The sequence below is a fragment of the Crocodylus siamensis genome, chromosome 3, assembly GCF_052110815.1.
Source record: "Crocodylus siamensis isolate JL-2025a chromosome 3, ASM5211081v1, whole genome shotgun sequence".
NCBI classification, from domain to species: domain Eukaryota; kingdom Metazoa; phylum Chordata; order Crocodylia; family Crocodylidae; genus Crocodylus; species Crocodylus siamensis.
In genome coordinates this window covers 161,429,441-161,573,619 of record NC_143397.1, presented here as the reverse complement: position 1 = coordinate 161,573,619, position 144,179 = coordinate 161,429,441, and the positions used below count along the sequence as shown (strand labels likewise).

Sequence of the window (144,179 nt, the reverse complement as noted above, 5' to 3'; positions counted from 1 at the left end):
TGGCAAAAAGAAAGTTGAAGAGAATGTGGAAAACAAGTGTCTAGGATAGAAGAATCAAAACAGAGAAGCAGCAAAGATTATTTACTTAGCTATTTTGAAAACAAGCCTGTCTCTATCATCTCTATCATCAAAATTCTGGAGAACATTGTCAAGGGATTCATTAATACCAGGCTAATGGAAGACAAGCTTCTGAATGCCAGTCAACATGGCTTTGTGACTGACAGGTCTTGCCTGACCAACCTCATCTCCTTGTATGACCAGGTAACATATGCCCTGACAAGGGAGATGATGTGGACATCATTTATCTGGACTTCAAGAAGGCCTTTGACCTAGTTCCCCATGATGTCCTCATGGTTAAACTGGGAAACTGTGGCCTAGATCATCATATGGTCCAATGGCTAGGCAACTGGCTACAGGGTCAGACCCAAAGAGTACTAATTGAAGGGAGCAAACCAATGTGGCACAGTGTTACCAGTGGAGTCTGTCAGGGCTCGGTACTCAGGCCAGTACTCTTTAACATTTTCATCAATGATCTAGATTCAGGAGTCAGATGTGAACTGGCCAAGTTGTGGACGATACCGAATTATGGCGCAGAGCTGTCATGCTGCAGGACAGGCTGGGGATACAGGCTGACTTGGACACACTCTGAAGGTGGGACAACAAAAACTGGATGGCCTTTAATACAGAGAAGTGCAAGGGGCTGCACTTCAGTAGGAAAAACCCTCAGCATACTTCCAGGCTTGGCAGTGCTATGCTTACTAGCACCATGACCGAAAAAAACTCAGGGGTCTAGACTGACCACAAGATCAATATGAGCCAGCAATGTGATACAGTGGTGGGCAAAGCTAGCCAAACTCTTGTGTGCATCCACTGATGCATCTCAAGCAAAACCAGGGAAGTCATCCTCCTGCTTTACTTGACCCCGGTGAGACCACAGCTGGAGTACTGCATCCAGTATTGGGCTCCCCAATTCAGGAAGGATGTGGAGAAGCTTGAGAGAGTCAAGAGGAGAGCCACTCATATGATCTAAGGCTGGAGGGAAGGCTGTATGAGGAGAGGCTGAGGGACTTCGGACTCTTCAGTCTGGAGAAGAGAAGGCTCAGGGGGCACTTGGTGGCAGCCTACAACTTCATAAGAGGGGTACATCAGGACCTGGAAGAACATCAGTTTACCAAAGCTCCCCAAGGGATAACAAGACATAATGGCCATAAACTCCAGGAAGGCTGATTTAGACTGGATATTAGAAAAAAAGTTCTTTATGGTGCCTGTGTCCAGGGTCTGGAACAAACTCCCCTCAGAGGTGGTGCAAGCACCTACTCTGGATTCTTTCAAAAAACAGCTGGATTTATTTCTTGCTGGGGTCACTTGATCCCAGCTGACTTCCCATCTATGGTGGGGGGGCTGAACCCAATGATCTCCTGAGGTCCCTTCCAGCCCCTAATGTCCATGAAATCTATTAAATCTTCTCCTACAAAAAAAAGCAGTATAGGGTGAGGCTTAATACGTTGTTCCATAAAAAGCAGAACTGGAAAAGAGGAAAAACAGAGTATGCCACCTGCTAAAACTAAAATAACAACACTAATATTTTTCAGAGACAAAAGCACAGTACAAAATAGCAGAGGTTTAACATAAAGTCATTCAAAATGTACAAGAAAAAAAGAAAAGACAGCTACAATGTTAGGGCCTTGTTACTTGGTAATTTTGGGCTGCTCCTAGAGCTCTTAACTCCTTTTGACAATCCAGAGATTGTCTTCACATTAATACCTTAAAGTGGTTTTAAGCACTTGTTATACAGTTCAAATTACACTACTGTGGGGAAGGATTATCTCTGATCCACACTACCCAGTCCTATTCCATTAAGGTGTGGCCACCCCTGACAGGTTTGCCACCCAAGTTGAAACCCTCCAGTATCCCAGGATCTCTCACACCGTTGCCAGTACAGCAGGAATAGGAGCCTGCCTTGGCTCATGCCATCTAGTGGCAACTCACAGCTACATCTCCAAGTCCTGCCCCTGCTTGCCAGGCCTCTAGTGTCAAGTTCCAGCTGTGCAGGTATGGGACAACCAGAGAAAGTTTCTCAACTAAGGGTATGACTGTTCCAAATTCCAAGCTGGCACTAATGCCAATCAACAGTTGTCTCGTTCACAGCATAGGGTTTAACAAAGCTCTTAGTCTAATCAGATATCCTAAAGTTTCAAAAGCCTAACTTCCCTCTGGCTGACAAATAACAACTTGAGTGAATTCATTGGAGTTACATGTGATGCATAAGAGAAAAATCTCTGTAATTTCACTCAAACATTTGCATTAGCAATTTTGACACTGACTTGGTACGTAGAAGTTTTGCCCTAACTCTACACAGGATTCCTTAACAGGAATAAAAGAAGAAGAATCTGTAGATAGTAAATGTTCAGTCAAAGAAGTAATGCTTTTCTGAAAGTGCATTTTTGATAGGAAGTAATAGTGCTTTTTTATATCATTAGTTTGCATCCATATATAAGATAGCAAGTACATATTTGGAGTTGGCATATCATTATACATCAAACAAAGGGCTAAAATGGAAACATGCATGATCACCTGAATGAAATAGATAGGGTAGGAAAAACTGAAAAATTGTGTCTGATCTTCATTTTCCTGCAGTGGTTTCCATATCAAATTTGCACTATCTTGAAGTCAACAGATTTTTTTTTGGCCTACCTTCCAGATGCATATATGCCACTAAGAATCTGAAATTTCAAGCCTTTTACAGTATCACAGATATCCCACAATTAGTATTTAGCTGATAACTGTAATTCACCTCTAGTATTCACTTTGATACATAAAGAAATTCTTTAGTTGGTAATTAATTCTTTAGCTGATAACTGTATATAATAAAATTTAAAATGCTGTTTTTTAAAAAATAGCCAAATCTAAAAGGAGTTTGTTGAACCACATTTTCCAAAATCATTTATGTCTATGAAAGCTTTAATTTCAGATATGCAACTAAAGATAGTTCTGAGTGCTCAATGCAGCTAGCTCCTTATACATATCAGTTATTACCTATTGTATACCAAGTTGAAATAAATTTACCTATCAGCCAGCATGTTTAGTAAGAACAAAGCAGGGCAAAATACTCTGAAATAGATTTTCATAGAAGCCAGTATTAATGTAAACTCTATAACATCAACATGAATTACAAAGATAGAATTTGGAATTAATTGCTTTAGAACTGAATAGAAAGAATTTTCTGTGGATACTAATTTGGAGCTCATTTGAAATCTTGGATGATTTTGCAGATTTTCAGCTTCTAGTGGTTTTTTTTTTTATTGTTGTTGTCTAGGATACAGTGAAATTGAGTAAAACTTATCCATCTTTCTGGAAGATGATGAAATATTTCTGAGATTTATGTATCCCCGAGTCAGAAAGTATAATCAATTAGTCAATCCAAGACTGTCTTGCTATTTTTATTATATGGGTAGACTGTACAACTTTTTATTTTTTCCCCCTAGAGAATACAAACTTTTTCTGGCAGAAAATGATAGCCCTGGCCAATGGCCACTACCTACATAATATATGAGTCTTATAAGCAGTATTGTATATGGTAATAACTCTGCTGAAAATATTAATTCAAATAAATGGCAGCAGTGGGAAAAATTATAGATGAAATGTAGAATTATATGCTGCAAACAGGTTATTTCAAAGTCACACTAGCTGCTACTGAACCAAATCAACTATAAGTCTGGGGTGGTGTATTGAATTGATAAACACAGAACTTTCTGAAACTACAGATGGGTAGGGGTGAGGGGCAGGAATAGAAATGGTTCTTTAATAATTGAGCAAAAATGCTCATGGAAGATTTTTTTTTCTTTAGACATGTTTCTGTTTTGTAAATAGAAACAATAACACTTTCTTGCTTTTTTGAAAACTAAAAGCACTTTAGATCATTTTCCAAAATCATATGTTTTGTTTCTTTGTTTGCTTTCAACAACAAAGATTGTTTTCTGTAAAAGCATTGTCATTTCCAAGTGTACATTCATACTAAATCACAGTGAAATGTGCTCCTGATAATTAGTCATCTTAAAAGGTACTGAACTACGACCTCAATAGCACTCATCAAGCCAGCTGATGTTTGCAGAGACTTAAATGCTCTTCAGCTTTCTTGGCTCAACAAACCATAGACAGACAGCCATTCCATTTTACAGAATTATCTTCTATTTTGGTGTTAAGTATATGTATGAATGTGAAGCAAAGAAATTTAATTATTTTACCCTATTGTAATAATGTAAGTCTTATGCAGTGGGCAATTTGATCTGCATTAAGCTATTATTTCTATAATTAAACCATTTTCATACAGCTAACCAAACTGTGGTCAATTTTACTTGGAATTCTTGTAATATATTGGTTATATACTGTCTCTCATTAGGATATGCAAAATATATTTCTCAGTGTTGAAAATGTCTGAATACTGACTATTAGTTACAAATGGTTAGTTAGTATATATTACTATTCTCACTGGAGTGATAAATTAACCAGATTCTACTGTATTATACTTTTTAACTAATATATGATTACTTGGAAAGACTGAAAAAACATAAGCCAGCAAGCAAATAAGAAAAACCTTGTCACAGTTATACAGTGAGCTCCAAATAGGAATCCGCCCAGTTCAACAGTAAGGTGAAGTTTGTTGTTATGACACTGTATTACCAAGGTGTGTCTACACGTGCATATTTACTGCACTGTAACCAAAATTACTGTGCAGTAACAGCACACACAGGGTTGGATTAATACATAGGCAAACTAGGCACAAACCTAGGGCCCTGAGCTGCAGGGACCTTGGTCCTTCCCTCCATGGTGGTGGCACGAATGGGCCTGTCTGCCTCCCTTCCCTTCACCTTGCCACTGCTGTGGCTACTTTCTAGCAGCAGCTCTGAGACCTGCTCCCTGCTCCCCATGGGTAGCAGCACCAAGGTGGGAAGGGGGGTCTCAACTGGGTCAGGGTCCATGAGTTTGTTTGCCTAGGACCAACTGAAACATTAACTCAACTCTGGGTGCACATCTACACACACATGCCCATACTGCGCAGTAAATATGGCAACTTATACCAACTTGAGTGTTAATGTGATACCTGCATAATGCAGGTATCACATTTACACCCAATTAGTTACCACAGAGTAATGACATGTAGATGCCTTACTGTGCAGTAACACTGTGCATGTAGAATGACTTGGGACTAACTTTAGTCCCAAGACAGTCCACACACAGCATTAAAGTGCTTTAATGCCTGTACATGTAGATGTCGGCTGATTCCTGCTTACCCTGCAAAAAATTTAAGCAGGCATAAATGCACGTTTAGACAGCTTAATCCACTTTTATAAAATATAAATAAAGCCCATACAGTAGCCATTAAAACATCTCAGTCAACAAATCACTTAAAGCTTCCTCCAGAAAATTGTTGATAAAGTGAAGAGTCACTTGTGAAGCTGAGTGGCCTGGCCAGATGCCATGGTAGCCAATAGCAGTTTAACTGTATCCAGTCAGAAGCTAAAAAATACAGCATTTATTTCAAGTTGGTTATACCTATCAGCTTTAGGGCATCTTTGCACTTGTGGAGCAGCACAAATGAACCAGAACTTGAAGGAGCACTAACTAAGCAATTTTGTAAATCATTGCAGGGACAGAAGAATCCATCTGCTTTTTTCCCATTTTTTTTTATCAGCATGCAGATGCATTTTCAAATACATAGTACTATTTCCTGAAACAGTATTATCCCTGTCATGTGGCCTCTATATTGAAAAGCTCATCATTGTTTGGAGCAGTTAAATATGAAAGTGTCCTTCCATGCTAACAATATAACTATTTGAACACTGGGTTATTTTCTTTACATCATTCAACAAGCCTCACAATCCTGTCAGCAAGGCAATCTACCGTGGAGGCAGAGAGTTTTATTCTGGGAATAATGTATTCCTTGGACAGCCTGAGGTCACTAGGGTGGATAATCTTTGTCTTATTCTATCTTTAACTTAGTTTTCAGGACACCAAAATACCTCCGTATAAAAGAATAAAACTAACTATTCACTTTTCTTATATATGTGATGGTTGTATCCCTGAAGAGATACCTCGAGGTAGTGGGTATTACCCCCAAATAACAGTATTCAGACGCACCATTTCTAAATGCTTCCCTTGCAAAGAACAGACATAGACACTTGTCTTTGTGTGGTTGAGAATGAGGATCTTAGCACACTTCTTCCCTTCCATTCTGCATCCTGCACCTTTACCATAGCCAGCCTGGTAACAAATAACTTTTGCTCCCCCTTGTGCATTCCCATGTGCATGCAGTTCTATTGTCTGTGTGAAATGGGTGCCCTTTAAAGGGAAAGGCTTCTGGCACTGATTAGATTAGAACAGTTTGGGGAGTTCTGACCTCATAAAAAATGCAAGATAAAGGGTAGGTTAAGGAAGCATTCATAGCCACCCTCTGAGCTTCTGCACCCACGTGGGTAAATTTGTTCCTTCATCCACAGTTCTCCTGTTTTGCCCTCTGGCAGGTCTACAGCAGATACCGCGGCCCCAACACAGCAGTAGCCCCTGTGTGGGAGGGAGGGAGGCAGGAACAAAGGCAGATCAGTACATGACCCCTTCCATCTACTCTGTGTTTGAATCCCATTTCCATTCCACCCCCTGCAGTTCTTCGGGAATAGTGCTTCTCCCTTTGATGGTTTCCATTACATATCCAAGGCTAAACTCAGCATTTGCACCATTAATATTTTATACTGACCCAGAACTCTTAAATTTTATTTATTTATTTTATCCTACAAATGGCTTGCCAAATTAATAATAATTAAACATACACTCACACACCATGGATTTAACGTAGTAAATTGTTGTGATATTTATTATCCATGCAACATCACAGTAAATTAAATGTATTAGATAAAGTGGATGCGTTAGGACCATAAACTGACCAATGTGAGCAATGTTCAAAAGCAGATTTTACCCTTTATTGTATCATAGCATGTGGTAAAAACTACAGCTAGTTCAGTGTGTCTAGCTATGTTCCCACAATGTTCTGTGATTTAAGCTCCAGGTTTTTGTAAAAGTTGAACAACAAATTTAATTTCAAAGCAGATTACTGTCTGTGATAGCAAGTGATTTATAATGAGAAGACTATTTTTATAGTCTGCAGTGTTAGCTAAGGCTGTTAAATTTTCTAGCTCTCCTCATTCTCATGTTTGTCCTGATGGGAAATTACACTTTTGTTTTCAAGTTCTAAAGGTATATTAAAGATTTAGTGAAGGCTAGGCTAGTCTGTGTTAATTTAAAATGCTATTAATCTAAATCCCATGCTAAATTCTGCAATGCCCAAGGCATGTGTCCGTTTCCAGACTGATTCTAGACTAATCAGTGCAAAATACAGAACTTTTAGGAGGGATACCTCATGGTTCTTCATGCTGCATTCAGCTGTTAATTATTGGGAATTATGAACTATTTCACAGTGTATTGTGGAAGAACTTGTCTGTCCTCCCAGGGCCCTCGTATAGAACTGCTCTTAATTTACAACTCATAAAATGAGTCATCTAACAGTGACAAACAAAGGATCCAGCTAGGGATGATGAGTGCTGGCATTAATGCATCTAACGTTTTGGTAACAATAGGAAGATGAAGGAAGCGAAATCCAATGGAGCACATTTTTATTAGTGGTTTGTCAGCCTGAAAAGGCAGGACTAATCCTTAGTAAATAAACTGTGCAGGTTGCATGTAGATTGGGCACAGTGAAGAGGGATGCTTTTAATACATGGGACTATATCCCCATGCAGATGTAGGAGGACCAGCAATCAGTACAGAATTCTTCATGTGAGCTGGCACCTTCTGTGGGCGCTGGGTGAGAACAGTGTTTCAGCCCATCATCACCAAGACATGCAGATGAGAGAAGGCATACCAGCCCATTAAGAGATTGCCATTGCCAATACCTGAAGCTGTCTGTCCCAGATTGTTACAGGTTATGGGCTATTCTCTTTGGCAAACACAAGTAGGCTTTGATGATGGATATATGCAAGTCTATGTAGAAACATCACATTTAGATCATCCTTAATGGGCCTAGAGCATGCAAATGCTAAGTCTCCCTAAATATGTCATGCCTTATCTAAAGTTTGTTCTCATCCAATGAGAACAAACTTTAGATTAGCATAGATTAACTCAATCTAAAATGGGTTAATGCAACATGTGCCTGACATAACTCTAGGGCTGGGAAAGTTCAACCACTCTGTACAGTCCCTGGGCTATGCTGTTTTAGCCCCTTTGACTCTGACTGGGCTATTTTTACTCTCCCAACTCCATGGACCTGCCAGTCCTCCCAATCGCATCAGCTCCCCCCACTCCCAACTGACTGACTTGCAGCTGCCTGTGCAAACACTTGCATGTGGCAATGTGGTGGTTTGGCTAGATCATAGGTGTGTGGGGCTGCAGATAGGCCCTGAAGAGGTCAGCTAGATGGGAGTACAGGTTACGTAGGTGTCAGGTTAGGTTCTTAATCAGAGAACACAGAGCCAGATCCTAGGAGGGCTGAGAGGGAGATCCAAGAGACATAATCCAGGGTGCAAGCCAAGATCAGAAGCCAGGAGAATCAGAGAGCCAGGTGCTGAATTCCAGGGCAGATCTAAGAGCAGGGTCAGGGAAAACCAAAGTTGAGTCAGGAGCTAGGAAAAGCAGATAGCACAATGAATGCAAGACTTTCTGGAGTAGACTGAAGCTGTTTTCAAGGTGTGCTGCAGCCTGAGGCTGCAGGTGTGCTTAAAGGAAATGAGTGGCACTCTGTGCAGCCAGTCCAGTCACAAAGAACCCGGGCAGTTGCATTAGCCTGGAATCAAGGTCAGATGTGGAAACTCAAGAGCTCAGCCCTGATGGGCTCGACTGACCAGAGATCCTAGCAGGAAGAACCTGACCTGGGCTTAGGCAGCTCAAATTAAGCCACTGGATAGAGTCAAGTAATTTGAATGCATGTTTGCACCCCAAGGAAATAATTGTTTTAGCTTTTCTATCATGGATGGAAGATTGATAGTCAATCAGATTAAATTCAACAAGGTGAAGTACAAGTTCCTACACTCAGGGCAGAACAACCAAATGCACAAATGCAGACTGGGAAAGCACTGGCTGGGCTACAGAAAAAAAAGGATCTGGAAGTCCCAGTGGACCATAAACTAAATATGAACCAACAGTGTGTTTTCATGGCAAAAAGTCCAATAATATACTGTATTAACAGAAGCATGGCTTGCAAATCAAAAGAAGTGATTCTCCCATGCTATCTGGCACTGGGTGAGGTCTCACCTGGAATATTGTGTCTAGTTTTAGGCCCCTCACTTCAAGAAAGATGTGGACAAATTAGAATGAGCCAAGTGGAGAGTGACAAAACTGATTAGATGCCTGGAAAATATGATTTACAAAGATGGGCTGAAAGAATCAAGGTGATTTACTTGCAGAAGAGAAGACTGGGAGGGAGATTTGATACCAATTGTCAAATAGCCAAAGGGTGAATATATGGAGGGTGACTATTTCCTGTGACTGCAGGGATTAGGATAAAGAACAATGTCCTTACATTTCAGTAAAGGAAATTTAGGTCAGATAGATATTAGGAAGTAACTTTTCATTGTGGTTAAACATTGGAACAAGCTATCTAAAGAGTCTGTGGAATCTCCATCTTTGGATGTTTTTAAAAGTAGTTTAGACAACACTTGTTTGGTGTTCTCAGGAATGATCCTGCTTTGAGCAGGATAAAAAGTTTGGATTAGATGAGCTCATGTGGTCCCTTCCAATGCTACTATACTGTGACTCTATAATGTCTGCAAAATAATAGCTGTCTTAGAGTGAATCGGCTTCCTAAGCTATGATAGAGTTATTGTCTTCCCCATTCTAGCCTCCAAAGTGAATATGTATATGTAAATAGAGAACATCACAACATACTCTTTCATCAGGCTTGTGTTGATTAAGTAGTGTGTTGCAGGAACAGTGTTACTGATTCCTCAGCAGGGTGCATGATACCAAGGTATTCCAGAGATAGAGCATTTTCAAATTTGGACAAACTGAGACTTTATGCTGGCCCCAGCATCTGGATAGAAACTGATTTTCTGTGGCCAGTATTATTTTGGGAGAGCCTGCCTATAGTTAACTGCCCTGGCTATTAAAGCTGTACTGTGATGTGAAAGCATCTGGTAAAAGATGGCTTAATTACACACAGAGATGTTTCAGGGTGGTATATAATGTGCATTTGGCCAACTGAAGGTATGATGGCACTGCTTACACAATGAATGGTGTGCTTAATGCCATGTATGTAGATTGGGGCCTGCTGTGCCCTGTGCAATATAAGTAAGAAAGGAGAGTATTTTTTACCAAAGTGGATCCATGACAGTATGGGTTTAAGAATCTAGCACAGGTTGCCAAAAATGCACTTCTGATAATCAGGGATGGCTCCAGGATAGAGGATACACACACATGCTTACTATGCAGTGAGAATCATAATAATATGGAATAATGCCACTATGAAAAGGTGAGCATAATATTAGTGCTGCATCATTTTCCCTAAGAAATAACCAACCACACAATCTCTCTATATATTGTTAATCTGTGACTTTATTAAAGTTTTTCTTAGAACTTCCCGTCTATTTTTCCCCAAGCACACTTGCACAGAGGTGACTGATGTGGAGAATAGTCAAGACATTGAGTAGTAGCAATAGTTTAATAAGTTTATAACTATTTAAGACGTACAGTCCATCTTCTACAAACTAGAGGTGAATGAAAACCTGAAACTGATCCAAAAAAATGCATTGCACAAAGAAAATAAGAGAAATAATGATCCCAAAGTGTAATGTCATTATCATGGAATTGCACTTTGTCAGTGCAGTTGTTCTGATTCCTCCCTGGACTGCAGGGGGTTGTCTACCCATGTGTCTTTCCATGCATGGACCACACAGCTCATGAGATACTAGATATGGTAGTATAGCAGGGAAGAGCAGGCTGAAGTGGGCAGACTGCTGGAGTTTTGTGCCAGCTAGCAATCATGTTAAGCAGCTTGCTAAGCAGTTCCCTTTGCTTATTCCTTTATAAATCTCTGTAGGTTGCTCTCAGTTTTTTTCATTTCCTGTGATTCAGCCTTGCTTAGCCTATCCTGATCCAACATCTCCCCCCCAGCAGACCCAATAGATGGTACAACCGTCTTACAAGGTCTTTCTGTATTTCTTATATGCCCTTCTTCTTAGACCTCTTCCTTTTTCACCTAGAAGTTATTGGGTTTTTTTTTTTTCATTGACTGTCAGTGTCCTGGACTGGTAGCTCAGCTCAACAGGGGAGCAAAGCAATAAAATAGCACATTATTTTTCTGTCCAAGGGAAACAAAATGAAAAAAGTGTTTAACTTTTATGTGTCACAGCAAGGGGAAAAGGTACAACTTCTCTCTCCTTAGCAAGTTTCTGTGCTCAGAAGCTGCTGCATTGAAGTTTCTTCTGACCAAAGAATGGTGAGTGCTTGATATTTATTTATTTATTTTTTAAAAGCTTCTGTACGTTTGGTTGAGAGGGCATGCTGGGGACCTTTCACTAGTGGTGCTCTCAACACTATTTCAAGTACTTATTGCTTTAGAATATATTAACTTGCTGGTATTAGAACAGAACAGTTGTTCCAGACCTCTAGTAGAGAGCTATCTGTCTGTGACATGGAGCTTTTTCACTGGTTGGTGATTGATGTAGAGAATAATGTCTGGAGGAGTCTAATGAGCCACAAAGGATGGCATGAGTTGTTCTCTCTGCCTAGCAACCAGATGGGCCATTTGGAGTGCCTTCTGTATGAGAAGATTTTCTACATCATTACCCAAGAGTGGACTAAAATTGAATAAATATGGAAAAGCTGCTGAATTATGTGAGAAAAGGGTGGGTTTTTTGTTTGTTTGTTTGTGAATGGTGTTAGACAAACTTTCAGGAATAAAGTACCCTCCTTCAGGTCCTGGCAGAAAGGCATGTTGCCCAAAAGCTTATCCAACATCTCAAGCAATGATACAAATGGACCAATAAAAGATACAACCAAAAAAAAAAAGAACATCCGTTGTTACTCTCATATTTCCTGGCTCATCACAACTACAGCACTCCAATCTGCCTGCACTAGAGATATACATTTGATCCTTTACCCCAAGGTTGTTGTACCTCTGGGCCCATACTATTGATAAAGTTTAGAAGTGCTTCAGATTTAATAGGACATGGACTGGATTTAATGTCTAGTCTGCATTTGAAAATGATTTAATTCTAGTGTCAGTGTAAAAAAAAGAAAGAAAGAACACAGCAAGATATTTCATGCATCATACCTATCTGTGTGGTTCATCCTTATCTGCATTCTTGAGTTAATACTAATCTTTTGCAGACGTACATATTATATGCCATAATAAATGAATGAGTGCCTTTTTAGCTGTCCTTCCCTGCTCCAACCTGAAATCTTACCAGGTCATATGTGTCTGAGGAGGAGGTGATGTGAAAGTGGGAGCACAGACAGTGAAAAGTATTTGTCCTGCAAATTCTGAATTGATTACCAAAACTGCTCCACAGTACATAAAATTTCCCATTTAAAGTAGTGAGACTATTCATAAATAGGCAAAGCTGGGCATTTCTGTATTGTAATAGCCCCCATGACACTGCCATTACTCTTTTTCAGGCCAAATGATTAGCTGTTTTTTGGGACCATGTGACTTGTTTCTGTAAGAATGAAAAAATGGGGTTCAGTATACTACCTTGTTTATTTAAAGAGGATACAAATAAGGTTCTGTAATAGAAAACTTTCTTTTCCCATGGCCCCAAGCCTTTCCTTCCAGCCTTCTGGAAGCTTTTGGGGGAAGCTCAAACAAATGCACTGTGAGAAGGCACAAGATGACTAGCAGCATGTGTATTGGCTTAGTCTATTCACTGCAAAGAAGATAAGCCTTGCTTACGATGAACCCAGATTAACCTTAAGCCCTCAGTTATACTAGGAACCTTGGGGTACAAGTAACCCTAAACTATTGTCAGAATTTGCATGTGTACAGTTTGGGTTTTTTACAGGCAATACTCAAGTTACAGCACTGGATAATTCTGGAGTAAAACCAATCTGTATGTGGTTTGTATGAAATGTTACACAGATAAATATGTTAACAAATCTAAGCAAACTGTTATGACTGTGCAAAGCAGCAAGTATTCACTTCAGATTCAGATTCAGCCAATTCGGAGGGACAGTGATTCAATTTGGTGATTCGAATCACTGTCCCAGCCAGGAACATTGATCCCCTGGAACTTCTCCATTTCATTCTCAAGCTCCTTCACTATGAGGATCATCTGGCTAAGGAGGGTGTTGCCAGCATTGAGGCTCTCGTAGCCTCAAGGAATGGCTTGAGGACAACAAAAATCTGAGAGATGGTATCCCACTCAGCTCTCTTAAGGGGATCACTGATCCCAGTCTCCCCAAGCAAGGCCATCTCATGGATGCCCTTCTGTTGCTCAACCAGCCTTCCAGCATCGGGTATGTGGAGTTCCATCAAGTCTCCACATCCTGCATGATTTTTTGTGATGGGATGCTCAGCTCTGCCTGTTTGTGCCACAGCAACTTGCCCCACTTGATGCTCCGGTGGAAGTACCCTGCCACCTTCCTGCATTTCAAAATTAACTGGCTGGTAGTGATGGCACCATCATCGGAAGTCCTGTCCCCCTCCAAGGTGTCCCTCACTACAAGATGGAACTTGTGTGCCACACAGCAGATGCCAGCAAAGTTGGCATCACACATTGCCTCATGCACTGTCTTCACCATAATGGCCCCTTTGTTGGTGACCATGAACCCGAGGCTGAGCTTGCCCTGCCCAATGAGCCACCTCTGCATCATGCAGTTCATGACCACAATGATCTCTTGCTAACTTGCTAAATGGGTAATTTATGTTGGTCTTTCACCAGTCCCATGGGATGCCTCTGCCCATTACAGGACTGAGAGGCCTGAGTGAGGGAGATTCCTTACCTTCCATCAATGCTGACATCATGAAGGAACACCTTGAGAGGCTGGATACCTTCAAGTCAGCTGGCCCTGACAGTCTACATCCCAGGGTACTCAAGGAGCTGGCAAGCATCATAGCTTAGCCCCTGGCACGGATCTTCAAGAACTCCTGGTGCTCTGGTGAAGTGCCCGAAGATTGGAAGAAGGCCAATATGGTGCCTATCTTCAAAAAAGGGAGGAAAGTGGATCTGGCAAACTACAAGTTCATCAGCCTGACCTTTATCCCAGGGAAGGTTTTAGAAAAGATTATCAAAGAGGCCATTCTTAACAGACTGGCCGATGGCAACATCCTGAGGGGTAGCCAGCATTGGGATGTTGCAGGTAAGTCTTGCTTGACCAATCTCATTTCCTTTACAACAAAGTGGCCTATCACCTGGACAAGGGAGAGGAAAATGATGTCATATATCTTGACCTTAAAAAAGCCTTCGATCTGGTATCCTATGATCACCCCTTGGCAAAACTGGCCAACTGCAGCCTCCATTACTCCATGATCCACTGGCTAGGGAATTGGCTCCGTGTTCAGACCCAGAGGGTGGTGGTTGATGGAAGTCAATTGTCGTGGTGCGCTGTGACCAGTGGGATCCCTCAAGGCTCTGTCCTTGGACCTATATTATTCAACATCTTCATTAATGATGTGGACATTGGAGTCAGAAGCAAACTGGCCAAGTTTGCCGATGACACCAAACTTTAGGGTAAAGCATCCACACCTGAGGACAGGAGGGTGATGCAGGCTGACCTTGACAGGCACAGGAAATGGGTGGATGAGAACCTGATGGTGTTTAACAGTGAAAAATGCAAGGTTCTCCACCTTGGGAAGAAAAACACACCACATGGTTATAGGCTCAGCAGTGCTACTCTGGCTAGCACTACACACGAAAGGGAATTGGGGGACATGATTGACCAGAGGTCAGGAAAACAAACCTTATGATGAGAGGCTGAGAGCCATGGGACTCTTCAGCCTGAAAAAGCACAGACTCAGGGGTGATCTGATGGCTGCCTATAAGTTTATAAGGGGTGCTCACCAGAATCTGGGGTAACGTTTGTTCACCAGAGCATCCCAAGGGATGAAAAGGTCAAACAATCTTAAACTCCTCCATGACCATTTCAGGCTGGACATAAGGAAGAACTTCTTTACTGTCCAAGCCCCAAAGTTCTGGAATAGCTTGCCACTGGAGGTGGTTCAAGCACCTACTTTCAATGCCTTCAAGAGAAATGTGGATGTTTGTCTTGCTGGGATCCTATGACCCCTGCTGACTTCCTGCCCCTGGGGGAGGGGATTGGACTTAATGATCTTCTGAGGTCCCTTCCAGCCCTAATATCTATGAAATCTATGAAATCTCCCTTGCTGTGTGGGACTCATCTATCACCTCTGCTTGAAGGAGAGCCCATGGATGTCCTGAATGATCACACCAGTGCCCTGTGAGGGAGAGGTAGGTATGATCTCCACTCCAGGTGCTCCAGATGTCTGAGGTGAAGTGCAAGGCTACCTGCTGACTGGCTTTTTGCAACTCCTCCCTCACGTACTACCTGCATACCTCATACAGGAAGGGCACCACTGTCCTAAAGGTGATGCATGCAGGCACTTGGTATGATGAGGCCACAAATGTCATGAGCCGCCTGAATCCTAGACAGTCAAGAAAGGAGAAGGGCTGGCCATCTGCAGCAAGCATCTCCCCAGTGCTCTGGGTGACCTCGCTTGCCTTAGGAAGGCACCACCCTTTGTCTCCACCTTTCCCGCACTGGCCCAGGATGGCCTGCCTCTGCTTCTTAGGGACAGGGGCTTTGGAGTAAGAGGAGGACTTTTTTTTGGACACGCTCCCACTGGTGCCCAGCTGAGGAGAAACAAGGGCAAGGGAGTGCTGCCTCCTGAGATGCAGCAGCATCACTGTGGTGGCAGTGTTTCATGTCCTTGCTCCAGCTGAACTGCCTTCAGTATATGTGGGATCATCTGCCACCTCAAAATGATCCCACACTACACTACCCAGCCACTTCTGGGTTGAAAGTGGGAATCCTGCCTTATCCCCCTCCTCACCATATAGAGGCACAACAACAGGAGGTGCTGAGTCGCCTGCTCCCACAATCTCATCCAAAGTGCCTTCCAGAGAAGGAGACCTGCCTCTAGGGGAACTTTGAGAGGTTTAGAGCACAAACTCAGATTCCCCCTTCTTTCCCAGAATTTCCTTTGCTATAACACTCAGCTCCTCTGCTTCCAGATCTAGCTCCTCCTCTAGCACTGGAAAGTTCATGTTGGGAACTGAAATTGGGGTGGAGAACATCGTGCTGCTGCTGGTTAGTGCTGTCAGTAGTGGTGGTGCAGGTGCAGATACTACTACCACCTCCTTGCTCCCACTAGCAGCAGAAGACTCATTGCAGCCAGGGAAGAGGGTGTGTCTATGTTTGGGGTGGGGGGAACTTGCAGCTTTCCTTCCGCCCCTCTTCCTTACCTGCCAGAAAACTTGGCACCTGCCTTTCCAGCACTTCCATAATGTTTGGTGTGCTTCAAAATGTGTGTGTGTGTGTGTGTTTGTGTACTATATGTTGTGCTTTCCTGCACAGTGATAACATACTGTTAGGGAAAACACAGATTTATTTTCATGGGAGGAAAGAACTGAGACAGATCAACAAGAAAAAAATAGCAGATTTTTGGGGGAAGAATAAATTGAAAGGAATGGACAGGGATAACAATAGGGACTGTAGGCAAAGGCAAGAAGGAAAGGATTGGATACAACTTACAAGAAGAGAGACTAGGTAGCAGGAGAATAAGCCTTTCAGATTGTGCTGCTCCAAGAGAGAGACAACTCACAAAAGGCACAGATCACTTCAGAGACAGCTTTATATGTCCCTCCCCCAGAGCACTGTGATTGAAAGGGAACTCAGAGAAAGATCACAGTCACTGGCCAGCTACAGTTGTCAATGTCAGAGCAATGTTTTCCCACCCCTCCCCGCCATCCCATCTCAGCCTTTTCCATATATAGAAGATTACCCCATCCCCCTCTCTCTTCTCAGTTTCCGTTTGCTGCAAGCCTTCCAAATCTCTCTGAATCAGTTTGAAGGCTTCCAATTTGATTCAGACCTTTTAATGGGTCTTCCAATTTGATTCAGATTCAGAGATTTGGCTGCCAAATCGGACCAAATCTCCTCCAAATCAAATCAGCTACTGAAGTTTCCCATAGCCCCACAAACTATTTATAATGAGCAGATGCAATAATTGGAGGCTTCTGTTCTGTGTAATCCTAGTTAGGCCCATAAAACTTGATAATTCATAGCTTCCTTATCCCAAAATTTCAATTAGATTTAATTTGAATCTTGCCCTTTATAGACATTTGGAAATCATGCATAAGATCCTAAGTTGTAAATTGGCCAGCTCCATTGATTTTAATTGGCTTGAATTCATTGACACTACTGCAGTTTATTTCACATAATAATATGCCCCCTTCATCCTCTAAATGCAACATTGTGTACACACACACACGCACACAGAAACATGCATATGCATGTGACAATTTGCCAGTGGCTATCTATTCTTTTTCATTCTGTGGATTCACTCATAGAAAACAAGTCTGTTCATAAACTCCAGTTTTTAGCTGTTTGGTGATCAAAATGTTGCATTCTGCAATCAGTCAGGACAAAGAATAAGTGCAAAGAACCCCAGCATCAAGAGTCAACCTTGAGAAGAGAACATGTTTTATGTTTCTCTTGTTCAAATATTTATATTTGAACAACAGAATTTTAAAATAGAGGGAGAAAATATACAAACTTTTACTAGCTCCAAAAAACAAAATATTTTCAGACACACAATCTTAAAGCTCTGTGTATGTTTATTGTGTAAGTGAATTGCTTAAGAATTATTTGCAGAATTGCTTAATGCAAAGTCAAGAGATGCAAATTCTGTTCCACGTAAGCGCAATACATTACCAACTTAAGTGTCCTACTGATAAAAGACATAAACTTATTAAACCTAGGCTTAAATAACCCCTCTAGCTGCAATTGAGAAGTTAGTCATAATACAAAGTTAATCCTGGTTATTAAGATTTCCCCACCAATAAGCTCTATGATATATAAAATAGACCCTACTATAGCACCTCTATGCTTTACATACTAAGACTTGCACCCATATGAACCATATTAAGTAAAAAATATATATAAAAGGAAGAAATGAAAAGAAATACAATAATCAGCATTTAGCCTAATACAGCAGCATGGAAGGATCTATATAATCACCTACTTAGTGGAAGCTGCTTGTGCAGTAATTCTCAGTAAGCACTGGCTCCTGAGATCCCTGGTAAAGCTATGAAAATTCACTCCTTAAATAGATGATAAAACTATTTCCTGTTGTCAGCAAACAAAAAATTGCAAGCACAGCCATAAGTCATTATGAATCATTTACATCATTTTGGAACCTAATTTGAGTTGATTAAAACTATCTAGACTGATCTATCTATGTACTAACAGTCAACAAGTCTGAGGCTGAATCGATTCAACATGTTCAGGTTAATCTAAGATGCATAGATTGAACTGATAAGCAAGTGAACAGACATTCACTTCTGATTCTGAAAATACAGCTGCATGCCTACAGTGGCTCAGGCCAGAAGCTGGGAGGTGCTACTGCTTAGCTGGAGCAGACAGCTTGGCCGATGCTAGCATGCTCACCCTGTGAGGGGAGGTTTGTTGGGGAGGTGGAAAGCATCATGGGATGTTGGGGGACTGAGAATTAACTTGAATCTGGAGCATATCTGGGACAGAAGTTCAATAAACTGATTTAACCTAAATCACTTAAGACTGATACTGTATCCATCCAGGTTTGTCTTAAACTGGTTTCAGCCATTTTAAAAGTGGTTTATGTGTATTGAACTTCTATTGTGTTACAGATATGAACTGGTTTCCAATCTCGTATACTGGTTTATGTCTCATTTCTGTCCATTGCCATAATGATGTCAATGCTATCTCAAGAATTTCAATCTCTTTTCATACCTATAAACATACCCTATAGTATCTTACAGTGATGTATGAAAGCATTATTACCCATATTTTCTGAACTAATTGGTGTTTTTTTAAAGATCTGGGACCTAGTTCAGCTATAGAGAGTAACTGTAACCTACCAAAGGCTTGGGAATAATATCTTCACCAGACTTACTGTGTCATATTAGCCTGTAAGTGTATAAAATTACACCTATACAAGTACAGAAGGTGAACATTTAAAATCAAACAAGTTGAATGAGCCTATTTACTGCTAAAGGTACTTACAATTTTCTATGCTATGGTTATTTTATGGCTTTATATTTCTTCCTTGCTCAATGCATTAGTTTAAGCAAACATGCACTAAGGATTCACACCAATAAACAACTTTGCTTTAAGCAACCACTTTGAATATCCTCCCTATTATTTTCTCTGATGAAGTTTTTTGTAAGCTAGCTGATTGACTTCTACTCACTACTGATACTATCTCAATAATAAGAAAAATGTTCTTAAAGAGGATCAATGGGTATTTTCTTTCTTTATTCTTATTTTGTAAATGGGGTTAAATGCATGCTGGGGTTTTGGCACATCAGGTTCAGGTGTTAGGAGTTGGAATATTTGCTGTAATTAGCTTTCTGATGAGGAAGCAAGCAGGAGAAAAAAGAGGCACCTGAGAGCAGAGAGGGGAAGTTACTGAAAGCTGTGGTGTCAGATTGAGCTGGACTATTGCCTGGAAAATATTCTCAGTCATAGAATCAGTTTATGAACTAGAAGAGTAGCTGGAGGAGGGCTTGAAAATGAGGGCCTGATGTGGCAATAATCCTTGGCATTATAAAATAAATATATTATTTTCAGAATGCAAAGGCTGAATGTGTGTCACTAGCTAGTAGTGTAGTTTAACCCTAAGAAGGGGGGAATAAGATGTCCCATAGTCTCCTCTACTTACCTTACCTTTGAATTATTTACAGAGCTTATGTGAATGATGATCGATTTCCCTCTCGTGTTCCATCCATTCTCCCTCCCAGGAAGCTATAAAATCATTCTGGCGGGTCCAGATGGATCTACACGTACATTCTTCTTTTCCTTGTTCCTTTCTGTAGCCGCGCATTGCTTTGCTTGCAGGTGGCAGAAAGAAGCTAATGAGGGAGTCGCCTGAACAAAAGAGGGCTCAGCCTGGTACTATATAAGTCCAGAGCCTGCACCGGTTAAGTAGTCTCTCCCAAGCAACCAAGACTGAGGAGCTCCTGGCTCCTGAAGTAACTGGATATTGCAGGATAACCCTGCAGGTCTGGGAACTGAAGTAAATCCCCGGGACTAAGAAAACCTACTGTGGCCTTTGTTTATATTAAACCCTTAGAGGGGAGAGGTGTCTGCCAAAGGTAGGTGATGCTTCTTGTTTATTTATTTGAGTTTGCCTGGTTGTTTAGCCTTGAGCCCTGTTGAGGAAGGCTCAAGGCCTATTTAGAGGACTGGTAACCCAAGAGCCTTAGGCTGAAACTGGGTCCCAGTGAGGAACCAAGGAGCCTAGATAAAAGCTGAGACCCAAACCCAAAGGTTCAAGAGCCCAGGGAAAGGTGGAGTCAGGCCAGAGGGAACACAAACCCAGAGTAGACCAAGTCAAACTAGATGGTCTGAGAGTCCAGAGGAGGGGATGTGTATGGGACTAAGGGTCCAAGAGACCAGAGGAAGGACTGCTTGTGGGACCAAGTGTCCAAAAGTGCCGAGGGAGACTGAATAAGGGACCCAGGGTTGGAGAAGGCTGAGTGTATAAAGAGAAAGATCAAAGAGTGCATCCATGAGGCTTGGGGCACAGAATAGGGTAGGTGAAGGAGCCATGTAATTTGCCCTTAAGGCTCTTAATGGCTTCCAGGGGCCTATTCAGGCTGAGAGGGAGACTTACCAAGCCTGAGGGTTGGTTCAAGTCTAGTGAGTCTCAGAAGAGATCCAATGGGAACTTAGGGCTCATTCTAATGCCTGTTGACAGTCTCCCCAATCAACCTATACTATTTAAGAGCAAGGCATGGCAGGAAAGTAATCTAGGGAGAGTGGCATTAGAGTTTGAGCCCAGCAGGATGAACAAGGCCAGTAGGGGGTGTCATGGCCACCGCAGTGGCAATGAGCCTGTCACAGTCTCTTTAAACTTTAGGTTGGACACAGTACGAGACTCAACCAAAATAAAGGTTTTCATCAGGCTGAATTCAGCTGGATTATTTTGTTGTGCTAAAGTTTGTCCAGGTTTGGCAACTCCTGATAAATTTACTTCAAATGCTAGTATCTAGTAGGTCAGGAATTCAGGTATAGTTCACAATTTAAAACGTTGGTTTAAAAATTGCTACTTTTGCATAAGAAAGAATGGCTGGGCTTTAAAGAGGCATTAGATACTTAAGAAATTAGGAGTCATGTAATTTACTTACTCAAATATATGGACTGAAATGTCTAAAGTAATTTGCTTGCATATCTTTCAAAGTCAGTATTCTACCAACCACTTTCTAGATCACCACAAGTCTTCTTTTAGTCATTATTTAAAGCCTTAGTCCTACAAGGAAGAAAGTATGGTACTGTATATGTCAAGAAACTCTTTTTCTTGGAAGTTTTATTGTCTATTATGTTATTCAAATTCTGCCTTGTTCTCTGAATTATTTAAACAAATAAGAGCTAGACTGTTCTCAGTGGCAGTAGATGACAGAACAAGGAGCAATGGTCTTAAGTTTCATAGTTTCATAGTTGGTAGGGTCGAAAGGGACCTGAGCAGATCATCGAGTCTGAACCCCTGCCATGGCAGGAAAGAGTACTGGGGTCAAACAACCCCAGCAAGGTGTTTGTCCAGCCTCCTTTTAAAGCCCCCCAGGGTAGGAGCCAGCACCACTTCTCTTGGAAGTTGGTTCCAGATCCTAGCTGCCCTGACAGTGAAGTAGCACCTACTGATATCTAGCCTGAATCTGCCCTCTGCCAGCTTGTGACCGGTATTCCTGGTCACTCCTGGGAGTGCTCGGGGGGAACAGGGACTCCCCTAATGCCTGCTGGTCCCCCCTGACCAGTTTGTAAATGGCCACTAGATCCCCCCGCCTCAGCCTTCCCTTGTGGAGGCTGAACAGGGTCAGGCCCCTTAACCTCTCCTCATAGGGCCTGCCTTGCTGACTCCTGATCATGCAGGTGGCCCTCTTCTGGACCCTCTCCATGTTGTCCACATCCCTCTTAAAGTGCGGTGCCCAGAACTGAACGCAGTACTGCAGCTGTGGCCTGACCAGTGTTGCATAGAGGGGAAGGATCACCTCCTTGGACCTGCTTGAGATGCATCTGTGGATGCATGCCAAGGTGCGGTTGACTTTCCTGACCACTTCCCCACACTGTTGCCCATGTTCTTTTGGCATCAATAATGATTCCAAGATCCTTTTCTGCCTGTGCACCGATGAGAAGGGAGTTCCCCAGCCTGTAGGTGTGCTGCTGTTTCTTCCTCCACAGACGAACTTGCACTTGTCAGTGTTGAAATCCATCCTGTTCTCATCCTCGCACCCCTGTAACCTGTCTAGGTCTGATTGCAGCCTATTCCTCCCTTCTGGCATACCCACTTCTCCCCACATCTTAGTGTCATCTGCGAATATGAACAGAGTGATTTTTACACCCTCATCCAAGTCACTGATGAGGATGTTGAACAGCGTGTGCCCAAGGACTGAGTCCTGTGGAAACCCACTGCCCACATCCCTCTAGGTTGAAACTGACCCGTCCACCACCACTCTCTGGGTGTGGCCCTCCAGCCAACTAGTGACCCATTTGACTGTGTAGGTGTCGATGCCACAGTCCCCTAGTTTTTTAATGAGAATGGGGTGAGAGACAGTGTCGAAGGCTTTCCTAAAGTTCAGGAAGACTACATCCACTGCTACACCTGCGTCTAAGGATTTTGTGACCTGGTCATAGAAGGCCACCAGGCTGATCTGACAGGACCTGCCTCTAATGAACATGTGTTGGTTACCCCTAAGCATAATCTCCCCTGCTGGCACCTCGCGGACATGAACCAGGATAGCTCTTTCAAAAAGCTTACCTAGGACCCAGGTAAGGCTGACTGGCCTATAGTTTCCTGGGTCCTCCTTCCTTCCTTTTTTGAAAATGGGAACCACATTGGCCATTTTCCAGTTCTCTGGCACCACACCAGAGCACCACGAGTGCTCGTAAAGCCATGCCAGGGGTCTCACAATGACCTCTGCTAATTCCCTCAGCACTCTGGGGTGGAGATAGTCAGGACATGCTGATTTAAATATGTCCAGTCCCTCCAGAAGTTCCCTGACTAGGTCCTCACTGATGCTAGGCCTGGGTGCAACTCCCCTGGGACCTACAGGGATCCCAGTGGGGAGGTGACCCTATCCCTGCTTAGAAAAATGGAGGCAAAGAAATCATTAAATAGGTTAGCTTTGCTGTCTGGTGCAATGACCAGATTTCCTAGTGTGTCCTGCAGAGGCCCCATCTTACCCAATACCTTCTTTTTACCCCCGTGTATTTAAAAAAAGACTTCTTGTTGTCCTTGATCTGGGTAGCTAGTCCCAGTTCAATCTCTGGCTTGGCCTTCCTGACCACCCCTCTACATCCCTGAGCAACTGAGGTATAGTCCTCCCATTGGGTGTACACCTCCATTTTAGCTAGGAGGTGTTCCCGTATGCTTTCGGTGAGCCATGGGGGCTTTTTTGCCCTCTTTCCCCCTTTGATTCACATTGGGATTACATCCCTATGGGCTTGGAGGATTGTGTCCTTAAGGAACGACCACTCTTCCTGGATACCCGACTCCCCTCCCCTCTGGGACCTCAGTGCCTCCCAATTATTCTCCTTACCTCATTGAAATCCTCCCTCTTGAAGTCCAGGGCTGCTGCCTTGCTGCAGGCCTTTGCCACCTTGTGCTGGATGGTGAATTCCAGCAGGCAATGATCACTGTCACCCAGGTGGTCGAGCACCTGCAGACCCCTCACCAGATCATCCCCTGTGGCCAGGACCAGATCCAACAAGGCATTTCCTCTGGTGGGGCTGTGCACCTCCTGCATTAGATGAAGGTCCTGTATCTCAACTAGGAACCTACATGAGTGTTCAGAACTGGCTGACTGATCTGCCAAGTAGATGTCTGGAAAGTTCAGGTCACCCATTATGACCACGTCCTTTGACCTAACTACCTCCATGAGCTGACTTAAGAATTCCTGGTATAGCTCTTCCCCTTGGTTGAGTGGTCTGTAGTAGCCCCCCACTGTTAAGTCCCTTTCCCTTTGACTTCCTTGTATTCTAACCCAGAGCACTTCAGTGTGCCCCTCCTCTGACCTAGTGCCACTCGCTGAGAATGTGTATTTCTCCTTGACATAGAGGGCCACACCCCTACCTCTCCTCCCTGTCCTATCCCTCCTGTACAGCTTATAGCCCTTGATATTCACTGCCCAGTTGTACATTGGGTCCCACCACATTTTGGTGAGCCCCGCTATGTCTGGGTTGGTGTTAGCTAGCAGGAGAGTGAGTTCCTCCTGCTTGTTACCCATACTACAAGCATTAGTGTAGAGGCATTTGAGGCCTCCTGAACATGCATGCACTGGCCCCCTAATCTCAGAACTACCCGAGCCCCTGTTGCTTACCTGGTTATTTGTTCCACTTGTCATCGGTCTAGGCAGGGCTGTTCTTGTGGGTGATGCTTGGTTTAGTGGTCCAAGGCTTCCTCTGCCCTCATTTTCCCCTTCCCCAGATAAGCATAGATCAGCCAACCTAGTCGAGAATACACACTTACCTTTGGGGGAAAGGTGAAGCCCATCCCACCTGAGCATGTCTCTCATCCTGATGTGTGGGTCATTGTCTAGGAAGCCAAAGCCTGCCTCGAAACACCATTCCTGAAGCCACAAGTCGACCTCTCTGATGCAGGTCTCGTGTTGTCTTCAAGTTGCAGCAAGAGAAGTTTTAAAGTTAGATATTAGGATAATTTTTTCTTGTGAAGAGGGTAGTAGAGCATTGGAAAAGGTTACCAAGAGAGGTTGTATAATCTCCACCTTTGGAGATTTTTAAGACCCAGCTAGACAGAGCCTTGACTGAAATGACCTAGTTGGGGATAGTCCTGGTTTGAGCAGGGGGTTGGACTAGATGACCTTCTGAGGCCCATTCCAACCCTAACTTTCTATGATTCTATGATAACAAAGATAATTGACTTCTGAATACCATACATATGGGCCAAACTCTATTTTCTGTTTTACAGGCAAGGCTCCTTTTATTTTTGCACTCATTTCAGCCCTTCCCTGATTTATTATTTTTTTAATCCCATTACATTTGTTCCAGTATTCATATATTTTCCACCCAGAAGTTTCTACTATTATCATCTATTCCAATTTCCTGAATACAATGGAATAGAGGTGTGGCAGGGCACTGTGGTTGCGTGCCACTTTAAGGGCCTGGATCTGGCAGCCACCAGGTTTCTGATGAGAGCAGTCATTTTGGAATCAGGGACTGCCCATATAAACAGGGCAGTTTGGCTGCTAGAGGCCAGGCAGCAACATCACCTGGCCAGAGGGCTGCTGATATCATCTGGAGGGAAGGGAAGAGCTGTAGGGGATGGTAGTGAGGCTCCTCATCTTGGGTATGACCTAAAACTGCCTGGTGGGGCAAACTTGGGAATGGGTGGCCTGGTGGGGCTCCCAGTGGCATGGGAGCCCCCAGGAAATTCCAGGCCCATTACCACCCTGGTGAAAGGTGGGTTGGGGTGCCTTAACCCCTATCCCCCATGACCAGGTGGGTTACCCTTTGTTTTGGAAGGCCCAGAGAGTGGACCCTCATAGACTCAGGCTGTCTGAGTTTCCCCTGATTGGCCCATGCTGGGGCTAGGACCGGAAGGGTCAAAGGGCCAGGGGCCCACCGCAAGGGATGCTCAAGAGCTAAGGGCCTGGGGTCCTGACTGGCCTGGAGGTGGGCCAGGGCTAGATGAGCTGAAGGTCCCGGTGAGGGGATCACACCTGAAGGGGAACCAGCTCAGGGAGTTATGCTGCCTGGTGTGACGGCGGAAGAGGCCACCTGAGGGGAGGAATCTAGGTGGGGTTCCATAGGAGGATTCTGGGGCCCACTGTGGTGGCTGGTGATTAAAGGAACATTGAGATGCCATCTGCAAGGCTTGGGCTGCCGTGTAGGGGAGGAAAGGAGCTGCAGGTAGCACCTCCTGGCATCGGGGCAGGAAATGGGCAGCCTCCAGCTTACTAACATCTAATTAATTATAACAAAAAGGCATGGTGGGTGAGAACACGGGTGGTTGGCCCAGGAACAGGTGGGTGGGCCACGGTTAGATTGGTCCCGAGCAGGCCCCCTGTTACAAGAGATCATTCAGACCTCAGATTACTCTGATCCTGTAGATCTTACTTTCATCTGTAAAGAAGGGCATGCTTAGAGAACAAGAGAAACTACTGTGAGCTCCTGAGTTCTAATTGTACCTTCTTTTTTGCCTAAAGGAAAGCCAGTTTATGTCTCTCCTTTAGTTTCTTTGTGTACAGAATTGAAAATTGCTTACTTTGGAATAAGGATTATAAGGATATTTGAAAGTGCAAGCATTATTTTAGTACGTTATTTCATTACGTATAACTGATTAGATCATTTTAAGGCACAATAATTAATTTGCTCATGTAGCCAGTCTAAATTAATTGTGCAATTAACTAGGTGAGTGATAGTGGACTTTATTTTGAGTTCAGGCATAATACAATATGTTCCCAGGACTGTGATATGTATCATCTACTTAACTATAGGAGCTGCATTCAGAAAGCAGGAAAAGCATATGTCTGGAAGTGTGGTGTTGACATTTCAGCCATTGGGTTTGCACAAAAAGTTGAAATTAAAATCAGGTCAGACATAGTAAAAATGTTTTAATAGTTAAGACAAGAGATTGTGCCTCATTCTTATTACAGAAATGCAAATGGCAGCTCTTGTTAGAATGACCTATTTTAGTGAAGTTGTGCTAAAATATAGATTTCATTATAAAGTTTGGTGGATATAAAGAAGCATAGTAAGTGCACCATACTGTATGTTTACAACGCAAGCTTCCCCATCCTTCCTTATGAGTTATAGTCTTCTGGTCACACAGGCTTATATGTAGGAACCTCAATAACTCTCACCATTATAGGATTTGAGGCTCTTAGGGCCCTTCTACATACATAAGTAAAGGTGCCATGGAATCTAATGCTCAATCCACATAACTGAATCTCATACTGTACATGACAGAAGGCATAATTGTGGGATCATGAAGCAGATCCCATCACACTTAATTGCCAGTACAGGGGGTGCCCAATCCCAGGATTCCTATGCACCAGCAAGAAGCCATCTTCCCACTCTCCCCAGCCCCTTGAAATGCATAAATATATGTAACATGTAGAGTGGGCCTTACAATTATAAATATTTTTCTTTGAGTAAAAAATATAGTTGTACTCTTTGTCCTTATGGAAGCTAGATCTTTTTAGCTTTTTATGAAGTAGACTTTCTTTCTTTTCTTCTTTGTTTTATCAGTTGAATTTTGTCAGAAGGCTACTTTTCTTCCTTAATGAAGGGCCCTCAGTATCTTTCCCTAAAGTTTTTTATAGATATATAAAATGTATATTGGTATATAGGTACTTTAACTATATAGTTTATATGTATGTATAAATTATAGTTTAAGTAGGAGTCATATCTAGCTCGAAGTGTGTTCTGCAATGGTATACCTAGTTGAAATCCCTAGCAGCTTGTTGAGGTTATTTTCTTACTAGTCACGCTTCATGGGAATTTGTTGTTCAAAAATGATTTTCTCTTTTGAACAGCACAAGAGGCTCATCAATGGAAACAGACTGACCAAAAAGTGCACACATGTCAAAAATTTTCAGGCCAACAGATCAATAAGTAGGTGTAACTTGAAAAGCTGAAATCATTCTGGATGGTCACTGGAGAGAGCCTAAAACTAATTTTAATGAGCGATTATCAGGAGCAGTTGATTTATGCCCTGTGTACTGCAAAGGAAAATAAGAGAGGAGGCATGAACTGGATGGGCTAATCAATGTCAAGAAATATTATTCCTTTGCATTTGTACCACTTCCTGTGCTTGACCTAAACCATTGATGGTATTATTGTCAGCAAGGATGCACTTAATCTACAAGAGAAGCAGTATGACCCCAGAGTATACTCAGGTTGCATCATATAATCACAGGTTTCTTTATTTCCTTAGCAAATCCTAAAAGTATCACAAATGTATAGCAGAAGCACGGTACACTCATGTCATTCTCTTGAATAAACATTTGCCATCTTATCAGGGGATAGGTATATTACCTCATGCACAGACTCAAATAATAGAGAGTAAATATTATAAAATAAAGGTCTGAAACAATCAGTTTGTGGAAAAAAAATTATCATTTGAAAATTATTCATCTGAACTGTTTGGCAAATACCTAGTAGTGATAAACCATGTTTGCAGACATTCAAGAAATATTTCTCTCATGAGCAAGAGTATTCAAGCTAAGGTTTTGGTGAGGGAGCAGGAGTTTGGACTTTATAGACTCTAGAACTCTTGATAGAGACAATATCTTTTATTAGCCCAACTAAATAGTTGCAAAAAAATTCTCTATTTGCAAGCTTTCAGGCTCACATGCCCTTCCTCAGGCAAAGGAGAATGCACAGATTGTAACGTTTCTCCCAGGTAGAAATGAAACTTCATATTGCACAATATGAAGAATAGAAAGATGTTATAGGTTCCTTTTGGTGGAAACATTCATTTTATGCAAATTAGCCTCAAATAAAGGTTGGAGCAGTTTGTTTACCTTCAAGGTATCTGATGGCAAGGAGGGTGTTGACTTTTTCTTTCTTCTTGGTAAGATATTTTCTATTGCATGGGAGAGAGGGTCAATGTTGATGGAATGTTTCTCCTGGCTGAGGCAGTTTTCTTGTGTAGAAGTTGTTTTCCAGGTATGCAAATTGAGCTCAAACAAAAGGCTGGGGCAGGGGTGGAATTCTCTGGGGGTTGGATTTTTGCTTCTTTTTTGTAAAAATTATGAAGTTTGTATTTCAAAGTGGCTAACTGTGGTATCTTACATGTTTCAGGGATACAGGTTTTAGCCATGTTGATCTACAGGCAAGGTCTACAGCCTTGCACTACTGACTCCATGGAGAACTGGCAACCTAACTGAATGTTCTCACAAGGAGGAATACTGGAGGTTACCAACCTCCATGCAGCCAGGACAGGAGCTATGCTACAGCTGGTTCCTTCCCCTGCAGCTAACTATTAGCTACAGAGGGGAGTTAAAGCTAAGTGTAACACCATTAATTCTCACTTAAATTTCTTCTCTGAAATTTTTCCAGTAGGGAATGGTACCAATTCCATGGCAGTTCCTCAAATTTCTTCCATTATACTGTTCCAGGCTCCCCAAATCACTGAGCTGCAAACACAAGGCAAGACCTGTCTCTTTCAATGTATATGCAAGTGGTGTCCACCTGTGATGTTTCATTTGGATATCCATACTTGTGTGGATTTTCTGCTGCCTTCTATAGTGGGACAAAAAAGAAGGGAGAAAGGGATGCACAAGATTTTCTTTTAAAAACATATATACTAATATGATATAATTGAGTGGTGTAGCTACACTTGAGTCTCAGAAACAGGATTTCTTGGCTCAGGATAAACTTTGTGATCCTTCTGATGCTCAGGTTAGGTAGTTTAAGGATAACTTTGGTATCTCTGTTATGCTGCAAAACCATTTAGATTGTTTTGAGGCTTTTTATGTCTAACACATAGCCCTGCTCCTATGATGTGCCCTTAACTTGCACTTCTGTTTCAAAGAGCCACTCATATGCCCTCACGGTCTAGTTCCTTTGGGGAAAAAGCATCATAAACAAAAACAAGCAGTTGCATTACTTTCACCTGGCTTGACAGTGATCACATGAGAGAAATTGTTCAAAGTGACCTACAAAAACAGAGGAACCCTGCTTAGGTGAACATAACATTTTTATTTTAAATGAATGTATCCTCTAGATACGCTGAGGATGTGTTAAGTTATATAAACTGCAAACATTAACTTAAATGCTGTACTAAAGCAAGAGGAACAGAGTCTGCAGTCCTGTGAGTCTGGTGCTGGACTGGGAATTATAGACCCGCATTCCCTTTCTAAATTAGGTGTTGATCTGACTACACATGAAACTGTAGGCAAGTCACTTCACCTTTCTGGGCTTCTGCTTTTCTACCTGCTTTTAGTTATATAAATTACATGTTTGCATAATGCTGAGAAACTGATATAAACTGGGATCTGTAGTTGCTAGTGTAACACAATAAAACAAAAACAATTATTGAACACTGCCTAAAGTAAATGGCAATAAATGCTCATGAAGGCTTATTTTTAAAAATCTAAAATTAACACAAAACCTTTATGCCTTTTTCTCTACAAGCACTATAGCTTAACACAGACATCCAAAAAGCCTGAGGCTGAATTGATTAAATCTTCTCAGGTTAGTCTAAGCTGTGTAGATTGAACCAATAAGCAAGTAAACACACTTTTACTTCTGACTCTGGAAATGCAGCCACATGCCTGCAGTGGCCCAGGCCAGAAGCCAGGGTGGCTAGACCACAACTCCCTGCTCGACTGGAGCAGACAGCTTGGGCCAAGGCTAGCCTGCCCATCCTGCAAAGGGGTATTTGTGGGAGAGATACGAAATATCCTGGGATTCTGGGGACTGTGAGTTAACTTAAATTGATTTATTGAACTTCTGTCCCAGATCCCTTCCAGATTCAACTTAAATCAGTTAAGTCTTATACTACATCCATTTAAGTTTATCTTAAACTGGTTTTGACCATTTGTAAAGTGATTTATGTGCACTGAACTTCTTTTGCGTTCCAAATTTGAACTGTTTTCCAATCACTTACACTGATTTATGTGTAATTTCTTTCCCTAGCCTATAAGAACATATACCTCCAAATAAGCCTCAAATGTCAAAAAATAAAAATAAAGTATCCTTGCATAGGTCTTCTTTAGTAAGAAACATCAGAGAGCAGTTTAAAAGCTTTTAAACTAAAGAAATAATGCTCTCTAAGCTTCACAACTTTAGGAAGTGGAGTGTGCTAATAGATGCTTCAGGGGGAAAGAAGAATCTTTCCTTTCAGATAATGAAATGATTATACAACTGTACTTTAGTAATGTGTCGCCTTCTGAAAGAAGGGAGGAATATCTGGTGAATCTGTCTGGTTTATCCTTATCCCATTGCCAATTTTGTATTCAAGGAAACAATGCATGACAGGCTGAGACTACAAACAATTCCTATATCTTTTTAACTCTGAATTGCAGAGCAAGAACGGAACTATCTTTGGAGTGACATTTATTACTGCATCAAAATGCTTGCTAATTTAAAGAAAATTTACTAGAATGAAATCAGGCCAGAGAGTACTCTTTTTAGCGTGAAACATCCTTTTTTGCCTGGGCATGGAGCAAATCTTTAGGAATTTTCTGTACCCCTCTATGCATGGAAAAGGTCTTTAGATCAGTGTGAACTATTCCTCTGAGAATAAGTTTGAGAGGAGCTTAACTGAGGCACAATTTAATGGTATCCAATTTATTGGAACCACTGCTTATGTGTGCAGATGTGCTGTGGCAGCTGTTGAAGCTCATAGGCTAGTACAACAGTTGCTCAGGGCCAATATTTTGTAAAACCTGTCTGCTTGTGTTTTGGGTTGGGTGAGGGATAATGTTTTATCTATATTTAGTAAAGAGAGAAATTAATGTGACTCCTGTATATCTTTGTGATCAGGAATGTCTAAATAATTTTAAATTTCTCCACATATGAATCTCAGTAAAACCTACCTATGAACTTGCTTTTGTACTACCATATTACATCAGTTATGACATCCTAGTTTTTAAGAGGCACCCTAATTTTCCAACTCTCGGTTTAGGAGAAAAATAATGCATAAAATATGGCACACTTGCAAGAATATAATCTTGATGACAACTTTTTACTTTTCTTTTACTCAAATTTAAGGTGAAGAATATTTTTTGAAGAAAAACGTGTATTTTTTTAAATGTATAATTTTCAGAGAAGTATGGTATTTAAAATAGCAATACAGTTTTAGGGAACAGTTAAAAAGTTTAGCATTCAGATAGCAGGAGGCATTCTGTAGCAGTTTCTATAGCTGGAGATTGATAGATTGGTGCTGGTATAGGTCTGGAAAGTTTAATGCCCCCTCACCAAGGAAAATGAGTTATGAATAGCAGTCTGAGCTGATTTAAATTAAAATATACACTATTTTTTTCTGTATAAATCACTTTGCTGGCCTGTCCCACAATCCTATGCTTTATTCTCAGAGTTTGTGTTGTTTGATACAACACCTTGTTTAGCTTAGACTTCTGGAATGGAGGTTTCAGAGGAAATACACATTTAAAAATGAACTAGTAAGAATAATTATATTGCTTTTAGGCATTTTTTTCCTTAATTGACATGGTTACCCTCCACATTTAAGAATGAATGTTAAAACAACTGTACTTCCAATGCAAATTAAGAAAGCAAAGTTAATAGTTAAATGATCATTTATGGGAAAAGATGTAAATATAACCAAAAAAGCAACCAATGAATAGTTTCTCAGTGTCCTGAAGCAGCACTATAATTTAAAATGCACACAAAAAAAATTAAAGCTCTCCCCTCCCCAAATTTTTTGGGTATATATTTATCTTTTTATTCCCTCCCCCAGTCAAAACAATGACTCACAAATGACATGTGGTTATATAGTTTTTACTTCAGCCTGTGGTATTATACAAAATTTACAGTGGAGTAATGAACAGTCTTCATTTCCTTAGAGTCTAAATGTAAATGTATTTATTATGTCCCTAGAATATCAAAAAATAGAGATGGCAAAAGACCTTCTGCTCCTCAAAATCAATAAAAAGGAAGGAGTGTACTTTCAACTGATCTCTTTCATGTGGCATCCCCATGGAGCCATGAACCCCAGATTGAGATTCCCCCCGTCATTGTAGGATTGTTCACTGCAGAGCTTCGTCAAGTGAATTGTCCAATATAATTTTAAACACCCCATGTAATGGTGGCTTCCCTTAAGAGGGCTATTCTATAGTTTAATAGATCTCACCATCATGAAATCACTGCTGACATTCAACCTAAATTTTCCCTTTATTAATTTTATCCCATTAATCCTTGTTATAGCTCTTTCATCTGTTAAACTCCTGTCTCTCCTTGGTATTTACACTTTAAAAGTGCAGACTTCTGTAATATCACTCTTTGGTCATTGTTTAACAGACTATGCTTAACTTGGCTATACTATATTGCATCAGGCCATTAATTTGCCATTGATGATCAGAAACCTGGTGAAACTCGAACCATGCAATGATCCCTGCTTAATTTGGGATTTAATCTCAGTTGCATTAATACTATTACTTGCACTAAAGGGGAAATGTCTTTATCTAGTAGTTGTTCCTGTATAGCAGCTAGTAGGAGAAATAGCACGCTGATATATTAATTAAACAAAGATCGAGGCAAGGATTTCTTATGGTGGTATATTTTATTGGACCAACTGCATAGCTGGAATAGAGTTAGACAAGCTTTTGAATGTAAGATGTTCTTCATTATTGTAGAATAATTATTGTATGAATAGAATTAAATGAAATATAGGAGCATCACTGTAAGCAGATTCAACTGTAATATGAGGCTAAGAATGGATTCTTATATTTACCTACTAAACAAAATAGGATTCCTTTCCTATGGACCATGTTAAAGCTCAGAGTCTAATATCCTCCTTTGTAGTGAATACAATCTGAATTCAAGGTAAAGTCTGTTAAGTCAAGGGGACCATTTTTTGGAACGAGGTATTAACTCAGGGTTTCAGAATCTGGTCTTAAACTATCTGCTTCCCTCTGCACCCAAGCAAGCTCATGTGTGCTCACTTGTGCTCTTCTGTTCTATTCCTTTCAAAGGAGCTAATTGTTTATTATGCTCAGTATTATCTCAACTAGAAATCGTTTTGTCCCATCTGCTGGAGTGCCAATGAATTCAAACATTAGAGACATTACTGCAAAGCATCACTGTTGTGCATCTTTTAAAGTTGCTCCATAGGCATTCATCCATAGGAGGAACTCAGCCTGCAACCTGCAACAGCCAGCTTTTCCCTATTACACATGTGCTGTCTCATCTGCTGTTAGTCACATGCTCACTGACATAGTTCCAAGAATGGATGTCATGAGTATATAATCTCTCTTCCCTGGACACACTTCCCTTTGGAACTGTCTTCTTCTCAAGCTCCTTCATTTGTTTTATATTTAGCTGCCAGGTATTTACAGCATCTCTGGTATTGGCAGCTTTCTATTTAGCCTCAGCCCTTGCTTTTTTCTTTAATAAACAAGTAATTGTACATGCTCTGCAATGCTTGCTATGACTTCATGCCTCTTCATCTTTTGTATAAGCTTTGCCTAACTTGTTATAATTTAGTGGAGCTTACCTGTGAACTTAAAAATAGTTAATAGCACTAGGTTCTTTATCCTGATGCCAGCTTTCAGCTGTTGAAATGTTTCAGTTCATTACATGATGCAGATGCTGTAAAATAAGCACCTAATGGAAAAAGGGTGAATCAGTAACAGGCAGGCCCCCATTTTTTAAGCAAGCCATTTGAATGTACTTGATGGTTCTTAGATGCTGCATTTCTGCTGATCAACCACGTAGCTAAGTGAAAGAGAATAGGTCTATGTGGATTTAATACTAGCTACACACTATGTTAAAAAATATAGTGAGAAATTAATTTTGAAGTCTGACTCAATTCCTGCAGAATGATGTGGGATCATTTACTGAAGAGCTGGATTAACATTAAAGTGTTTTACTATCTTATTATCTAATGTTATGCATAAAGTTTTATGTCCACCAGCTTAGCATTTTAAAGATCTCTAATACTGTTACAATAAAAATGAGTACTGCAGCTAATTTTATATTCCATAATAAAAATAAATAAATCTGTGCTGAGAAATCAGTCATCAGTTAAGTTCTTAAAAAAAGAGAAGATGCCCAGACATGGGTTGTATTTGGTTCTATGTACAGTAATATGTAACATAGCTGATAACAGTTTTTAAGTTGAATATTGCTTCAAAGTAGAATCTAATCCTTTTTGCCTTTATAATTTCTTCATACATCACCAGGGAAATGATGAGTACACTTCCCAATGGTTTAATAAAAGTGCAAATGTAATAGTAACTAAATGTTGACTATAACAGATCTTTATTTTTTACAGTGCTAAACAGTACATTTGTAGTAGTGTTATTACACTAAAAATAAATAAATAGAAGATTCTGTAAGCTTTTGTGGCAGACAAGCATTTTAAAATGCCTATTCTCTATCTTTTTGTATAATGGTATTTATAAAACAATGCAAATATGCACGATTTACCTTTGGTTAATTAATATAAACCAACAAAAAAAAGTCTGCTTTAACTTTGGAAATAGTTTAAAGCTTGAACCAAGAAGATTATTTACAAAAATCTTATGGCTTTTCTTTCATCTGTTTTTGAAGCCAAATTTTCAGCAGCCATAATTGGGACTGGATTTTCAAAGAGCATAGCTGGCAATGTAAGCACCTAACGTCGGGTTAGATTCATCACTTCTTATTATGACACTTCATATTACGATATAAAAGATCTCAACCATCCGACATTGTTCTATCTTTTAATAAATCTGGGCATTGTAAGCGGGTGCTTAAATATGTTGATCTCCTTTGAAAATCCAAACTCAATTTTGGTTGATGAGCACTTAAAAAAATGTGGCCACTAGCGGTTACTAATCCCTTGCAGTTTTGTGGGGACCATATAGCTTGGCAAGTCGTTTAAAACGTGGCCCCCATTCACTAAGGTGATCATAACTCTCACCCATGTCTGATACATGTGATCCTAAACTGCTAAGGGATCCAGCCAAAGAACCAGTCCCCTCAAATGCATACGTCTGAAGGGAATCATATGGAGGAGCATTAGGATCTGCATTGGCTTCCTTAAGCTTTTCTGAAATGAATTCCCGGAACACAGCACTGTCAGGTCCAACTTGCAGAGACTGTCTGTAAAGGCTCTGGATTTCTGTTGTGATGTTTCTTCGAGGCTTGTGTTCTCTCATGACAGTACGGGTCCTCAATGCTGCAATATCAAAAGCCTCTGTGTCCTCCTCGCCACCTCCTTCATCATCATACCTGACAATATTCTCTCTGAACTCTTCTGCCTTCTCAGAAAATAGTGACTTCTTTCTCTGCTGCCTTAGGGCCAGAATTGCCAAAACAAACACTGACAAGAAAAATGAAAAGAACCAGAGACTTTGAATGCCTTTGGAAAGACTTACAGGTGGTAAAACTGCCTAGCATTACTTTAGCTTGCACCAACATCAATCTGCCTAGATTTATAGGACTGTGATTTTTATAGATTTTATGGTTGTAAGATGAACAGAGTATTTGATGGCAAAATGGCTACAAAGGGACTTATAAAATGAGTTAAGGAAATGGAGCAGGTATTTTTTTTGCCCGGTGAGGGTTCAGAGCAGTTAAGGGAATGTGGTTTATGTTGTTTGATACTAGTTTGCCTTACCACATAATATATCAATACTTGTTTCAAAATTTCATTACCCCCTCCCCCTCACAGATCAAAACCCCAAGAATTACAGGGGAGTGAAAAAGGAAATATATGGAGCCAGAACCCCCTCAACTGGTGTAAACTGGTTCAGTTCCACTGACTTCCACAAAGTGACATCAATTATACTAGCTAGGCATGTGGTCCACTTGTTTCTACTTCCTGGCTTTGCATTTTGAGAAATGTCAATAAGAATTGTAGGGATGATATTGTGCAGCTACAATTATCAGCAAGCTCTGCCTGTAAGGACAGCTTGTACATTGCTGATGTGAAAAAACCTGCTTTCTCAAATATATAGCCTTTTTGAATATGTTTTCTGTTTGTTTGTTTGCTTTTAGTCATCCTTCCCCCTTCAGATACTGGCTTACTTCATTCAAAACTGGGGTGTCCATTTCAAAACTACATTCTTAACAGGATATAAAGGGATGCATGATCCCAGCTTTTACCTTAATACAGCTGAAAATTAAATGTAGTTCAAAATGGAACAGATATGACTGACAGCTTTGCAAAGTGTAATTCTTTATTCAGAACACAATGTGATGGTTGCCCTGAGAAACTTAGCAGGTTCACATTTAAGCAAATGTTGCTGAATTATTCCTATACTTACAAGAGATAATACCCTGAAAATTGAAATACTAACTTCAAGCATGAACTTGACCAGTACATTTTTAAATTCACATGCTCATCATGGGACCAGGCCTTGAATTCTTTGTATGAGGAAATCTCTTTGAAATCAGTAAGGGAGATTACAATTTTTCCATGATCCAAAGAAAACATAAAACAAGCATAGGGCAAATATAATCACTATTATTATTATATAACGTTAATACATTCTAAATACATGAATCTTTGAAGATTGTGGAAGCTATCTGCATCTGAGTCTCTGGGTACTGTGGGGTAGCTAACTCAATGAAATTGTAAGGGTTTATGCCACCTGATGCTTTTAGTTACATACCTAAGAACACAACAATTACAAAAAAACACATAGACAAGGGAAATTCAGTTGACATAATATGTATGGACTTTTGATGAGGTTTCTTACCAGAGAATTTTAAGAAAACTGTGTTGCCACAAGATTGGAAAGAAGGTTCTTTTTTGGATTGAGAGGTGGTTAAAAAGATAGGAAGCAAAGGGTAGGCATAAATGGTCACTTTTTAAAATACAGGGAAGTCAAAAGTGGGCTAGGCTCTATTTGGTTCAACATTTTCATCAATGACCTGGAAACTGGGGGTGCACTGTGAAAACTCCAAGTTTGCAGATACCAAATTATTCTGGGTAGTTAAGTTCCAACCTGATGGAGAGGAGCTGCAGAAAGATTGCACCAACCTAAGTGACTGGGCAATAAAAATGGAGATGAACTTCAGTGTCAACAAGCGCTAAGTAATGCACCTGGGGAAAAAATAATCTTAACTATACAACCATAATGCTGGGTTCTGAACTAGCTGTTAAGACTCAATAAAGAGACCCTGAAGTCACTGTAGGTAGGTAGATATATGTAATTTTAATGTCAGCTTAGTGTGAAGCAGTGACCAAAAAAAGCCAATAAAATGTTGGGCATCATTAAGAAGGTATTGAAAACAAACTAGAGAACACTGTCATGCCACTATACAAATCTATAGTATGTCCACATCTTGAATACTGTGTGCAGTTCTGGTCTCCACATTTCAAAAACGATATAGTAGAATTAGAAAAGCTATAGAGAAGATCAAGGGACATGATAAGGGGAATGGAGTAGTTGCTATAGCAGGAAAAAACTGAAAAGGCTAGGACTCTTCAGGTTGGAAAGGAGAAGGCTGCGGGGGAGATATGATAGAGGTCTAGAAAATCCTGAAGGGTGTGATCCAAGTAAACAGGGAATCATTGTTCACCAGGTCTCTGAATATTAGAACTAGGAGGCACCTGATACAATTAGTAGGTGATGGGTTTAAAATTAACACAATACAGTAGTTTTTACACAGTGCATAGCTAACTTTTAGAATTCATTGTCACATGGGGTGGAGGAGGCAGAATGCATAGCCAAATTCAGAAAGGGACTGGATACATTCATGGATGATAGCTCTATTAATAGCTGCTGAACAGAATGTTTGGAGATGTTTCATCTGGTATCTCCAAACCAATACATGGTGGATGCCAGGAAGGCCGTTGAATAGGGAATAGATCACTCTAGACTTACCTAGTTCAATGCTCTCTGTATAGAGCATCCACTTTTACCACTGTTAGAGACAGACAATTGGGCTAGATGGACCGTTGGTCTGACCCAGTATAACACCTCTTATGTCCATATATTCTTATTCAATTGCCAGTGTTAAATGGACAATGCAATAAATCCACTGTAGTGCCACTGATTCACTACAGATGTATAAGATATATCATGGCAGAGGAAGGAAATACAGAATCCTGTGTGGGGGACACTGATGACTTAAATGTCATTCTAAGGCCTTGTACAGGCATTCAGTTTTTTTAATGAAAGTTACTGTTTTCCAAGAAGAAACCACGTGTGTGCAGAGGTTCAGGCTTTTTCTCCCAGAATCAAAACGACTGCTCTAGGAGAATAAATAACCTGGGAACAACCAGAGTTAAATCTCTTCCCAAATCTTTTGTAAATCAATCACAGCTGACCTACACACTGCAGCAATCTGTCACCAGGTAGACTAAAAGAGCCTACAGAGCATGCTGAGATGTGTGCACAGGGTCCCCTTCCTCTCCCCACTCCCCCCCCTCCCCCAGCTTCACAGTGTTAGAACTACAAGCTGTCAACTCTTCAGGGCCTCAGCACTCAAATGTCTGTACATGCAGGTTTGTGTACATTTTTCTATCAGGAGAACAAAACTGGGAAAAATCTCAGACTACATCTCCTGGATCTCCTCTCCTAACTTTGGCAATCTGTGCCCCAACCCTGATAACCTCCTAGTTGTCCCCCAGGGTCTATCTATAGGTATGGCTGCATATGTCCCAACCAAACCATCACATTGGGAGGCAGAGAGTTAATGGGATATGGATGGGTAATGAAATGGGAGCTGAAAAGGAAATGAGGTTTGGGATGGGTGGTGAAATGAAGGACGTCAGCCAATAAAGGATAAAATAAAAAGTGAAAACAAATTTTAAAAAAAGAAATAAAGAGGAAGTAACTTAGATAAGGTCTCATGTTTTAATATATTGGGACTGGGATTTGAATTGGGATGTGGAAGGTGTTGGTCATTCCTCCTAGTGTGGTTGAGAGCTGAGAGTGGTGAGGGAAATGCTTTTGGGGGAGCTACTGCTCTTGCTCCAGGAAGGAAGCCCATCATATGGGGACATGACTTGCCTTCCTACCTTGCCCTAACCCCAATAGACCCCACTCTGAGATTCATCTATGCCCCGCAACCTGGCAAGCTGGCATGTGCTCTGCAGGTTGTTTGCGTGGGGTTGCACCCCTGAGGAAGGAGGGGGAGTTGGCTTGATGGTAAAACTTTCTCCTGAGCAGTAGAGTTCATGAGCTGGAAGGTTTATCAACACAGAACAGGAGGGGAGGGGACAGTGAATCCTGGGATGCTGAAGAACTGCAACTTGGGCAGCTCATCTGTGAGAAATGGTCATATATTAATGGAACACAATCTGGGTAACGTGAATTAGAGATAAACCTGCCCTGGAGTAGTGTAACTTTAAGCTGCCTAAAGTGTGCTTAAAAGTAGTTTCAGGTGTAAATGTGTGGACAATCCAGGGGTTAAGAGCTCCAGAAGCCACCTAAAATTAATGTGTAACAAGTCCCTAAGAAACAGAGGTGATAAACTTGTCTGTCTGCTTTACACAGTGTCAGTGGTGGAAAAGTGGTCCTAGGACAAGGCACCCTACTGGTTACTTGCATGAGAAATCTGATTTTTCAGCCAAGTAGTAATATATATGAACCTTTAATTATTTAAACCATATTTCTCTCTGTTGTGTTCCTAAGGATAAATAGTAGTTTTGAAGATGCTATTCTGTATGTGAACTTTCCTAGGGAAAAGGCCAAATCTTACAATTGTAGTGAGGATATATTTCATTCATGGAACATGGTTCTGTGCCCTTGGAACCAAAGGGATGGGTGAATTTGAAGATTCCATTCTGAGAGAAGTACATATCCGTTGTTGGAAAGAATGCTTATAGAGTGAGTGAGGGGTCAAAGATACAGCTTCCCCCAGAGCTATGCTACTATTATTACAAGGTGGTTATATTTGTGGGATGGCTTAAAGTACAGTCTATTTATATGCATTGTAGCCATCAAATTGAAGCCAGGGAGATACATAGAGCATAAAGCAATATGGAATTTGATAGATGTTAATATATAGTCTCATTTGCCCTGATGTAAACTAGAAGTAATTGTGTTCACCTCAGCACCCAATGGATTTGCTCCCATTTAGAGCACCATAACTGATATCAGAATATGGTCTTTCAAGCTGCGCAGTGTATAGTGATGATGCATATTTTGCTGTTTATTTCTAGACTACTTGCAGTAACATTGTGAAATGAAGATAAGAAAAAATATTTCTCTGGATTTGCTTCACTGTGGGGGGAGGGGGGAAGAAGACTTTCCATAATTTGTCTACAATAATTTAAAAACAAAGAACTCAGATGAAAGGAAATGTTTTCTATTTTCTTTTTTCTCTTTGACAACATTGGGTGCTTCAGGAAATATTTATCCCTACAGGCTCGGCATTTTAACACTGCTTCATTACTGTTTCATTTGTAACTAGTGAAAGCTTTTTTTTAAAAAAATCACATTGTAATTGGGCTTTATGTTGGGATTTTTTTAGTACAGTTTTACTTCCAGTGGGGATTAAAGTGTTTGCTAAACTTATTTTTTAACATCAGACTAAAACACTTCTAGCATTGCTGTATTTAGGTTTTATTAGGCACATTTACACATTCATTAATGTGCAGTGGTTACTGTGCATTTAATTTAGTACTTGTATAATTAAGTACTAAATAAATGCACAGTAACCTGAGTTACAGTTCAGTAACACCTTTTAAGGGAAGCTACTGTGCAGTAGCCTAATAATACTGCTCAGTATCATATTAGCACTGTTTGTGCTGTGACATGCTTCTGTGCAGTATTACTAGGCAACTGCACTGTTAGTAGCTCATGTAAATGCACCCATTGGGTGTATCCACACATGCAGGCATGTGCCTTTGCTATAGCTGAAGTAAGAGCAGTACAAATTTATGCTAGGGATTTTTGTCTCAGTGCACATGCCTGGACATGCACTTTGGTGTGGGACAAGCTGTGCCACTTGGGACAAAATGATCCTGCCCAGCCCCTTCTGTATTTGCAGCCAAGGGGAAATGGAGCCTGGAGCCAGCACCTGTGCTGGCCCCAGCAGTATAAAAACCTGCCATGGCAAGCAGCTCAGGGCTACTTGCTTTCTGGAACTTATGGGGCCTGGCCAATTGGTATCTGGGGACACTAGCCCCTTGTGCCAGCTGGACTGCTGCAATAGCCCTAACCTAGAGTGGCCCCTGAACCCTCTACCCACTGCAGCAGTCTGGCAGTAGGGGTTCCTGCCTGGCTATGACCTGCTGCCACCTGTAACAGCATGCGGCCCCAAGCCTACACATCTCCCAGGCCTGGATGGGAACTGAATGCCTGTAGCAGAAGCATCTGCACCTCTGGGCCAGCTGCCAGGGGGCTGAGGCTGTACAGTTGGCCTTCGTGTGGCATTGCTGCCATGTGTGCCACCACCCTGCCATCTGGGCAGCTGCTGCCTGGAAGATGTTCTTAGCATGGTGGCCTGCTTTGAACTATCAAAGCATGTCTTCCTGGCCACTTCAGCCACCTCCAGCTGGGTCCTGGGTGCCAGCCCTGAACAGGCTCCTCTGCCTGGGTCCTGCCACTTGCCTCACTAGCAGGAATCCTGATGTTCCCTATTAAAAAAATCCCATATTCACTCTTTAAAATACCCCAAAATCTATGTTCCTCCACAATTAAACAAAAGTCCGTTATCTATCTATAGAGAGTGAGAGATTGATTAGTTGGACAAAGTTTTATGTATATATTTACAATTTTAAAGCAGTTTGGAATCCTACCAGTGTCTCTATCATAATAAAATAAATTCTAAATATCTATATGTTTTGATGTTTGTTTTTGGTTTTCTTATCATAGAACAATTACAGCTCCCTCCCAAACCCTTTCACTAACTAAGATGTGGGACAGCTGCCCCTGTAGCTACAGCTGCTGCCAGCAGGTCTCATCCTGTCTGGCAGCTGGTCATGTATAATTAGGGGATATGAGATTTGCAAGAGCAGGGTGGGAAGGAATATAGGGGGATATGGGTATGTGTGGGGGTGGGGATATGAGGGGGCATGGGGTGTGTGGATAGGTATGGGTGGATTGTGGGGGGACTCTGGGTGTGGGGAGACTGTGTGGGGGAGCTACTCAAGACGGGTGGGTCGCCTGCCCCGCCACAGGGTGCAGCCCCCCCACACCACATGGACTACCCCCCTGCAGGGCCACAGATCCCCTACAGGGCCCACAGCACCCCCCCCCCCCACAGAGCTGACATCTTGCCCCCACAGCAGCAGCAGCCTTTGACACTCAGGGCCCACAGCTGACAACCCCCCCCATTCCAGAGGTGTGGCGTGGCCCCAGCCACCCCAGATCTGTATTTCCAGGTGTCAAATTTTGAGCCTGTGCTGCAAATATTTAGCATGGGAAACACTTTTTTGTTCCCAGCATGCCTCTTGCGGCATCTCAAGAGGCATACACAGGCTGTTTGGGATGTGCCCATTGTAGCTAAGTGACTCAATTCCACTGAGAGACATTTTGCCCTTATTTTAATTGTATAGTACAACATACCAATGGCTATGTTGTGCCAGTGTCATTGTAATGCACACATGACATGCTCAATAAACTACTCTTGTGGGGCAAAGTGGGACATGGAAGTAACAGAAACTAAGTTTCTGCACTCAGAGAAAAAGAGGTATCAGTATTTACTGTGAGCAGCTCTTTTAACTATGCACTTGTATCTGCACTGAGGTGCAAGTGCACAGGGTTAGCTCCCAATCTATCTCAATAGATATATGAAATCTCTCTCAAACATTTGAACATGTTAATATGAAAGAAATATTTTAAGTTCACTAAGCATGTTTATCATGTTGGACACAAAAGTGTGCTTGAGTTTATGGAGGCTAAGGTAGTATTCTCAAACAGGGCTTAAAAGTGCCGATTACTTGGGGAGATCATTGGAGGAATGGCGGGATGGTATTATTCTGCTGTGCACCTCCACCGGGACTTTCAGCTAAATCTCAACTACAGTGCTAAATTCTGCCTTCACTTTCAGTTGTGCTGAAGGTGTTTGCCTTCCAAATCTTTATGACTGGTGATGAGCAGACAGGAATGTTCTTCACGTTTCAGATACAAAACTATAATTTTTCTTGTAAATGAAACAATGTTGATGCGTACTCAAAGCAACACACACAACCTGGATTCTTTTTCTTCCTATCACTTGTTGGATACAACATATGATCAAGGTATAATGGGAGAGGGTGATGGGACAATATAAGAATTCTGACTTATTTTTACTTACCTAGTAGTATTAATATACATGCCAAAACAGCAACTAAGGCTTCTGTGCTGAGACCCATGGCATACATGAAAGCTCCATATTGACAGAACAGGGCATTAGCTTCATTATCACAGTCACAGACGGTGACAGTTAGAGTGTTTGTGCTGGTAAGTGATGGGGCTCCATTGTCCGCAATTAAGATAGGCAAGTAGAAAGCAAGCTGTTCTTGTTTACTGAAGCCATTTTGAACTGTAAGAATCCCAGCTGTGTTATCTAAAGGATGAAGTATACACATTAGATATGTATATTAACGGCATAGTAAAAAACTGTCATTAAAGGATATGTTCATTGCAGTTAACCTAGGTTCTAATTTAGGTATTAGTCCATTCATGATCATTCATACAAACACCTCCAACCCACTTTTGGAGGTACATTCTTCCTGAGCTGATTTACTTACTTTAGAATGTGGATTATGGCTCAGACTTAAAACATTGCTCAGACTAGACCATATCACTCCGTAGTGAGGACACAAGCAAGCATTCAAACACTGATAATTGTCCAATATTTTTCCTACAAATCCCTCCAGAAGAGACTTATTCTCACACAGCTGACACAACTGACTGAAGCAAAGTCTCTTTTTATAAAGAACCACGCTGATATGTCCTTGGGCAACACAGAAATATGGGTAGCACTTGTATGCAGGCTAATTTAACCTGGATGGTCAGACTTCAGTGCCAACCACATATGCTAAATCTGAAGTGTAGATATATGTTGAGAGAGACAGGAAAGAGCGAAAGAGTATAGCAGAGGAACATAACTTCTGTAAAGGAGTTAAAAAGACACGTAAAATGAGCTGGACATGACATTTAAGTTACTGATAAGTTACAAAGCATCAGGCACCATAAAGAATGCAAAGAGACTTCAGAGGACAAGTCTTGGCTTATTTGTATTTGTTTCCTTGTTTATTTACTTGGTTAGTTATTGGTTCTGGTTTTTGGGAGGAAGTAAGTTTTATTTTGTTTTGTTTTTTTTCCTCTATATTTTTTTTCACAATGTTATTGTAATTGAAAATGCAAGATAAGCTAAACCCAGAGCCATTTTTTTTTATCCTTCTGAACTTTGGTGTTTGGGTTCAGGAGGTCTAAAGACATCCCCACTTCAGATTGGTAATACCAGATTTTTTCTAAGTTTGAAAAAACAATTACATTTATTCGTTAGGACATTTTATTGATGTGGTCTTACTGTGTGGAAGATATTTTGCACTAAGATTTAATGTAACTGCACATGAAGTATGTCATAGATGAAGACAGAATTTGACCAAGAACTTCTGTTTTTAATGTTCAGATGTAAATGGGGGGGGGAACCCTCAAGTCAGCTGCCATCCTATCCAGAAGTTTGCAGATGATATTATATCTCTTGACAATCAAGAGGCTCAAAATTCCAAACATAGCTTCTTAGTGGTTTGAGTGGGGAGTTCCTTAAATTTGTCTTTGAATAATTACTATCTCAAATTAGGAGCCACCTGTGCTCCTGCAATTTCAACTGGGAGCAGAGCCAGAGACCCTTCACCTTTGCTTTATATTTAAATATTGTCATTTAAAAATTAGCATAGATCCTTCATGAAGCAACTTGACCCAACAGGTACTGTAGATTTAACTCATGCTGCTTGACTGCTCATTCACATTAGACACGTATTTTAGGTATGAGCTTCTTGGGAAATATGCATAATGCAAAATTAACTTTTGCATAAATGTGTGTAATGCAATGTAGGGGTAGGTGGGAAAGGAAAAATAATACTATTAAGATTTTTAAGCACTACCCAGAAACAAATTATGTGTGTATGTCCATAAGATGTCTACAATTAGCCTTTTCCTTATCACTGTGTAGCAAAACCCCCAGTTTTTCTTTTTTTTAATTTTTAAATGCTTCCCCTTCCCCAACCATTTCTGACTTTTTCTCTCCTTTTCTATTCCCTATAGATAAGTATAAGTGAGCTCACACTTAGGATAAGCTTTAAACATTTTTATTTTGGTAGCAAGTTTTTGGTTTTGGTTATCCACTGTTTTATATTGTATAATTATTAGGTTTGTATTGATTTTTACTCTTGTATATTGCATTATTATTATTTTTGTATTGATTTCTATTGTTTCATATGGCTATTTTATGGTTTAGGCCTGTGTTTGTAAGTGAATCAAAGTCATGTCAAGTTTCCTTTTTATATGTCAAATCTCCATCTTGTGTCCTCTGCCGGGGCATCCCCTGTGCTGCAACTGTATGAGTCATGTATCCCTCCCATGTAAATTGGTTCCCAGATGAATAAGTGTGATTGGGAATGATTGAATACAATGGTAGCAGGCCTCTACTGAATGGCCTGTAATGACTGGGCAATCACCTCGCATTGATTCATCCAGGAACCAGGGACCTCACCCAGGAACAGCGACAACAACCCAGCATTTGAAGGACAACAGACCCTGCAGAACCAGCAACTCTCACCATTACATACACCCAAAACTGCACATCCCTGCATGGAGCACACATGCTCAATATGCCAGGGGCTGACCCTTGCCTGGGCCTGCCTCCTGTCACTAGGGTCACAAAAGGTCTGCCCCTATAAAAAGGGGCAGTGAAGACAGACCCTCCATCTGGACCAGCACCAAGCCACACCACCTATCCACCCAGAGGCCCTGCTGACACCCCCCCTCCGGACAACACTTACTGGACAAGGACCCCTTTCCAGCCTGGATAGGTAGATATTACCTGCATACCTCCTCCTACAATTTGGACTCTCTCTCCTCCTGGACTTCAGTGGACTTCATCCCCTGCACCAAGCCTCTCTAACCCCTGCTGCCATAGTGTGTGCATGCACATGTGTGTGTATGTGTGTGTGAGTGTGGGTGTGTGTGTGGGTGGGTGCAAGGGAACCAATTTGGCATTGTGTCACCATCTCTCCTGTTCAATAAAACCATTGACATTTGCAACCCTGAGTTGGGTCATGTTTTACTAAATCCCAGTCCCTTCCTTATCTTAAATTCCAGCCTCATTCTCTCCCAACTCTAGCCCCCACCCCCTCCACTAATTTCCTGATCTCCTCTCAATTCCTACTGCCTTTTCCCTGTGACTTTCTGCTGCCTTTTTTTGCTTTCCCACTGCCACCTTTCAGTCTCTCCTGCTGCTTTTCCTGTGATTTTCTGCTGTCCCTCTCTCTGTTTTCAGGCTTCCCCCACACCTTCTGTAGTCACCCCCTCCCCCACCACAGCTTCCCAGCTCCTCATGGCTGTCTTGCAGTTTTCTCCAGCAGCTGGAGCCTTTATCCAGCTCCCAGCACTTAATGCTGCTCCCTGCAACTTCTCTAGCTGCCCTGGAGCCATCCTCTGGCTCCCCACATCCAGAGCCCCTCTTTAACACCCATGCTTTCTCTTAGTCCCATTTTTCCTCTCCCCACCCACCTTTTCAGCTCCCCCGTAGCTCTGGCTCCAGTCCCAGCCTCTGTGCGGGCTTTGCTTCCCTGTTCTGAAGGCTTTAGGCATTGTGTTTTAATCAATTAACCTAAAGTTACCCCTGAGCCTCAGTTCTTCAGCCAGACCCCTGTGGTCTACCGGTTCTAATCCCAGTCCTGGTAACTTTAACTTCCTACACTTCTACTTTCTTACCTTAACCTTTCCCCAGGTATCCCAAGTACACCAAGCACATACATACATACATATCATAACACCCAACTTAGGAACTCACCTGTGTGTATGTGTAGATGGGTGGTATTTGTTTAAATTAGTGAATACACATATATATACATATATAGATATCATTGTGTGTGTGTATGTGGTATATAAATTAGTAATCCACATATGTGTATTGAAGGTGCAGGTTGGGTAACTGGTAAGTGATTCTGTCTAAATTTGCTGTGTGTAGTGTGTATGGGCTTAAACTGGTGCTAGGTGTGCATGAACCAAGGCTAGTTATTTTGAATGTGTCCATATCTGAGTTGCTAGTGTGATTGGTGTGTGTGCGTGTGTGTGTGTGCGTGTGTGTGTGGTGTACCCTTCATATGGCATTGTGTCATTGTGTGCATGATATACAAATTAATGATCTGTGTCTAACTTCTGGGGTGTATAATGTATGTGCTTGAGTTGGTGATAGGTATGCATGTGCCTAGGCTGGTTTGGATGTGTATGTGCCTGAGCTGGTAGCGTGCGTGTGTATGCACCTAACTGATTTGTGTGTTTGTATATGTTGAATCGTGTCACACCCTCTTGTCTAACAGCGCAATATTGAGATCCTGAGATCTCAGGGCAACAATTGCACTGGCCTCTTTTGAAAAGAATTCTGTAATGTCATAGATCATATAATGCTATTTAAGCATAGTTCTGAGTAGGCATTGATTAAGAGCTGTGCCACCTTTGTAGATTCTGGTTTTCCTCAGGTCTAGAACTGTCCAAGTTTAGTCATCTAGCTTTATGAACATGGCAAAGGTGGAGAGAATGGGGCCTTAGTCTAATATCTTCCTGAAATTCCAGAAATTTGGGGACAAATTTCTATGTCCAGCAGCACATGTTTGTGATGTCACTCAAAGACACCTGTCCTTGGACCTTGTGTGAAGTACACAAGATGGAAAGAGGCAACGCACAATCTGTCCAAAACCCAGCAGGGTTCCACCTCCTGGAGTGAGAGGTTAACGAAGCTGAGAAATGAAACATTAAAACATTGACTTTGGCATTGGAGCATTAGTTTAAATAGCATAGTTTGCTATTTGACGTAGACCGAACTTTCCAAAAGTTAGTCCCATTGATTTATTCACCTAGCCAGAACTTTCAAATAATTAGCAAAGTCAATATGAACAATGTGTACTTTAGTGGAGTCTGTAGCAGTTTTAAGTCTCAGAAGACTGAATTTAAGTGGTGTTTTTTTCTGCAGTCTCATCAGCTGTTGAACTTAAGTTTTCTTTACAGATTAGTTTCGATTGAAGTCCCCCTATATCATTCTGTTTAAGAATCTGGATCAATACCAGAACTGCATAGCATTAAATAGATGATGCCATTGGTAATCAGTATCCAAAATTTAAAATGTAACATAAGTGATCTTATATAACTGACAATTTGTATCTATGTTTTTTAGACCTTATTAATATTAATTCTTCATTTTATTTACTGAATACTCTCCTGTATTTAAAAAATTAACGTAGGACAATGTAAGAGTTAATTAGAAAGTTGTGTTCAGAGCATGTTTTATATATTAGTGATCAAGTATTAAATTATTCCCATCAACCTTTTTTGTGCTAAGCATCTTATTTTAGATTTTAATACTGCCTTGTGTTGGTTAAACTTTGGTTTCTAAAAGCAGTTTTTTTATGAGCGTGTAGAATTATTATTTTTAAAAGCTTTGCCTAAAAACTGTTGTACTCGGATTCAAACTTTACACTGCCAATGTCTATACAGTTGAAAGATTGTGTGGTGTGTCAATGTGACTACATTAAAAATATGCATCTTTTATGAAGGAGTTTTTAAAAACTGCATGAGTGACACTACCTTGATTATCTCTGACAGAAAAACCTGAGTTGTTTGTGGCCTCCTCTTGGAGAGAGAAGTAAAAGTGATGGCCTTCCACTGAATCATCTTTATCCACTGCACTGATGGTCTGAATTAGCTGAGAACAAATATTGACAAAAATACGTAAGACTAAATACTATTTTACCGTCTTTTAATACAATAACACAATAGTGCATTACAATGAATAACAAATGTATGGAGGAATATTGGTGTTCTTCTGTATTGTATAGTATTATGACTCATTATTTTGCACTGATTTGAGAGGGATATAAGCATCAGATGTCTGTGATACTACATGTGTTTCTGGTAGTGAAGTGCAGAGCATGAACAAAGTTTCCATAAGCAAAACAATTCTAAAAATAGTATGTTTCCCTTTCTTTTTTATTCTCAAGGCAAAAAATATATCATTCTACCTTTGAATGAATCCTTCAATAGAAAACCCATTTCCTCCAGCCCACAAACACATTGGCATCATGCAACTGATGTATTATAGTTGCAGTAACTGAGAGATGATGACAAGTTCATGGGTTGAATTGTTGATTCCAGATATAATAACAGATTGATTATGGAAGTTATTGTGTTTGTTTTCAAGAAAACAAAATAGCCCTAATTTACAAATATGTCAAACCAGATTGCCATTTGCAAGATAAAGTCAAAATTAGCATCTTAGGTTTCAAAATACCATCTTCAATCTTCATGAATAAACAACCCTGTTGAAGTTAAAATAATTAGCAATATTTCTGCTTATGAAGAGCAAATATGTGTCACTTTTATCAGTTGCTATTCAGTGAATCATGCATCATCAAGGACAGCATTCGATGAAAACTTCATAGGTTGCTGTATAAGCCTATTTATGTGTAAGAGATTTTTTTCTAAATACATTTGAGGGTGGGGGTGGGGAATGGACTCAGACCACAATAACAGACCTGAATGGCTCAAATGTTGGAAAACAGAATGCCCATTTTGAAAGTGTCTGTATTTATCAGTCAGCTGTTTGTTTATATTGTAGACTTTGTGTTCAGAGTTGTACATTAACATAAGTCCCATTTCTTTTTAGGCAAAGTAATCCTGGAGGTATCAAGATGGAGTATACAATGCAGCAATGGTAAAAGCAACACAAAGTAGTGTTTAATGGGTGTCCTATGTTCTTGGCATTATCTTCAATTCATGTGTATACCAATCTCATGTCTAGAGCAACTGGGGTGCTATGAAGCCTTTTAGTAGCAAGTGCTAGATCACTGCTGCTAATGCACAGGTTGTCTCTGCAAATCCTTGAAGTATTTCATAGGAAGAAGGACTGGGTAGGGGTGTTTTCTCTTCTTTCTTGAACTAAAGAAAATCCTTGGTGACACAAAGCTATGGAAAGAAGGGTGGACAGGAATGTGAGGTACCACAATAGGAAAAGAGAGAGATGTTTCCTCAGTGCTGCTCAGAATAAAAGTGCAAAACTTTCTTTTAAAAAACATCTATTTTGTCAAATACTTTAGCAACATAACAAGGTCATTTCGGGAGTTTTTATGGTAGTAATCTCCATGCCAACAACTGAGGAACGAGTAGGGGTGTGTGTGTGTATGTGTGCACACAGAGAGAGTCTACAATCTATCAAAACTCAAAAGCAAGTTATAGCTTGTTTATGTTCACAGCACTTTCAAGGACATTTCCATATTAAAGTATTTGAACTTTACTAATGTGAGTTACCAGGAAAGATGAATTTTATTGTACAAAAGATGTTTAAAAATGTTCAACTTGTGTTGGTTACTTATCATAAACCACGTAATATGCTTGTGGCTCCCTGATTAGATAACTATAGCCAAGATTCTAATCCTGAGGTAGGAATGTGAGTCTGTTCACATAGTGCAGGTTAACAAGACCACAGAAACTATTAATTTTATTTTTGGTTGCAATGCTCTCAAATTCTATTGAACATTGGGCAGGCTAGTTACCATAAGCAATCAATACAGAAATAGAAGTAATACAATTCCAGTGACATTAAAAGTCTAATTCTGCATTTTCAAATCAAACGTGCAGGTTTGCTTTAGTTATTCATTTTATACATATAGTTAGATAAGTAATACAGTAAATGTGTATATCTGTATATACTTTTCCACATACATTTCAGTTGTATAAGCAAAAACAATACTTCTTTGATCATTTCATGGTCAGCCTAAAAAATAACTGTGATTTTCCTTATTCTACTCTGTACTGTAGTACCAAAAGCTTTGTCTCTTTATGCATGCACCTTTTGGGATTCTTTTTAGAAGTGAAAGAATATTCAGAACATTTAGACAGGGCAACCTCTTAATTCTTATTTCTTACTAGTTCATTTCTACTAGGATCCAGCAAACCCCAGAGGACTCTATAAAATATTCAGAATGCGATAGGCAGTTGTGATTTTGCTGAGTCTGAAATAAAAAAGTTCCACAAAGAAAGAAAAATGTTTCATATTTGCAGCTTTCCTAGGCTTGTTTGCATGCAACCTGGGAGTGGATAGCACCTCATAGGGAAAAATAGCCTCACAACAGTTTGAGAAACTCTACACTAATTGTTTGTGAATCAAGGTCTAAAGAACCTACATGTGTAGAGTGAAAACAAAGACAGTGGGGTTAGATACTGCTTTTGTAAGGTTATCAGCTGCCATAGTGATTGCTGTGAAATCTAACTGCCATGTATTGTGCTACTTCAAGGCTCATTAATCAGGAAGCTTTAATAATCTAGGTGTACATACAGACCTTAGGAGGAGGTTAGCTCAAGTTAAAAATGGCCACCTGATTTAATTTAAGTCACAATGGGGGAGCTAATTGGGGGTCTTAGGAAGACTGGAGGCAAGCAGGATCTGCGGGCAGGCTTCAGGGATTGGGAGAGCTATCAGGGTCTTTGGGAGGGGATGTTGGTGGGATCTGGGAGGACTTGGTGGGATCAGGTCACTAGCAGGGCTTGCGAAGGGGCTGGGGGGGGGCTCTCTCCACACCTTGGACCAGATGCTATTTTTAGCCTCACAACCTACATCATTCCCAGGAAAATAATGCCCCCCCTCTCCCCTTCCCCCACCTGACTTACTTCCCTGGCTCCTGCCCCTGGCAATAATTAGTAAAGCCAATGGTAGAAGCAGGATGGTGGGTTTGGCAGTCAAAAAGAGAGGGACCGGCTGGCTGGTTCACAGAGTATTTTTCTACCTGGGGGTGAGGCAAGGGGCTAGGAGGCTAAAAATCACCTAGTACTGGCAGGGAGGTAGAAAAAGTGCAGCCCTGGGTCTGGCCAGTGACTGGGCTTTCTCAGCCCTGGGGCTGCACTTGGAACTGTACAGAAGTTCAATTAGGTTAGGTCCAGTGAGACTGATCTAATTTATACTAACTCAGAGGTGCACTTAACTTAGACTAGGTTGGCCATTTTTACGCTGATCTAACCTTAAAAGCTGTATAGTTTACACTTAAATCAACTTAACTAGGGATCTAAGTGTAAGGTACACACCCAGGTGAACTAAATTTGAGTGGGTGCCACTTTTAACATGATCTAAGATCCCCTTAATTTCCCCTTAACTTTCGTATGTACCCTAGATGTCAGTTAGAAAATGTTCACTTGTTTTCAACCATAAATGAACTTGCTAGATCCTGTCCTAGAGATGTGCCTTGGGGTTCTTTTTGCAGTGTCCATGTCCACTAAATCTTTACAAACAGATTCATATCCCTTTGCCTGAGCACCTGGTAGCACACAAACCTGTCAGTTTCCAAGAGGTTCATAGACGCATAAATGTTAGGAGCTGGAAGAGAGCTTACAAGAACATTGGGTCCAGCCCCCCTGCACTTGGGCAGGAAAGACTGCTGGGGTCAGATAGGCCCAACAAAGTGGGTGTCAAGATGCTTTTTTAAGATCACCAGGCTGGGTGACTGTACCACCTCTGGGGGAGTCTGTTCCAGACTCTTGGTACTTGACTTGTAAATAAGTTTGCCCTTATGTCCAATCTGAAGCAATCTTCAATTAATAATGGGCATAAATTAATCTTCTTCAATTAATTTATGCCCATTATTTCTGGTCTTCCCCTGGGGTGCCTTGGTGAATAGGTGCTCCCCCAGGCCCTGATGCATACCCCAAATATACTTATAGGCTGCCACCAAGTCCCCTCTGAGTCTTTTCCTCTCCAGGCTGAACAGTCCCAAGTCTTTCAGCCTCTCCTTGTATTACCTGTTCTCCAGACCTGTAATCATGTGTGTGGCTCTCCTTTGGACTCCCTTGAGCTTGCCCACATCCTTTCTGAAGTGTGGCGCCCAGAACTGGATGTAATGCACCATCTGTGGTCCCACCAAGGTCAAGTATAGCTAGCCTTTGATCAAGATGCATTGGTAGATGCATACCAGCATTTGGTTTGCTCTGTCAGCTATGGTATCACATTGGTGGCTCAAATTCATTCTGTGGTCTATCACGACATGCAGAACTCTTCCAGTTGTGGTTCTGGCAAGTGTAGCATTGCCAAAACTGGAAGTGTGTTGTGGATTATTTCTTCCCAGATGAAGCACTTTACATTTCTCCATCCACCTCAGAAGCCCAGGTAAGCCTGTATTGCTAGCCTGTCCATACTCCCCCATAATTTGATGTCAAACCTTACCAGTTCACATTTAACACCTGAATCCAAATAATTGATGAATGTGTTGAAAAGCACTGGTCCAAATACTGAACCCTGAGGGATGGCATTGGTCACCTTCCACTTTGTTGACTTAGTTCCATCTATTAATATTCTCTGGGTCCTATTTTTGAGCCAGTTACCTAGCCACTAGACCGTAAAGTAGTCAAGACCACATTTTCCCAATTTTACCATGAGGATAAAGGGGGAAAGGGGAAAAGGAGCCAAAAAACATCCTTGGCTAAACAGGGAAATCCAGGGGAGCCTAAAAGCACAAAGGAAGGCATATGGGCAGTGGAAGCAGGGGGAAGCTACCAAGGAGGATTATACCTACTTGGCCTGCACTTGCAGGGAGGCAGTTAGAAAGGCCAAAGCAACTACACAGTTGAGGCTGGCAACACAAATTAAATACAACAAAAAGGGTTTTGTTTAGGTATGTAGGGAGTAAAAGGAAGGTAAAGGGCAGCAAAAGACCCCTACTAAACAAGAAGGAGCAATTAGTGAGAGAGAAGGGGACAAGGCTGAACAATTCCATGAGTTTCTTTTTTGCCTCGGTGTTCTTGACCAGGGGTCAAGATAAGTCTCCTAATGGGTTTTTAGAATGGACATCAGAGGGACATCAGCCCACCAACTGTTGATGCTGACTTGGTGCAAAGTCACTTGGATGGACTAGATGTGTTTAAGTCAGTAGGCCCAGATAAGCTGCATCCAAAACTACTGAATGAATTGGCAAAACCACTGGCACAGCTGTTTGAGCACTCGTGGCACTTGCGTTAGGTCCTGGAGGACTGGAAAAGGGCCAATGTGGTCCCTAATTTCAAGCAGGAGAGGAAGGAGGACCCGAGTAATTATATGCCAGTCAGTCTCACCTCCATCCTTGGAAAGGTCTTTGAAAAGATTATGAAGGATCATATTTGCAGGAGTCCAGTGGGAAAAATAATGCAACAGAGCAACCAGCATGGATTTGTAGCAGATAGATCATGCCTGACCAATGTGGTTTCATTTTATGACTGGGTCACAAAACACTTAGATGCAGGAGTAGAGGTAGATGTTGTTTTCTTGGATTTTAGCAAGGCCTTCAATATGGTATCACATCCCATTTTCATAAATAAATTAGGCTGTGACAGATGTTTACACAGTCTGGTGGGTAGCAAATTGGCTTAGTGGCCGCACAAAGAAAGTGGTAGTGGGTGGGTTGGGTACTGATCTAGAAGGACGTAGGTAGTGGGGTCCCATAGGGTTTGGTCCTTGAACCTGTACTATTCAATATCTTCATCAGTGACTTGGATGGGGGTGTGAAGTGTACTCTGTCCAAGTTTGTGGACGATACTAAATTGTGGGGTGAATTGCACACTCCAGAGGGTAGGGAATGATTGCAAGCAGACCTGTACAGGTTAGAAAAGTGTGCAGTATACAATAGAATTCAGTACAACAAGGACAAATGTGGAGTGCTGCACCTAGAATGCAAAAATATTCCACACACCTACTGGCTAGAAAGTGACCATCTCAGCAGCCCAGAAGTGGAAAGGGATCTCAGAGTCATAGTGGACTCCAAGATGAACATGAGTCAGGAGATGGTACTCTCTCTTACCTTGGGTGGTCTTTAAGAGAAGGCTGGATAGGCATCTGGTTGGGGTCATATGACCTCAGCACCCCTTCCTGCCTAGGCAGAGGGTCAGAATCAATGATTTGTTGAGGTCCCTTATGACCCTAGCATCTATGAATCTATGATATCACAGGAGACTAGGTTGAAGGCCTTTTTGAAGGCCAAGTATATGCTATCAACCTCATTTTCCTGATCTAGGTGGCGAGTTACCTAATCATAAGAGGAAATGAGGTTGGTTAGGCATGACCTGCCTGCAATGAAGCCATGTTTCTTGTCCTTTAGAATACTGCCTTCTGCTAGCCTATCAATAATGGATTCTTTGATAATTTTTTTAGGATTTTTCTTGGATTTTTCCAGGTATGGTCCAATGAGTCCTGTCAGGAATTTGCAAAATATTTATAACCTAATATGCACCAACTGCTGGATTACTATTCATGCAAAGTTCCTCACTTAGTGAAAAAAACTGAGTGGACTGTGGATAATAGAGATCCAGAAGGAAGGGTAAGAAGCAAATAAGTAAACGCTTCCTACCTTAAGAGCACTCTGCTTCCCACTAGTCAGTCAGAAAGACTGGTCCTCTCAGTAATTTAACCTACTGCCTGGAAGTTTGTAATGTACTGAACTTCTTTTGGCTGCCCTGCTTTCCTCTCCGGTAGTTTTCAGGTAGATGCTGTGTATACAAGGATGTCATAGGTCTGGCTGATGGCCCGCTAGGAAGAGGGATGAAGGAATTTTCCCTACCAGAGCCATTTTGTTATGGGTTTCTTGGTTCTTTTTAATGCTCTCTAGAGACATGTCTATCTCTTCATCCCTGTTCACTCAGCTCACTGGTCATATGCTGCTTATAGAGTATCAACAAACATGCTAAGGTCAGATAATACATACCTATCAATTTTTATTTTCTGTTCTCAATAGTCCTTTTAATATGTCTTGTTGGTAATAGCTTGTTTTAGATTTCATAGATTTCATAGACATCAGAGCTGGAAGGGACCTCGGGAGATCATCGAGTCCAGCCCCCTGCCCAAAGGGCAGGAAGTCAGCTGGGGTTATAGGATCCCAGCAAGATAAGCATCCAATTTACTCTTGAAGGTGTTCAATGTAGGCGCTTGAACCACCTCCGCTGGCAGACTGTTCCAGACCTTGGGGGCTTGGACAGTAAAGAAATTCTTCCTTATGTCCAGCCTGAAACGGTCTTGCAGGAGTTTGTGACCGTTCGACCTCGTCATCCCTTGGGGCGCTCTGGTGAACAAACGTTCCCCCAGATCCTGTGGTCACCCCTGATAAACTTATAGGTGGCCATCAGATCACCCCTGAGCCTACGCTTTTCCAGGCTAAAGAGTCCCATGGCTCTCAGTCTGTCATCGTAAGATCTGTTTTCCTGACCTCTGATCATGCGCGTGGCTCTCCTCTGGACTCTCTCAAGCTTCTCCACATCCTTTTTGAATTGTGGAGCCCAAAACTGGATGCAGTACTCCAGCTGCAGCCTCACCAAGGCCAAGTACAAGGGGAGAATGACGTCCCGGGATTTGCTTGTGAAGCATCTATGGATGCAAGCCAGCGTTTTGGTCGCTTTACTAGCCGCAGCATCGCATTGCAGGCTCATGTTTTCCTAAGAGTTGTTCGATTTTAGCTTTAAACATGTATGTCCAGTTTTTTATACAACTTGACATTCTTTAATCCTCCTAGTTTTCTTGGCAGAGGTTCATTTTATAGACAGCTAGTATCATATATATACTCTTCACTCATGTATGTAGCTGCTGACTATCTTATATGCTAAGTAAAGTGTAAATATATATTTTTATGATCTCTAAGGGGCAGAATACGTAGTCACTGCTTTTCAATCTGATAAGTAAATTATCAAATAAACTAACATCAATTTCAATGTGATCTTAAAATTATAGGAATTTATGCCTGAATAAATCTGCATTAAAGAAGACAACACTAATTCAGAATGTAGGTGAATTCAGTGCAACTTTTCTTCAGCTGAAATCCATTTCTTGCCATATATGCAGAAAGACTAGTATCCACATAGCATCTGAAATTATCATACATACAACTGGATACATTCTGGATACTTGTATCACTTATTTTATCACACAAAGGTATTTTATGTAGCATATTTAAGCTCTTGAAATGTACTTTCAGGTCGGACTCAATTAATTAATTAATTATGAGTAGGATTTGCTGAGCCAAATGCATTCCTGGTATGATGTCTATGGTGTTATTTAGTTCATTCTGCTTGCTGAGCATGTCTTCACATTATCTGCTATAGATTCAAAAGACTTTGTAGATACTGTGCAAAAACGATGAAGAAATAATGTCAAACATTATTCCTAAAGGAATATCTAATGTCAACCTGTTCCTAAAGTGGATAAGACTACTATTTCTTTCTTTATAGAGATGCATATCTCCCTCTCTCTCTCTCTCTCTCTCTCTCTCTCTCTCTCTCTCACTTTCTCTCTACATATATATATATATATATATATACACACACACACACATATATGGCCATAGACATATATAGTGTATGTGTGTGTAAGGTCAAGATCCAATGCGAGTCCAAAAAGAATCCAATATCCAGATAGTTTACTAATAGATCTGATGCTAGCAATAGTTAGAATAGAATAGCATTCTATTTTATAGAGCACCTTTGATGCTTAAATTTTTTTGAAAGTAATGTATTTAAAACTGGTAGAGCAGTGGAAGTGGTTTCTCAATGTGCAAAAGGAAGCCACATTCATGGCTTTTCAGCTGATGTGTGGATTATAGGAGGGTACAGAACTATAACATAAAATGGATAATGAAAAATCCATTCAAAATGCCTGCTAAACATGATGGATGGATTTAGACAGTTGGCAAAAAATACCCATCTTCTTTTACATTCATTTTTATTGTCAAACTATCTTTCCAGATGATAGTCCCAAGGACCCAAATGCAATTCTCTTCTTTGACTGGCTTCCAGAGGCAAAACCAAAGATGTCTGTAATTCTCACAAAATGACAGCAAAGGGAAAGTAAGAGCAAAATGCATTTGCTGAAAACAGACAGAAAATTTTTCATAATCTTGTTTTTGGCAAAAATAATAAGCATTCTCCTTAGCTAGGAGCTATCTCCCTGCTATGTTAGAGCATGGAAGAGTAAGATACCACTTTATTCTTTTTCATTGTTTATTTACTGTTATATCTCTTTCAGATTCCAAAATTTGGCCATTGCATGCTCTTGAAAATACAAGATAATTATGTAAATATTGTATTTGTTGTGTGTGTGTATTCACTCATTATAAGATGGTCTTCAGAAGCCCACAGGAAATTAACCTTTCCTTTAATACTTTTCCCCACCTCTGAAAAGTCAGAGACTATAGATATGTTTTCCATACCTAGCTGAAAGTATACTAATTCCACCTCTGTCTGACCAAGGGGGAAACTAAATTCCAGAGGCAGGAACCCCTTTAGTAAAACTCGGTTGCATCTTGGGTACAGGGACAGGACTTTCCACTCCCACTGAGCTTAGGAGACAGCTGTGAGATGTCCAGCCTCCTCCTCATCTCTGTGAAACCCCAGGCTGGTTGGGCAGCACCAAGCCCCACACTCCATACCTGATGGCTGTCGCAGGGCACTTCCGTGCCCCACTCCTAGTGGGATTCGAACTTAAGGGGGAAGGTGTGTCGCAAGGCAGTGAAGTGCCCTGCTCCTAGAGAAAAGTTACAGGTGTTGGCTGCCGAGGCAACTGCAGGTCGGTCAGCTGACCGGAAGGGGGCAAGGCGTGGCCTATATAAACAGCTTAGGCTGAGGCCAAGGAGGCAGTTCCCCACTAACATTCAAGGGAGAAGGAGCTCTACTGGAGGGTGCAGCCTAGAGCAGCTTGATGGTATGAACAGCTTTGGCTTGAGGATACTAGGAGGAGAAAGCCCGGGTAGGGGATTAGATTGATGAGTAGCCAGAGGGCTTAGAGCTTACATTTAGCCAGGTGGCTTAGTTCTTGAGTTGTAGCCAATTGGCTTATGGTTCTGCTTTGTGGTTATACCAGAGGACTAGGTAAGGCTATAAGGGGTTGGAGGAGGCCTCATTAGGGGCTCCACAGCGGTGTGGGGACCCCGGTGCTGGGGCGGGCACTGCACCTAGGGGTGCACTGACCCCAGAGCCCTAAGAAGGGGCACAGTGCATTGGACGGCCAGGTAAGGCAGAGGCCACCTGAGCTGTATAGAAATCATAGACCTGAGGATGGGATTTAGGGGCCAGGCACGGCTACGGCCACCTGAGCCCCAATTGTGAGGAGCACCAGAGGGTGCTTGCATTAAGCCCCAGGGAGGGCGCACAAGGCTAGAAGCCCCAGGGAGGGGATTTAGGGGCCAGGCACAGCTACGGTCACATGAGCCCTAATGGTGAGGAGCACCAGAGTGGGCGCTGGTGAGAAGCCCAGAGGGTGCTTGCATTAAGCCCCAGGGAGGGCGCACAGGACTAGAAGCCCCAAGAGGGGAATTTGGGTGCCAGGCACGGCTACGGCCACCTGTGCCTCAATTGCAGGAATCACAGAGACAGACCCCAGTGTGGGTGGGAATCGCGGGGCAAGGCCCCGGTGCGGGCGAGTGTGAGAGGAGGGCGCACGAGCAGGAAGGTCCCGGTATGGGCTTGGCCTAAAGAGGCCTGGGAACATCCGCGAGCGTGCAGGCAACAGTAATTGACTAGACAATGTCCAGGACATCTGAGAGGCTTGGGGTGTGGTATTAGGGATGGTAGGAGCCATGCGTAGCCCTTGAGGCTTTAATTCACAGAGTCCGTTAAGACGGGAGACAAGCTGGGATACATCAGGGTCCTGTGCCCAAAGGGGTTGAAAAGGCAGCCTCCCTTAATATTTTTGTCATCAAAGACGTGGCGGCCGAGAATAAGGGTGCATGGACACCCCACTTGGCACAGTAGAGGGCGCTAGGTGAGATCACGGCCGCTTCTAGGTCCCCACCCCGTAACAATGACATCCGGCTGCTATGAGCAGTTCAGGGGTTTCAGGAGTTCAGGGGCCAGAGTGGGCTCCAAAGGAGGAAAAAAAATTATCAGACCCCTCACTACTCAAGCAGTGAGCTTATCCTGCCTCTAGCCTCTAATGGCAAGTTACAGCTGTGCAGGTAACTTTAAGGTGCGATTGCTTGATTATGCTGAACAAGTTTTTTTAGAACTTCTTTACGGTAAGGGTTGCCAATGGAGGTGGTGATCTCCCCTACCTTGGGGGTCTTTAAGAGGAGGCTAAACATGCACCTAGCAGGGGAGATATAACAGTAAATAAATAATGAAAAAGAATAAAGTGGTATCTTATTCTTCCATGCTCCAACATAGCAGGGAGACCCCCTGCACTCTTTCCTGCCCAGGGCAGGGAGTCGGACTCAATGATCTGCTAAGGTCCCTTCCAACCCAAACATCTATGAATATGTGAACACTAAGCTGATTAATCTTAACAATGTAAGGTATAGCAAGGCCCTAACTGAAAATGTGTGGGTAAATCCCAAGGCCTTATTCAGTAAATTCTAGAAGTCTGAGGAAAAAAATAAATATTTCTAAGTACCTCATGAAGACACTTGGATTGCTTGAATTATTGTTTACTATGAATCAATTAAACATTTTTTATCAATAGACATCCATATAAAGTTTTTATTTTTTCCTAGTTAATAGACACAGAATACACCTTTTAAATACAAGGCAGTCTAGAACAATGATCCTCAACCAGCGTGCTGTAGCATCCTCATGTGCCATGAGATCATTTTAAGCACATCATGGAGTGCCACTCAATATTAGCACAGGTAGGTGTTCAAACACCTTTACATGATTCACAGATAAAGCCAGAGAATTACAAATGGGAATCCAATAGTGTAAAAAATATTCTGGCCTGTTGTGCTTTTTCTGAGTTCTTTGCAACAGAAAAAAATTGCTCTATTATTTTTCTGTAGTCAAAAAATGAGGGAAAGCTAAGAGCTGGAATTTTCTGAGGGGTGCCTTCAATCTAAAGAGGGGTGCCTTGAGTCTAAAAAAACCTGGGAATATAAAAACAGGAATAGAAAAAGTAGAGGTAATACAGATTTACAGTGTCCAGCAGTGGTGAAATTTCTGTTTTACACCTTATAATTAGGTAAAGTAACAATCTTTAACTGTGGTGATTATTATTTTCAAGAGTAATATCTTACTGTGCTCCCTAAATATACTTGCTTGTGAGCAAGTGAATTAACATCTTCAGTTCTCCCATGTATAAATGGCGGAAATATCACTTTTAACCTTATTCAAGTGTTGTGATGCTTCCCTAGTTAATGTGTACTGCTATTACTTTCAGTACTGTTTTCCCTCCTAGTGGATCTCAAAGCATAATATATAAATTCAGAGATTAATTCACCTGTTTTTTGAAAAGCAGCCATATTTGGGGCAGACCAGAGGCTATTTATCTTTATTAGAACCTAACATATAACAGTAGTAATGTCAGAAACATTAACATCCAAATTTTTTATATAATAAATATGAAAATATTGCAGATCTGCATGTTGTATAATACCTTATTTAATAAACTAGTATATGCTTTTTAACATTTAATATGCTAAGAATTTATAGTACTTTGAGAAATGTATGTATCGTTTATCAATTCTGGCTGAGGCTATGAAGTTTTCCTTTGAAACAGTGGTACTGTGGAGCCTGCTCCCTAGGCATGAAATGCACCTATTTGTGACAGAGGGTGTAGTTCACTTCATTCAGATCAGGGCCAGTGAATGGTCACTATCTTTAATGCTCTTACCAAGCAATGGTTTAGCTGAAGCTCAGGAGAACCAGTTTGATCCAAACACCTCTGAAGGGGGCTAAAATTTAGAAATGGAAAATTCCCAAATACAGAATAAAAACCAAGTGTTGACGGAAGAATTTAAAACTTATTCTTAGAGCCTTATGGAAAGTACTGGGGCAGAATAAAGAAAGTGGTTGTGTAGTAGCAAAGGGCCTTTTTATGGCAGATAGCCAAAAGTAAAGTAAGGTAGCCTGGAGCAGAAAAGAGTATTTGTGAATCATGACACAAATATGAACTGCAACAGAAATATCCTTGACATCCCAGAGACCCTTTTTAAAATCCTAGCTCTCCCAAAAGTTGCAAGACAGGAAAACCGAGACAGGGAGATGAGTCTAGACGAGATATAATGGAATAATATATAGGTAAATGTCAGTCTTCTTTCTGGGCCCTGATTTTTCAAGCTATATACATATATAACTGCTTAATATATTTTGGAAAATTAATCAAGTACATTCTGTATCTGCAATATAGAAATCATGTGTATTAAAATCACTGGTAACATCATAAGCCAAATGTCTGGTTGATTTTTAAATGGAACAAGATGTTCATACAATAACTTCATAACCTCTTACCTGGCCAGGTTCTGCATTTTCACACACGTAGGTCTCATAATATTCAGGGAATTCTGGAGTGTGATCATTAACATCAAGAACATGAATATATACAGGGGCCTCAGAAATTTGTTCTGGGTTTCCTAAAAGGAAAAAGGAGATCAAGAAATAAGAGTTTCTTAATAATAAATTCCATGATTTCAAGAAGATGGGTTTTAAAATTTTCTCTTTTTTTTTACCTGAAACAAAAATTCTAATCGATGCCCAGAGATAATACTACATCTTTTAAATAATTTCTATCCTATTACATTGTAATATTGTATCATTGGGAGTAATCCAGCCCCAAATGCCATCAGATTATTTTAGCAAATAATGCAAATAGCTACATTAGCAGCAGTAACAAAGGAACATTTCTAATACTGCAAATCATTTGAAGAAACAACAGTCTGAGAGTCCAAGGACTCCCTTTTTTTTATTTTCCTCCTATTCCACTATTATATGTATAAAAAATGCCATCTACCATGCCAAATACATATTTTATATTGAAATTAGCACCAAGGACCTGAGGTGTTTTTCTTTGGCCTAAAAGATTATCTTAGATTTCCCCCAACTATACAGGTGGTCCAATAAAAGATATCACCCCTAAAATCCGTGTCCAGCAAATTTGCAGGACCATAACAACAACAACCTCAGTTAGTACCAAAATAGTTTACAACCAAACAGAATGAGTCATATATTAAATATGTGATTCATTTGTTCATTCCTTACATTATGAATTAGTCTGAATTTGTTTAATGAAGATATACAACCAAATTCACTAGGGAACTTGACTACAAATTTGCTAGAGAACTGACAGAGGCTGCACACTCTCGGTGTATGGTTGTCATCGGTGAGGTCAACCACCCTGACATCTCATGAAAAGACCACTCAGCCAAATTTGATCCATCATGAAGGTTGCTCACTTGCATGGAAGAACTCTATTTGACTCAAGAGGTAAGGTGCTGCTGGATCTGGTACTGGCCAAAGGAGATTATCTAGTGAGTGACCTGAGGATTGAAGAGAAGCTTGGAGACAGTGATTATGAGTTGCCATTGCGAAGCTGGCAAATCAGTCAGCAATGAGGAGATAAGGTGCAAATCAGGAAAGCCAAGGCTGAAACTGAACTCAAACTGGCTATGGGAATCAAGGACAATAAAAAGTCCTTCTCCAGATATGCGAGAAGCTGGGGAAAAAAAATAAAGGCAACATTGGACTACTGCTAAACCAAATGGGGCAACTGACAACTGACACCCAGGAAAAAGCTAATCCCCTTAACGATTACTTTATGTCGGTTTTCCATCAGCTCAAGGGGATCACCGTGCCTGACAGGATGCAGGATTACCAAGTAAGGGTGAACATTTGCCTATAATTGGTGAAGATCTTGTGAGGGAACACATTGAGAGACTGGACATCCACAAATCAGCTGGTCCAGTTGCATCTAAGACTGCTAAAATAGCTGGCTGGCATCAAAGCATGGTGAGGATATATGAGAATTTGTGGTGCTTGGGAGGGGTTCCTGAAGATTGGAAGAGGGCCAATGTGGTGACCATCTTCAAAAAAGGGAGGAAGGACCATCCAGGGAACTCAGGCCAATTAGTTTGACCTCAATCCCTGAAAAAGGTGAAGAGGTTTATATCATATATTTAGACTTCAAAAAAGACTTTAACTTGGTTTTCTATGATGTCCTCATGGGAAAATGCAGCCTCGATAACATTACGGTCTGATGGCTGGGGAACTGGCTCCATAGTTGGACCCAGGGAGTGGTAGTTAATGGAACCATATCAACATGGCACGTGATGACCAGTGGCATCCACCAGGGCTCCGTACTTGGACCAGTACTCTTTACTATATTTATAAATTATCTAGATTTGGGTATCAGAAGCAGACTGGCTAAGTTTGATGACAACACCAAATTATGGAGAAGTGTGGTCACACTAGAGGATAGGCTGGTGATTCAGGCCAACCTGGACATGCTCAAAAGTTGGGCGGATCAAAACCTGATGGCATTCAACACAGAGAAATGCAAGGTGCTCCACTTCAGGAGAAAAAAACCCACGTCATACTTATAGGTTTAGCAGTGCTACACTCACTAACACCATGACTGAAAGCAACCCCTGGGGGTCATGGCTGACCACAAGATGAACATGAGCCACCAATGCAATGACACAGATGCATTGGTAGACGCAAGCCAGATGGGTATTTTGGGGTTTTTTTGTTTTTGCTTTGCCAGCTAACTCAAGCAAGACCCAGGAATTCATCATCCCAATTTACTCAGCCTTGGTGAGGTTGCAGCTGGAGTACTGCATCCAGTTCTGGGCCCCATACTTTTGGAAGGATGTGGAGAAGCTTGAGAGAGTCCAGAGGAGAGCCATGTGCATGATCAGAGGTCAAGAGAGCAGACCTTATGAGGAGAGGCTGAGAGGCATGGGACTCTTCATCCTAAAGAAGCAAAAGCTCAGGGGTGACTTGGTGGCAGCCTATAAATATATAAGAGGTGTGCATCAGGAACTGGGAGAAAGTCTGTTCACCAGGGCACCCCAAGGGAAGACAAAGTCTAACGGTCACAAACTCCTCCCAGACTGTTCTAGGCTGGACATAAGGGAACACTTTTTTACCATCCGAGTCCCCAGAGCCTGGAATAAACTCCTTGCAGAGGTGGTGCAAGCACATACTCTGAACACTTTTAAGAAACACTTGGATGCTTATCGTGCTGGGATCATTTGATCCCAGCTGACTTCCTGCCCCTTGGGCAGGGGGCTGAACCCAATGATATCGCAAGGTCCCTTCCAGCCCTAATGTCTGTGAAATCCTATAAGCATATCAGTAGAGACTGACATCTGTCTTGCAAAGAATTCTACAGAATTTAATGAGGTGTGTCTATGCTGAACAGCTTGGAGTACTAGGATGTCACTAGAACTAGTCAAAAAGATATTTCAAAAAATGCTATTTTTTCCCCTTTAAAACATTTAATGTTTAAGAGTTTTCAGCAAAAGCTAATATCACCAAATTTCCCACTGTTTCAAAAAATACAGCCATCTCTACCCTAAAGAGTGAATGTACAAACCAGCTTTTAAGAGGTACCCATAAATTGAGAAATTTACTTTGCAGAATGAGGGGCAATGCATTCACTTTATGGGCTTAGCTTCAACCACACATTTTGGCAATGGGGAAAGGAAACGGACTTTCCACATATGTACAAATGATCACTGTGATCTCTAGATATGGTTCAGTTCAAAGCATTTATACTGATTTAAAGGTTTAATTTTTAAGTTTTATCTGTTCACAAAAGTCAGACTGCCATAAAGAAAGTTACTTGACCTTTCTAGTGTGGACATAGCTATACAAGAACAGCAGTGCTGATGCTAGTATAGTTTAGTCCTATATAGAAAGGAGAGTAAGCTTTATCAATTTAAAGTATTTTAGTTACAATAGTACTACATTCTCAGGAGGGATTTCTAATGGTGCAACTATTTCAATAAAAATCATATTTTAAACTAAAATAATTTGATGATACAAAAACCTATTGATCAGGTCAAAGAAATATTACTATTAATTTTATTAAAGATTCAAGGCATGCCTCAAAGCTACTGGGAGTGAGGACAAAAATTCTCAGAAATATTTTGCAGATTACTAGATCAGACCACTTAGAGAGAAAGCAAGTGTTGCAAAGACTCTAATAAACATATCTAGTATACATGGCCCTAACACAGCACATCACTCAAGCACCGTATTCCCACTGAAGCCAATGGAACTAGTCACATGCTTAAAATACAAAGGCTTTCCAAAGCCATAGGGAAGATGATTTCCCATTAATAGAATGACCATAATATATAGTCCAATGACTCCAAATAAAAGTTGAATGTCAGAAATTCACCCAATTAAACAGACCAGCAGGTACCTGAAAGAATTGTCATAGAAGACAAACAAACAACCCTTCATTATAGCCTTTTTTTCTCTATTCAGGTAAATTAGCCAAATGGACCATGCAGATCATTTCTAAAGCTTCTTTTTAACGTATAATTTACTGTTCACCTGCAACAAGCACTTGCTCACACTGATCTTGTAGAAACTGAGCTAAAAACTTAGGAGTCTTCTGCCAGACAGAATGGTATCAAAAGTAACTACCATGAAAACAGAATGCTCTAAAGATCCATAGCTGGCAAAATCAACCTGCTTCCAATGAAATAGTAGAGCTGTGCTAATTTATGCCCATTGATTATCTGGCCTCCCTAGTAAGTATGTTAGCATAGATCCCTATCTGAACATCTTCATGTCTTTTCCAAAAGATTTTTTTTGGGGGGGATAACATTTCTCATTTTAATCCCCAGCATAAATAAGAACTGTTTGGGAAAGTGTGGGTATCACTGACTAAACTAATTATTAAGAAATGAAACCAAAAAAACAATATACATGTATCACCTTTAAAAAATACTTTTACACTGTAGCCCCTGCGCCTTATTTGCTGGGTGGACATGCAGTATAAGTAGATTTGTTTGGACAGGTACAGTCTTTTGTTGTGTCAGGGTTGGCTGTGTAGTTTACAAATAAAAATACCCATCAGCTGCAGAGCTCACTGCTGCAGCAGCACATGAGGTGCTTCCCTGGCTGGGAGCCCTCTTGGCTGATGGGGTTCTTAGCTATAGGGAAGTACCTGGCCACATGTTCAAATAATGGTGTGATAAGAATGAGTTAGAAAGTTATTGCATATTTTTGTGGAATAATTTTGTGTCTTATTCCCTGTTTTATCTTGCTGTTAATTGTTTGTACATCTAGCTGAGTCACAGGTTAATCACATCTCAGGTAGAGACAGAAATTACACATAGACTGGTAAAAGTGATCAGAAACTGGTTCAGATCTGTAACACAACAGAAATTCAGTGCACATAAACCACCTTCAAAATGGCTAAAAGTGGTTTCAGATAAACCTGGATGGATGTCATATCAGACTTAACTGATTTAGGTTAAATTAATTTATTGAACTTCAGTTCTAGATCCCACCCCCTCATTCAAGTTAACTCATGGTCCCCCAGCATCCAAGGAAGCTTTGCACCTCCTCTAGAACCTCTACCCCTGCTTACAAGGTGGGCAGGCAAGCCTGTCCCAAAGCTGTCTGCTGCAACCAAGCAGGGATGTGTGCTTTAGCACTCCCCAGCTTTTGGCTTGGGCCACTGCAGGCATGTGGATACATTTCTGGAATCAAAAGTGAATGTCTGTTCACTTGCTTATCAATCCAGTCTACATAGCATGAAAAGATTGAACTGATTCAGCCTCAGGCTTTTTCATTGTCTGTATTTAGCCCTGAAGTGTAATGTAGATGAGGCCTATGTGGTAAATTTGCTTATGACTGGTAGTGAATTGTATCACTGAACAGCCAAAAAGACAATAAAATCAAAGTTATACTACGACTTAATCAGCAATTCTCTCAGGGCTACTGGATGGCATTTTATGCTTCAACTAACAGAAAGCGAATGTGGGAAAACATTCTGGCTATTAACTATCTTCTTCTTCTGAACCAATAATTACTGTCACATAGGATTGAGATTTCTTTTTCCATTGAAATTGTTAAAGTGCTACTTTTTATGTTTAAATTTGTGCAGATTAGTACCTACAGCTAGATTCAATCTTATACTATAGCTCTGCTCATTGTGTGACAAGAAGGGTGAATAGGCAGCTGGTTCTGGCTCCCTGAATCTCAGGACTAACCTTCAAGTCAAATTTACTAAAGGGTAGCTATAAATTGTGCTACTTATTTGTAGTTCTTAATGGAACCTGGCAGAGAGAAGCTCTGCCCTAGAATAGTCACCCGCTATACTGAGGAAAGGTGGTAGAAATCATTTGCTGCTACACAAACACCTCCTGCACTCCTGTTCCAGTCTTGCCTAGGTGCCTATATATGGTGCAGATACCAATATGTCAAAGGAATCTTCCGCTGAATTTATATTAGAAGACTGCTGCAAAGGAATGATAACAACCTTCAGAATCTGACCCATATTATGAAGTTAAATCTTGATACCAATGAGGTTAAATAGGAGGTTTGCCTTTGACTTTAGTAGGGTCAGAATATCTGAAATGTTGTGTGTACAGAGATATACTCATGTGTTAAAATGCCTTGAGCTGAAAAAGTAAATCATGTTCATTTATACCCAATCCAATGTGTGCAACCTTCAATAACTTTGTATATTATTTTATAAAGAGGGACCTTATCATTAAAGACCTAAAGAATATAAGGGGAGTAAGGGCTTTCCCCATACAATAAAAATCTTAATGTTTCTTGATGTTGAAATCCCTGCCATTTATTTGTTTGCAGGAAGCACTCAGTTATAATATTTGGTTTTCTCCTTTTTCGATTGTTTAGCTAAACAGAAAAGTCTACCAAAGTCATCCTGCAGTGTTTCCATAAAGCTATTCAAAGCATGACAAAAATATGCCAGAGATACTTTCCATTTCACTATATCACCTGCCAGCTGTCCAATAAAGTGAAAAATAAGATACATTTATGTTTCAAAACTCACAGGAAAGCCAAGACAGCAAATAAGACTCAATTTCCAAACACAGACTGAGGGCTGCAGGAAATATAACTATGAGCTTTACTATATTAAAGCCCCCTGTGCATTTACTGTTCTGACATTTCTTTTTGGAGGATGTGTTTAATTAACATGCTTTTAATTGGTCACAATTAAAATAGACTTTAAAAGACACTGAATGTATAGTCCATGTGCTAGCCATTAATATGTTTGGCAAAATGTGGATGCAGTGATAGCATCAAATGTAATTTACCTTTTCTTTTCCTATGAAGAGTGTGATTAATTTTAAGCAGTAATTTACAAGCCTTGTCACACACAGTTCCAAGTTATCAAGCATGTATTTGCTAGAGTGTTGTCCCAGAAACAGGGCAGCCTGATAACCCAACACACAAAGAGAGGCAATTTGCATTTGACTTTGAGACAAAACTGACAGGTGAAATCTATATAAGGGTTGCTTCCCAGATTTAATTGTCACTGTCAAGAAGTCTAGCTGATTTAGGCCTTACATTCAGAATTAATTTGAGCCACAGGTTTCTGACTGGTGTTAAATTAGACCCTGGCTAATTTCACACTAGTCAAAAATCTGGTGTGAAATTAGCCAGGGTCTAATTTAACATAAGATCTTGCACCGGGGGAGCAATTCATATGCTTCAGTGTAACTTGAAAGCATTAGAGTCTCCATCCTATTACAATTTCTTTTTCTTTTTTTTTATAAGGTCATCTTTTATGAAACAGCACAAGACCGTAGCGCTCTAATACACTCTGCTTCCATTGAACTTCTCATTTTAATAATGCTCCTTAATGTAACAAGCAGCTATAATATAATGAGAAAGTAGTATGCATTCTGTATTTAAAAGAAGCGATATTCTGATGATAATTACACTAAGTGCATGCAACAGATAAAACATAGTGTTCCTTAAATTCTTACTGACTTGCTTCTGTGGCTGTAACAGTTATGTTGTGCCAAGCAGTTATCTCTCGGTCCAGAGGCTTAGTTATAATGATTGTTCCATTTTGTGCATTGATGCTGAACAATCTCTTTAAAGACATGCCATGGACAATAGCATACCTGCACCAAAAAGTAAAGAAATTCCTTAATACTGAAATGTTCCATCTGAAAACAAGGACATATGAAGCTATTGTCAGCTGAGAAAACAGAGCTGTGCATAAATACATGTAAAATGTATGCTACCATAACTCAGAAATCATGAAAAATATACACTTATAAACATTTAAAATTCACTGCTGCCAAGATCAAAGCTCTTCTTCTTATAAAACTAAGTATGACTCAGATCTATATTAATGTGAACTGAATCCAAAATGCATTATTCATTCTTATTTCTAAGTCAAGCTCACAGCAGGTGAATGACTTGGTTGAAAAGAAAACGCAAAAGTAACACTTGTGAAATGAATAACCCAGGCAAATAAACAGAGGTATAATGGTAAATCTATTTTATCATTGCTGACATGCCATGATGTCAAAGGAATGAACATTAGCCAAAAAAAGAAAGGCAACTATATAAAATAAAGGTGTCTCCTATCTGGCGGCGGGGGGGGGAGTCCAAAAGTGAGAAATGACTACAAGTAAGCCAAATTCCAGGTTGCACTGTTACAGTCCTTACCAAAAAAACCTGTCAATGCCATATTCAAACATGTGCTCACAAAATTTCAGTGGATTGATAGTTACTTTCTATCAGTAACCACATATAAGAAACTGAGAGAAGGCAATGATTGAAGCCTGAAGGTAAAGGTTAAAATGACAGGGAGTTTTTATTTTTTTAAGAGTAAGTAAATAAAAATAACTGACTAGTTTTATAAGGCACAGTAGGATTTTATTTTATGGAAGAAAAACTTCTAAACCTCTGTTCATAAGACCTGTATTGGTCCTGTTTGTAATACCCATATTTAATAATTTTCCTCTTCTCCACTTTTCATTTCATTTGACAAAGACTTTCTATTATAAATTGGCATATTGGTCTCCTTTGATAGTTGAAATTAAATGCCAATGGTTGGATGGTCCTTTAACTTTTAATTTATAGATACCATTCAGCCTGTGTGAAAATCATCAAAGTAACAAATCAGGGAACGATCATAATATATGGGTGTCCATTCATTTCAGTTTAGCCAAAAGCTTGTCAGTTTATCTTGTATAAAGCCCTGTTTCAGGGATTTATAACTCAGATCATAAACATTTTTCATTCATCTGGATAACCTCCATGCAAACACAAAATGTGTTTGTTTATGATTTTATATGGTTTTCAAAGGGCGTTTTGGGAAAGATTTTAAAAATACTGTTTTTTAAACTAAATATTGGTATTTATGGAAGATATTCATAATAGTAATGAAGCCTGATTTCTCTAAGATAAGAAAATAGTATCCCATTATACATTAATGTTTTAAAAATCAGATGCATTTACATCTTCTTTGCCCCATAAATATTATGTGTGTGTAAATGCTTGTAAATGCTTTAAGAGCATCTTCCATTTTAAAGGAAGTCAAAGTGGCACAATGTACTTGTCTAAGTGTTTTGCTTTATAGGGGTCATAAACACACTTTTACATCACAGCAAATATCTTAATGGAAATAATTTAATTTAGAACAAGTGCATTGTACAAAAGTTCTAAATATTCCAAGCTTGTATACTTGGAACAGGTGCAACAGTCCTGAGTAAAAGATATTAAGATTTTAAAAATGTATATGCATTATATGCAATGTATATATTATGTCTGACATTTTATCCATTAATACATTTTAAAGTAAAAAACAAACAAACTAATATTCAAAGTATGGGAAATATACAGTATATTGAATATTATTTGAAGCTCTAAGGATAGATAAAGTATATTATGTATTAAAACACTGCTACCTTAATTTACCCATAATGGATTGTTTCACATCACTCTTGTTTGGCTTATATTATAGGCTGTCTAAACTTGTTCGTCTAATGAAGCTCCACTGCATCAAGATGGGTCACGGGCACTTAATCCCAGATCTAGTCCATAGAGCCATGTAATCAAGCCCACAGGACTCCCTAAGGGTCTAGCAATTTGGTGGGGGTAGAGTGATGGCAATTAATGCTGCCGCCACTCCCCCACTGCCAAATGCCCATGCCCTACAGGCCAGATGACATAGCAGTGTTCATAGGATCCTTCCTGTGTATTGAGAGCTGAGCTGTGGCAGAGCCACTTGATTCAGTAAATTTGGGACCATCTGGGTAGGGGAAGAGAAGCCCAATCTTGAGTGCACAGGGCTGGGGCTGAGGCACAAGCAGAAAACCTAATCCAGCATCTTCAGGGTTGGGGCTGGGGCCATGACAAGGGAAGAGGGGCATGTGAGGCTAAGGGCCAGGGCTCACACTGAGTGCCCAATCCCATACGTACTGGGGAGAGGTCCAGGGCTAGGTGATGAGGTCTAAGCCAGTGCATCTGGAGCCGGGGCTTGGGTTCAGGGTAGTAAGTCTGATCAAGAACATGCAAGACTGGTGATGGGGTGGCAACGCACAATTGGGTGTGTGTAGTGGCAGGGCTGGGACAGGATGGCCGTATCTGGTATGGGGTTGGGACCATAACCACAATAAGGCCTGTGGGACCAGTGCACCAGATTGAGCTCCAGCCATGTGCATGCTGAATTGGGCACACAGACTGGATTTGGACTACCAACTCACCCCACACCACTACTCTGGCCCATGGGATATGAAGATTGGGCAGCAATAAACTAGATGGATCTCAGATATGAGATTGTCTGCTCCTCCTGGACCCTACAACATAGCTCTGTTCCTCAGTGTTCCTTGACGAAAATTGTTGGAGTTTGCTAGCTGAGAAATGACTATGACTAGGGTGATGATACGTCCCAGTTTAGCTGGGACAATCCTGGATTTTGAAGGCCTGTCCTGGCCAGTTGGGGAAAATTAAAACAAGAGTCCCAGGCATGGGGCAGTCTGGTGGGGAGGTGGAGCAGCATGATATGCCAGGCAGCTCTGCCCCCCTCCCAGACTGCACCCATGCCCCTGCCCAGTCGGCTCCACCACCACTGCCTGTAGGAGCACCATTGACTTGGGGGAGAGGGAGGGGACAGTGTCCAAGAAGTCCCAGTTGTCCTCGATTTCCTTATGGTTACCCTAACTGTGACCCATGGATCTGCAGCTATGTACAGCAAAGGCCACCAGGCCTTGAACCTTTCATTCTGGCTATTGGACCACAGATCTGCTGGTGCTCCTTATCCTCCAGAAGGCCACCATTTGATTCATTATCCTATCTATTGGCCACATGAAGAATGGTCATACAAAAATGTGTTTCCTTTGGGTTTGTCAAAATATGGCCCAAACTTGAGGGAAATGGAATTTTACTAATCTAGACTGTTTTGATTTGAGGATATGAATGTGCATTATAGCCTGCAATAGTGTAGGTGTACTCAGTTATAATTAAAGTTACACCTTGTGAAATGTCTTCTGCTAGATTTCACATCATTCCTCCTTGGCACATTTATTCACATTTTACAGTCTGTACCTGATGGGACTGTTGGTATTGTCTGGATCGCTGGCATTTACAGCCCCTACAAAAGAGCCACTCTCAGACCCTTCAGCTATCTCCATCACATATTCCTGTGAGGTGAAAACTGGAGGTTCATCAGCATCTTCCACAGTGATCCTGACAAGGGTTGAGTCGTCAAATGGTCCCTCATTCAGAAAACGCTCATCAATGTGCCTGTTGATAACTTTTGCTTTAATGCTGTATTTTCTTTTGGTTTCATAATCCACTTTCTGTAGAGAAACAAAGTAGGATGTGGAATTTTTCTTATCTTAGCATTTGAAAATTAATAGTAGATCAATGATTGGTGTAAGATTAAAGACTAGTAATAGTTATATGTAACTTTGGGGGATGTTTTAAAAGTGATTATTTCCAAGATTCCTTTTTTAACTGTAAAAACACTTTAAATACTCATCTTAGCCTTCACTATTAAGAGTTTAGAAAGTATTACTTTTAAAAAGAAAACAATTCTGTTATGTCCTTGTCTCACCATCCAGTCTGACCCCCCCCCCCAAAAAAAAACAATAACAAAGGAAAAAAAAACAAAACCAATAAAAATGTAATTTACCACCAGGTTATTTTTAGGTAGGTGTTGTTAATAAATAATAAAGCAGAAATATTCAGGTTGTGCCTCCCTTTTTTTGAAAAAAAATACAAAATTGAGGAAAAATAGCAAAATGCATGGTGAATTTCAGGATGCGGTAAAGAGAGATGTGGTGTCTCTCCCCCTCTGACCATCAGAGGATGGGAGCAAGGCATGGCTGCAGGTCTTAGACTGGTGGGGGACCGGACCAGACTGGAAGTGAGAAAAGAAAGTGTACAAAGAAGGGAATCTACTTATCACTACTCCTCTCCTTGGCTGACCCAGGGGTGGGGAAAGCCCCAGAGCTACTCCAGACAGTGGCTGTGGGCAGCAGCTGTGCAAGGTGCTAGGCTTGGCTGGGGTCAACAGCAACAAGCAGGTTCTTCCTTCCAGTGCTTGACCAGCCCCTGTTCTAAGGTGTCCTCCACTGGCCAGGTGAAGGTGCAGAAAGAAGAACCTCTGCACCTGCTGCAGTCATTGTTCCTAACCAAGCTAAGCCCCTCAAGCAATCATTCCCCATAGCCCCTGGCTTGAGCAGGGCAGGAGCAATTCTAGGGGTCCTCATATGACTGCTTCAATCAAGGACAGTGTTGGGTAGGCTTCTACTTCCAGCACCTACTCTTGGCCAATAGGTGACACAGGTGCAGTGGCAGGAAGCAGATGCAGAAAGAGGAAACTTGCTCCTTGCTTCACTTGTCCCTTGCAGAGCCTGGCACCCTGTGTAGCTGCAGCCCATGGCTGGAGCATGGGAAGAGCAGCTCTGGAACTTCCACTATGTTTGGGTCAGCTGGGGAAAGTGCTGGCTGCAGCAGCAGAAGGATGGATATATCCACATTCTCACTCCCCACCCCCAGCCTCCACTCTGGATCCATCCCTGGCAACATTAGCTTCTATAATCTGCAATATTTCACTGAAGTGCTGACTTAGTCTAAATAAATACCTTTCTTTTTTCTCTGTAGGTCTATGATATAACTTTTATTTTTAACTTTCCATGACTTGGAAATAGACTAAATGCAAGAATTTACTTTCTGTCTTTTTCCTTCCTGGCAAGGTTTAGAGTGGAATTCTGTCATCAATTTAGGTCCAGGGAGAGAAAAAGCAGTCTTCCTCCCTCTGGGAGTAATAAAATGGGATAGGTTTCATTGTAACCAATGACTTCTGAGCATGTTTTCACCAAATATATCATTTTTATTTATGCACCGTTGCGTGTTCTATCTTAAGATGTTAATATGTTTTGCCACCAGTAAATTAAATGTATGAATGACTCTCTGAAGAAGATAAATAATAATCTGCCCATTTTACAAATGTGGAACTGAAGCAGAGGCTAAGACATATTATCACAATCATATAAGGAGTCTGTTGAAAAACTGAGAACTGAATCCAGATAGCTTAAGTGCTAACACTGGGTTTTAGCCATAAGCAAGCAAGCAAACCAAATAACAAACATACTTTCTAAACTATCCAACACTATTCCAGAACCTATTTTTAGTCACATCATTAGTGGCTAAGGAAACAAGAAATAGTAGTATAGAAACCATTGCATGCATTTTTTTTTTTACTTTTCAAAAATATTTAGTGACATATCTCATTTTAGTAGGTTTTTTATGTCTCACCTTTTTTAATATAACAACTCCTTCTTGGGTTTCATTATCTGTAATGATGTCAAAAACATAGGAGGCATCTCCTTCAATGACATAATTCATGGCTGCATTTTCCCCTATGTCACTGTCATCTGCCATGATTTTGCCTATGGTAGTGCCCACTGGTGCAGCTTCAGAAACAGTCATATGGTACAGTGCTTAAGAAATAAAAAGTTACAATCACATTAAACTTTGTCAATGATTGGTCTTAACCCAAAATGTTAACATGCAACATATGAGCTAGAGCAGGGTTGCTCAACCTCTGGCCTGTGAGCCACATCTGGCCCATGGAGCCAGGTGATTCAGTCCACTGCACCCCCCCAGGGGGCCAACAATTTGGTGACAGGAGAATGGTGGTAGCATCAATCTTCTAAATGCCAATTTTCTGAACATGTGTGAAGCCCAATGAGCCAGGTATCATAGCTCTATACAATAGATTAGGTATATGAGGCTGAGCCAAGATAGCACAGGGCCCAATATGGATACACCAAGCTAGGGTGACATGGAAGCTGATCTTGGTGTGCAGGGCCTGATTTGGACACAGGGGGCCCTGCACTACTCATCTGCCTCATGGGACTGAAAGGTTGAGCCAATTGGGCTAGGGGACAGCAGGCATCCTTAAGACAGACTGCTGAAGAAAATGCATATGCTCAGTAACACCTGGGAAAACTGTTCCCTGAGACTCCTATTGGAGTGTTCAAACTGAAGCCGAGTTATCCTTGTTCCTATGTAAAGGTGGTATGACTAGCATTCTATGGCATTGCAAGGAAAGTAAAATAGGAGTAGGGCAGGGGTGCTCAATCCTTGGTGTGAGGCCATATCCAGTCAATGGAGCCATGTCATGCTTCCTGCGCGGCTCCCAATGGGTCCAAAAATGTGTTGGTGGGGGACTGATGGTGGCACTAATTGCCAATCCCCTGCTGCCACATTTCCAGATCCATGGGGAGCCCAGAGGACTGGATAGCTTGGCCCTGTGAGCTAGATGGGGTGATGAAGGTAGAGCTGAGGTGGCACCAGGCCTGATCTAGGCATGCCAGGTCAGGGTGGCATGGGGCCTGGTCCTGGCAAGCAAGGCTGAACACTGCACACCAACACAGCAAAAGATCTAACATACAGAGCAGTTCCACACCATTCATCTGGCCCATGAGGCCAAAAGGTTTAGTACCAGTGAAGTAGGGAACGCAGCCAGAGGTTGGTCTCCACTGCCATTTTCACTGTTAGTGTGTGGGACATAATGAGGAAGAGAAGAGGAAATCCAATTTTATTGAAAAGTTTGGTTATAAATCTAAAAGAATTAGGCTGTATGAATCTACAACAAATCTATAATGTGCAATATCATAAATATATTTACCTACAGTAACTACTAAAGTCGAAACTATTTCCTACCCACCACTTCATTCTGAAATCATTTGTTTTCTACTCTTTTAAAATTATAATTCATTTCAAAGGAATGAACCCACAAGGTATCAGAAGCAAGACATGCGAAACCTTCTCTTTATATAGACACATGTGCATGTGGAATCACACAAACTTTTCCTAGGAAAAGTACTATTAAAATGTGCATTTTTGTATTAAGCAACATTTTTCCCCCCCTGGTATGTACTAGAAAGAAGGCAATGCAGCGGTGCTTCCCTTTAATAAGTTAAAAAAGGACTTAGAAAAATATAATTTTACAGTTGTCAGCATATCAACTTAATAAAGAAAAAGTATTCTATACATTCCAGTGAAAAAATACTTTCTTTAGGTATTCCTAAAATTGGTACTTCTTATGCCAAAGTAGTAATGTAACCTTGTATTGGCTTGAACTCATAGCTTTTTAATAGGAGCTACTTTTTGAAGAAAAAATATTAGTTTATTAATCTTTCATTTAAATACATGACATATTAGGTAAAATATAGACCTGATCTAAATTGTAGTGGGTTTACTCCTGTTTTTAATTTTTCCCCAGTTAGTTAAAATTCCCCCACCTTAGTTAAAATCCCTGGCCTCTACTCACTATGTTGAAATTTAGGGGCATTGTCATTGATGTCAGAAAGGTTGATAGTTACAGTTGCTGTTTCTGAAAATCCACCCATTTGCCCAATCATATCTTTGGCTTGGATGATGACAAAGTATTTCTCCTGAGTTTCTCTATCCGTTTCAGAAGAAATTCTAATGACACCTGAAAGATACAATAATCAACACTTACTTAAGTATACATTTCCCCCCCCCATTACTTAGCTATGAATTAAATGCAAAATCAGTTCAGTATTTTATTGTACAAATTGATTAGACACAAAGCACATGATACTCCAGGTATGGCTGCTGGCCCCAGCCTCCCCAACCCCACCCAAGGCAACTTGCAGTGCTCCAGAGCACACATGCAGAATGTTCTCCAGGGACACCTAGCAGCAGTGTAAATATGTGCTGTCCCCAGAAATGCATGTTCCTGCTCATAGAGTTGTGCCCAGTGGTTCCAAATAACCCCTAAAGACCTGATTCAGAAATAGTCCAATTAATGGGTGGTTTTCCCTTGAATGAAATAGGATTAGCCCTAAATTTGAAGACATTCAAATACCAGTTGTAGACAACATTATGGGCCAATGACATAAGAAGGTAGGATTATGAGTTCATTTGAGAAAATTATATTTGTCCTTGTCCTGAGAAAAAAAGATGACTGTTTATTCAAATCTGTCACTGGTACCTAGATATTTTCCATGCATGAATAAATGTCAGGTATACATAACGATACCTGTTTTTGGCTCCACAGAGAAATAGGGCTGCCCTTGAATTATACTATAAAGCAGACGTGCATTGTATCCATAGTAAGGATCATCTCCATCTGTGGCTGTTACCTGTATAACAGAAGTACCTGAAAAGCAAATGCATATAAATAAGGAGTTCATACAAATGAACTAATAAACCTATCTTGGATTTTAACCATTATAAAATTATTTCTCTTTTGCTCAGTTGTATAATGTTTTCCTTTTATTTGCTTAATTTACTATATATTATTTCATCATTACACAGAGCACCTTTCTTAAAATCATGTCAAGTGTCTAATTATTGATAGGAGGGAAATTTTGTATCTTGCAAAAATGGGCACAGAAACAGGAAAAAGAAAATTACTTTTTCCTCTCTAATTTAGATTAAACCAAACACTATCTCGTGAATTTTAATGGAATTATTATTTAACTGTAAGTACTGTCTTTTCTCACTGGCTTTTCTAATTTATGTTATACAAATAGGAAACTAAGAGATTTCCACCTTGAATATGCTTTAAGATATTTTATTAAAGTTCTCCATATGACAACAACAACAAAAAAGTCTGTATCAACAGCAGGCTTGAAGCATGGTTGAAAGAAATAAACTGGTAACAAGTTAACAAGCCAGGAAATACAAGAAAATTTTGATAGCAGTTTTTTGTATATTCTTGGTCTTTTAATGAGCTGTCCCTACTACAAAAGAAACAGCAAAATCAATCTGCAGAACATAATTTCATCTTTAATTGGGAGTTGGTTATGTACTAGATCTAAAATTGGCAGGATCCTCCTGGAGCTGTCAATGAGGGTATCTTTGCAAAAGGAATATTTCTCAACAGAATTATTTTATAATGATGACTTTAACATTATTTCTCACCTGCCTCATGTAAGGAACAACAGGAGAAAGAGCACCTTCTTATGACTTTCCAACATGAACACATTATTACCTATCATAACTAAAATGGGACAATTACATTTTGAGGTGATAGTAATTTTGATAAATGAGGGAAAATATTTTTGTTTTTTTCTGAAATCTTTGACAAGCCCAAAAGCTGAAATAAAATATTCTGTAGAATGAAATATTTGTGATGAGCTTTTGTAAAAAATGTTTTAAAATAAAGTTGAAGTAAATTTTACAATGAAATATCATTTTGAATTAAAGAAATGAAATGTTTTGGTTTCTTTAGAAGATTTGTATTAAACTGGTTTGGTGAAGTTGACCTGAAGTCATGACATGTTTCAGTCAACCTGAATCTTCATTTTGAAATGAAAAATATTTGGACAAAATTCTCCAGAGATTTGGGGGCCCTGGTTTAAAATGCACTATGTTCTCTAAATATGTTGCTTAAATAAACACTGCTCTCTTGATATTAAAACATCTATTAGAAATTTATCAGAGTTGTGGCAGGGCACCTTTGGTGCCTGTCACTTTAAGGGCTTGAGCAGACAGAAGAGCAGCCTGCAGGTGACAACAGTGCCAATCCCAGAGAGTCACATGGCCATCAGGAGGCTACCTGATTGGAGGAGGGCCTGGATGCTGGAAAATAAGAGCAGGCCCTGAGCGGTAAAACTGGCAGGTGCTGCAGGGAGCTGAAGGAACAACATCTCCTGGCCAGAATACTGCTGCTTCCAGAACACCTGGAGGGCAAGGGCTGAAACTATGGGGATGGAGGAGGTTCCTGGTCCTAGGGAATGACGTAAAACTATACACTGCTGGAGTTGGATGGTGTGATAGGGCTGCTTGTGGCGTGGCATTTTCCAGGAAATGCCACACCTGTGCCTCCCCAGTGAAAGGCAAGTGTGGAATGCCAGAAATCCTTAGCCCCCACTGCTTTGCAGGTACTCTATGGAGGACAAAGGCTAGGGGAGCATACCCTGACAGAAAAGCACAGGGGCCCAGGTCCATTGAGTGTGGCCTGAAGTGGGGTCCAGGCCCTTTCAGTGGGGCCTGGGACAGGGCTGAGGTCCACCTACAAGGACCAGAGGCCTGGGGGGCATAAGGCCCAGAAGCCACAGTGGGGGGATGTAACAGTGGTCCCAGTGAGGGGGCATAGTGAAATCTGGCAGCCATGTAGAGTAGGGTTCTAGGGGGACTGATGGACTGCACATTGCCTGACCAAAGTAGTTGCAGTTGAGACCCCAGTGAGGGGGCATGTATCCCAGGCACACTTAAGGATGCCTGAAGTCAAGTTGGGCCAGAGGTTGAGTGTGGCTCAGTTAAAGGGCCGGGGAAGTAATAGTGGATAGTAATTTGGATACAATCTATGAGGCATGGAGCATGCTAAAGGGAAGGTTTGGAGCCGTGTATCGCATCCTTGGCATTAGGGTATTAAATGAGTAGCCTCTTGCCTAAGAAACATCAATTTGATTACATCAAAGGCATAACAGGAGTTAGGTAGGGCACACTGCCTTAGACATGTGGATGGACTGACACTATGGTCGGCTTTGAGATGGCCCCCTGTCACAAGAGTAAAGACTCCTTCTACAACTTGACTAGTCTGGAGGAAATAGATATTCATTTGCCTTTGACTTTCTTTAAGTGTGTCTGGAACAAAGGCAGAATACAAACCTCAGAACGTTACTTTAATATCAGGCTACTGTTACATACATCTATCAGTAGAGATACCTTTTAAGGTAAATTGACAGATTATAATCAATCATTATAAAATTATAAAGTTTCCAAAGCAACAAAATGTATTTTTCAAAAAGGACTAAAGAATAAAGAAAACATGGGCACTAAACTCAACTCAAAACAAAGTGTTGTCTAGAAACTAAAGGTCACCAGAGATCTGTTCAAGTTAGCTACTAGTCATATGAAAATCACCCTAAGTAATATAATGAAAATAATTCATTCTTTTGAAGTAATTACATGATAATGTTGAAGAAAGCTACCACTTCGGATAATCCAAGTGATAGAAATGTGACTGATGCTATCTCTGGGATAGGAACAAAACTGCAATCAGTAAAATTCAAATATGTGCCATTTTATGGGATTTTATTTAACAGATCAGGGATTTAAATTCATAGAAAAATAGGTTATTTACCTGACTGCGATATTGATGTTAAAGCCTTATGGTCCTTATTTTAGTTAAATTCTTGTGGACGTATCTACATGAGATGCTATGTCATGTACTGCCAGGACTCCTCAGTAACAACCGCGCAGTCAGGGGCATGTGTACATGTGTTCTGTTTTATATTCTATGAATGGTGCTGGAAATTAACATCTGAAGTTGTAATAAAGTATGTTATCCTTGTGGCAAGTTCCCTTTGGTTGCTTATTGGCTTTTGTAGGGTATGGTTTAAGAGACATTTAGGTGGTTTTAAATAAGCCCAGAAGCTGGCTACAATAGGAAAAGTAAAAAAAGTAGTAGAAATCCAGTAAAAAGAAAACAGGCACAAGGGAGGAGCAAAAGCTACTCTCCAGCCTGAACCTCAAATTTTGAATATAATGTGAACGTGAAAGAATTTGATTTCTTTTGGGGGAAATTGGCTTCTCAGGTTTCCTGGGAATGGTAATCTTGCAATCCTGATAGTAACTACTGAATTAAATATTGACTGAGTGCTAGATGGCAGGGCACTATTATCTCATGACTATATCTAAAGGTACTTTCCTTCCCAGTTTTGAAATTCTTACCCCAAATGAAAGCTATTTCTTTATGAACTTTAACCCATAGTAAGAAAAGCAAACAGTTGCCTGCATGTAACCATGGTTCAATAATCACATTGACCTAGGCAGTTAGGCAACAATTACAAAAAGCTGCAACTGCTAATATTATGTTTTTAACGTGAAAACAAGTAAAAAGGATTTCTTTGCTTAGGGAAAAACTAAAAGAGCACATAAAGAGACATACTTTGTACCGATTAAATTACACATTTGTAAGATGTTCCCTGATGTTACAGGACTGAAATGGTCTAATGGCTATTGCTCAGAATTATGATACCATTTATGAGACTTATCATTTATGTGAAAATAGATATATTTAAAGGACAATGGCCCTGACCTTGGGATACTGAAGACTAACATTAACTGAATATGCTTGTAGTCTTCGAACATTGTCCAAAGTGCAGTTCTGATAGGCATTTCAACATCAAAAACGTATTTTATGTTCTCAGAAACTATTGCTTCTGCATAATAAATTTGTTTTATGCCACAGCAGAATCTAACTTAGAGAAACTGCTTTTTTTCCCACCTGACTGCCATTTCAGATTTCCTTTTTGATTTTGTAGCCTTAGTTTTGAACTATGATGTAAACCATTACTGTGTCATTTACATATTGCAGCATATTAGGTAAGCTACTGGAGAATTATATGGGACATATGTATTCATTTTTCTAACTGGGGCTTCAAATATATGAAAATGTTAAGTACAGATATATCATTGCAGGTGACTTTTAATCACTCTATCAAATATACTACGTTTGTAGAAATGTAACTGCTATATGTGAGGAACTTTATGTAAAATCATACCAAATGCCTAAGGGAAAACCATAGTCTTGTACTCCCAGAAGAGTCCATTTACTGATACACTTTTCATTTACTATGGCACTTGCATACAAAACCCTAATAAAATTCAAATGATGAAAATATGGGCAAGCTGTGAAAGCATATTAAAATTTAAGCAAATGTGTAGTCATATTAATATAGATGTTGATACTTTAACCTAACTTTGGGTTAATTTTGTAGGGGCCAGATTTTGTGTGTGTACTAGGGGAAGCAATGTGTGATTACCTAGGCATCTTTTCTCATCTTATTCTCCTTGCTACATGCATAATATCTGCTTACAGATAACGGTTTTCCCCAGAGCTACATGCTCACTAGGTGATGACAACATCTGAAGGTTCAGAGATTGGTTGTTGATGTCTCACACATTTCTGGTATGGAGCAAGGGGGAAAACAAAAAATATTCCTAGGGAAATTCTCATCTGAAGTAATCCTAGGCTAGAAGAGATAAGCAAATGAATATCCTTAGCTCAACTGACAGGCAATGGATGCCAAATATTTCTGTTGTTCCCTATGTTATTGGGCTAGTAGTTTAGCATACTCACCTTCAAGACTGATTTTTTTAATATGGCAAGATAGATTCAGATCCTCAGATATGCTTGCTGTACCCTGCTGTCAGGTGCACATGCTAAAAAGTGAGGCATAGGGTAAGCTCTGTGTTGTTTTGGCTAGACTGCTTCCAGTTCCCTAGCTGACTTGTTTGAAGCAAGACTGGTTATCTCTGCACTCAGATACAGTCTTTACTGTCAGTATAACTAGTATAAAAAGTGGAAGGCCATACCATAACTGGGTGTAAAAGAAACAAAGGGATTCAGTGGGGTATAAACATTGATGTGACCATATGTCATCAGTGCCCCACGGTTTCCCACAGCACTATAGTGAAGACAGGGGAAGCTGATACATGTGGGTGTCCCAAAAAACTGCAGGATTTGACCATGATTCACATACATGACTGGATGATCAGAAGGTCATAAATTCTATTGCTTCAGCAAGCTCAACAACCTGTCTCTACAAAGAAAGCATACAAGGAATTTTGATTCTTTTTAATTCTCATCATGCTCATTCTGGTTACTTCTGGTACGTGTTTGATACATAATGTGTACGTGCACACACAGGCACACATGCATATGCTTTCTTTTTTCCTAAAATATTCTTCTAAGATTATGTGAGAGAGACTTTTATTCAGTAATAATGCTGGGAAATTTTATATATGCTGTATTATATGTATATTAATATATAATATATAACTATATAAGCATATATAAATAAATATTATAAATATAATATATCTATATAAAATGTCCCAGCGTTATTACTAAATACAGGTATTTCTCATATAATCTTAGTGGAGTATCTTAGGAAAAAAAGAAAACTTTCATTGCTTTAATTAATCTTAAGCTAGAAGTCCAGGATGTATTAGAAATGAAAATGCATAGTAGATGTCTCGGGGGATTAGAACAGGTTTTTGAGTTTTTAATTTTTAGCTTGTCAGATTATATCTGGCTCAGGTCAGTAGTGACTGACTGCTTATTGATGATTTCAGATAAGTTTCTAGGGAACAAGTGTCTACATAGAAGAACTACCTCTACAATTGGCCTTAACTGGTATCCTTGTTAGTAGGTTATACCAAGAGGCCAAGTTTATTCCCTTGGGGACAAAACTACATTGTTACCCTTAAAGGTTGATGCTTATTGGGAGGGAAGCTTTCAGGACTAAATCCATCTGTAGGTCACTGAAAAATTATATGATTGTGTCATATCCTCAGAATGTGTTAATGCTGTTTTATAGAGAAAGTACCGCTTCCTCCTAGGTTTATGCCTGCCTTCCAGAAAAACTAAAGAGGGTGTATAGAAAGGGGAGAGACCCTGTGGGGGAAAAAAAGGCTGCTAAGGTAGGAAGTCATGACAGTGGAGGTCCCAGCCTATACAGATGATCATAATTAATAAAAGCTGGGTATCGCCTGAGCGTCTGGGAGACAGACTGATTAAATAGCTCTCCTCAGTAGTTTCAGTTGGTGGTGGTAAAGTGTCTTCTAGAGCAATGGATGTAGAAAGAAGCTGCTCACCAAGTGACACTGCAGTGCCTGCCCACTAGCCCCCCCAGAATAAACTTGCTTTCTTGGAAGGTAAAAAATAAGCTGGCACAGGAAGATATAGTTTACATCTCTCCATGACAGATTCAGTGAATCTGCCCTAACAGCGAGTGGGTAATGCTGAATGATGCATAGTTTTTATTACTTTTTATGATTGCTGATGCTATTGAGGTAATGAGCTCATTAATTCACACAGTTTTAACTAGTACACTATTTAGATTTCTTTTAAATTTTATTTGCAATGGAAATAACCAAAAGGGAAGGAAAGAGATTAATTTTGGGGTTTTGGGAGAGGTTTCATTAAAGAATCCAATTTTTCCAAACTTTTGAGACAATAATTTGGAAATAGATATTTTCATTTTCTTTATTTTTGAAGTACAAGGGTGGTTTTGCTTCTTATATGTGCAGGATCAGGATCAGAGAGAGAAGTACAAGAAAGGCAATATTCAAGCCCCCTATGCTTACAGAATTAAGGGACTTTCTCTTTATTACATTCCTAGGGCATAATTCATTCCAGAGAGAGAAATTAGCTGGGAGAGGAAGCAGGTTCACCAGTCTAAGGACTGCACCAGCATGGCAAAAACACTTTTACTTCAGGGCAAGCAAAAACTCTGCCACTATTCTTCTGGAGACCATGTTGATAGCTGGTGATTTAAAGAAAACCCCTTTCTGTTCAATTTATAGGGGAGGGCAATGCATGTCACATAGGGTATCACAAAGACTATGCTTTAATCCCTATGCATAGTCAGCATAGATTGAAGGAGGTATATTCGATAATTTTTTGTTCACTTCTTATTTATATACTTATATATACTTAGAGTTAATAGAAATCATAGTCCCTCAAAGTTTACTTCTTTTCCTTGCCCCCCACCCTTCCTTATTGTACATGGCTATACACCTGAAGGGCTTACAGGCTGTTGCCAGTAAAGATCACAAGTAGAACTATTTGAAAGAGTAGAAGAGTGGTGCCCTACCCTGATTTAAATGCAAGCATTTCATTCCCTTACCTTCAGTTTTCCTTTGTATTCTGCTTGTCCTGAATAAGGTATCTTATGTTGCTAGGTCTTGTTAATAAATGACTGCCATTTTCAAACCTAGGGACGACTTGTGTGGTGAATGAAGAGCTCTGTGTATCTTTATACACCTGCTAATTAGGACCCTAAGTCAGAACACATAACTATTTATCTGTTCAAAACAGAACACAGTAGAATCTTAGGCCATGTGTAGACAAAACGAGGGACACGTGTGCACAACACTTTAAAGCAAGCTAAATACTTTTGCACCACTTTAATGGTGTCGGTGCACCCCTTAGCAGTGTATTGCGCATTAATTCCAGCAGCTGTAGAAAATTTGGCAGCGTAATGCACCTTAAATGACATGGGGTGCAGCAAACTAAAACTCCTCCAATAAAGCACTGGACTCTGTGCAGCTCTGCAGGCAGCCTGCCTGCCTGAGCTGCACGGGGACCTGGTGCTTTCCTCCTTGGCTACAGTGTCCCCTGAGACCACCTGAGCTGGATGCCTGTGGGCAAGTGCTGCCTGTGGGGGAGGGTGCCACTCCCATGGAGGGAAGCACCAGCCCCCCCCTTCTGCCCCCCTCCTGCAGCCCAGGGACCTCTCTGCCCACCGGCAGCTCACACTCCTTTCCCCACCAGAGAGGCAGATAAGTCACTGGGGTACATGCATGACAGGGGTTTAATTAGCCCTAAATTGAAGTAGTGTTTTTTAAACCTCCCTGCTTCAATTTAGGACCCCCATTTCATCTACTCCCACCCTTAGAGACTAACTTGTCAGAGGCATACATTTTTGTATGTGACACCTTGCTTTGTCAGACTCATCTAAGGAAGTTGGGTATTACTTACAAAAGCTTATGCCTCCCTGAAAAAGTTAGTCACTGATTTCTCATCTTACCCTGCCTTCTATCTTTTGCCTGACTTCAGACTAACCTTGTCAAATTACCTCTCTCTGTCCAAAGGCAAGTATATTGCTGGGTCCAGTAGGGCTACAGTTGGGCTTACAGATAAGCATATGCACAAATCTTTGTACATTTCTAAGTTTTAAATTTCTAAGCACTGTGGAACCTCTCCAAATCAAAGCCACTTTATAAAATAAATTATTAATAGTTTTAAATAATATGAATGTCCTCCAAAGCATAAAATATAGCACCAGCTTCTTGACATTCTGTACCTTCAGGAGACATCTCAGGAACAGTGGCCTCATAAGGTCCATCCAAAAACTGTGGCTTTTGATCATTGACATCCTTAACTTTGATGACAAATTCGGATTCAGGTTCCATGGGCAGCTGAGTATTCCTGTTAATCGCCTGCGCTCTTAGAGTGTACAGAGCTTTCTTTTCTCTATCAAGTTTCTGTATCACGTGAAGGACACCTGTTGTCTCATTGATGGTAAAAATGCTTCCAGCTCCCTCGCCAGTCAAAATGTATTTAAAGGTGCTATCTTCTTTGTCTAAATCAGACTTCAGCTGCAAAGACCAAAGAGAACAATTTATTCTTCTGGATGACATTTGAAAATAATTATACATTTTTATTTTGTATATATATTTTCTATTTGAAATTAAACACCAATGACCTTGGATAGGGAACATTATTTAATTGAGGTAGCAAAGTATTATATACTGTGCATAATTAGCCATAGAAAAGTTGTGGTCATTTAATAACTAAAATTGAACTAAGCATTTAAGTCAATGGGATGTAAGCATATTCATAAGAAGGCTTATTAAATCAGGGCCTACACATGGATCAAAAAGATAGTGAAGAGGGAATATAGAAAAAAAAGCTCTCAAAATTTTTCTAAATTATTTTTATATCAAAGGGCAATAATATGCATACACATACGCACACTTTTGTGTATATATTTGTATCATTTGAAACATATAGGACATAAATACATAGGACTGCAAGGACATAAACAACTAAACTTCTGAAACCAGGAAATACCAGCTACAGTAAACATACCTGGAAAATAAAGTTAAGGTATACACCAACCTGTTCTACAAACGTAAACTTAGCCCCTTTGAGCTGGAAGGAACATTTGGGAACATACTATAAGTGTTTCAGTCATAGCTACCCTGTAGTTAACAGATATGAGGAATAACTAAATAATGTTTCATTTTATAAAATATCCCATGGATTGTGTTCTATTATTTATCTTCATGTCATGTTATTTATTTATTTATTGTAAATGGAAGTCACGAAATGAGGGTTTATGGAAAGAAGGTAGCATTTCCAGAATTCCTTGTTCAGACGACTTTAAATTTGGACTACTGTAGCAAGTTGGGCTCCAGAGGTGACTGTGATGACCCCTGGTATCTATGCAACTCTTGGTTTGCTCTGGCTCTAAGGTACCTTCCCTTCTTGTTTTCTGCCATGCCTTTATGTAACTATTCAATATGAAAGGGAGGCTGCCTAGGGTCCTAGGGTAAGCCCTTAGTTCTTCTAAGAGTCAGCAGGTCCCAGCCAGACCCCACTGGTCTCAGTCCTGCTTCATGCTTGGTATGCCCTCTCCGCCCATCCCTACTTCTCAGGGTACTTGTAGCCATAAAAGCTATTCACAGTCTCCAACCAACCCTACAGCCATGCTTCTGCCTCCCAGGTGTTACTAGCTGATCACTCCCCTGTTGAGGCCTTGGCCTTCTCAGCCTCCACCCTTTTTCTCTGGCTGCAAGCCTCTAGCCCTGGTCCATGGATTCATGTCCAGCTCTCTTGGCCCCAGCCCTGTTGGTAATTAGTGTCTCTGGGCCTTTGATCCTTGTGTTTCTTGTGCTGGGCCCATGTCCCTTGTCTCTGTCCCTTCTGGGCTGCCCTGCCAGAGCTCAAGACACTCTCATATCCTCCACCTTCCCCTAACAATCCCAAACCCAAACCACTTGTCAAAATTCAAACCAAAAACATAAGCAGTCTGGCTATAACTAAACCTCTAGCCCCCTGGTAACTCCTACCAGCCTTGGGCCTTAGTCAGCTGCTAGCCTTCATCCTCTTCACTTGTTATCTCCAGGCATAGCATGCTCACAGTCCCTCTCTCAGCAACAGGCATCTCACTACAGAGCTCTTCCCTCTTAGCCTCCAGGGCTATATCCTGCAGTAGTTCTGGCTCTGTCTTATATCTCTTTCAGGTCCTGTCCCTTTCCAGTCCATTGACTCTACAGGGCTGGCCATGGATGTCCTCTAATTAGGGTTACTAAGTGGTCTCCCTGGCAGCCTACCTATAGCAGTGCCTTGTGTCCCCAGCAGGGCTCCAGCCTACTGCCCTACTGTGGAGCAGCTAGCACTGCAATAGGTTTGCCTTACCCTGTTACAAATACTAATGAAATCTAAGGATATTATTGCATGGGACTCTGAGCACATATTTTATTTAGATCATACTAAGCATTACTGTATGGTATTAAAAGTTACTATGTGTTCTGAGCAGTCACATGGTAATGTTTACTACTAGTTTTTAACATGATCTCATATGCACAACTTGCTGATTATCAATTCTAGCCTAGCTCTGCACCAGAGCTGGTTCAAGCCTCCAGTGTGGTGCCACCAGGTGACTGTTGGTCCCAGTCCCAATGCTACACCAGAGCCAGTTCAAGACTCTGGTGCAATGTTGAGGCTGGAACCAAAAATTGACAAGCTCTGTTTGCTTTGTTTCATGAAGACAATACAAGGATAGCTGCATACATGTTACTTAATATGATCTGGAGCTCTTCCTTGCATGAAAAGTCCTAACTTTGCTTCAATATGATGGCACCTTACACATTTTACTGACTGAATGTGAATACTCTTGCATTTTATGTGCAGTTAACATATCCTATGTGTTTCATGTGCCATGGCCCTAACTAGAGAATGACAATTTCATATCATGGCATCTGGTGATTTCAAAATTTGGTTTAGTTCTACAACAGAACAAAACCAAAAACTTTCAAACATTAAAAAAGTATTAGTTTTCAGAACAATATTTGTTCCTTTTTACTCAGAATGTGGCTGTGGGTGGGTAGGGTGTTCTAGGCTGTCTAGAACGGTGCTGCTCAACCTATGACCCATAGGCTGGATTTTGCCTCCAGCATAACTGAATCTGACCCATGAGGGGATCAATGGCAAGAAGCTTAGCCCAGCTTGTCCACGTCCTTGACCTGTGCCATGCCACTGATCCCTTCTGCAGCATTCCCTGCTCTATCTCCTTCTATGTGGCAGGCAATCACTTTCCTCCCTCTCCTGCACTACAAGCACCTAACCCACTATTCTAAGAAGTTGAGCTCCACTGTTCTAAATCATAAGAAACACTGATTCAACTTCCGCTTCTGCCTGAGTTACGCCAGTGGTCCTCATCCCAGGACACTCTGAATCAGCCAAAGTACAAACAGGCTTTCCCCATATTAGTCTAATGCTCTAATCTCCAGGCTATAGAAAATAGCAGTGTATTTTCACTTCTCTCCAGTTCCCCCCCCCCCAGTAAATCCAATATATCATCTTAGAAAGTTTCAGTTTCATCAAAAATATTACAGCCACTCCTAACAGAAAGTAAACTGCCCATTCCTCTGAGGCAGAAAAAAATTCTAGATGATACAAGAAAGTTATAAAATTTAGAACACAGGAAAAAATAGCTGTCAAAAAAGGAAGATAGTCTCAATGTTTTATATTCTAGTGCTATGACTGCTTTTTAAGTAATTCTGGCCAGAAGATTTGTATATATTGATATGACTATGCTGCTTGCAGATTGGATTCTATCATTAAAAAAAAATGCAAATATGTACAAAGAACCTAATTTTTTTATTTATGCTAAGGTTTCTTTACACTATAAAGATATATACATTTCTTTAAGCCAGAACTGTCTTACAAAAGAATCCCTTTTTAACAGAAAGGAGAATTTGGCCCAAGAGGCTAGATAGTTGTTTTAATATGTCTCGAGTTACGTTTATGGACACATTCCTTTTCAAAAACGTGATTGCTGAAGTCAGTTTTCATTCATAAGTAAATATTAAATACATGTGGATGTTTGGAGAACTAGAAGGAAATGATCAAAAAAAGTAAAGTTCAGAAAGAATAACGTCTCATTGTGTGGTATATCAAGAGGAGATGTGAACTGGAACAAGTGACAGTTAATAACAGAGGCGGTCTGTCTTTGGGTTCTTGTTGATATAGTTTCCTGCAGGGTCTTATTTACTAAAAAGTCACCAGCTGATCTTAGACTGTCACTTCACTTACTGACAGCTGAGCATATGCTTTTCTGTAGTAAATGTGGCTGATTTAAACAACAATTAAACAGCAATAAATTCACTCTAACCCTCAAATAAAATTGTATCTAACTTTGCCTGTTGCACTCTGAAAAATAAAAAGGCAAGAATATGCAAATTGTTTTAAACTTCTTGAAAATGCAAGACACTATTATTGTTATTCATAAACTGAGTTTCCAGAAACAAAAGCGTAGGCCATGTCTCCACTACCTCCTTTTAGAAGTGAGACATCATACTTCTGCAGTAGTTACTTCGAAGGGACTCTGAAAAAATAATTAATGAATTTTGGGCACTCTACGCTTTGGGCCTAATTAAATGTTAGTGCTCATTAATTAGCAGTTAAACTTATTTCAGTTCATTCATCTACAAAGTATCTTACAGAAAAGGATACCAAATACAGAGATTACAATTACTTGTCTTTAAAAAAAATTAAATAATGATAAATAATAAACAGGTGATAAAGTTTCATTAAGAAAACTATCTTAAAGCACATTTTTAAAAGAGGGTGAAAAATAATTGCTCATTGTGCTAAAGCTATGTTAATCTAATGAACCATGAAGTTTCCTGTAGCTTCTCAGTGGTAAAAGGATTTAGTATTAATCTGCTTCATTAAAAATTAATGAGGGGTAAATCAGCTGCTACTTAGTGTAATAGAAAATCATCTAAATACTGTTTGTAAACTACATTGCACTCAGTATGGTTGCTTTTATGCAGTGCCAAAAATAGCACAAGCAAATTGCCAGATGTTGATAAATGAGTCCTTAGCTTTCATTCAGAAGATAGAAGGAACTTAAAAGTCTGGTGTCAACACCCACTGTGTCAGTTTTATTTTTAATTGCATAATGAATTTGGTGTTGAGACAAATGAGGTACTAATACCACACAGTAGTAGATACAAGTCTCTGTTCTCTCAGTGAACTACTCCATGTCCCTGGGGCCCATTCTACAGTCAGGGCCAGTGTGGACAAATGTTGTGCAGGCTTTTGACAAATTTCAATTCATTTTCCTAGGTAACCCAGAGCAGAGAATATTAAATCACTGGGATGATTGCTTTATGCAAAGTCAAATTATCTGATTCTAATTAATGATAATTAACATGTTAATTCAAAACTTATTTTTAAACTAATGACTGCAGCAATCACAGAAGTGTTAACATACCTGACCAACATAGACAGGCTCTGTTAAGTTCATTTCCTCCTCCACAAAAAACACGTTCCACACCCAACCACGTTTCACTCTCCGGGCTGCTGAAAAAGGTTGGTCTGTATTCTGGACGCTATGTCTTTGCATACTTAGAAAGCAAGGCCATAGCTGAACCATTGTCAGCACAAGACATAGTGATGTATGACAATTCATGCTGAAACTTCCTTTCAATCTGTATTCATCCATGGAAGGGGAAAAGGAAAGCTTTTACCAAGCATCACCTTTCTTCCTTTACAAATATTGATTGTCTGCTAATCTACTAGGTGATTTTCAGTATTAAAAATTCCTCCTATTCCTGAAAAAGAAGAACCAGAACAAAGTCAATTTAAGAGCGAGAGATTTTATTAGCAACTCAAAGGCATAAAAGTCAAGTATTCAAATTTCTTTTATGTAAACCTTTCAGAGGGACTTTCTATGCAAAAAAAAAAAAAAGGAAAATCATCCTTCAATTAATTCATCTTTCAAATTAAGCTGTGTCAATTAATTCATTTTCCAAATTGTATTGTGTTGCCTAGCAATAATTTTGGAGTAACTGCACATTTCTGCTTAGACAAGACTCATTTGGAGCTGTAGTCACAGAACTGCCTCATGGGCAAGAAAGTTGTTAGTGGCCCTAATGACTGGCAGCTGAAATTGAGAAGTGCAGACCTTTTTTTAGAAGTTCCTCATTCTTTCCATCTGATCTCACAAAAATCCTCAAGGCAAAAAGAGGAGACAGAGGAGCTGGCATAGGAAGAAGCAGCTGAAATATGCTTCTCTGACATGGTCAACAGAACTTAACTGTTTTGGATGATTCTACCTCCTCTGACATTTCATGTTTTCAATTCACAGACAAAAGGAAAACAGTCTGGAAGCCCTTGTGTTCCAACAGTCAGTTTAATTGATGACACAAAATATTCTTTTGGTAAGCCCAAACCTTTTTACATGATATATTCTATTGTCGTCTGCTGTGCGTGGTTTCTGCATTGACAACCTCAACAAAACGATCAGTTAGAAATAATGCTCCACTAAGAATGGCCACCTTTGAAATACAGAATTCTGAAACAACCAGCCACAGACACACTTCATTTTTTAAAGGTTTGCTCTGAAGAAACTGGAAGTTGGGGTTCACTATAAGTTTATTCCATACCAATCAGTTCTTAGAAGTTTAGGTAAAAACAGCCAAACTGGAACACACATCCACCTATATATTCAGTTATCCTTGCATTGTTATCATAAGAATGTATCCAGCTAGACATAAAGTCTATACATGAACCTTTGCCATGATTATTTTAAGAATTTATCCCAGAAATAACTAAAGCCAAAACTCAGGGTTTAACAATTTAAAAGATAGGTTTGATTAAGATGAGTGGATTCTCACATGGTTGCATTATTAGAAAGAATGGTTTTCATTTATATATTGAAAGTTAGTCATTGTTAGGCATAGTTAAGGATGTAATTGACATGCAGAATTTGATCCTTAGCAATTGCCACATTTTCTAAATTTGAATACACACTTCATTAGAGTATAGAACATAAACTTTATTTTACTGTTGCACATGCTGGTGGCACAAACACCACCGACAAAAAACAGATAAAACAGTCCTCTCAGGACATTCAAAAAATAGTCTAAACCTTGCTTAAATCCATGGACGGGTGTTCAGTTTGGGCTTGGGCCCTTGCAATTGCTTCTGGTTACATATCAGCTTGTTTTTTGTTCTGATATTGCTACCTTGCCCTCCTACTCAACAGACTACATTAGTCATCTTATAGACCTATATTTCATACAGAGGAAATTTTAAAGAGAAGCTTGTTAGTAAACACCTCTAACACATCAACTTAATAAGGTACAGAATATGACTCTGTTATTCTGCTACTCTCCACCCATTAAAATGCACTAGCAGCTGATCATCAATGACAGATAATGTAAAGAATATAATTGCTCCCATATTTCTTTTAGGTGATAATGTGTACACCTAAGTATTATACCTCCAATGGTGGTTAGAAACTTCCATTGTAAATTACTGTCTTAGCATGATAAAAATTATTCTTGGTTTCAGGAACTAAACCTACTATAAACCTTTTATAGTACATATGGAAAAACAGAAACAAAAAACCCACTGTTTAACCATAAATACATGCCAGTACATGGGGCTGGCATGGGGCACGTGCAGCTTGTGGTGCACAGGATGGGCTCAGTTCTATAGGCGGTACAGGGGGTTGATCTGGGCCATTTCATACAACCCACCAGATCCCATGTGTTGTGTCCAGTGTCAGTTTAGCTGGTACTCTGTGGGCAGAACACATCCTGTGCTGGCTCTGCATGCTGCAGGTGCAGGTGGCCCTGCATGCCCTCTGCACAGCAAACCCTGCATGTAGCAGCCCACCAGGCCATCGTTGTATGCTGTTCCTGGATGGACTGATCCAGATTGGTTCCCAAATTGTGCACAGGGCCAGCTGTGCGGAGTGGCATGCATCATGCAAGTAGCATGTGGGGCTTGTGCCAATCCAGTGACACACAGGACAAATCATAGGGCTCCATGGGCCAGATCCACGCCACAGGCCATAAGTTTGACACCCCTGAATCACCCTGGTGCACTTCAGACCTATACACTTAAGAGCAGTGAGCTATTATGCTACATACAAAGAAAGTTTTTGGTTTCCAGGAAAAACTGAGTAATTCATGTTTCAATTAAAACCTCTTTTTTTTTTTTTTTTTTAGATTGACATTGTATTGTTTTTTATGGTGGACCTTCAGGGCCTTTATTACTTTTAATTTTCACGTGTCTCTGGGAAATGAGGTTGGAAAATAATTTCTAGAAGCAAACTTGAAGATCTCCGAGCATTAGATACTTTGATAAACTCAGCTGTGCATTTGTTATTTGGTAACACATTGTTTCTATACTTTTATCACTTCTAGCAACATTTTAATATCATCACTCAATGATAATTCTACTGTTATACTATATCTTTCCTCCAAGAAAGATTTCTTCTAAAAATGAAGTAATGTGTACTAATAACCACTTAGGATTGAAACAGTAAGAAAGATAATGCTTGAATTATCTTTATTACTTCCATAATTCCTGAGGGATAAAACATACATAGATCAGCCTGCATAATTAATGCATTTGGTTTGTCATTTTGCCTTATTATTTAAAAAAACAACAACAAAGAAACATATTTGTAAAATAATTTCTGTGAAACAGCTATTAAAGCTATCACTGTGTGACCAGTGGTAGATATAATCCCATTCTAACTTCTGAAGATTGCTGAATTCCACAGGGAAGGAAAATAGATAGCAATTATCGTGGGTTTAGCATGATGGAATCTCTTCATTATCTTTTTTTCAATGCTTTTTAATTATAATTTTATCTTTGCAATCAATGTGAAGTCCGATGTAAGCTTTTCATTCTTCATTAATTTTAAGGATACTGTGCGTAGTGATTAGTCAAAAAAGGTATACTTGATCAAGAACAGCGACTCTTAATCTGTGACTCAAACTGTGTCTTTGACAGCAACTCTGAATCTGTATCACCCTGGAGTGCTATAAGATCCATGGGTGCCATGGGGCATAAGGAGATAAGCCCAGGTTTGTTGCTGCCCAGCTGCTCCTTTTCCCTTTGCCTTTCCACTGTTGGGCCCCTGTGAAAGGAACTAAGCACTGTATTAAATAGATGATAAAATGGAGTGCTGCTCAATTCACAAGAGTTATGGACAAGTGCCCGGAACAGAAAAAGTTTGAGAACCACTGATCTGGAGGAATATGTGTGATATTGGGAACACCTCATTCCTGGATTGTAATCCTGACTACATTGATAACTTTCTTTTGTGGCTGTAAACGTTCAGCCATAATAATGCTTATTAAATGAAGCCAAAATAAGAGCAGAGGAAAAAGGACTAGACTTGTTAAAATTGGATTATTTTCTGTCATTGAAATTCTGTTTTTAATTACATTTCACAAGCAGGTCTGCTGTATTTTTGTAGGAGTGTTGTGGGAATTCATTGTAAATAAGGGTGAAGTTATATGTTGTTTAATATAGACTGTACTAATTTATAGGAGCCATGATACCTGAACTCTATCTCTGTTCTGGGAGTGGTGCATCCTAGAATGAGAGAGCACTGGAACCAGGTCACCCAGAGAGGTGGTGGAAGCTCCAACCTTGGGGTTTTCAAAACCTGGTTAGACAAAGCTTTGATTGGGATGATCTAGTTGGGGCTGGTGATGCTTTCAGCATGGAGTTGGACTAGATGACCTCCTGAGGTCCCTCCCAACCCTAATTTTCTACCATTCTGTGAAATTGTTTCTTAGATTTCATAGATTTCATAGACCTCAGGGCTGGAAGGGACCTCGAGAGATCATCGAGTCTAGCCCCCTGCCCAAAGGGCAGGAAGTCAGCTGGGGTCATAGGATCCCAGCAAGATAAGCATCCAATTTACTCTTGAAGGTGTTCAATGTAGGTGCTTGAACCACCTCCGCTGGCAGACTGTTCCAGACCTTGGGGGCTTGGACAGTAAAGAAATTCTTCCTTATGTCCAGCCTGAAACGGTCTTGCAGGAGTTTGTGACCGTTCGACCTCGTCATCCCTTGGGGCGCTCTGGTGAACAAACGTTCCCCCAGATCCTGGTGGTCACCCCTGATAAACTTATAGGTGGCCATCAGATCACCCCTGAGCCTACGCTTTTCCAGGCTAAAGAGTCCCATGGCTCTCAGCCTGTCATCGTAAGATCTGTTTTCCTGACCTCTGATCATGCGCGTGGCTCTCCTCTGGACTCTCTCAAGCTTCTCCACATCCTTTTTGAATTGTGGAGCCCAAAACTGGACGCAGTACTCCAGCTGCGGCCTCACCAAGGCTGAGTACAAGGGGAGAATGACATCCCGGGATTTGCTCGAGAAGCATCTATGGATGCAAGCCAGCGTTTTAGTCACTTTACTAGCCGCAGCATCGCATTGCAGGCTCATGTTCATCTTGTGGTCAATGATGACCCCCAAGTCTCTTTCTTCTGTAGTGCTATCCAACGTAGCACTGCCGAGCCTATAAGGATGCTGCAGGTTTTTCCTCCCAAGGTGGAGAACCTTGCATTTTTTGGTGTTAAACACCATCAGGTTCTCGTCCGCCCATTTGCTGAGCTTGTCCAGGTCAGCCTGGATCACCCGCCTATCTTCTGGCGTGGATGCTTTGCCCCAAAGTTTGGTGTCATCGGCGAACTTGGCCAGTCCACTCCTGACTCCAATGTCCACATCATTAATGAAGATGTTGAACAGGATGGGTCCCAGGACAGAGCCTTGAGGGACCCCATTGGTCACAGGGCACCATGATGAGTGACTGCCATCGATTACAACCCTCTGGGTCCGACCACGGAGCCAGTTTCCCAGCCAGCAGATCGTGGTGGAGCCAAGGCCACAACTGGCCAGTTTGGCCAAGAGGTTATCGTGGGATACCAGGTCAAAGGCTTTTTTGAAGTCAAGATATATGACATCAGTCTTTTCTCTCTGAAGCAGACTGAAGTTACCCTAACATGAGCTAGGTAACATGGCCCAGAGTTAACCTTTGTCTGAAGTGGCACATCTTTGACACACTCAGAGAGCACTTAGTAGAAGTTAATGAGCTTTAACATTCAGATGATCACTTTTAAGTCCCCTTAGTTTGGTCTTGTTATTTCTTTCTGTACACTCTTAGAAATTTAGCTAACATAGAATTGAAGTTAGCTAGTTTTGCTTGATGCCCTTACAGAACATCAATTGATCATGTATGTAAGTCTGCAACTAAAAACTATGATAAAAACTTTGATCCCAAAAGCTTGCAGAAAAGGACAATTTTCTTGCCATTTTCCCGTTGGTCTACTAAAAGGTATCATTTTGGAACTAAGAGTTCTAGACTTTTGTATGTCTTTGAAAACAAGGGATTTGAGAATAAAGCAGCCCAGTTTTATCACCCTTATTTTGTCCTCCAGAACTAACAGGAACCAGGGTTCTCACATAATAAGTGGGCAAAAGGAATGACTAAGTAAATGTGCCATTTATTATTTTATATGGTCTCCCACAGAATTTTATTCTCTCATTTATCTGCATGCACTCCACCTGCTGTTCTGTGTGTTAGCGTTAGTTGTACTGACTGTAAAATTGTTAAGTAGGCATAGCCAGCTGGTGTTCACTAAGCTCTTCCTAAATGCATCTTTTGACTTAATGAGGATATAGTCTGAAAGGATAAGTCTGGCTTCTCCACACAGTTAATAAGCCAAGCAGACTATTGTGCTAACACAGCGATACACTTCCAGGATCTGAGATAACTAAGTTAGCCACAAATTAGCTATTTACAAAGCATTGCATTCTGCTGTGTAGACACAACCTAGGTTTTTCCCTGTTGAACTTATGTGCTGTGTCCCCTTAGTACCACAGCATCATTGGAAGGAAAGCTCTGCAATGCCTGTTACAGATGCTTTAAGAGGAATGTCAAGCTGATCTGTGAGTCATCAAAGGGATACAGTTCTCTTCCAAGAAAAAAAAAAGACCTTTCTTTTCTCTGTAAATAAACAAAGGATCTCTGACCTCATTTAGCTTATGACTTTTATACATACAGCGATGTTGTGCAAAATTCTTTCTTTTGCTTTTATTTGCATTTTATCTCAAGTTTTAATGAGTATCTTTTAAGAAACTATTGTTGTTTAGGAAATTCCCTCAAAAGAATAATTGTGTTCAAAAGAATGAACACATCCATTCTTAATGGAATTTAGACACCTACTCCATTTAAGGTCCCTTTCAACAGTATATAAAAGCCTTCTCACTCTACTTACGCAAAGCATAACAAGAGAAATCTAAGGACTCAGGTTCCTTTCTCTTGACTTAATGAGGGTGAGATCTACATTCACTGATGATTACCTGTTCAGCTCAGATAATGTTTTTAATGTTCATTCAGTCTTTTCAATGTTCTTTTTTCCCCTCACTGTTTTCTTTTCTGTTTTTATTATTTTTAAAAATATGCACACTTTTATTGCTCAATTTCAGTATAATTTAAGTTGAAACTATGACTAAAAGTTTACTTTTCTTGTTTTTCCCTTTTTGTCCATAACCTTTTTCTCTCCTCCTTTTTTTATCCATACCATCTATATGTCTTGCCATCATCACTGCCATAAAAATATTGATCTTACTCAATTATTAGATTAATTTATGTATTTTAATCAGGACTAAGTAAACAGTAGCTTTGATTACATGATGCAAAACTGGATAATAAAATGCAGATAATAAAAAGAAATTTCTCTAAAATGTGTTCTGATATGACGGTCTCCTATTTGTATCAGCTGATGTGTATATTGTAGTTTGCATTTCTCTGTCCCAGCCAGCATTTCACTTTCATAGAATTCATTTAAGTCACTGTGACATAAATTTCATTTCAACCTAATTGGTACTTTTTTTTTTCATTTGCAAGACTGCTTCTGTACTTTTAAAAAGATCTCAGAAATATTATTTAGAATTCCCAGAGTAATTACGGGCCAGTTTTTTGTGAAAAAAATAGCTTTATTGAAATGAATGAGCTAACTGATTAGCAACTCTATATCCATGGATCCTAATCAGTATAAAGCTGGATGACAGGCAGTCCTGTCATTTAGATTCTTTTATAATGGTTTACTGATTATCTTACCAAATAGTGTATTAATATGGATAATCTGATCACAATAGTGTATGAGAAAATCTGTGACAGTCCAAAAAGACCTAGATAACATTTCCTGAGACTAAAACCTGGCCCTCCATAGGAAGCAGATCAGTTGAAATGCATCTGCCCACACTATAACTCTGATTGCTGTCATGTCCTAAACTGAACTAAATTAATCATCAAATAAACTGAGTAAACCAGTGTGAATAATTATGGCAAGCCTTCTGTCCACTTGAAACTGACTGATGCTGGTGTTCATGTAGTTTGTCCCCTGTGAACTCTGTCAGATCTGAATGATTGTGTGGCAATTGTGCTATGATTTCGGCATACGTATGTTGGCTATTTGTTGCAGTCATACATCATTTCTTACCTGCAAGTCCCAATTCTAAGTGTTCAGCTGCAACACAAGTTTTATTTCAAATATATAAACTCTAGATCTATGCATTAGTTTGTCATGTACAATATAAAACAAATTATTATGTAACTGAATGCAAATCTACCTTTAGTTTTACCAGCATAAACATGAAGAAATTCCATGGAGTCCAATGGAATCACTGCAGATTTATTTCTGAGCATATGGCAGCAGAATTTGTACCATTTCAAGGCCTAGTATTTATTAGCAAAGTTATAATGGCAACAGGCGCATGAAGAGGTATCACATTGTATCACTATATTAAGGATGTGAATCTGCCAAAGCTTTGAAACTTCCTAAGGCAACCATCTCCTCTTGCTTTTTTTCCCCCTATAGTTCAGTTGTACCCCTTCCTATCATCTCCTACTCTCTGCCTTTTAGCTCAAGAGAGCAAGCAAGCAGCATGTGTCCAACACTAGAAATTCACTTTCACTTTGCTGCAATGGCACTGTTGGCATAATCAGAGCCTAGTAAGAGATGCTTCTTGCCCAGTCCTTCTTAAGCCCTTGCCCCTACTCTCCCACAGGATTTGCCTAGGCCACAAACCCTACTTGTTACATCTCTTTGCTTGCAACTGGTACTATAATAAGCCAAGCATTTCCTCCTCTTCCCCCAACAAGTGCAGCTGCCATCCCTGCAAGTCTTGTGGCATTCTGGAGAGAGCTGGAACCTTGTATTCCATACCAGCCATTTCTGGATTTCCTACCTGACCAATCTGAAGCTTGCACCCTTCCCATCCAAAAGCATAGGCATAGGATAGGAAGATGTCACCCACACCAAGTTTTCTGGGTTCTCTGTGTGAGAGAAGAGCATTGATAGGACTGTCTTCATAGCAAAGAGCTCTGTAAGGCAGCTGCCTACTCCTTGATTACTGCAGTCTCTTGAAATAGCAGTTCCTCCACTTCGGCTTTATGTACCTAGCTTGTACAAAGGACACATGTGGGCAGAGGTTGAGAAGGGATAAGGCTGTAAATAGTTATTGTATATATGGCCAAATAGGATCCCACATTATATTAATATATTCTCATAATAATCATTCCCCTTAATACATTCCTGTTAGTTCCCAGAGTTGATGGTCCTTGACTAACACCAATAGACTATAGCTGAATGATTTTCATAAAGTACATTTGAATTTCATGTTTCAGCCACGACTGGGAATGGAGCCCCTACTGAGGAGCTTGCCCATATTCTAGGGATGTGCTAAGGAGCAGCATCTCTTTCAGCATATCCCTCAGGCCAATCAATAGGTGTACCATCCTCACTGCCTATGAAAGCAAACGGAAGTCTGCATCCTCAAAAACTGAAATAGGCATTTTTGAGTTGTACATATTTTTTATCTGTGCTTGTTTTGCAAATTTTTATATTTGTATTAATCAATATATGCTTATAGCCTGACTGATTTTTAAACACGCACACAAATGTTGTTTTGGCTTATGAACTATATTGTAAGAAATACTGCTGTCATGAAATACTTGATATAAGGAGTTCAAACTTGGAAAAAAAATTCCATGCCAGAACCTTGGTTGAACAATAACACAAAGGAGTTATTACATAGAGCTTTTGACTATAGATATAAAACTCAAAAAAGGGCTAACTCCTAATCACTTTGGATTATTTAGCTTTTGGCAGTAAAAACTCTAGATAAGAACTTTAATGCCTCTGATTCAAATTCTGATTAAAAATAATATTTACTTCTGAGCAATGACTAATACATAATTATATTTTGCTCTTTTACATAGATTAGTATAAAACTAAATCTTTTTTTAAGTAATGTGTAGCTAGATAAGACTAAGTAAGCTAAAGAAAAATTGAGATGTTTCCTTGTGAATTTAATATTATGACAAATTATTTTAATTTTTTGGTTATTCAATAACTACAGCAAGTTTATTTTATTTAGAGATCTCAGAAAAAGAAATAAATTTAGTAAACAGATGCTTGGGCTTTTAAAATTCACTTATGTCTGTGCTTGAAATATAATGTATAAACTAAAATTGGGTTTAAATTATAACCTTCCAAAATTACTTCCACTTAGAACCTTTAAAAGATAGTTCATTCATTGTATATAAGAAAATCATAACTAGATATTTCTGTGTAAAAAACAGAACTCTCCTTAAACAACTATTTTGATAATGATAAAAACCCAAACAAACCCAAACACATAAAAAACCCAATTATCTTTGCTTCTGTTCTCAAGTTCTATTCTACAAAAAAACCAAATCCAATTACAAAATGTTTGATTCACTGGGCAAATCCTTCTGGAACATTTTCAACTCTGCAGGACACCACTGACTACTGTAGCACTACTTGTCAACATAATGATGTAAAAGACCACATTCTGTGATTTCACGTTTGAATCTGTTTATGAGATGATTTGCAATCAGGCACTTTCTGTGACATTCTAACCTATTTCTTTAGGGTTAGATTTCTCTCCACTTATGTTAACATTTATGTTTTTCCTGTTATAAGGTCAATAGCAAAATCAGTTCCATCCCACTACCAAACTAGGGACAGAAGTTACACATAAACTGGTATAAGTGATCTCAAATGGGACTAAACCTGTAAGAGAACACAAGTTCAGTGCACATAGACCGCTTTCAAAATGGCAAAACCCAGTTAAAAATAGATTTGGATGGATGTGTAGTATCTAATTTAATCATTTTAGATTGGATTGGTTGATTAAACTTCTGTTCCAGATACCCTCCTGATTCAAGTTAAGTCAACTCCCAGCATCCCAGGATGCATTGTCGCACCCTGCTAACCCCACTCGCAGGGCAGGCGGACTAATCTCTACCTTTGCTCTTTACCCCTTCATGCTGCCTACATCTGTCAATCCAGTGGGTCAGTGACGTGGAGGTTGGAAAATGGAGCACCCCCACCCTGGCCCCATGTCCCCCTCAATTAGGTGTTCTATAGGCCTGTGCGAAGTGACCAGTATTCGATTCAGATTCGATCAGTTCAGGGAACAGTGACTCGATTTGGTGATTCAAATCACTGTCCTGAATTGATTTGGCCGAATCTGATTTGGAGATTCAGCTGCTGCTGAATCAGTCAAATCTCCGAATCACACAGGCCCCATCCCCCCTGCTCTCCCAGCCCCAGATCCCAGCTCTTTAAAAAGAAAAAAACACACTCACTGGCTCCTGCCAGGTGGGGGACGAGCCCCGCTGCCCCCCATTGCCCCTCACTGCACAGGGAACTCTTCTACAAGCCCCCAGAAGCCCTGAGGCTGCTGTACCAGCCAGTGAGTCCAGGTTTTTTTGTTGTTTTGATTTTTTTTTTAAAGGCCGGGAGCTGGGGTGGGCATGGCAGCCATGGGGATGCTGGGACAGTGGGTGGGGGTTAGGGGGGATCATGACAGAGCCCCCCCATGCAGCATGGGGCAGTGGGGATTGCTCCCCTGCCACCTGGCAGCACCTGGTAAGTAGGGGCTTTTTTTAAACAACTGGGAGCCATGGGGGGGCCACTTGGGAGGTCTGTGGGAGCAGGCAAAAGATGTGGCCTGGCAGGGGTCCCCTCATGGTTCCCTCCTCTGCCCCCTACTTACCAGCATGGTGTCCAGGTCCAGCTCCCTGATGTAGGCAGCGGGGACTGCCCAAGTTGCTGAAGCTCTCCAAATCTTTTCTGAATCAATTCAGAGAGCTTCAAATCAATTCAGACCTGTTAGTTGGTTTCCTGATTTGATTTGATTTGGATTCAGAGATTCAGCCGCCGAATTGGGCTGAATCTCCTTCAAATCGAATCAGCACCTGAAGCTTCATACAGCTCTAGTGTTCTGTTCAACTTAGGAGGCGGGGAATGCTACATGAAGTCCCCCCAGCAGGACCAGCTGCACAGCTCTTCCCCTTGTGAGTCTCTGCCTCTGACACAGTGGGGGAAGGGGGGATTAAGGGTCCTACCCCAGTCTCAGCCTGCTTTGAGATGGGGACTGCCCAGCTGGGGGAAGCCTCCACTGCAAGGGGGTTTCTCCACCCCTGCCAGGCTGGAACAGCTGCACACCTCTGCCTCCTGCAAGTGTCTGCTTCTGACCCACAGGGGAAGAAGTGGGGAATGAAGCCCCCACCCCTGTCTTGGCCACCTGAGCTGGGGTCTTTCCAATATGGGAATAGCCTGTGCCATGAGGTGGGGAGGGGGTTTCCCCCATCCCCACCCAGCTGGACTGGCTCCATAGAAGGAAGAATAAGACCCCATCACCCAGCACAGGCCTGCTGGGCTGCTCAGTGTGTCTTGCCAGCTGCTGCTGGTGCCAAGCTCTGGTGGGATACACGAGGCAGCCTGGGGGCCTTGTGCCAGTTGGCAGGGATGGGAGTGCTCCATAGAGGAAAGGATTGGGCAGCAGGGCTGAATCCTTCCCTCTATGGAGTGTTCCTGTTCTTGCTGCCTGGTGCAAGCTTCCCAGGTGGCCTAGCATATCCTGCCAGCTGCTTCTATTGCCAGGCTCCAGGAGGATGCACTACGCAGCCCGGGGGACTTGCAGCAGGTCATAGGGCCCAATATGTCCCTCTATGGAGTGCTCCCTTCCCCATTGCTTGGAACAAGCCTCCCAGGCCCCCTGGCATGTCCAGCTAGAGCCTGGCACCACCAGCAGCCAGCAAGATATGCAGGGCAGTCCAGAGGGATTGTGCTAGGCAGCAGGGCCTGATCCTTTCTTCTTTGGAGCCAGCCTGGCCAGGCACAGACAGAGGAAAACCCCCTGTGGCACAGGGGCCCACCAGCTGGGAGGCCTGGGGAACTGAGATGAGGGGCAGGATTTCATTCCTCCCTATCCACTGCAGATCAGGGGCAGAGCCTCACAGGGAGCAGGGTTGTGCAGCCATCCATGAAGATTGGACCGATTCCCCCTCAGGCTTTTTGACTGTCTGTACTTAGCCCCAATGAAATCAATGGGAGAAGCACAAATATTTTAAAATATTCTGAATTTTTCATTAAGGTCTGTGTTTTCTATGCTATCTGGTGAGTTATTATGGAGGCAATTCTTCATTTTCATGAGTGTAAATCAAGAATAACAACAAATAAGTCATTAGATTTTCTGCTGTAAGAGACAAATATCACATCACATTACAGCACTTGTGTGTGAGCAAAATTACCATGCCATGTTTGTGAAATGAATAAATAAATATAAGAGCAATAAAAAAACTGCACAAACAAATCTAGGCACAGTTAACTATCCCAATCCTTCAATTAAAAAGGTGATCATTTGCACTTCCAACAATTAAGTTTGCACTCTGTTTACTAATAAAATGCAGAGACAAAGGTCAATAAATCAGTGAGCCATTATTTTTAACACTACATAGGATTTTTTCAGTAAGTCTGAAAAATTGCCCTACCAAATGTGAGTTAGGCTAAAAAAATGATTTAGATTGATGACCATATAATGGATATTAAGGGGGAAAAATCACAGTTAACCACCAAGTGATTTTTTTTCCCCTTTAAGCGTTATGAATGTCAACCAGGAAATTCATAAAGAAAAGCACAGTTTTACAGAAAGTTTGCAACTAACTTGAGACAAGAGCAAATCAAACTTGTCTGCTACCAAAAAATACATACATTATTTGTAGACTGCAGAATAATAGGAATTAGAGATTGGAAATGACCTATTAATTTATCTGACTTGAAGGCAGTATTTTTTTCCAGATCATATTCTCGTTAGTCCAGCCTTATGTTTCAGTTATGCAGCATCCATTGTTTCCATTTCATAGTACAAAGATATCATATATCACTGTTAAGAATTTTATCTTAAATATTTAGATTTATTTCCTCAAGTTTTTTCCACTATTCCACCCCTATATTTTTTCTTGCTACTTTTAATTCACATTCTCAAATATGTTATCTTGTCTATATCTTTTCTTAGTTGTGTACATCCATGAATCAGTTCTTCCTGTTTGTCATTTTTGTTGCTATTACTTGTTTTCACCCCAGCTTCTAGTAATTTTTTTAGGTGCTGAAGTGTTCAGGACCAATAGGGAACATATAAACAGGGAATATCTACATATGCCCCTGACTGCGCAGTTGTTACCACACAGTCATTTTCTACTTGCTGTAGCCATTACTGTGCAGAACTTGCTTTAGCCATTACTGATGCTACTCTATGGTGATGTAGCGTCTCATGTAGACACACCCACATAGCTGTAGAAAGGACTACCTGGGTCATAATGATACCCAAGTATTACACGCATAATCCTGTCACAAAACAGTTCATAAATTTATCAAGCAACATCTTAAAACTTGTTTCTGGCACCTACCATTTGTACTGGTGATGTTCCAAATATAGTTCAAAAAGTTTCACGAGACTATTAACTTCCATAGTAATTGTGAACTCCATTTTGAATTTTAGTGTGAAAACAAACTTTTCTGATGTTCACAAAACACTGACTTGGTATTTTCCTTCCTCAACATATCTTTGAGGGTTAGTCTTCAGTTTGGAGACCTGTAAACCTATATCTGGAATTATTCCAAAACTCCAGTAAGTCACCTTTGTTTTTTGGGGATGGAATTGTAATCTCTTTCTTCCACTTTCTCAAATGTGGGGAACCAAAAGCCTGGATCTTGGTCCTTGTTTTCAAAATTCTGAATCACTGAAATTTAGTGCTACTTTGACCATACCTTAATATAGTTATTATTGATGTTTCTGATTATTCATATTGGGATGTACTTTTCCTTGAAAACTGATGCCCTAAGTATTTTCTACTTTCCCACACAATGGACATGTCTACGCAAGAAACTAACAATGTAATAATACCATGCAGGAGCATGCCACAGCACAAACCATGCTAATGTGCGACTGCACAGTATTATTAGGTTACTGCACAGTAACATCACTTAAAAGGTGTTCGTTGGTGCTACTGTGTGGTACCTTTTGTTACAACACACTTAATTAGTACTCGCTTATACAAATATTAAATTAAGTGCACAGTAAACACTGCACACTCATGAACATGTAGACACACCTGATCAATTGTACCTGTGCAAATTGAGTACAAAATGTTGCTACTCTGATGCAGTAGCAATGTTCATGTCCTCCTTTATACTCACTTTGCACAGGTTTTAAGTTATTATCCAAGGTAAAATTAATGTAGAGTTAGGTAAAACCAAAACATCTATGTAGCCAGATGCCTCATATCACCAAAAAAATAAAAATAAATAGTTACTATCATTTTTTATTAGTAGTAGTACTAAAATATGCACTGTTTTGGGGGGATTGTTATTTCTGAAGCAGGGAGAAGGGTAAAATCCTAATTCATAAACATTTTAGTATCCTGGACAATAGCAGGAAAGAGTATGTCCAGAGAACAGTACTATATGCCTATGCCCTCATCTCCATCTTTTGACATGCTCTCTACCTTATTTTTCTGCCTTCCAGTTTTAGCTTCCTTGTTTCACTGAAATACTGGGTTAATCTTCCACATATTCTGCTCAGCCTCATCTACCTTCCCACTTTAAGAAGGCACTGAGTCACCTTTTTTCCAGTCTTAGTATAAATTTGTCTATTTGAGCCTAAAATTGATCATCTGCCTACTCACCTGACAGTTCTATCCCCACCACTGTATCTTATCTAAAATAATAGTTTATTGCATCTTTATCCAAGTTTCTTAACTCTCTTCAATCTTTGTAGTTCATTATTCCTCCTTTACCTGCATGAGTCTCTGCATCTTCTCTGTTAAGTGTTATCTCTCCATCATACCTCTGTCTGTGCAGTTTTTTTGATATTTTACTTCATAGAGCACTATTGTAAAAAAATAAATTGTGCTGCATTATATTGTTGAGCCAAAGTCCCTGTGGGCCATTCAGACTGTAATTTTTCCTTCCTTAAGAGCTACTATAACTTTGTGGTCCCATCTTTTATATCCCAAACTGAACAGTGTCTGATATCTTCAGTACTTTATGTATTACTGGAATGATAAAATGCCTAATCAAACTCTACATTTTTAACTTTATTACTTTCTCTTTTTTTCCCTAAAAGAAGACACTCGAACTGAGAAGCAAGTAAAAGACAAAGGGTAATGTGGACCCTACCCCTATTACTAAAGGGGAGAGAGAACTCAGGGGTAATTGGACTCTCTCAGGCTAACTCAGGCAGAGCCCTAAATGGCCTCCCCTCCCAGGTGTGAGCAGTGATTGACAGGCCTGGGGGCAGAAAGGGAAGGTCACGTGGCCATGGACTTAATAAGCACAAGTCCTGATTCGGTGGAGGAAATCTGGCCAGAGGATCTGCAGGAGGCAGAGCTCCAGGATACAGCTAGACTGTGTGACTCAGGGAAGGACTTTGAGCTGCAGGGGAATTGAAAGGAACCCTGCCTCTGAACTAAAACCATCCCAAACAAATGTAGAAGGAGATAGTGAGTAAAGATCATCTGTCCGTTTGTCTAGTGGTTTGAGCACTTGGCATCTAGGCCTTTCTCTCCTTGAGGAGACTCAAACGGAGAGCTCTCATTTTTCAGGAGAGTAGCCTCACCACGAGGCAATGGGCTCAGAGGCTTGGGTGGGGGGAGCTTTCCACTCCCCTGAAGGTGGACATAGGATAGTCAAAAGTGCAGCATGTATGAGGTTAAAAAAGAGCAAGCAAGTGGAACAAATGACTCTTTAACTATTGGTTAGCCTGACTCCTGGAAGAAGGAAGATCTGGTCTGGACTATTCTAGCCAATGGCTATCTAACATAAAAGGCGTAATTATTCCTAGCAGCAAGTACTGGAACCTAAGAGAGTGCTATACATGGGAGGATATGAAGTGAAATGCTCTGTTAGCATTCTAGTTCAGGTAAGTGACTTCCCTTAGACTGACCCAGATCCTGACATGATAAAATCACCTCTTAATTAGGCACTTAAGCTCAGAAAATGAGTGGAAGTTCAGACACATTTGTGTCTAGAGTTCTTCTAGGCTACCTGCTCAGTGACTATTCTTGACTAGGCAATCTAGATCTGTTTCGGGAAAAAACATTGGCCTCCACATTCACAGTGTAAGAAACTCTTTTATGTAACCAATCTGCTGTCACACTTCTGGGACAAGGTTGCAACACCTAATCGGAAGCACCTCTAATGCAATTATGAGCTGACCTTGAACGGTAAGAGATGTGACTATAAGAAACCTGGAGTTCAGACCATAAAACAAAATGGAGGTGTGTCATTCTTGTGCAGTAGTTAGGAAAATAACCAGTAGCAACATTAAAACTTAGACAGAGTTAAGGGGAAAGAATAATATAGAAAGTCACCAGCAGTTTAGTACAGAGAAAGAAATCTGCTTATTCTACAAAGTATATTGTATAAATGACAGCTGTCCAAAGTTCTATACCAAGGCAGGAGAAATCGGCAGGAAATATTTTAAAAATCTGTAGCTATCTTCTGCAGTTGTAGTATCCATTAGAGATTTCAGGCAAAACCTGCAGGGACTTTCAATGTAGTTTTTTGGTTCCAGTATAATCATTAAAAAACTTTATTACTAAAATGATTTGCTGGAACAAAGTATGCAGAATCTATACAAATCCCACTTCAGGAGATCACCCCTTATCGCTGCAAGAATAGCACTGAATGCTAAACTTAAGGCCTGTTTCAATTATCTTGAACAGATACTCAATGTTCTACCTAACAGGGCTGGCTCTAATACTGTACACTAGTGTATTGCATTGCAAAGCCTGAGATCTGCCTTTCACACCTGGGAGACTAAGAGCATGTATCAGAGAATGGGCGTGTAATGGAAATTGTGTAACCAGCCCTTGTTTAGAAGGGGATATAGTATGTAGTTCTGAAACAAAGTGCGTAGCCAGGCACAAAGTAGAGTTCGTGTGACCCAGGAAGAGATGAGGAATTTGGAAGCTAGGCTGTGAAGTTGGAGGAACAACATGAGGCACTGGAAAATAGCAAATTTATCCTGTGAAGTTGGATAGTTGGTGGTTAATTAAATTCTTTCAACTCTTATGATCTGACACGTTAGTTTATTTTAAATAATTGCTGAAGCTGTATGATGGTGGCATAGGAGTCAAATTGACAAGATGTTAAAAATTAACAGAAACTTGGAAACACATTATCACTGTAGTCGAGCTTGCACATCTGGATTCTTTTTACATTATATTTTATTTCCTTGAATGAAAACTAGTATATAATATGTGACTGAGAGATGCAATCAATGCCTATATTTGGAAGTTTGCTATTCAAAATTAAGGAAGGCTTGTCATATTTGCTAAGATAGGTAAAAAAAAAAAAACTTTCATAATGAAACCTTAAACTTTCAATAGGAGCTATTATAAGCAATAAGTAAAGTATTTTTCAAGTGTTGTTTTTGTATTTTTTGTAAATGTTCTGTCAAAAAGTTTAATATCACTATTGATTACGAGAATGGACACTTGTACCCTGACACTAATTTTTATGGGTATCTAGTACTTAGAAATCATTTAAATCACCTTTCTTACACATTTGCTACCATTTTCTAGAAAAACCTCTGAAGCTTTCCACGGTTTTCTTTTTCTTACCACAGTGGCTTATGAAGTGTTGCAATAAAGGAAGCCTTCTTCCAAAGGTGAATGGACATTTTTTCCATAGACTTCCAAGGCCTTGTCTCACAGCTGATGCATATGATCCTGCTTTATAGCCATGTCTGTTCTCCTTAAACTTCCCTAATGAATTGCAGTACTTTCTAGTCCCTACACAGCTAAGTGAATGCAAACTAAACAACTTTGACATTTTCTACATAAGCAAATACATATAGGTACTTGTACATTCATGCAGATAAATACTTGGAGATGCAGTTTTGATTGACTTGTGGATTGCTTACACAAAGGAAATTCTTACAACTATAAATCATTTTCCCCAGACAATCTTTCTCCTCCAGAGTTGGTTTTACTCAATATAATTTTCCTTTTTTTAAGAGTCTCACAAGGATTCTGACTGCTTAATACACTCATTCTCAGCCAGCTAAAATTGGGCAGGCCATCATGTTGCCATAGCAACTGATTGGACAAAGACTTAATTCATTGGTTTGTCTGAGCCAGAACTGAGATTCTGCAGACAGTAATAGTTTTAAATTATTTATGTCTTGTCTATAAAGTCCACTGCCAATGGAATGCATATTTAATAAATAGGTGTCACTTGCTTAATAGTGAGGAATACACTTCAACTGTCCTATGCTGGCACAAGGCAGTTATGTGTTTGATAGCCAGATCATCAGGCAGTCGATGACAATGAATAAGAACAGGAAAACACAGTTCAGTAACACTAATAATTTCCATGTTGAGGTGTAGAATGTAGAAGTGTTAATAATTTATTGGATGCTTATTTTTATAAGAAAAATAAGAGTAACTCCAGAAGTAGCAGCTGTTAAGCTCTGCAAAAATTGTCAGGATAGGGCAGTAGCAGGGACACAGATTATTTTCTGGTTTTGCAAACTATGGGCTTGTACTCTGTTTTCCCTGCTCTAGTTCACAAACATAATATGTAGATTACATCGTTTGCTAAAGAATAAGAAATTTGTTCTATAGGGGCTTGAAAAGGGAAAGGAAAACAATTTGATTCATCAGTGTGTCATGAGGTGTGCTTTTTGATATACTGAGTTATGTAACATGGAAATGTACATGGTGTGATGCAGTCATCTGTTATGTTGTATGATGCCATGGAAGACTTTCAACTTTAAGTAATGAAAATAACTTGACAGGTTCAGATAAATGCCTACTACTCAATGTGTTGATCTCAAACAAACAAAAAGCTTTAGTATTAATTGCATTGAAAACACACACTAACCTTGATGTCACAGGGCACTAAGGTGCCTGCTTCTATAAGAGCAGAAACTGCCTGGGAAGAGGGTCCCAAGAGCCAGGCAGAAGCCCACAGGTGCAAGTTACTGTTTCAACAGGTCAGTGAATAAATTAGCCTGCACCTGCCCCTAGTCAGCTGACCAGGAGAGGCAGGGCCCTGGGCAAATATAAACCCCAGGGCCGGGAGCAGGAGAGGAGTTCTCTGTCAGCAGCCAAGGGGGAAGGAGGTCTCCAAGAAGACGCTCACGAGTGAGGCTTGGCTGCTTGTTCTACCCCAGGTAGGATTAAGTGTCTCCAAGAGCTCACCCAAGAATCTGGCTTACGTGGATGTTTTAAATTGCACTCTGTCACTTATTCAGCCCTGGAGCTACCTAGTTCAGCTTTATGCCAGCCCTTAATCTTCCCTTTGAATATTTCCACAGCTGAAAGCCTTGACCAAAATGGATATATTTGATATTGTTGATGATGATATTGTAGCAGTTAATCTCTTTATCTGAATAATAAGATCATAGAAAAATAGGGCTAGAAGGGACCTCATGAGATTGTCCAGTTCAGGCCCCTGCTCAAGGCAGGATCATCCCGGACTAACCATCCCAGCCAAGTGTCTGTTTAACCTTCTTTTGAAAATTTCCAAGGATGGACATTCCCTATATTCTCTTGGTAGACTTTTCCAGTGCTTGAATTATTGTACAGTTTACAAAGGAATGAAAACAAAGAAAAAAAGGACATTCAGTGCTACTGTATTACAATACTTTAAACTTGCTACAAATCTACTTCACTATGAGAAGTGCCCAAAGCATCAATTCAGGAGTTATTTATAGAATAGTAACATCAAGGAAAAAATGCCTGGGAAGTTTTATTTCCTTAAAAAAACAAAACAAAACAAAACACGCCCCCCCCCGCAAAAATGTAAAGCTTTTCAGAAGAGTACAGGAAATAAATGTAAACAAGAGTACCTTTTAAATATGTAATGTGATAACTTTACAGTTACTGAGTGAAAGAATAGTGTCATATAAAAATAGTGAATGGGATGTTTATTAAAAGGACATCAAACTTCTAAAAACTAGCTTATATTCTTAGAAAGAAAGCTCATAGGAAGATAATACATCAAATAAAAACTGAAAGTAGTAAGATAAAGGATCCTATACTTTCTAAATTTGCCTTTTTAAATACCTATGGCATTTGCTGTACATCCAAATATTTAAATCTTACTGACTGCTTATAACAGTACTATGAAAATGTCAGTCCCATCATAGAAAAGACAATTTAGAATAAAGAAGTAGTATCTTCAGCAGAGTTAAAAGGGTCAAAAGCCTGAAATCTTAGGAAAAAAATCTTGACAAAATAAATTATTTTAAACTTCTAATCAAGTATTTATTCCTGTGTAAGAGTGAAATAAATTCTATGACTGAAGAGGCGTTCAAGAAAGTTGGTAGGTCAGTTACCACTACATCAGTGTCCAATGTCCAAAAGAGGGCAAACCAGTTTGATTGGATAGTGCACCAATTGAGTTCAGTCTTCAGATATTAACATCAAAGTGTATGATAAAATACACGCAACAAAAATTAGATAAACTTTGGATGAAGACTAATTTTTCTAATAATATAAGAGCTGTTATTCAGATTATTGTAGCACAATCTATATGCATTTGAGGACCTCACTGAGAGGAAAACTGCAATTGTTTAAACATTTAGGACCACATGCCTCTACAGTACTGTTACTGAGAGCAGTGACTTCCTTACCCTCGTACTATCCTGCATGCCACCCCTCCTCAGAAACTCCTGTTCATCTTCAAACCTAAACCTCTTCTATGCAGAGCACAGGACCTTCTTCTCATGAATGTATAGCCTGTAAAATTCTTCCAGGCAGTCTAATAACACCTTCTCCTAACTTCATGTTAATTCAAATGTTAGTCCTCCTTGATGACAGCAACTGTAGATGGAAATCAACAATACTGGAAGGATGGCTGTTTCTTGTTGTTTTTTAGTTGAAATCTTGTTCTCATGAAATTTCTAGCATAGTTTGGAAACTAAAGTGGTTCATATAAAATTTGGATAAAAGCTGATTGCTTGGGTATTTTTCTTTCCTAAATTTAAAATCAAAACTGGAGACCCATCACTTTTTCTAAAGTAGCAAAGCCTTGTAAAATGTTTCTTTTTGGAGAAGAGAAATATTCATGTCTCCTACAATCTTCCCTTTCACATTCTTATTTTTGGGTGAGTGGAGGCGTCTATCATGTAAAATGAGAGTCATGGCATTTAGTGAAATATTTCTGGGAATCGCAGGAAACTTATAAGAGTTTGGAAACTTGCTGCTCAAACTTGTGGAGATAGAAAATTCATTTCCCAGCATCCTTCAAGGTTGAGAGTATGAGGAAAGGTGGACACGTCACTTTGTCCCCACCTTTACTTAGCTGTTCAGGGAAGTGTCCTGACACACCTGGAGGCATAAACCAAAATATTGAGATAATCAACTATACAACCTTGCCATAAAGTTTCTCCTCATAAAAAATCCTATCTAAGAAAAATCACTGCTCGTTCTCTGTATGCTACTAAGAGTTGGCCAATAGAGACTTTATCCCCAGATATCCATATTAAAAATGAGCATTTGCTCACTTTTAACTGCCACTGCTGTTCTCTAATATCTATAATAGCTAAGTAAGTAGTCTATTGCAGTTTTGGATTGCAACAGAAATGGTCTGAAACAAGTTATCATAGCTGAAATGATTGGCAATGGATCAGCATTCATGTTGTGCCAATCATTAGTATCTAGTTGACTCCAAACTGAATTTTGAGAACTTTTTGAGGAATCCCAGTGTTACTGCCACTGACCACCCAGACATTTTGAAATCCTATGGCTTTCGTGCCATTGAGCCTGCACTCTAAATCTTACAACATAACATTGAGGGTTTGTCGGCTGCCATGGAAAGCATACCTGAAACATAAATAAGTGTGCATGCAAATGTTTGCAGACAAGGTTCTTTGGGTAGATCTTATATATTTTATTATACCAGCTAAATAAACCTGTGTTGGCCTGAGCAGTTTAAAAAGCTGCTGTGGTGAGCATCTCAGGGCTACTTGCCCTCAGGACCTTGTGAGTCTCAGCTAGATGGTATCTGGGGACACTAGCCACTTGTGCTACCTGGACTGCTGAAGCAGCCCTAACTTTGAGTGGCCCCTGCCCCTGCCCGGGTCCTGCCATGTGCCTCACCAGCAAGGATCCTGGTGTTCCCTGTTTAAAATTTGCAAATTTTTACTAGTCAGAGGGGACCAGCAGGCACTGGGGGAGTCCCTGTTCCCCCATGCACTACCAAAAGTAACCAGGAATAATAGTCACAAGCTGGCAGAGGGTAGATTTAGGCTAGATATCAGGAGGCACTACTTCATGGTCAGGGCAGCTAGGATCTGGAACCAAATTCTAAGCGAAGTGGTGCTGGCTCCCACCCTGGGGCTCTTTAAGAGGATGCTAGATCTACACCTTGCTGGGGTCATTTGACTCCAGTACTCTTTCCTGCCATGGCAGGAGGTCGGACTCAATGATCTGCTCAGGTCCCTTCTGACCCTAGAAACTATGAAACTATGAAATTCTCTGATTTTAAAAAACAAACAAACAAATTTTCTTATTAAAATACACAAAATCTGTGTTCTTCCATCAATAAAATGCCACTCTGTGTGTGTGTGTGTGTGTGTGTGTGTGTATAATATAATATACATGAGAGAGAGATCAGTTGGGAAATGTTTTATTGACATATTTACAATTTTAAAGCAAATTGCTGCCCCTGCCCCCTTCGCTTACCAGGATGTGGGGACAGCTGCAACCAGACCCACAGCTGTTTTGTGGCTCTGAGCAGTGCCATCCCTTACTGTCCTGCTCCCTGTGCCCCAGCACCTGAGCCCCAGTGATCCACTGCTGTTTCTGGGAAGCCCTTGAATGGGGCTTAGGAACTGGGCTGGGCAAGCCCTTTCCCTTCCAGGCCAGCCTCCCCCTGCACAGGCTGCTCTAGGGGAGCAGGGGGGCTCAAAGCCTAGCTCTGGAAGCCTCTCTGACCAAGAGCACTCCCCCACCCCGACCCCATCTCTCTTTCACACTCATATTCCTGCTGCCAATTCTACCCCTCCCTGCAGCCTATTACAGCCCCCATGTGACTCCTGGGACCAGGAGCACTCCCCCTCCCCACCCCCAGGCCAGGGCTGTATGTCCCAAGACTGATGTGGGCATGAGGCAGGGCTTTGGTCTGGCAGTTTCCCCTGCAGCTGCAGCTCCTGCCAGAAGGTCCCATCCCATCTGGCAGCAAGGCACAAAGGGTGTGAGGTTTGTGGGACAGATGCGGGGTAGAGGTAGGGAAAGGGGTTTAGGGGTAGATGTGGGGTTTGTGGGGGTGCCAGGGGGGACGTGGGAGGGTTTGTAGCTGGGTGTAGAAGTGGATGTGAGATTTGTGGGGGGTTGGAGGATTTTGGATGGGTGTGGGGTGGATGTGGGATTTGTGGAGGTGGGGGGGTGTTTGGCTTCTATGTATTAGATTGTGGAGGGGTTTGTGTGTGTAGAGTTTGGTGGATATGTGGGTCTGGGGGTTGTGGGTGGGTTTGTGGGGGGGTTTGTGAGTGTGGGATTTCATAGTAGCTAGGGTCAGGAGGGACGTGAACAGATCATCTAGCCTGACCCCCTGCCTCAGGCAGGAATGAATGCTTGGTTCACAAGATCCCAGACAGGTGATCATCTTCAGTTTGCCCAAGGTAGGGGCAAGGACCACTTCCCTGGGAAGTTGATTCCAAGTTTTTGCCCCCCTAACTGTGGAAAAAAATTGCCTTCTGATCTCTATCTTAAATCTATTCTCCATCAGCTTATTACCACTGTTCCTCAACACCCCAGGCAGTGCTGGGGAGAAAAGGGCTCTAACTATTTGCTGATGATCTCCCCTGATGAGTTTGTAGGCAGCTACCAGGTCCCCCCTCAGCCTCCTCTTGCTGAGGCTGAACAGGTTGAGGTCCCTCAGTCTCTCCTCATATGGCCTGTCCTGCTGCCCTCTCACCAAGTGGGTGGCCCTCCTTTGAACCCTCTCCAGGTTGGCCACATTCCTCTTGAAGTGCGGCGCCCAGTACTGGATGCCGTACTCTAACTGCAAACTGACCGAAGTTGCATAGAGGAAAAGCATCACCTCTCTGGGTTCATGGAGGGATGTAGGATTTGTGGGTGGGGGTATCATTTTTGTGAGTGGATTGTGGGAAGGTTTGTTGATATGGGGGGAGTGTGAGGTTTATGGGTGGAGGTGTGATGTTTGTGAGTGGATTATATGGGAGGAGTTGTGGGGGTATTGTGGGTGTAGGGTTTATGGGGGGGCTGCCACATTATCACCCACTCACCACCCCATAGCACACAGCCGCACTGCCAGCAGCAGCAGCCAGTAGTGGGCACTCAGGGTGCTCATGGCCTACTGCAGGCAGAGCCACTCCAGTAGCACACAGTGCTGCCCAAGATCCAGGAGCTGCATGTGGTTCATGGAGCCAGCCCAGTCCACTGGCATGCATTTTTGGCCAGGACTGGGCTTCTGCTGCTACCCAGAATTCCTGACATGGCACACAGGAGCCACGCACCCTCAGACTGGGCTGGCTCCTCCCTCCTTGTGCTAGGCACATGGAAACAGGAGGTGGTCCAGCACGATGGTGTGCAGCTCCTGCTTGCAGTGCCAGGAGTGCTGCAGGAGCTGACCTGGTCCTGCCCAAAGACTGCACCAATGAATCAGGCTGGCTCCATGCACCATGTGTAGCCCCTGGGTCTCAGGCAGCATTGTGCACTGCTGGTGGGACTCTGCCTGCAGTGGGCCATGAGTGACCCAAGAGCCAACTGCCGGCTGCTGCTGCTGCAAAGTGGCTGTGCACCATGTGGGGGGTTGGTGGGCATTCCTCTCCTGCCTTCCCCCACACCCTTATGTCCCCATCTACTGGGGAAGAGCTTGGGTCTCATTCAGCTCTGAGCCACTGCTGCCAGCTGTGCCCCACTTCTTTTCCTCCAGCCTGCTAAAGCAGTGTATGTGGGAGGCAGAGATGCTCTGGCCGGGTGATAGAACATCTGTTTGGAGGATCCAGCCTCCAGTTGCTTTGGGGCATGCTCCAGGAGTTTGGACTGCGCCACTTTTTTTTCTGGTGTGTTTTCTTATCAAACAGAGTCTACACTGTGGGGAACAGTTTTTCATTCATGCTGTGCCTCCTGTGGTGGCTCAAACTGCTTTGAGATACCACAACAGACGTGTTTGCAGCCTAAGGCCAAGTCCAGATGTGTGGATGTTTTGTCCCCCAAGCACAAATAGTGGTGGCACACCTTGTTCTACCACTAGTTGTCCCCGGGAAATGTCTGTGACATGCATGCAATGGTATGTGGCAAGTTACCCCGGGTGGGGTTGCAGAAGCTGGGAACAGCACTTGGCTGGCCTCAGCAGCTTTACCTGGCATTCTGGGGGCTCCCAGGGCTGCAGCAGCAGTGATCCTGCCATGCAAAGCCTGGCCAGCAGTGTAGTGCAGCTCTAGTCAGCTGGGCTCTGGCTTTGGGTGGCGCACACTGCCACTGCATGTGCAGCTCCGCCTTTTTCTCTATGGGTTATTTTGACCCACAGAGGAAAAAAACTCTCCACACTGCTCCCTTACAACAGGGAGAACAACGGAACATATGGTATGTGGTGCCACAGATGTGTCTGAGGCACCACATACAGTGTTACTGCACTTTTCTGGACATGGGCTAAGAGGCTATTTGTCTGCTTAGAAACCCACTAGTATTTGGGGGAAAAAAAACTATCTAACCCTGAAGTGGTCGAATACAGAAACATGAGGCTATGGTTTGGACAACCTGTCAGTTTTTCTTATAACCACAATATTTGCATTTCCAATTTGTATAATGTTTATAAAGACACTATTGTCAATAGTTACTTCAAAGATTCCTTGGACACTCCATATACTCAGCAAACTTAATATTTGCCAAGAGTGCACTTGGAGTAAAACCTCTCTTTACATTTTCTCTATTCTCCAGAAAGGACATTCTTATTTGTATGAAGAAACACCATTGGTTTATATCAAGGGCACAAATCTAATTAGAAATGTTACTTTGTATTTTAATCTCTCTTTTTTTGAATATTACATGATGTTCTTATCTAAATAGGGCTTTGCTGCTTCAGGCGGCTGCTGCTACTTCTAGAGGACAATGTACAAATTTTACAGACACACAAAGGTTATAAAAAAGATACCTCTTGCTTACATTTACATAGCAGACATTACAGTTTAGTTCAAGTTATACATTTCATACTCTTAAAACAACTGAAGTCTAAAATATTTGCTACGTGCTTGGAATGACTTGGGGAAATATTTGTAGGAAAGTATTATCTATTAGCCTCTAATGCTGTCCATGTATCAAGAGTTTACTAATTGGGGACCAAAATTATATGATCCTTACTTGTATGAGTAGTTACTCTGACTGTAATATAACAATTAGATGAGTAATTTGTAACTGGTAGGTGACAAACAGTACCTCTATATATGACATTAGTGTGATGCAATAAACTCCAGTGCACTTGATGCTGGAGTTGATTGCTCCTGGGCACAGTATTTACACATGCACCCAGGACCACAGTGCATTGAGCTGGGGCACTGCAGTCCCTGCCTCAGGGCCTGTGGGAATCAGTCTGCCAGCTCAGAGCTGCTCCTCACAGCTCAATGTGCTGCAGTGGGGCTGTCTGGAGCATGAGGGTGCTTCAGTGTGGGGCTAGGTGAAAGACAACCTCCGCATTGTAGCACTCTCATACCCCAGCCAGCCACATCAAGTCTACATGTGTGTTGTGGCAGAATAAATAACTCCACTATAGGATAGTACTTGTGTTGGGCAGTACTATCCTATGGCAGAGTGAATTAGTTTACTCCAGCCTAATAGCACTACTTGTATAGATGGTGATGTTATACTGTGGAGTAATTTGTCATCTTTGCTCTAAAGCATCTTGTCTAGATGCACCCTAAGACTCACAGTCTGATCCTGCATAAGCATCTTTGAAATTTTAATTCGGGCTGTGGTTTGGTGCACTATCTATTAACATATTTTAGATATCTCTTTCTTATAATCTTCCCCATTTATTTATAATATATATATAGTCATATCTCAAGTTCATGTTAGGTTTTCACTTAATCTTTCAGAGGAAAAAGCTTTTCACAAAAGGATAACACAATGATTACTTAACAACAAAAATTGAGTTAAAGAACTGAAAAAAGCACAATATTTAAATGCAAGGCATCGTTTATCTTATGCTATTCAAAAGGGTCTCATTTTATAACAATAACACATTTCTGCAAAAGAACACATGAAAAGTTGAGCAATCAGCACAGTTTATCTCCATGTGACATTTCCAAATGCTATTTATATATTTCATGGGTCAGTTTCTTTATGAAAATAGCCCTGTCCTCCAGCTATCTAAAGATCTGGCATTTGAAACCAATTCAATTTATATGTTAAATTTTATGTTAGGGGAAAAAACAGAGACACTCACCACATTTCTTTATGTAGGACTGGTTATCATCATCTTAATTTGTTTGGAAAGCTTGCCTTTTTATTCTCCAAAGCTACAACATGGAATAGAATGTATGAATTAAAATAAAATGTCTGGCTTATTCACTGCTAGGAGCTGGTCTTAGAGAAAATTTCAGACCTAGCTAAAGTGGTATCAAAGGGGTGGGTAAGGGCAGCTCCCTAATTACAGGGAGCAGGATAGAGGGGAGAACAGCTTTTATAGACAGAAAATGCATGAAATTTCAGTGCAGACTTCACTAAGTCTACGTCAGGTGTAAGGATAGCACAGACTTACCTACCTTACAATTTTAAAGTGTTGCTCACAATTTAATGGCATGCTTAGCCCAGACTAATTATAAGAAGTGTACTATACTATTAAATCGCGAGCAAATTCTTTGTCTTTCCTAAAAGAAACAACAAGAATTTTAAAAAATCAGGTGACTACAAATCCTTGCTACTTTAATTGACAGTGTTTTCCATCACCCTCAAGTAGAATTATCTTGCATACAGAGCTTGTGACCATTTTTATTACTTCATCCACTCTGGAGACAAATATCCATTTTTCACTAGAAGACACAGTGTAACTGGGGAAATCTCATTGTGTCAGAAGAAGTAAAAAGTAGCTCTTCATTGTTCAAACTCTTTCAGTGTTCAAAAGACAACTTTCATATTGGTGTTTTCTGGACAGTTAGGTGGAATTTCTGGTGTAACTTTAAGAGAGGATCCTGCTACTAGTTAGTTAAGTTTTGCAGCTGACTTTAGGGGGAGAGAATTTTCTTCCCTATCAACTTTAAATAAGCACACATTACACTGAATTGTTGGAAGGTCAGAGCCATATAACTCCCTGTAAAGTACAGAGGTGTTCCTCCTCTTAACATGTGCTTTTACAAAGGATGCACACAACAGACGAAGAATTTGCTCCTGATTTAGTAGTATAGAACACTTCTTATAATTAGTCTGAGCTAAACTGTACTTTTACCACAGTCCTAGGCAGAACAATGATGGATGGACACACAATATGAAATCTGCTTTTCCATCACTTCAGCAAGGAAGGAATATGCATCAAATGGGGACGTGCTTTCCATACCACACCAGCTCAGCTGTGATAGCAGAAATAAGCCTCCATCCTCATTTATTTTATACTCATTCATTTGTAGGAGGGTTAGTAATGTCACCTAGAAGCTGTTCTCCCTGCACTACAACCTGGGATAGCCTATGGAGGGAAACCAAAGGACACTACACTTCCTTGTTCCTCTGTACTGGCATGTAATACGGTATACAATTATGCCCCCCAAGAGCACAGGTGTGAATGTGTTCTCTGTCATAAAATTTTCTGCAAATATTGTATATATCACATAAATTGTTTCAGGTTATATAAATATTCATTTAGATTTAATCTGTGTTTTCTAGTGCTCTATCACTTTGTGAACAAGGAGCACTGGCCATTTCAGGCCTGGGATGCTAGGCTACCTTCTAAAGAAATAGAGCATATTTCTTATCAACTATAAATCACTGAGCAATGATTACCCATTCAGCACAGGTTCATATCTCCCACCTTCTAAAGTATTTACTATTTACCGAAGCAGAACTTTTAAGATTGGCCCCCCACAAAGGTAAAGGCTAAAGGACCAGGGCATTCTCTAGTTTGTGTTCACCTGTGACCATAATAAATATACTATATGTGTATCCCAACCTAAATCTAACCTTCAGAAAATGCTGTATGATGCATCACTTTTCCTGATCTATTATAAACATTTGTTTCTGATTTCTAGACCTGGTATAAGCAAGTACATTACAAGCAAGTGAAATACAGCCCTTCAATTAAACATGACAGACAGTCTCAACTACCAGCATAAGTTCATTAACATTTATAACATGTAACATATGTAATTTTACTGTTTCAATGAATACCAGGAATTTACTTATGTTGGTCAATATATACTAGTTACATCACAGGTCAATAGATCCTGATAACTGCAGAATCAGAGTCCTTATTTTGAGATACTTTATAAAAACTCTAGTTTAGCATGAGGAGATGAGAAATTGATAAAAATAAGTTTATACTGTATCTTTAAAATAATTAACATTTTCATTATAAAACTGAATAGCTTTCCGTTGCAATGTTTGTGATTTTTATTCTCATTGTATTATATTACTCTCCTTACAATATTTTGATACAAAAAAATAATATTTAAGTCTTCTCCTTCACTTAATTAGAAATGTCTCTTTTTCACTGCCCATTAGCCATTATTCTCATGCTTTCATTAGCTTGAGAAAAGGCAATAAAACTTGAAGCTCTGATACACCCCTTTGGCATGTTATGCAATCTGTCTGGTTCAATCACTTATAATAAATATGCTGAACTTTAGAGAACTACCTTTGTAACCATTATTAGTTGAATCACAGACCAGATTAGCTGCATTTAACTTTGACAGTGCAAATGCTAAGTAATTTCACTGAAGTAATATGGACTTGTGCAGCTAACAACAAAATTTGATTCCAAATGACCATATATTGCAACATTATAATAATGAATCTAAAATAATATAACCTTTACCTTTTTTCATAGTAAAATAATGTTTAAAGCTGAATGAACTGATTTTTATATATAAAGCATTTAAATATGTTTTGAACTATTGAATACCCTATAGACTTTTTAACAGAACTTTTTTTTGTCTAGCTGCATCAAAAAATTAAAGAACAAAAAAAAATCAAATTTTACTTTTTATGTCTAATAACTAGTTTATAAAGGCAAGACTCAGCTGAAATATTTCATTGTATTCTGTACTAGTGCTTGGACATCTTGTTTATCAACCAAATGCCATTTTATACGTGAGATCCAATAAAAGCAGAGCAATACCTTTTTGCTGCCTGAAAGGCATTTCTATTACCAGATATGGGATTTCAAAGTGAAATGGGAGCAGAAGTATGCATGTAAGGCAAAGAAGACCACAAAGTTTTTTTTTTTTTTAGTGTTGCAAAAGGAGGGTGAATAGCAGAATATATCTCATTCTAAGTGTGATCACAAGATAACAGAGTTTTTACTCATTTCTGTGACCACCTCCAAACTGATGAGCATATTTAATGAATATCTCTTGGATGACTATACATGATGCCTTGATAAACACTCTGTCAGGGGGTGCTGGCTTGCACAAGCACAGCTTGGTAATCATCATGAGAATTCAAAGATGCAGGATATAAAGAAAAAGTGGAGGAAATGATCCCACCAGGTGAATCCAACTGTAGGGTAAATAGTTTCCCCCAAAAGGGGAAGGTTTTGAAGAGGTTCTGAAAAAAAAAATGCAGAAGGCTACTCTTCTCAAACCCATTAGAAAAGAGTTTGCAATGGTTTCTGGTTTTGCTTTTGCGGTCCTTTAGGTGTACACTAGAAGCAGCTAATTAAAAATTTTAAGTATAATTGACACCGATAATGACGGGGGGGGGAAAAAAAATCAAGATCTTACCTGTGTGACTCCAGGAACCTTGTAGCCTTAAAGGAATAGGAAGTACAGAAATCAGATTAGATATACCATGAGGAGAAGGAAGGAATTCTTTTTTTACTTCACAGCCCCTCAGAAAGCTTTAGAAGTTACAGCTTCCTGCCAGTAAAAGACATTTCTGCTTTTAGTTTTGAGAACTCACAGTATGTCGCCTCTTACTGCATGCTATTTTGGGTGCCGTGTGTAAAACTATGAACACAGGCACTTTTGTGCAAAACATCATAAGGCCTCCCTGATGTTCATTCAGACCCCAGAATTAAAATGCAGAAGGCTCTAGCAGGCAAAATACAAGCTGATTTTCTTTTCCTAGTGGAAAAATAAAGCACTCGCTGGCAAGTAACCAAGGTGGTGAGAAGGTAATTCATCTTCTGTGAGAGTATTTTGCAAGTGAAAGGGACATGCCCTCTGTTTAGAGATTAGTCAGGAAAACAAATGATCAATTTAGAGCAGTCACAAAAGTTACATAATAGAAGAGAAGGTTACTGCAGTCTGTTTTTTGCCCTCCAGTAATGATTTTACCAAATCATTTCTGTTCAGAAAAAGTGCCACATGAGAAAACCATATCCAGGATATAGCTTTATGTCTTTCCTTATGTTTTCTGACAGCTTTATGAAAATAAATCTTGTTTTACCCTCCTTGCAGAAGTTTAATAAAACTATTTTTTTGGCCTCTGGCTGTTACATACACCTACACACACACTCATACACTTGCACATTTTGTAGATAGAAAGTTACATGTTTGTATATAGCATTTCCTTTATCTTATTAATCGATTTATAAAAAAAAAAATAAAATAGTAAAATGTCTTGGATTATAGATAGTTTTGAAGAAGTCATTATAATATAAATAGCATTTTGGAAAAGTTTTACTATGATTGAATTTCATGTTTAATTAATCTACTATGCTATGACCCAGTAATTTAAAATGTGATCCTGCATGCTTTGTGTACTCTGATAGGAAATTTAATAATATGGAAGCATACAGGCATTTGTGTCCTTTAGTTGAAAACTTTTTATAATAATCATTATGATGATGATTTATATTTATTGTCTGTTGACATCGTGTTAAGTGTTCTTCAAACATAGAATTCAAACTGAGAAAAACAAATTACAGATCTTGGTACTGGGAGAAGTCCCCGATCTTATAGCAGATTTTATGAGATTAACACACATTCTGTCTAAATTGTAACTGGGAACTTAATTCCCTAAATCTGGTAGAAAAATTTTCATTTAAATTGTTTTTGATGGGGAAAACCCCCCGAGTTTCCAAGTAACATTTTAATGCTGAAATTGTCCACTTAGAACAGAAATTTTGGGTTTTCCCCATAAAAAATGATGGCACCAAAGCTGAAGGGAACACTTCAGTTATTCAAGCGCCAATTTTCTGATGAATTTTCTGTTCACCAAATGTGTGTGCATGTTTAGCAGGACTTGGAGCAACATTTCTTCATCATCTGGTAGTTTTTTTAAATGTTACATTTGACAGAAGTCTCTTTTGAAAATGATCAGGAAAGTGAATGTCCTTGTAAATTTGTAGGATACTTCTTAGTCTCTATCTAGTTTTAAAACATGTTAAATATAATACATACAAATGAACAAAACTGCAAACATCTAGGCAAGACTGTATGCACATGCTGAACTGTCTGAGTTAAACCCGTGGCTCCTCCCTAGTTTTAAATTGACCAGTTTCGTAATTGTTGAGGTACATCATGTTTTATCTTGATAAAAACCTAGAGCATAATGTGAGCTAGTCAAGATAATCTAACGTAACACTTGAAATCCAAATTTAGAGCCAGCCTTAAGGTCATCTTCTGTAGTTTTATCATTCATATTTTTCTTCTTCCTTCAAAAGCAGTAGTGCTTGAAGGGAGTTGTAAATTCTGGAGAAATATGAAACTCTGCTTCTGATTCATAGAGTCTGATTAGGTGCTAAATAACATCTAAACATAGCGAAAAGGCTTTGGGGAAGCCAAAATGATGACTGCCTCCAGAGCCGTCTGCCATGTCATAGCACTTCTCTGCAGGACCAAATAAAAGGTCTAGCCTCTAGCAGGGAGGAAGGTGAAGGTGGCTAAGTTAAGAACAGGGTGTGAAGCTACAGCACTCTTTCTGCATCTATGAAAAAATAGAGCTACATGAATGGACTCACACACAATAAAGCAACACAATTTGGCAGCAGCTTGCCCTCTCCCTGTGCACAGATCCAGGGTCCACATGCTTCCCCATGCTTGCCCAGGATTGCATGCAGTGGTGGGAGTCCCCCATCCCCATGACCCTCCAGACAAGCTGCTCACACTATGGCCCATACCCCACCTTGACTGAGCAGTGCCTGTGGGAGCTCTTTTACATTGGCACCCAGGGTGGTCACCCCACTTGCTCCCTCTCCCCCCATGCTATGGTACTGATCACATGATTTGCCATATTGCAGAGTTTTTACCCCACCCCAGTACTGATGTTACCTCATTGTCTTTCCTGGAAGACCATTGAGGATGAAGGTTTACTCAATAGCTCAAAACCATTAATTGTTGAAGAAAACAGGGAGAAGGAGATTCATAGATGTAGAATCAGAAGGGACCTAAGTAGATCTTCAAGTCTGGCCCCCTCCCCTGGGCAGGAGAGCATACTGGGCTCATATGACCCCAGCTAGGTAATTGTCAAGCCTCTTCTTAAAGACCCCCAAGGTGGGAGCCCGCACCACTTCCCTTGGAAGTTGGTTCCAGATGCTAGCTGCCCTGACTGTGAAATAGTGTCTTCTAGTGTCCAACCTGAACCTACTCTCAGACAACTTACAGCCATTATACTTTGTTACTCCAGGAGGTGCAAGGATGAACAGGGTCTCTTCCCATTCCCCGCTCATTCCCCCTGGTAAGTTTGTAGATGGCCACCAGATCCCCTTTCAGCCTTCTCTTGTGAAGGCTGAACAGATTCAGGTCCCGTAGCCTCTCCTCATAGGGTCTGGGCTGCTGTCCCTGGTTCATTACTATCTGGCTGGGAACTCAGATATATAGTATTCACTGAAGAGGGAGAAAAACTGCTTCACAGGAATTTTGAGGGGTGCTAACCTAATATGGACTTGCTAAGTATATATGCAGTACCAAAAATCCTGATGAGGTTATCAGAAAATGGTGAGAAAAAACTTTGACAGAATTAGTAAGTGAATTGGCAAGACATAAAAAACACATTTATGACAGGAAATGAAGAGCCATTGCCCTGAAGCAGATGAGCTTACACACATTATTTAGGTCAAATGAAGCTAAGGTATTTACTAACTTAAATGCCAAATTGGAAGGCTCTAAAAATTGAGCGGAACCCTCCCAGCTAAAATACTTAGAAATGTTGAACACAACATTAGCTCCCAGTTGCTGGACAATGGGTGAAATGAGCTGAGCTGAGCAGGGTAGTCCAACAGATTGATTGTTGATCCATGGTATAAACTATGAGGTATAGTAAATGATGAGATTCAGTATTCAAATGCAAATTTAAGTTTCTAGCAATTGAACTACACTGGATATGTGTTTATAGGTTAGCTATGTACATGACATTGATTTAGTGATATAGTAAAACATCACTTTTTCCCCTTTGTCTGTGGTAAAGTTATGAAATATGTTAATTATCACTAGACCTTCTGTTATTAATATTCAAAGTAAATAATTAGGCTTGTCCTATATTGACAAATAGAATTACCCTGTTAGCTCTTTCCTGATCTCACAGCCCATGTTATTTCCTGCAGAGAAGGGTCTCAGAAATACGGTAGCTTTCAGCAGCCTCTGTCACCTTGACTGTTGTCACAGCTTCCCTCCAAGGTATGTTAAAAGCCTAACATCAGCTAGCTCTGTGGGGGAGATCCATTGCTTGCTGACAGCACAATTAGAAGCACAATCAAAAAGGATGGACAAACCCAATTCATATAAAATAAGCAGTATCCTTTGTTTACTGCCTAAATAAAAACCTTTCTGAGAGTTTGGAAAATCTAAATAAACTTTATTTAAAAATAAAATAGCACATTCATTTTCACATTAAGGTGTACAAGCTGGGGATTGGGAAAGGAAGTCCCATATTCCAGTGTACGTACCATTTCTAACACAACCAGAAGAAAAATTTTGTAGATCTGTGTGTCTTAGTTAAGCACCTGTTCAGAGCTATCCATCTGGATAGTTAAGACAAGGTGAAAAAATGGGAGCTGATTAAAATCACTGAGCAATTTTGTGGTTTGACCATCCATCAGTCAGTTGCAATATTACTTTCTTTTACCTTTTTTGCTTTCACAGAGATTTAGTCTTGAATTACTGTGCAAATATAATGAGACTAGACTATAGCATTTTTAATGTCCTCATTGTGATGATTTGGAAAATTACAGGAGTTTTTTTGAAGGTACAGACTAACACAATACATTATTCTATGTGAAAAGACAATGCTGCTTTCTCCCAGGTTAAAAAAAAGAAGGCATTTTCACCACTTTTTTTTTTCTTTTTTCTTTTTAATGAAATAGCCCAATTATCAAAGTAAAATAAATAAATAAAAGGATTACAGTAATCAGGGACACCTCTTATGCCAGGACATTAGGAGGGCAGGGAGCAACTCACATTTCTTTTTAAGTGATTCTATACTTGTAGATTCATCCAGCAGCACTGGCAGGCTTCACATGGATTTTTATCCAGTTATTGCCCATTATATGGAGGTTTCATCATTATAAAGGACCTTTCGAAAGATTAGTTAAATGCTGGAAATCTTGAAAAACCCAGAATGAAGTCTGATTAACCCTTTTCCCTCACTGGGGAAAAAAGGAAAGAGAGTATAGTTTTATGATTTCTTTTCCTTCTTCAAATTATTTTTCTAAGGTCTAGAATGAACTAATTCTACAAGTGGAGGTTTAAATGGGTCTTCAGTGATAGACAAGCTTTGTGCTGGGCCTCTAAAGTAGGAAGGAAGAAAGGGCTTTGACTTTTTAGCTACTTTATTCAGAGGTTTGGTGTACCTTCACAGTATTACACGTGATGCCTAAGATGCCATTATGCAGTCGGGACACCCAGCCACATGGTTATACAGACCAAAGCCCTCTCTAAACAAACAATTCCTACTCTGCTGTATCCAATCATACATGTGACAAAACATTCAACTTCCCCCACACAGAAAAGCAAAAAGCAGCTTGGTGAGGGCCCAGGGCATGGCATGAGCTTGGAGTTGCAGTCTGCCAATGAGCCTGCCCAGTTGCCCAGACTAGTCACGACGTCAGAGTGCATATTGAAGATGGCTTTCCTCCATGTGACACAGCACTTCCTTAAAGGCCCAGTGTGCCTCAAAGGTGGGCACTGCTCACTGGAGTACAGTGTGCTTAAATTTCAGTGAGAGGTACACCTGAGGAAAGCCACAGGGTGTCATCTGAGCCAGTCCTGGCAAGCCATTTGCGGTGGCTCTTGATGGCCATCTTGGCCTGACCTAATAGAAAGTAGGCCAGGCAGACGGCACCCTGCTTGGTCACCTGGTATGGGTGGGAACACATGTACGTGTTCTCTGACAGGCTCCTGCCCAGTGTGCACAGTGGTGGCTCGAGGGGAACAAAGAGCAGCCGCAGGCAGGGACATTTGAGGAAGGCATGAAAAAGGTTTTCCTCAATGCACCCAGGGCTGAAGGGGCAGGCCGTGGAGATGACTGTTTTAAAAGTGGGACACAAATGTGCCAGTGGCTAGGATGCTGTGCAGCAACTGCCACTGCAGGTCACAAGTCTTTTTGGTAGGTGGTGGCTTATGGAATGTGTACAAGCTGAGTGGCCCAGTGGGGAATCTGGTGCCCCCAGGCCATCACTGTGTGTTGGGGTGGCCCACCAGCACCTGGGTATGACAAACATGAACCACCCAGGCATACAGGCTTCCATGTGACAGAAAAGGAAAGGGGCAACTCATATCACTGTCCGGAGGCATGGGGAGCATCAGCAGGGTGTCCGGCTCATGGGCCAGTTTATTGGCTATGGCCAGGGTGACAGGCAGTGGGGGGAAAGCCTCACTTCAGGCATCTACAGCACGGGGGACCTGGCATGCTCAGAGATGGTCATCCAGGGTGGCTGTTGGTTCTGGTAGGAGGGCAGCCTGGATGTCATGCAGGAGATGGCCCACACTGCAGAAAGAGCGCATGCCTAGCTGGATGGTCAGGGCCTTGGGCAAGAGCCAGGCCAACTGAGAGGGGTCAAGGAGATGGCCCAGGTGGAGGACACACATGGATGAATGCAGCTGTGAGGCTGGTAGAGACCAGGCTTGTCATAGGGTGCCACAGAGCGGGGTTGTGCACCAGGGGCTCCCTCAGCATCTATGGGAATTGCAGGTGCCAGGCCTGGGGCTGGGGGCAGAAGGTGGCTTGCCAGGCTCATACCACGCCATGGTAGAAGGCTGGAAGCACCACCCAGTTCAGGAGTGTGAGGTCCAGCAATAAGAGCTCCTGGTTGAAGCAGAGGGCCCCCCACCCTCTTCAGGAACCAGCACACTAGTTGTTGCCAGGGTAGGTGCTTCTCACTGTAGAGGAGTTACTGAAGGGCTTGCAGGTGGAAGGCAGCCACCTTGTTCACCAGGTTGACCAGGCTCTGGCCCCCCTCAGTGACGGGTAGGTAAAGGATGGCTCATGTGAGCCAGTGGCACCCAGAGAAGAAAAAGTCTAGCAAGATGCACTGGCATCTCTCGAGTAGTTCCTGTGGTGAGTTGAGTACAGTGCGCCAATGCCGCAGGGTAGCTGTCACCAGGTTGTTGGTGATGAGGAAATGGCCACAGTAGGAGAGGTTGGGTAGGTGCCAGCACAACCATTGCAGAAGGACCTCCATCCCTCCCAAGGCTGTCCTGGTTGTGCACCATGAAAGTCTCTGGCCCCAGTAACATGCCCAGGACATAGAGGCCCTCACGGTGCCAGGTGAAGCCCCCTGGCAAATCTGGGGGAGTCGCGTTGGTCCATGTGCCAAACAGCAGGATATCACTCTTGGCCCAGTTGATACAGGCTGAGGAGGCATGCTCATAAGCTCATTAGCAGTCCATCAGGCGCTACACATCTTCCTAGGTGTTGAGGAAGATGGTCACATCGTCCGCATATGCTGACAGGCAGAGTGGAGGAAGAGTGGAAGGGCCACACCACTCAGGTGGTGCTCCAGTGTGTGCAACAGCCCTGATGGCTGCTCCTGTGCATGCAGAATGGGGCGTAGACCATGCTGTTCACCTCCAGCCTGCTCAAGGTGTCTTGTCACAAGACCTGGGGGGCCCCGGTGAAGAGGGGCCCAAAGCTAAAGGCCACAGGGTCTGGAAGAGGTAAGCATGACCCACCAGGTCAAAGGCCTTCTCCTGGTCTGGAGAAATGAGGCCAATGTCCAGGATGAAGAGTTCACTAGCTGTGAGTAAGTTGCGTAGCAGGAATAGGTTTGTCTTGGATGGTCCTGCCTGGGCACATGGTAGTTCTGTTCAGGCCCAGTGACAGATGCCATGATGGTGCGTAGGTGGGTTGCCAGCACTTTGGCCAGAATCTTGTAGTCCACACAGAGCAGGGAGACCAGCCATCAGTTCTTAATGCAGCCAAGTTCTCCCTTCTTGAGCAGCAGCGTGAGCACTGTTTGGTGGCAGCTGATCATCAGGGCCTTGTCAGTGAGGCTGTCCTGCAAAATGCACAGGAAGCAGGAGCCAAGGAGATGCCAGAAGGTCTGGTAGAACTCAGCAAGTAGCCTGTTATAGCCTGGGGCTTTGCCCAAGGTGAGGCCAGCTATGATGGCCGCCAAGCTCCTCTTCCTCGGAAGGAAGGAAAGAAGGACTTTGACTTTTTAACTACTTTTTTCAGAGGTTTGGGGTAGAAAAAGTTGGCCCCTCTGGGGTTTAGATCCAATATACAAAGCAAAGACAAATTACCATCAAACCAAGTGCATCATGTCATTACATTCATAGCATCACATCATGACAGACACCTTCGTTGAATTACACATTGTGCCTAACATGCCATTATGCGGTCACAACGCTGGCCACGCGGTTGTATAGACCAAAGCTCTCTATAAACAAATGATTCCTACCCTGCTCTATCCAATCATACATGTGACAACACCTTCAACTTTCCAGACAAACGAAAAAACAAAAATCAACCTCGTGAGGGCCCAGGGTACAGCATGAGGCAGGAGTCGCACTCTGACATTGAGCCTGCCCAGTCACACAGAACGGTCATGACATCAAAGTGCGTATTGAAGACAGCCATCCTCCATGTGGCACAGCACTCCCTCAAGGGCCCAGTCTGCCCCAAGGGCAGACACTGCCCACCAGAGCATAGCATGCTTGAATTCCTGCGAGAGGTGCACCTGCACCAGGAGGCTGAAAAGCCACAGGGCATCATCTGAGCCAGTCCTGGCATGCTGATTGCAGTAGCTCGTGAGGACGGCCATCTTGGCCTGACCCAGTAGAAATTTGCCCAGGCACACAGCGCCCTGCCCTGCCACCCGGTACGGGTAGGAGTACATATAGGTGGTCTCTGAGAGGCTCCTGCCCAGTGCCCACAGTGGTGGCTTGAGAGTGACAATGAGTAGTTGCCGGCAGGGACAGTCAAGGAAGGCATGAAAGAGGTTCTCCTCAATGCCCTCGGGGCAGAAAGGACACTCCATCAAGGGGTCTGGGTCAAAATGGGACACAAACGTGCCAGTTACTAGGATCCTGTGCAGCAACCACCATTACAGGTCACAAGTCTTCTTGGCACCTTACACAGTGTGTGTGAAGCCGGGTGGGTCAGTGGGGAATCTGGTGGCCCCAGGCGCTGCTACCACAATGTATCGGGGTGGCCCACCAGCAACTGGGCATGGTGGAAATGAACCACCCAGGATTATAGGCTTCTACCCAACAGAAAAGTAAAGGGACAACCCATGTCACTGTCAGGAGGCACAGGGAGCATCAGCAGGGTGCCAGACCCACCAGCCAGCTCGCCAGACATGGCCAGGGTGACTGGCAGCATGGGAAAAGCCTTGCTTGGGGCATTGATGGCACAGGGGATCTGGCATGCCTGATCATCCAGGGTGGCTGCTGCCTCCAGTGCCCCAAGGGCATCCCAATTGCATGCCATGAAGGTCACTGGCCCTGGGAACACACTCAGGACCTTGAGGCCTTCGCAGCACCAGGTGAGGCCCCCCTGGCAAATCCAAGGTGGTCGCGCTGATCCACATGCCAAGCAGCAGGGTATCACTTTTGGCCCAGTTGATATGGGCTGAGGAGGCACATTCATAGGCTCACTTTCAGTCAGATAGGGCCCACACGTCTTCCTGGGTGTTAAGGGAGATGGTCACGTCATCCACATAAGCCAACAGCCAGAGCAGAGGGCCAGTGGATGGGCCTGTGGCTGATGGCAAGGCCACATCACTCAGGTGGCACCGCAGTGCATGCAGCAGCAGCTTGATGGCCAGGGCATAGAGCAAGCCTGACAGGGGGCAGCCCTGATGGATGCCCCTGTGTGTGCAGAACAGGGCGCAGATCACACCATTAACCTTGAGTAGGCTGGAAGTGTCTTGATACAAGACCTGGAGGACCCCGGTGAAGAGGGGCCTGAAGCCAAATGCCTCCAGGGTCTGGAAGAGGTAGGCATGGCCCACCCAATATCCTAGGCCAGAGAGATAAGCCTCATGTCTAGGCTGAAGAGTTCGCTGGCTGTGAGTAGGCCACACAGGAGGATCAGGTTGTCTTGGATGGTCGTGCCTGACACACAGTAGGTCTACTCAGGCCCAGCAACAGATGCCATGATGGTGCATAGGCAGGTCGCCAGCACTTTGGCCAGAATCTTGTAATCTGTGCACAGCAGGGAGATCAGCCACCAGTTCTTAATGCAGCCAAAGTCTCCCTTCTTGGGCAGCGGCATGAGCGCTGCTCGGTGGCAGCCAATCAGCCATGCCTTCTTGGTGAGTTTCTCCTGGAAAACGCACAGGACGCAGGGACCGAGGAGAGACCAGAAGGTCTGCTAGACCTCAACAAGTAACCTGTTGTGGCCTGGGGCTTTGCTGGAGGTTAGGCCAGCCATGGCAGCTGCCAGCTCCTCCTCCTCCTCAAAAAGGAAAGAAGGAAGGGAAGACGGGCTTGGCTATTAGTTTTCACAGAAGAAGAGACACTAGTTTTCACTGGTAAAATAAAATAATATAATATAAAATAATTTTACTTTTACAAAAAAATAAGGCATGATGGTAAAACATTAGTGTTAACTGGTATGGTTACTAAGGGCATTTGTACATATGCTTGCATATACATGCTTGTACTTTTAAAAGTGCCCGGCACTGTGGCACATGTTTTGTATAAATAGCAAAATGCATGACAACACTGAGAAAATGGTGGTGTGCTTTTGAACTAAAATGCATTGAAGGTGTTGTAGCTCAAAAGCACACCACCATCGTTTTCTCAGTGCTGATGTACATTTTGCCGTTTATACAAATGCATGTGAAGCAACGCCAGACACATCGGCCTGTGTGCAGAGCAGACTTGATTAATGAAGTCTGCTTTGACATACTGGATCTCCAGCACATTGGAGCAGATAAATATATGTATATAACTGCCGTAAGAAGCCACAGGGTCAGTTAGCTGATCTGTCTTGTAGGAGTGCTCTGTAATGACTTGAGTCTCTATATTTGTAAATGGTTTGATAATAGATAAATGTGGTAGTAGATGGCACTCAGGAATATGTAGGGAAGTTCCTGGCTATCACATAGGAGCAATCAAATATGTCACTATTGTGCAATGAATATAGCATGTTCTACACATATCTTTATATGGTACTCTTTATCTAAATACAATCTATTTTACAAATCTGTATTATCTTGATGTGCAATATTAGAGAAGTGGCTCCTGGGAGGTTTTTTTCCTTATGAAAGATTTCTAATATTATAAGTTTTCAGGTCAGAAATGGTACATGACAATATTTATAGAAATATACTAACAAAGAAAAGCTGTAATAAGTAATAATTTAATAAGTATATGCCTAATTTGGCCAGCCCTGCATCGATACATAGAAGGTATGGAGGTCATAATGCTCCTGTTTGTATGTTTTGCAAAGAGTAAGGAGAGAGGCTGTGTTAATTTCAGAATAAGAACTACTCAAAGGGTGTATACAGATGTTGGGAGGTTTGAGTCGGTAAAAAAGGCCCGCCTGATTTAAGTTAGTTTGCCCATGTGTGGAGCTTACACTTATATCCCAAGTTAGGTTGATCTAAGTGTCAAAATGTACAGACACTCCCTGAAGACTAGACTGGGCAAAAAATGGCCAGCCCAATCTAACTTAGTTCTCCTTAGAGGAGGACTAAGTTATATTAGACACAGTTAGACCAATCCAACTGAATGTCTGTATGTGTTCAGAGTAAAGCCCCAGGGCTGGGAAAACTCAACCATATACCCAAGTCCTGGATCTGCACATTTCCTGCCTTGCTACCCCCTGCAACTGGGCTATTTTTAACCCCCTGAACCCTCTCTCCTTCCTCAGACACCCCACTGTGGCCCAGCTATACCCCCCGAACTCACCAAACCTCTCTCCTGATCCCCAAAATTACCCCCAGTATCATTTTTACTGATGTTCACTGGTGCCAGGAACCTGACTGAAGTATGTTGGGGTAGAAGGAAGTGTGGGCAGGATTGGGGGGTGGGGGTTGCTCCATAGGGGAGATTGTCTGTTGAGGGGAGTGGAGAGGGTCTGGGGGCTAAAAATAGGCTCCCAGTTGGAAAGGAGCTCACCAACTCCCCTGTGGAGTCACTAGCCACCTGCTATCCCTCCCACCCCTCCCTCCACCCTGACTTAGATCAGGTGCCTGGCACTGGTGAATGAATATAAAGCTGGCAACAGGGCAGTTTGTGGTATTGGAGGTGGTTTGGTGGGATGGAGGGAGCTGGGAGGAGTTGATGGGATCCCATAAGGAAGGTCTGGTAGGATTTGAGAAGCGCTACAATCTCATCAAACTGACCCCGCCTCCCCCCCACCCCGGACCATGCCAACCTCCCTATGGAGTCCACTAGCCCCCACCCAATAATACCCACCTTCTCCAACCCTGGCCTACTTCAGTCAGGCTCCTTGCACTGGTGAGGGTCTGTAAATCTGGTACCTGATCTAAAATCACACAGCTTAAGGTAAATCACATGATTGCAGATTGGATCCAGGAATGTCTGTACAGTTCAGATGAAAGAATCACTGAGTTACATGGGGCAGCCATGGTCTAACCTCTTGGCCTTGTAAGTATAACATCTGTATGTACCCTAAGAGAATAGCTAGCACTATCTTCTCTAAGGGTATGCAAGGAGACAGTGCTACAAGCTTAGCAAGCAATGGGAAATAGCAGGGGCAACAGCAGATGCACAGTATCCTTTTCCAGTGGTGGTATAACGACTGCCTTTTCCCAGGATTCCAAAATACTCTTGGTTAATTGAAAAGTCAATGATGTAAATGAGAATCTTTGCCATTATTAGTGGACTTTGTTCTGAAACACAGCAGTTCCCAGAGCTTGCATGGGGATGATGTATCTACATTGTTTCCTCCTGAGGTAGCTTGCATCTTATTTGCCTTTTTCCTTTTCTGATCATAACATTCATAGAATCAAAAATTGACTCCCATTAAAAACTGTTGGGGAGTAATAATTATCAATAATTAATCCAAAAACTATGTTCAGGGCAATAATCTAAAACCAAGGGTTGAATAACATGAAAACTCATTTTTGCTTCTATAGGGAATAAGCAAACTGCATGCTTTAACTTTTTTAATTGCAAATCTTGCTCCTTCTCTTGTAAATCTTTGCAATCAATATATATTTATATATATTTTTATCTTATTTTTACTATTGGTTTTCTGTATTTATGTAATAGACATGCTTTCCCCCAATTTAATTTTTCACTTTTGTGTTGTGGAATACTTTTTGAATAAGGAAAAGAAGTTTAATGAATCGCAACCAAACATAATTACTTGGGAAAAGTGTATACTTAGTAATATGTGTGAACATTCTGTGGAAATGGTGCATAACCTTCTTAATTAAAAGAATCTAAACACTGTGGCAATCATGCCTTTCCAAAGGTGATTCATCCTTAAAAAACACAAATAAACAGTGTGATCAATATTGTTATTATGGGATGTATTGCATTAGAAAAATTAACATGTTCAGATCCTCGGATTCTTTATTTCATGTATCTATTGCATTGGACAGAATCCATGGGGACAGACAAGAACAAGGAAGTCTTTAAAACATCCCTTTTTAGAACACCCTTTCCCAAATATTATTTTAGGGTTTCCGCATACTTCTCATTGGATTAGGTTACGGTATCTGTGTACCAGCTGTGCTTACCTATCAGGACTATCTAGGTTAAATGCTTGCAATTTTTCTCTTTGGGAGTCTGTGACTAGCAGAGTTAATAATGACCAAACACCTTTCTCAAAACCAAAACATTTAGAGGGAAAAAAGGAATTTTAAGATGCAAACCTTTATCTTATCTAAAAGCTTACAACCCCCTGGTGGTAAAATATCATAATATTCTTTTGGCCTCTGTTATTCCTGAGCCTTTTCCTGTCCTGACATTGACTCTGGAGCTAGTTCTTCATTTTGTGTTTATTGCTTTACCAAACAGCCATCTATTAAACTAAACCAGAATATATACACATCCAGCATCCCAATAAACACTTCAGTATAAATATTTATCAACTATTACAGAGCAGCTTCAAATCTGTCACATTGTGTTCTCTCCTGCTGTACAGAAAGCCAGAGACTATCATTTTAGTGGTACATGTAGGCAGTAGTAGCAGCTGTAGTTACTTATTTCTAATGGTACCCATAGTATGCTAGGCCTCCTGCTATTAAGATATTTTCTCAGAGCCAAGATGCATGACAAAATTTGCTTCACTTGGTGCCTGGGTTCGAATTGATCAGAATTGTGCAATGTGAGCTTTACACATGAAAACAGCTTGTTCCAACCTGTCCAACCTGGGAACCTCTTAAAGGTAGTTTCCCAGAGGCACAGATTAAACAGAAAAAAAAGCATTTTCCATACTTTGCTTCAGTCTGAGAGATCCTATCACAGGAGGAATTCCTTAATAAATAAAGGGTTCATATTGTTAGAAATGTCCCTTTGAAAGAGGTTAATACCCATAATTTGTTACTGCTTGATTCAGAAAGAGATATTTTGTTCATTTAAAGGAAAAAAATATAAAACATTTCAATTTCAGAAATGTCAATTTATTTCATTTTGATCACAATCTGGAAATAAAATATCTTAACTTTTCCCAACTGAGTTATTTGACAAATTTCCTGCCAGGAAAAAAAAAACAGAATGTTAAATCGTTAGTCCATTTTTTTTAGAAATATGCGAATGATGGCACAGCAGCTTTTGGTATTCAGCCTCTTGAAAAGTTCAAAGGTCTCTGAGATGGACTGATGGAGGTAGAACGTCCCAAAGAGATCATTCTTTCTCAGAGCTTCAGAAAAGGTGGGAAGATTGAAGCTGTCTGCCTCTCCAGTAGCTTTTCAGAGGAAGAATCAGAGATGCTGATTGTCTCAGCTTCAGCCTTCCTTCCATTCTAGTGCTTGGTCTTATGAGAAGGGAAGAAGCCTAGGGTTAGGAGGTTCTTGTTAGTTTTATTCTGAGAGGCAGTCCCAGGGCTTTTAGAGGCTATCCCGAAAAAAAACAAAATTCTATTTCTGTTCTGCTTACAGGTTTATTTTCTTTGTTTTGTTTTTTCTTAAAATCCCCTTTCCAGGATCAGGGATGAAGAGATTTTTTTTTATTTCTTACTCATAATTTTGCATTATTTTCTTCTCTCCTGCCTCCTTTTTTTTTCAATCCAGCTTTGTTTATTTAGAATAAAGAATATTTTCCCTACAAGTTCAAAATCGGTGGAAGCCAATGAGATTTTGGGACCAGGATTTTACTTTGAACTTAAAATCCAGATGAGTGCAGATGTGCAGTACATGGCCTGTGGTGCTGCACACCGCATACGCTGCAAAGGCAGACATTGCCTGCACTGCCGATTTGCAGCATGGGGTGGGGATTGACACAGGGAGATCCTGGCATCAAAAAAACCCATGCCTTAAAAAAGCAGGGTGGTATACATGGTGGCAGTGTGCATCACAGGAAACCAGAGCCTGGCCAGCTGGAGCAACACTCTGGCTGCAGACCAAGCTTCGTGCTGCTGGATTGCCATGGCTAGAGTCCCCAAAGGCCCTCAGAACCCCAGGTAAGGCTGCTAGGGCCAGCCCAGATCGTGACCCTAGCCTCTCCTACCCCACTCAGGGCAATGTGCAGTCCAGTGCATACCAGAGCTCTTGTTCACGGATATTTGCTGTTTGTCCCAAGGGAAATGCACATTCCCACTCATGGGGAAGCACTCCAAAAGAATTGATGCTACAGGATTTAGTCTTTATCAATGTTAGATAAAGCGTATACTTACATTTTTCTCACGCCAAAGGTTACTGTCATTGAGGTCATGAATTAAATTAAATCTAATTTATTTGATCTTCCAAGAACTAGTATTGCACTGTAATTATAATAATGATGATGATGATTAGTAGTAGTTAATCCTACTTACACTGGAAACATGGGGTTGGTTTTTGTTTTTATCTGGAAGGCACATCTTTAGGTTGTTCTGTTACTCATACCTAATATAAGGTAGCAGGAGTATTAGTTTAAAAGAAAGAAAATAAGAGCTGTGTTTTAACTGCTTTTCCTCAATGAAAAAAGAAGATTAATTAATCCACAGAAGATTAGTTGGATTATTTCAGAGGATGAGTAAAGTTTAAGTCTCTTTCTTTTTTTGAATTAAAGTTGAGAAACTTAATGGATCCAGGAGTACAAGTGTCAGAGAGAATCCATCACATTTCCAAAACAATGTTTATTGAGTAAGTATATACCTTGGCTTTCTTAAACTATTTTCTTCAGTATAATTTGCTTCCTTAAATGCTCTTTTTAAAAAGGATCTTTACAAAGCTATACTTCTTCATACAGGGTCTTCTATGATAGAAACAATCTATAAATGACAACTAGAGTACTTCAACATAACCACCATCCATCATGATACAGTGCTCAGTCGGATCTTCCAGCTCCTTGAAAATGTTTCCCAGTTGCTGTTGAGTTACTGCACTGGTGATCTTAGTCCTAAGTTCCACCAAAGAAATGTGGTTTTGACAAGTAAACTACACTTTTAACATGACCCCATAAAAAGAAGTACAACAGCGACAGGTCAGGTGAATGAGGTGGCCAAGCAATTGGTCCCCCTTGGCCTAGCCACTTCTCTGGGAAAACGTCATTTAGGAGTTGTGGTACATTCAGAGTGTAGTGGCATGGAGCTCCATCTTATTTAACAATAAATTTATTATTACTTATGAAGTCTAGCATTGTGTACTCTAGTTGTCCTAAAACTTTAATAAATTTGCATTTAAATGCCATTTACAGATTGTTTCTATCATACCTACAACCTAAGTTATTAAAGTTTAAAAGTCCACAAGGACATTATGAAGACCCTGTATTAACAGTAGGTGTGGTATTTTCTGCAAGCTGGACAGCCATGTAGCTGAACTCCAGGTTTTATTTCAAGCCCCAATGGCTAAGATCAAATTTGAACTTTCATTGAAATCAATGGGAAAAGTTCCAACTTGTACTTGGCCCTTAAAATTGAGATGCAGTGTCAGCCCATGATCAGGAGACTTGAGCTTCAGAATCTATTGAACACTATATTAACAATATTTAATTAACAGGATTCTTCATATTGAAGAGTATCAGTTAGCAGTGACCTCCTAATTATTAAACCATCTGAGAATCTTAAAGTGGTTTTGTGCATAAAGCCACAGAAAAGCAGTAATCTCTAAAGTGTGAGAGAGACAAGCCAAGCAATACATGGATACCCTACTGACACAATAAAGAAAGGATATTTTGGCTAAGTTATTATGTCAAACCTATGTGAAATGGGATCTTTACAAATAAACTAATAATGTTCATTACTAAATGATTGTTTTACCTCTTCAAAACACTATAGGAACTCAAACTACTTATTGTCACCCCAAAGGAAGCAGAAGCTTGACTTTAAAGGTTTAATTCTGTTTCCTGAAATGTGAGTGTATAAAGTTTACCATTAGTTCTGTGTCATTTCTTCAAACATAATGCATTGTTGCAGGAGGTACAAGTTTATCAAAAGGGAGCAGGAATCTACTTATAATTGCTATGGACATTTTGAAAAGATCATGAAAATACAATCAAACTACAAAAAAATATTATTTGGCTGGTTTTGCAAAGGAACAGAGCATACTGACAAAAGAGATGCTGCATAACAGAGGGGAAGTGCCAATAGGAGTGAAGATTGGAGAAAGCTAAAGGGCTTTCTGCCAGCTAGTGGAGAATAGAAAAGAAACAGAAGAGTAGACATAGAAAAGAAGGAGAGAGAGACAGCCTGATCCAGTCTCTGCATTAGGCAAAATTCAAGCCAAAATGAATATATAAAAACACAGTAGCAGGGCTGGAGATAAAGGGTGCAGTGTGATTATATTAAATTAGCGAAAGCTAGTTCATCATTCCAAGAATAAACCAGATGGAGTAGCTGCAACTGGGTCAACTTGACCAACAGCCAGATGGAGAACCAGCTAGCCTGGCAGTCAGAAGTAGAGGAATCCAACCTTGGAGCAAGACAGCAAGGTCCCAATCAGATTAAGAGTTAGCTAGCCCAGCAGCAAGGTCAGTAATGTCTTGGATGCCAGCCAACTAACTACCAGCCGACAGAGAAGCAACAAGCACAGGCACCGAGGATAGCCAGTTCCATAGTCAGTCCCCCCACCATGCAAAGAGCAAGGTCATGGGATTTCAAACAGGGAAGAAGCCTGAAGCAAAAATAACAATTATTGTTACTGAGTCTATTCTGAGCTGCCTGAAATGGATTCAGTTAGTGAAAGACAGTAATATTCTTTAAAAAGCTCTATAGGCTCTTGGTTGGAGCAGGAATCTGGATATTAGGAATCCTGGCCTCTACTGCCTATTCTGCCATATAATCTAGCAAAGGAAATAACACCCAGTTTGACCTTGGCTAGATTACTTGCCTGCTCTGTGTCTCCTGAAATGTAAGAGAAGACTATTATTTGCCCACTTTCTCTGCCTGTGTTCATGAATGAATATTTGCAATATATTTCAGGTGAAATTCTGAAGAAGGATACTTGGTACCAAAAACTTGTCTGTGTCTCTCCCAACTATTCACTTTGTCCAATAAAACATTTCAGCCACAAAAATTCCTGTCCTTGGACATATGCATTTAGTTCTATTTAATTTCAACTGGAGTCCCATGTGTCTGTATAAGGGTTTAATATACCCACAAGGTCTCATACTGCTGGACATTTTTACTTACAAATATAATCCTTTTTTTTTTTTTTAAATCTTTTCTATTGTTGATCTTCACTGCAGTTTCTTAAAAGGGAAACAGTGGGTTAAAGATTTACAGCTTCAACAGTTAAATTGTGTATTAGAGAAAACTGGCATATGCCAGTCCAAATTCTGCCTTACAAATATGCCTCAGGGCTGTAGAGAACAGTATTCTCTATTGTCAATGTCTGTTCTTTCAAGGAGTATCACAGTCCAAATCTGTGGCTTGGACAGGAAGTCAGGTGACCTGGGTTCTACTCTTTTGCCATTGAATTACTGTATGACTTTAAGCCAATTAATCTTTCCAGCTTTGATTCAGCTAAATGCTTACTCATATTTAAGCTTTTGCTAAAATCCACCTCTGTTAGGAAAATATTTAAATCTGAGTTTAAGTAATTTGTCTCTGTGATTTAATTTTCCTATCTATCATATGGAGGTAATAATGTTTATTTTCTTTAATAAACATGGATAAAAATAATTATGAAATGCTAAAATGTAAAGATATTCAGAATGAAGAAATGATGTTTCTGCTTTATTTGCCATCTCTTTTCCTTCTGGCTGCTTGGTGCTTTACCTTTTACTGTGCCTGAGACTCCAGCCCATCTGCCCAACATATACTGATTTTTTTCTGTCTTCTGTTGGACATTCACAAGGAAACTCTGCGAAGAAAATTTTGGGACTTTCACTAAGCATTGGATAGCTGACACCAAAATATTCCCCTTGCCCAACCTTTATCTATCAGATAAGGAGTTCTATACAAGGCATTTT

At 40.9% G+C, this 144,179-nt stretch overlaps 1 protein-coding gene across 4 annotated transcripts; it reads right to left on the bottom strand.

The window, feature by feature from the left end:
- Window positions 1-32,673: 32,673 nt before the first annotated feature.
- On the bottom strand, window positions 32,674-125,295 carry CDH19 (cadherin 19). Of its 4 annotated transcripts, XM_090039596.1 has the most exons (13): window positions 125,046-125,295; window positions 121,562-121,634; window positions 93,224-93,563; window positions 88,019-88,313; window positions 79,231-79,350; window positions 78,496-78,660; window positions 76,473-76,657; window positions 74,256-74,509; window positions 70,683-70,819; window positions 63,210-63,331; window positions 49,587-49,704; window positions 44,089-44,340; window positions 32,675-36,211 (listed from the first exon to the last, which is right to left on the bottom strand). In XM_090039596.1, exons 3-13 carry the CDS (start codon window positions 93,452-93,454, stop codon window positions 35,721-35,723), a joined length of 2,370 nt encoding a protein of 789 aa, XP_089895722.1. In that variant the 5' UTR covers window positions 93,455-93,563; window positions 121,562-121,634; window positions 125,046-125,295; the 3' UTR covers window positions 32,675-35,720. The 4 variants fall into 4 exon arrangements, with proteins under 4 accessions (XP_089895723.1, XP_089895725.1, XP_089895724.1 ...); XM_090039597.1 differs by lacking the exon at window positions 121,562-121,634 and having other exon boundaries at window positions 32,674-36,211; XM_090039599.1 differs by lacking the exon at window positions 93,224-93,563 and having other exon boundaries at window positions 32,674-36,211; window positions 125,046-125,294.
- Window positions 125,296-144,179: the final 18,884 nt, after the last annotated feature.

Excerpts from the sequence above, each read along its gene's own strand:
- CDH19 (XM_090039597.1), bottom strand. The coding sequence starts at position 93,454 with ATGGATGAATACAGATTGAAAGGAAGTTTCAGCATGAATTGTCATACA. Across the intron at positions 88,314-93,223 it reads AGCCTGTCTATGTTGGTCAG|CTGAAGTCTGATTTAGACAA; the intron begins GTATGTTAACAC and ends TGGTCTTTGCAG. Across the intron at positions 79,351-88,018 it reads TCCTGAGATGTCTCCTGAAG|GTACTTCTGTTATACAGGTA; the intron begins GTACAGAATGTC and ends TTTGCTTTTCAG.